This window comes from Musca domestica, unplaced genomic scaffold, assembly GCF_030504385.1.
Source record: "Musca domestica strain aabys unplaced genomic scaffold, Musca_domestica.polishedcontigs.V.1.1 39, whole genome shotgun sequence".
NCBI classification, from domain to species: Eukaryota; Metazoa; Arthropoda; class Insecta; order Diptera; family Muscidae; genus Musca; species Musca domestica.
In genome coordinates, this window is record NW_026712326.1 from 6,940,479 (window position 1) to 7,084,657 (window position 144,179).

General features: G+C 35.9%; 2 protein-coding genes across 2 annotated transcripts; one reads left to right on the plus strand and one right to left on the minus strand.

Annotated features, from left to right (window-relative positions):
- Nucleotides 1–678: 678 nt before the first annotated feature.
- LOC101894056 (ankyrin repeat and sterile alpha motif domain-containing protein 1B) lies at nt 679–47,176 on the minus strand. The gene is made up of 13 exons (XM_059126497.1): nt 47,083–47,176; nt 19,399–20,439; nt 18,930–19,326; nt 18,789–18,868; nt 18,371–18,724; nt 18,106–18,310; nt 14,321–15,704; nt 14,045–14,268; nt 13,739–13,987; nt 13,508–13,682; nt 9,238–9,465; nt 9,002–9,133; nt 679–5,434 (listed from the first exon to the last, which is right to left on the minus strand). Exons 2-13 carry the CDS (start codon nt 20,330–20,332, stop codon nt 5,255–5,257), a joined length of 4,542 nt encoding a protein of 1,513 aa, XP_058982480.1. The 5' UTR covers nt 20,333–20,439; nt 47,083–47,176; the 3' UTR covers nt 679–5,254.
- Nucleotides 17,903–90,958, plus strand: LOC101894558 (sodium-dependent nutrient amino acid transporter 1-like). The gene is made up of 8 exons (XM_059126498.1): nt 17,903–17,928; nt 82,581–83,070; nt 83,126–83,396; nt 83,456–83,952; nt 89,654–89,757; nt 89,819–90,285; nt 90,347–90,618; nt 90,675–90,958. Exons 2-8 carry the CDS (start codon nt 82,993–82,995, stop codon nt 90,783–90,785), a joined length of 1,800 nt encoding a protein of 599 aa, XP_058982481.1. The 5' UTR covers nt 17,903–17,928; nt 82,581–82,992; the 3' UTR covers nt 90,786–90,958.
- Nucleotides 90,959–144,179: the final 53,221 nt, after the last annotated feature.

Genomic DNA, 144,179 nt, shown 5'->3' on the forward strand with positions numbered 1-144,179 from the left:
TTAGGCTGTGTTAAAACGTTTCGGTATAAAAGCCCGAAAATATTCCCTAATTATATCCGCCATATGGCTATAGAGGGTATATACCATTTGATACGAAATAACGTTTTAAGACCTTATATCTCTTTGGACCAAATCCGTTTCAGGACATTTGCAGTTGATCTAGAGAAGTCCGTTCGTTCGTCCGTTTGCCTGGCGTGCTGGTGCGCAAGATAACTCTCGAAGGGATTATATAATCATGTCCAAACAGTCCTTCTACTACCTCGCCCTAACATCTCAAACTCTCATAAAATGCGAGCAGTTACAGGTACCATAATGTCCTTAATAAACCTATTATTTAATGACAATTTTTGCTGAGCAAAGATAAACCCACATCCAGCCATTTTTAGCTGCAGCTCCTGTCGATCAATATTTAGTACCTTTTTGCATTTTATGTGCTCTTATAGTGGTGATTTCCAAAAATGACACCTTCATATAAAAACTTTATCCTTTTGTTTAAATAATGGGTTAATAATCCGATTTTTGATAAGTTGTTTTGCTCCAATACCAATATTTATTGAAATGGTATCGAAAAGCCAAAATATCCAAAATCCAATATATCTTTCTCCATCCGGAATTTAATTACTTACAATATTCGAAAACTTTTTCATAGACCTTTTTAGAAAAAACAAAACTGAAACATAGAATTTTCAAATTACCACAATTTATTTTAACAAAGTCGAGAATAATACAGCAAATGTTGTACAAAAGAGAGTATGAGAGAGAAAGAAATCAGACTAGCTTTTATTTTCTTGAAACCAATAAATATTACATCTAAATTTAATAATAATTTATAACAAAAATATAATATTAAATAAAAAATAATAAATACAAAATCATTCTTAATGTATAACATTAAAATTAATTTACAATTCGTTTACATAGATTTTTTAAGCATTAACGGCTTATAACTTTGATTATTATATTTAGTTTTTAAATATTTTTGTTGTTCTTGTTGTTTATTTTCCAATTTTCATATAACATTAATTATTTGTTTTTCTCATATAGTATGTTGTATATATAGTTTTTAAATTTTCTCTAAAGCCAATTTATTTATTAAATATAATTTAAGAAGGGGGTTTAGGGGAGGAAGATTAAGATAGATGCTTTTCCCAATTTTTTCTTATTTTTGTTTAAGATAATTTTGTATTTTTTAATTTGTTTTCAATTTCAGATATGGTAACTAATTGCTAAAGGTTGGTTGTTTTTTGTGATTTGTTTGTTCGCTTTGTTTTCGTATTCTGTTTTTTTTTCTGGGAGAAATTAAATGTTTTTTGTTTTGAATATTTTTTCAGATTTATCTATATAGTTGTTTTTTTTTTCTTCATATGTATAATAATAAAGTTTATAAATATTTGGTTTTATCTTTATTGGTTTAATAATCTTGATTTGTTAACAACAATTGTGTTTAGTAAACAGTTTTATAATAATTTTTATTTTGTTTTTGAGAGTTTTGTTATAGCTTTATAGTTATTATACACTGAATCGTTTATAGTTTTGATATAGTAAGTTTGTTAAGGAATGTTTTGTTTTTTTTTATAATATATTATTTATCGTAATGTTTGTAGATTATCTTTTTGTATTGTTATAAATATTAGCTGTTTGTTGTTGTGGTAATACCGGTTTTGTAATAAATGCTTTTGTTTCAAAAATTTGCGTTAAAAATTGTATTTTGTTGTTGTTTTTTGTGTTTGTTTTCCGTTTGGTTTTTCTTTATTCTCTAGAGAAATGCATTCTTTTGTGGTACCTTCCGCCATTCAGGTGGGTCAATTTTCCAAATGTATATTGAGGAAATTAGTAATGAAAAAGATTTTAAGCCGCAGTAATGTATGTTTCTGTGGTATTTCTTACACTAGCAGTTCATTTTGACCTAATTTTCGTACCAAACGTTAATATTGAAATTTATATAAAAAAGTTTTTGGATGTTTACGAAATTCTTTACAAATAATTGCCAACATTATTTGTATAAGTAATAATTTGGTGATGTGTTTCAAAGAGAATTAAAATATGACTATGGGTAAAAAACCGGACTTATTTTCCACTTTTGGAAGGTAAAACTCGGCATGAAGGGGATATCAATGGGTTCCCCACATTGTATGGACTGATTATATTTACTATGTAAATAAGCCCTCTTTTCATCCCGAACAATGCATGAGGGTCTTATAACCTCTGATTTGAATTCAGACAGCTCATCATTCTTGTTTTTGAAAACATCTCAAACCCTCTGCTGTTCGAATATCCGATGTGAGACCAAACTTCACAGACCATTTTAGCTTATAAGGCTGGAATTCTTCAGCTTATGAGCTTTGAAAATCAGTAGGAACCACTATATAGATCTATAACAAACCAGTAAGGAAAAGTCAAAAGTGGGGCGTGGCCGACTATATGACACCCTCTACCACTATGCATATTTAGTTGAGCTCCCGTAACAAAAGAATTTATTTCAAGTAGATCACACCACCTACCAATATTTGGCATTAGAGCAGTTATAGCTTGCTATAGAGTGCATGATATTACTTGGAGGAGGGTTTTATTAAAAAAACAAATATTTTTGAGTTGAACAAACTGGAAACGTACGTCCCGAAATTCACTCCATGTAGGCTTATATTAGCCATTATTTGTGCAATGAACCTGAAATCGGATGAAGGATATATAAATCGAATAATTTATTTATCCAAATCTTAGCCCATCTCGATAAATTTTGGCAAATGCTTTTCCGAGCTTTATAAGATATCTGTTACCAAATATCATTCTTGTGCGTACCAAATCGGTTGAAATCTGAACCGATCAAAATTTGGCAGTGGTATTTCTGAGCTCTATAAGATATCGGGAACCAAATATCTTTGTTGTCGAATGCATATTACGAAATTTAGGGAATTAAACAGAAAATCAGATGAAACATATATATGGAAGCTATAGCTATACCTGAAGCGATTTTCACCAAAATTTGAAGCACTTGCTTTTAGGTTGAATTCCGTCGGAAGTGTCAAAATTCACTCTATATTAGCCATTTGAGCTACAAAAAACCTGAAATCGGATAGGGATATCTATGGGAGCTATATCCAAAACTGAAATTGAAACACTTATTTCTGATATTACGCATGTGAGGGACTTAAACACCCAAATTGGATTGAACATATATAAGGAAGCTATAGATATATCTGAACCGATTTTCACGAAATTAGAAGCACTAGTTTCTATGATGAATTCAGTCCGAATTGCCAAAATTCAGTCCATTTGGACTGATATTAGCCATTTGGTGCACAATAAACCTGATATCGGATAAAAATATATTTGGGAGCTATATTCTAATTTGAACCGATCTCGACAAAATCTGACAGGGGTATTTTCGAGCCATATCTTATGTCGGTTGAAGATATATAAGGGAGATCCTTAAGGGTAACTATGGGTTTATCTCGCTTCCTTGCCCATGTTACAAACAAATGCTCAGAGACATAATACCCTTTCCACTAAATAATGATTTTTCGCAATCTGTTTGATAGTTATATTACGATATACCAGTTTAGACGAAATCGGATACTACCTTCGAGAGTTATCGTGCACACCAGCCAGTCAGCCTCACGGAACGCATTTGTTCCAAAGAGACCGTTATTTTGATGAGACAAATTTTCGGCTGTATCAAATGATATCCTCAGTAGCTGTAATGCTGACGGTATAGGAATTCGTCACACATAAGTAGCATAAGTTCTGACATATCGCTTACCCAAATATTTGACATTTTCAAACCCTTAGTTTATCTATGCTTTTCTCATAGTGGAGATAACTGAATGTTTAAACCGAATTTATCATGATTTTGAGTTGTGGAATTAAAAATTGCAGCCAGAACCGATTTTAAAATTTTCACTTTGCTGCTAGACATTTTAGTTATTTTGAAGCCCTCTGTGGGACACAAGAATTTGGTGCACTTATTCTATGTTTTATTCTAAACCTACAAATTTACCATTGCATGGCAAGGTTCTTTGTGGATTTACCAATATCATTAATATTCGTCGAAGAAGATATCTGATGTGGTGGCTCCATTGGCTTTTACGTCGCATTTTAAATGTTCCGATAAAATTATCAGAAACAGATGTAAACCTTTAGACCATATTCCATATCATATTCTATGTATTTTATCAATTTGCTGTATTGAAGCGAAAAAAAAAAAATAAAATAGAAATCTTCGTCTGTTCTTCATTACCAATAGTTCATAACAATTTTAAATACATAACCTACATCCTGAATAAAAATAATATTTTTTTTTAATAGAAATATAACTGCTTACCTATTGTGAAAATAATTAAAATTAAATATCAATCATGAAAATGTCCGGGTACACCAATTGGGGGGTATGGATAAAATTTTCCTCAATATGATCCATAAATTAATGAAAGATGTTTGAAAAATATCGATATTTATGGATGAACTACAAAAGGGGAGGCATGAAGAAATGTGGGAGAGATAGAAAAAGAGAGAAAGGAAGAAAATTTGGTGAGTTGGTTGGTTGGTTGGTCGGGAAGTGGATGATGATGACTTCGAAGATGGAAAATAATGAACGAGAATAACAAAATCATGCATTTCTCTGACAAGCAACAAAAACAAAAACGAGATAATTTAATTTGATTGTTTTAAGCTCAATTAAAAATAATAAATTATATACGTTTTATAAATACATTTGTTTTGTAATAAATATCTAATTCATTCCATTACTTTTGTTACTGTTAACATTGTGCGATTTGGAAAAAAACACTTAAAAACATTTGTGCTAAAAATTCCTTAGGTAGAAAAAAATCTTTACAAATTCATTCATTATCATTATTATAATTATTATTGTATAGAGTTGTCATTTTGTGCAAAATGTTTCGAAATTTGTTGTTTGTTGTTGTTGCTGTGTGTTTCATACACAAAAACACATGGGGACTAACAAATACTCGCGCCCTATGCTTCTACAGAGACTAGAATCGTTTAACTTTTTTGTTTTCATTTCAATTTTTCTTTAGTTTGGTTTGAACATTTCCTCGTTCTTCTTCTATTCCCGTAGCTAATAAACTAAAGTTTGTTGTTTTGTTTTTGGTCTATTGTCTTAAATCTATTTTATAATAGTTATCTCGATACTATATTGTATATACTTTAATGTTTAGAAAAAAAGAACAAAAATAATAACAAAAAATCAAATTCTTTTAAAAAGTCTTTGAAAGTTGTGTTTGAATTGGTCATCTTACGCTTCTTGAGTCTTACTGCTACTTGCCGAAGCTGTTTGTTTGGAGTAGTCCAAGCCTTGTAGTATGCTGTGATTTAGTGTGGAGAGTGGGGTTGAGGTTATGCCATCACGCAGAGCCAACTGATAGGCCACCTCAAAAGCTTGTCCCAGCGTCAATATGATATCGGAGGCTAGGTCCTGCGGAAAAAAAAAACACTTGCAATTAAAATTTAGAAAACACCTGTAAAGATATATAACTTCAAATATAATTGAAATATAACTTCAGTCGGTTTACCGATAGATATATGCCCCTAACCTTGAGTTATGACTATTCTAACTGTTGACCCTTTATGGGGGAGGTCCAATTCGTATCGGACCTAAGTCCGATGTAAATATTACATCGTGCCATATTCGGATTATATCTTCTACTTTCTATGTTACAGGGTGAGATGAAAAAACTGCAAACAACTTCAGACTGCAGTCATTTCTAAGCCGCTCGTCCAACAGCTGTTAAAATTATTCCAGTGACAGCTCATTATATTGTTTACAAGCGTACAAAAGCATTTTGGTGAGAACTTTCCAGAAAAAAAGTTATTCATGATGGAATTCAAGCGTGATAGTGTGATTTCTTTATATTTGGCTGGAAAATCACAAGTGGTTGTCGCCAGAGCACTTCAGCATTTAAATGTGAATAAATCTTTTGAGTCTGGTATCATCGCTCGTTGCCGTAGCGTAGATCGACGGTAAGGAAGTGGACGGAAGAAAACATCAACATCAGCAGAAATGATTCGAAAAGTACAGAAGAGACCGCATCGCAGTGGCCGAAATATGGTTCGTGAGCTGATCATATCGCAATATTCTATTCCGCCGCCATAACAGCCGATGGTCGCTCTCGGCTCGTATTAATCGACCATGGAATCAGAATAAATGCCAAATATTATCGCGAAAATATTCTGGAGGATGTATTAAAGCCTTGGGAACTCAAACATTTTGGCCACAGACCTTGGACATTCCAACAAGACTCAGCACCATCGCACTCAGCACGCGAGGAATTGCATTGCAAAATGAGGTTCCTCGCTTTATTTCCAGCGTACAATGACCACCAAAATCGCCGGATACCAATCCGTTGGACTATTGTGTCTGGAGTATTTTGGAAAGCAAGGTTGGCACTAAAAAATACCAAAGTGTCGATCACCTCAAGCAAGCGCTTCGCCGGGAATGGGCCAAAACACCGCAGAGCAACGTTTGGGCAGCGTGTGATGGTTTGATCGGCTGTTTGAAGGCCATAATTCGTGCCAAAGCTGACCAATTCTAACAAATCTAAATTTATTCTAAAATGTGATGCTATTTCCGAAATTTTTTGCTTTCATTCAATAAAATTAAAAAAAATGTCAAAATTGTGGCTTTTGACTTAGTTGCAGTTTTTTTTCTCACCCTGTATAATATTTAACTTAACTTTTATGAAGGATATGATATAAGTATGTATTTAAAATTGTTACCCTGTGTGGGGGAGATACCATAAGGAGTGTGCCGATAAATTCCATATACACATCAGATCTTTTATTAATAAATTTATTGCGATATGTGGGAGCGGAAGCTTATTTCATATTTTATGAGCGTTTTGGCAATTCAAAATGTTCACCCCTTTGTGTGGGAGGTACCAGAAGAAGTGGAGCCTTATCTACCAACTTCACACCAGATACTGTTGTAGTAAGAAATTGAAATAAGCGAAATCCGAGGAAAATCGGACGCATATTTCGCATTTTATAAAATTATTATTCCAAATTTCGACATTTTGCGGGAGAGGTACATGATGATGAGGACCGATACCGCCCATTTTCCCACTGGTTCAAATATTGGGGTTTGCAAAGTTTGCACAAATTTGGATGATCCTTTCTTGTTTTATACAGAAATTTATTTTCTTTGAAAATCTGGACCTTCTATGAAGTAAACAAATATTGCCCATCTCCCAACTTGATCTAAATTTGGCGATAATATTACGATATACCAAGATTGGATAAAATCGGATACTTCCTCCCAGAGTTATAGTGCGAATCAGCCATCTAGAGGGACGGACATCCCTTGATCGACTCCAAAGAGGCCTAGGGTCAAATGCTATATACCCTCTGTAACCATATGGCTGAGGGTTTAAAAAAAGGTTGAGTTAGGTAGAATTGTCCAATAATGGAGCAGTACTTATCATCTCTGATATAAGGAACTTGAAGTAATAAATACATAAAAATCCGAATATAGGGGTAAACTTTTATAAACGGTCCTCTGGTATTTGGGGGATCAAATTTTAAGCAATTCTGTTGAACAGTGGTACTTTAATCGTCAAATTACCAAATATAGGGAGGTGTAATTGGTCGATACCTTTTGTCAGGGACGCACAAAGGGTGAGGCCCTACAAACCCGGCTCAAAGACACTCAACATTTTGAGAATGTAATACATTTGGGTCGGAAACCTAAACGATTTCCACAGGCGGATGGCCGAACATGATTACATCGGCATTGCCTTCACTTACTTGTTATACCCTCCACCATACTATGGAGGGTATATTAACTTTGTCATTCAGTTTGTAACTCCTCGAAATACTCATGTCAGACCCAACAAAGTATATATATTCTTGATCAGCGTAAAATTCTAAATTCGATATAGCCATGTCCGCCTGTCTGTCCGTCTGTTGTAATCACGCTATCTTTCGAACGAATTGAGATAGAAGGCTAAAATTTTGCACACGTGTTTATTTTTCCAGTAGGCAGGTTAAGTTCGTAAATGGGCCATGTAGGTCCACTTTTTCATATAGCCCCCATATAACGGTACCTCCGATATTCGGTATTTTGATGATTTTAGCGACATTATTCACAGGAATTGTTTCAAATTTGGTATTTGAAGTTCGAATTGGATACTACACCCTAAGACAGAAAATTGTCTATGCTGGTCCAGGTCTTCACATAGCCTCCATATAACGGTACCTCCCGATATTCGGTATTTTGATGATTTTAGCGACATTATTCACCGGAATTGTTTCAAATTTGGTATCTGAAGTTCGAATTCTATACTACATCCTAAGACAGAAAATTGTCTGTGCAGGTCCACGTCTTCGTATAGCCCCCATATAACGGTACCCCCTATATTCGGTCTTTTGATGATTTTAGCGACATTATTTACCGGAATTGTTTCAAATTTGGTATCTAAAGTTCGAATTGGATACTACACCCTAAGACAGAAAATTGTCTATGCTGGTCCAGGTCTTCGTATAGGCCCCATATATTAGTACATCCCTATATTCGGTATTTTGACGATGAAAGGTACCATACCCACCGAAATTGCTTGAGATGTGGTATTTGAAGTTCGTAATGTGACAGAATATTGTCTATGCTGGTCCAGGTCTTCACACAGCTCCGATATAATGGTACCTCCCTATATACGATATTTTGATGATTCTAGCTACATTATTCACCGTTTATTTCAAGTTTCGAATTTGAATATGGTAATGGCTTATGGCAAACAATGCCTATGTAAGTCCACGTCGTATAAACCCCAATATAACGGCAATATTCGGTATTTTTAAAATTTAAGATAATTTTTTAAGGATTTTATATTTTTTTAATTTCCAAATTCGTTCCAAATGGTGGAGGTTATTCAAAGTTTGGCCCGGCCTAACTTACCGCTTTTTAACTTGTTTTATAATAATAATTCATGAACGCACAAATTTGTCTTTCTAAGTTAGCAAAAATAGTTGGTAAAAACTTGTAACTTACCTGACTCTCCACATAGAACACGTGACAATAGTGCACCTCATTCTCCTTGGTGATGTAGGCGAAATGTCTTAAATCATCCGCATCTTGGCATGCACAATTTATGTTCTGTATCTCGTGTTCACAAATTGTATTCTGCAAAGGATGAAAACAGAAAAAAAAACAGAAGAAAGACAAACAATGTTACAGATTCATGTGTCACTCATTCGTGGTGTTCATGGTGCGTGCCCAATTCTTACCTTCGTGTTCACATCCAGAAATTCCACGCCGTGATGCGAGATGGCCAGTGTCACAAGAATGCGTTTCTGTTTGTTAAATGATTGATTACGGGCAGCATTGGTTTCTGACTGGGAAGACATTAGCATGTTGGTAGCAGTCGTGTGTTGGGCGTCTTGTTTGAGTTTTTGTATGGATTTGCGCGTCGATTCGGTGCCGCGCAGTTCCTTCACAACCGTTGAGCCTAAATACTGTGCGGAATTAATGGAAAGACAAACAAACAAAGGAGGAAGAGTGAGTGTGTGAATGACACTTTGTTTGTGGTGGTGTTAAATGACACGTTATAATGATTAATTGCCGAACTTATTAGATTATTGGAATTTCCGAAATAAAAGAAACTAAATGAGGGAATTGTTTTTGGCAATTAAGATAATGCGGTGAAAGTTGTACACAGTGACGTTTCCAAGGAAAAAAAAGATATTCCATGTCAAGGATTGGGGTCAACAATTTCATTTGAACAAATATGTAATTTCGACATAAGTGGAAAGGAAACAAGAAATATGATTTATAGACTGTCTATGTATTGCGGTCAACAATAAAATTTTGATGATAAGCTAGTGTAGCGACTAATTTAAATATCATCGGCTCTAGGGGAAAAATTGGTTTAAACTGTCACATCTATTAGCAACACGTAGGTGTCCAACCTGAGGGATGTTAATTTCTGTTTGGCGCCAAAAAACTGAATTAGTTCTGAATAGAAAGTCATGAAAGAGACATTCTGTTGTTCATACATTAGCAAAATTTTATTTGTATGCCCTCACCCTTATACACTCAGATATATGGCTAAAGAGGGTATATAAAATTTGATACAACCAAAACGTGCCTCATCGAAATAATGATTTTAGAACCCAGGACTCTTTGGACCAAATCCAAATTGATTTTGGGGTGTCCGCCCGTCCGTCTGTGTGTCTGGATGGTGAGCACGATAACTCTCGAGAGGGTATCTGATTTGATCCAAACTTGGTACATCGTGTATCAAATTTTGCAAATCCTAATATTTGAATCAGTGCTAGGTCGGTTGGGAAAATGGATAATATCAGTCCTCTCCATCAATATCGCTATTTATCAGTCCACTCCATGAATATTCATGTCTCTAATAAAATGTAAAATAAGAGTTCAATCTTTTTCTCTCTAAGGATAAATAAATGGAGTAACTGGTATACGGAGCATAGGCTGGTCCTTCCTAAAGAAGAAAAAATCGGATACTGTTTTCATGTTTAAGTAGAACTTTTATTTATAAAATTATTGTTATTATCCAAGTTTTCTCCTGACCTAAGGCTGATATAAATGTTGCACCGAATTAAGTTGGAACCACGTCGGGTACTGGTTCCGATCTTTATGAGATATATTGATGCCTCATTTAGATTTTTTTGAACTTAAGTGGAAAAGGTGTTAGGAAGAGTAGGCCGATATATCAATTTCACACTTGATCAAATGTAGACAAAAATTTGACCCTTTTCATGACATCCATCGTAGTATGAGAGTTATATTAAGTGTGCCATTCCGTTTGTAACACCTCAAAATATATATCTCATACCTCACAAAGTATATATATTCTCGATTAGCATAAAATTCTATACCGATTTAAGGATGTCCGTTTTACGTTTAGGTATAGCCCCTGTATAACAGTACATTTCACGTCTTCGTATAGACCCCATGTAATGGTACCTCCCTCTATAGGTATTTTTCTGATTTTAGCTACATTATTCAGCGGACTTATTTCAAATTGACTATCCAGGCCAAGGTCTTAGTATAGCCCCGATATAACGGTATCTGCCGATACTCGTTATTTTGATGACTTTAGCGACATTATTCACTGGAGCTGTTTCAAGTTTCGTATTTTTATATTATAATAGCCTATGACAAAAAATCCCTATGCAGGTCCACTATTCCGTAGGGAGTAAATCCCTACAACCGGTATTTTTAAGATTTTTTAACAGAATTTTTAACGAATTTAACTTGTGTTTTTATTTTTGAAAATTTCCAATTCGTTCGAATTGGTGGAGGATATTCAAAATTCGGACCAGCCGAAATAAATCCTTTTTTACTTGATTGGGTTACATAAATGGTAGGTCAGTAAATATCTCATTCACATGAGATCTATGGGTGTTAGAAATATTTATATATTAGAAGTTTACAGAAAACTTCCTACTAGTTTCGCATCTTATGGGAGTTACAATTATTCGAAAATTGTACCCTTTGAGGTGTAGGAACCTATTTCGCTTGACCTAAAACTAATTCAAATAATATAATATATTTGCTTCCAGTCTGAATTCGGTCGAATATGCCAAAATTCTGGTCATTTGGATTGATATTGGCCATTTGGTGCACAATTAAGCCGAAATCGGTTGAGGATATGTATGGGAGCTATATCCAAATCTGAACTGATCCTGACAAAATTTTATACACTTATTTCTGAACTATATCTGATATTTGGTACCAAAAAAATGTTGTGGAATGCATATTACGCTTGTGAGGCACTTTGAACCCCAGATCGAATAAAACACATATATGGGAGCTTTAGCTCTACCTAAACCGATTTACGATAAAGATATATATCTGAGCTATATCCTAATCTGAACCGATCTCGATAAAATTTGACAGAGGTTTTTCGAGCTCTATGAGATACATGGTACCAAATATCATTGCTGTCGATTGCATATTAGGAATGTGAGGGACTTAAACACCAAATCGGATGAAACATATATATAGGATCTATAGCTATATCTGAACCGATTTTCATTCGCAATCGATATACTTGCTTCTATACTGAATTCGGTCGGATGCGCCTGAATTTAGAACTTTCCCGAAATTCGGATATGCCGAAATTCATATTTTTCTCCTCCTTAGGTAATGTCTACTACCTCTTTATACGACTTTGTACCTCGTACATAATGTCAAAGGTAATGACATTTCCTAAGGATTGACGTTTGTAATTGCCGCCTTTACAGTATTCTACCGACTCTACGAGTACTAACAAGCATAGGATTACGTCCTACTGCTAAAAACCCTTTGTACGAAGGTAATATTGTTCCACGAACAGCCACCCTATAAAAAATACATATTAATCATTTGTGTTTTTATTTTTCTCCAATTTTTTTTTTTCATTTTGCTATGCAAACTACGCTTGTGATGGGACTTTAAACCCCAAATCGGATAAAACATACATATGAGAGCTAAAGCTGAACCGATTTTCTCCAAATTTTATTTATTTGCTTCTAGGGTGAATTTGGTGGAATGTACCAAAACACAGGTCATTTGGACTTATATTAGACATATTGTGTACAATTATCCTGAAATCGGTTGATGATATATGGGAGCTATATCACACAAAGTACTGCTTTATTCTTAAAATCTGTTTATAATATTTATTAAATTCTAGCATTTAGGTAAGATTTAGACTTTTGACGTCTTCTAGGATCTATAATAAAATTTTGTGATAAATAATTTCTTAGAAAATTTTAATATGCTATAATACCGTTTAAAGGGGGTTAGTAACAATATTTTAAAAAAAGAACCAAAAAGACACCTTAGTTGGCTCGCATGAGGTCTCATACTAAATGGTGGGTCCAATATACCGGTCCTTATTGAGTTCTTGGCGGAATTAGACAATACAATTTCCACAGTGTGAAGTTAGCTCTTGTATGTTGTTAAATTAGCACCTTCAAATAATTTTGTAAATTTTAAGCATTTTTTTCGGATAGTATCCAACAACTTTTATACCCTCCAACTTCGAAAGGAGGGTATATTAAATTTGTCATTCCATTTGAAACACCTTTAAATGTTAGTCACTGACCCCCATATAATGGCTTTTTGAAAACTCTAACCGCATTCTCCTAACGATCTATCTGGACTTTGTAGTTTAAAGTGTAACACTTTTAATTCCAGATAATTTTCTATAAAAATGTTTTCTTTACCTAATGGTGGAGGGTTTTAGAAGTTCGGCCAGACCGAACCTAATATCTTTTTTTACTTGTACCTATTTCAAAATATTACATACACATAGCAAAAATTTCAAAAAAATATTTTAAAAATAGGAAAAATATTCTGAGTTGAGTTATTTCCACGACATCTATTCCCACCTCAGCGAAATTTCGAAAAGTTATAAAAATCAGATGCTTGGAAAACCGGTTAATTTTGTATATAAAACTACCAAAGTTGTTCGAAAGAACTTATTTGGGTTGGTAAATTTACGACCGTTAACGGAAAATTAAAAATTATTGCTCTACTTACATAAACTTCATATTTAATTTGATCATTGAGCAAATCATTTGCTGAATGACGCCATTTTGTGCGTAAATTATCGGGTAAACCCAATAGCAATTCCGAGGGTGCACGTATCTCCAACGATTGGGTCGAAGAGGGAGTCTGTTGGGTGGCCTTCTGAGTGGGTGGTGGTGGAGCAGGTCTAAAAGAAACTTATTAGTAAATAAAATATATGACATATTAGAATCCTTGAGTTACCTATTCTTGCGATACCCGGTGGCAGACTGACGTTGAGCAACGCCGCCACCACCAGTTGTAGGAATTTTATTCGTTTCATTGTTTTCACCCAAAGGTGTTTTGGCTGATTTGGGTTCACGCATCTGTTTGATGAAGGCAATCGATTGCAGGATGCGTCGACGATGACCCAGTTTATTGATTTCCAGCACCGTTTGCAACTCCACATCCCAAACGCCACAGACACTATCCAGGGTGTTGTAGAGATGTTTGCTACAAAGTAAAGAAAATTTATGGGATTTCAAAGAGAGTACGTGCGGTAAAACCTACTTGAATGAGTCTATATACTGGGGTAGTTGTATGGCATTTAGCCACTGATTTAGTGAGCCAACACCCTTTATCTCATTGCTGGTCTTATTTTCCTGCTGAGACCTCAGTGGAACCTGTGATGGAAATGCAGCCTTGGGTAAGGTGGCCACAAATCTTAGTAACTTGGCACCATCCTGTTTGGTAATGCGCATTGCCTCCAAATCACCTTCCTCCAAGACACCATTCTGAAAGGGAGAAAATTAAAGATAAAGCTCCAGAGAGGATCTTCCAACTCACCATAAACTTATAATTATCATAGCCATGCTCGAGCAGCTTCTTTTCGAGTTGGCCCAGTCCAGCCTTGCGCAGACGGCTTGTCAACTCCTGGCGCTCGACAGGAACTTCAACATCATCGAAATCCAAATCATTTGTGGGCGAGATATCCGAATTTAAAATACTGCTGCCAAATGATTCTAAAATCTCAGAAATTTTCTTGCGGGCCTCCTCAGCATTGAAGGGACTAAGGATGCTGCTCTCATGCGAGGTTGACGAGGTGTTGTTGCTGTTGTTGGTCAAAGAACTATCCTCATTTGAACTTTCTGTGGTGGTAGTTGTGGGCTGGGACGATGTGGTCTGTGTAGTCGTCTGTGATTGGTCCTCAATTGATGAGCTATTTACCGAACTCTGATGACTAAGTAGAGTGTCATTCGTTTCCGCTGCTTTAACAGTTTCCTTGCTCTCCACTTTCGCTTCACTAACTTTGGGAATGTTGTTTTCGACCACCGTTTTTGGTTCATTCAATTCTTCATACAGATCATCCGAATCATTTGTCATTTCCTGGTCTAAATCCAAGTCGTTGTGGCCATCATTCGTTGGGTTTCCAGACTCTTGGCATTCCATGTTGGGGACTTGCGGAGCAGCAGCTTTAAATAAACGCCTTTCGGGTATAATGGGTTTGGCAGGAATTGGTGGCCTTGCCTTGGCCACGTTGGGTTCATTGCTACTGTGCGCTGTCGTGGAGATGCCCCGTTTCTTGTGAATCGTGGCATAGACTGGTACCTGTGTATTTGGTGGCAATTGTTGTTGTGGCCTTGGAGGTGGTAGTTGAACTTGAGGTGGTTGCATTTTGGCGCTTTTATTTACCGTTGCATAGGCAGGTTCAATTTTCTTATTGCCATTATTCATGGCAGCCGTGGAGCCTTTGAGTAGTCCAGCCAAAGGTTGGTCGCTCACAAATTCTTCAACATTATCGGTGGAACCACTGTGATCGGACAGCGATATACTCGAACTGAGCGAACCCATTGAACCTCGAACTGGTCCCGATCCAATTGTGGAATAAATATTCGATGAAAGTGTGTCCATGTTCGTACCCGCGGTCTGAATGTAGGCGTAGTCGTAATTTGATGTTGGCTTCGGAGTGGTATTCGAATTTAATTGTTTCAGAGGTGATGTGCCGATATCAATCAACAATTGTTGTTGTTGTTTTTGCAATTGTAACAATGCCGACCGGCGTTTATATTCCTGGCTCAATGGTCGAATGCGTTCATGTATGACTTTCTCAGCGTGACTCGATGATGGTGGCGGATGATCGGGGGTCGGTGGTTGTTTGTAGTTGGTTGGACTCTGTGGAATTTGTGGTTGGTTTGGATCGTTTTCACTATTATCGCCGAGGGTTATGGAACTGGAAACAGAGAAATGTGGTTAATTGTGTTATATATTTAATTAGCTTGATTAATAGGAACATTTAAAACAAAGGCATGGAAAAATGATAGGAGCGATATGGAAATATGGCATTGATTTTTTTTGCTCCGCGGAGTTTTGGCTTGCTTCTCCATTTTCTTTAAATATTCATTATTTTTAAAGTCTTCATATGTTTATCTTTAGGTCTCATCATTGTTTTCAATTGACTTCACTGCGTTCTTTTGGGGATATTGAGGAAATAGCGCCAGTTAAAAAATGTAAAGATATTGGCAATGCTTTATACTTTACAAGAACCTGGTGGAATTTACAAGAACACAAGGAATGACAGCTCAAAATAATTTATTTTTGCTACAGCGACAACCCTGTCGCAATGAATTTAAGGTAGGATAAATTTGACAAAATTATAAAAAATGAGGTCTGACTGAAACCACACACCATGTCCAGAACAAAAGACGGAAAATAAATTTAAATTTGTGGAAATGTTATCTTTGAAAAAAAAAAAAAAAAACAAGTAAAAAAGCTGTAATTTCCACCGGGCTGAACTTTGAATACCCTCCATTATATGGTACAAATTTGGCAATTTTCAAAAAAATTAAATTTGTTACAAATTCTGTTAAAATCTCAAAAATAGCAAATGTAGCCGTATATTAGGGTCTATACGACGACGTGGACCTGCATAGGCAACTTTGTCATAAGCTATTAATAGAGTATTCAAATGCAAAATTTGAAAATACCGAATATAGGAAGGTACCTTGGGGGTTATAAAACGTGGACCTGCACAGAAAATTTCCTGGCATAGGCTGTAGTATCCATTACGAACTTCAAATGCGAAATTTGAAACAATTCCGGTAAATAATATCGCCAAAATCATCGAAATACCGGATGTCGGTGGGTACCGATCGTCGATTTAGCAATGTCCGTCCGTCTATCCGTCTGTAGAAATCACGCTAGCTTCCGGGCGAAATGAAGTAGGTTGATAAATTTTACTCAAATGTGTATTATGTCTGCAGGACTTTTGGTATTGAAAATGGTTCAATACTTATACTTATAGTTCCAATATAACGGTAACTGCCGATATTGCGTATTTTGATGATTTTAGCGACGTTATTTACCGGAACTATTTCAAATTTAGTATTTGAAGTTCGTAATAGATGCAACAGCCTAAGACAGAAAATGGGTCATGTAGGTCCACGTCTTCGTATAGCCCCCATATAACGGTACCTCCCGATATTCGGTATTTTGATGATTTTAGCAACATTTTAATAGAATTTTTAACAGATTTTATTGTTTTTGAGAATTGCCAAATTCGTTCGGTGGAGGGTATTCAAAGTTCGGCCCGGCCGAATTTTTAGCTTTTTTACTTGTTTTTTTTTTTTTTGGAGTTGTCTTCGCCGAGCCGAAAATTGCCTATATGGTACCCTCTCGATATTCGACAATTTAATGAATTTATTCAGATATTTTTCAATGGGTTTATTCCTAAGAATAGCCAGCATATTGGAATTTTACGGTAGTCTTAATAAACAATAATCATCTTGCAATGATAGGTCTATTTGGAATATATTATTCATATTTGACATTTTAAATGGATATCTTGGGAAAAATGCTGCCCCACCGAACTCCTATGGGGAAAATGACTTATGTTAAGGTTTAATTTATTGAGCCTTTTTTAGCGTGATATTGATAAAAAAAAAAAACACACACAAATCCATATTTCAGTTTCTGAAATGTAAATGTAACTTTTCGCAAACGGCTGAGCTTTTATTGTAGCCTATATTCACGGCTTCGTTCGGGTGTAATACTGAATTTAGATTTCTTTTTAAGTATAACATACATAACTTCACACAAAAAATGTCAATATAGGAAGGAACGCATCCGGATTACATTTCCGGGAATATATTTCAGAATGAATGGCATTAATGTAGAATAATAAATTATTAAAATAATGAACAATAATTTTTTGCCGAAAAATGGGATTTGGGCCCATCATTGTGCATTGACAACCAACATTGATAGATAGAAAGAAACTGACTCAACAACGAACGCACTCGTATGATTCAAAATCAATTCATCAGAATTTGTAACCTCTAGATAAGCACAAATTATTGAATATCTTCTTTAAATTGAAATGCTTTATTTTCAAGAACATAATATTGTTTTTGGTTTTTTCAGCACCAAAGGATGACGTTTTTAAAGCCATGACAACGGTAAGTAATTACAACCTTATATCACATTACGAAACGAATTTACTGATTCAATCCCTCCCTTCAATCTTCCCTTCCGAACGAAATGTTGTGAGATTTCTTATTTACGAAATATTTAATTATAGACAATCCAATATCTCTCTAAAAATCCGATCGATTAAAAATTCAATTAGTACTTACTAGCTATTGCGGTTCCTTTTCAATTTCCGATTTGGATTATATGATTTCAATGTGGCATTATCACTATTACCAGTATCCGCTGATATATTATTCAAATTTCTTGGTGCTGGCTTTGGTCTCTTCATGGAATTGCTCATATCCTGATTGGAATTTGGCACAAGGTTTTCAATATCACCCGTGAGGTGGCGTTTTTCCAACATATCGGCTGAAAAAAATCGGTTAAGTGAGTTGATTCCACCGGAATATTATCTTATTGAAAACTTACTGCTTGAGCTTAATGATATACCTGCTGAAGATCTTGTGGTCTCTCGTGCACTGGCAAAGAGACGGCTGCCCCGCTGACGATCACATAGCTGAGATTCGTCAAAACTCATACCGCTAACACTGCCATGACTTTGATGCGAGAAGGGACTGTCATTCGAAGGGCTACGGGTTTGACTACGACTGAAATTGTTTTGTTGTTGTTGCTGCTGCTGATGATTGGGCGAAGTGTAGCTAAAGGGTTGGCCGCTATTTGTAGGCGATACAGAGAGATTTCTCCGTGGTGGTTTTTTGGGTGGTGCTGCCGGACCGAAACTGCTCAGTGTTGGCGGGTTGCCCACAAAACTGGAAACACCGCCTGGAAAAAGGAATATATCCTTGAAATTAGGTGAAAATATTAAGTTATTAACTCTTGTAAATACCCGTGGAACATCTTGATCGAGGTGAAACCGAGGATGGTTCAAAGCTGCTCATCGAAGACGAGGGACTAACACCCATTTCACTGAAACACAAAATTTCGAACATTATTCCCCAAGAACGAAGATTTATACTCTTCCACTTACTTCTGTGATGTGTTCGATTGACTGCGAACGGGCGAACTTAGCGTGTCATGATAGAAACGATTGCCAGCACTTTGACCACCACTGCCGCCACCACCCGTTCCTCCCGTACTGCTTGATGTATCATCCAGCTGTAGCCCACTATCCAAGGACTTACCTCCCCCATTGAAGGTGGCACCGGAACTAAATCGTTGTTTGCTATACGAGGACTGCTGCATGGACAGGGAATGATTCAGTAGATGGTTGTTCGAATTGAAATGGTAATGGTTGTTGTGCTGCTGCTTCTGATGGTGGCTGGTCGAGTTGCCGGCATGATTTCGTGGCTGTGTTGAATTGGATTGCTGCTGATGGCGATATATCACTTCGTCGCCATCATCGGTATCCATTTGATTGCGGAAATCTAAAATTTCATTAGAGAAGATAAATATAATATCCTCTAGCTTCCCCCTCAGTTCCTCCCCCCCCCACTTACTATTTATGACATCTATTATGTGTTTGGTTACATGCGGTGGAAATTCTTTCAAAATATCCAAAACTGTTCGATCCTCAGCATCGGTGGCATTCAAGTCAATTCCAGCTTTAAGTAAAGTCCTTACCACCGTCTCCTTGCCACACAGGGCAGCTTCGTGCAAAGCCGATCCCGAGGGTGTCAGCAGATTAACATTTACCCCTGACCCCAATAAAACATCCACAATGGCTTTGTGACCATTCCTACTAGCCAGGTGGAGACAGGTATGAGAGAACACACATCTGTTGGGTGTGGCTGGCGATGAAGGTGAGGGTGTAGACATTGAACCTGAATGTGGCAAGGGAGAGGAATGTCTTGAACGATTATTACTTTGATTTTCAGTGGCCTGCACTGTGTAGGGTGCCAACAGTTCAGGGTGCGCCCGTATCAAAATTTGCACTGCCTGTAAACGGCCATATTGACAGGCCAAGTCCAGCGGAGTCTCTCCTCGGGTATTTCTCATATTGGGATCAGCTTCATGGGCCAGCAGAATGGACAAGGCTCCCGTATGTCCATGTTGTGCCGCACAATGCAAAGGTGTCTCCTTTTCGATGGTTTGCAAGTCAGGATTTGCTGGGCGATAAGGATGTGTTAGCAGCATTTTGACAATTTCCTCCTCGCCCGCCCACGCTGCCAAATGCAGCGGTGAGGAACCTCTCATATCGGGTAAATTTGGCGATGCTTCATGATTGAGCAATAATCGCACAATATCTGTATGTCCATTAAGGCAGGCATGATGTAAAGCTGAATAGCCACCACTATCTTGTACATTGACGCCAGTGCCACGCCTTAAACTGGCCAACGGGCCCGCCCTCTTGGCCTTTTGATTAAGTACTTTCTCAATATACGAGATATTGCCATTGCGTGCTGCCTCTAAGAATTCCTGATCTTTGCCCATGTTGATGGATTGCGAATGTGATAGCCTCTAATGCCTGGGCGGGATGATGTTTGGAATGTAAATTATGTGCGTTTAATGAAGTAGAGTTAAGTTGCGGCGAAGGTTATCTGCAAGAAAAAATAGTATTGTATACAAATTCCGTAAAAATGCTTCACAGCCCTAGGTTGACGTGTTTGCTAGAGAGGAGAGTGTATAACTTATAAACTTTCCCTGTAGTAAAGTTGCCACATTGAGATATCACCTAATATTCCGTCGTTTATAGATTTCAAAGGTGACGGCCCCCTTATAAAGGCTATCGCGAAAAAGATACCAAAGTACAATAACGCCATGAATAGTTCATGTTTCAAAATTTTAAGAATGGAAAATTAAAAATATCTCAAAAGTAGTATCATCTTGGAAAAACTGTAACTTGAAAACCCTTTTGAACGCAGAAGCATCTGTTGGGCTAAAACTTTAAGATGCTCGTCAAGAAGGAAGAGAAAACCTTTCAGTAAATACATTTGGAATAAGAACGAGTTCCATTGAATCAGTAAGAATCAAAGGAATTGACCATCGTTAACTAATCTAAATCTCTTTCCAATATTTCAACTTTTCGAAAATAAAAAATAAACTTTTTTTATAAACCCAAAATTATGATAATTTTTATCCTACACATTAAGTTTAAATATTTCTTCAGTTCAAAGTTTAAATGAATTGCATCAAAAAGTTTTTTCCATTAACATTTCCCCAAAAATATTAAGAAAAGGCAGAAAGGAAAAGTCAAAAGTCGGGCGGGGCCAACTATATGATACCCCACACCACTATGCATATTTAGTTGATCTCCAGCAACAAAAGAATTTATTTGAAGTAGATCATACCACCTGTCTATATTTGGCTTTAGAGCAGTATAATTTGGTTTCCGAGTGAACTCATATATGGGAGGCATATCTAATTCTGAATTGATTTTCACTAAATTTGACGGAGTGACATCACTTCGAGCAGGATTATATAACAAAATATATATCGGAGTCGAGTTCCATCAAATGAAAACGTACGTCGCGAAATTCACTCCATTTGGGCTGATATTAGCCATTATTTGCACAATAAACCTGAAATCGGATTAAGGATATTTATAAGCTACATCCAAGTATTAGCCGATCCCGATAAAATTTGGCAAAGCTATTTACGAGCTCTATAATATATCTGGTACCAAATATCATTGTTGTCGAATGCATATTATGAATGTGAGGGACTTAAAGACCAAATCAAATGGAAGCTAAAGCTATATGTGAACCGATTTTCACCAAATTTGACGTACTTGCTTCTAGACTTCCAGTCGGATGGACAGATATTGGCCATTTGGTGCACAATTAACCCGAAATCGGTTGAGGATATATGTATATGGCAGCTATATCTGAACCGATCTTGATACAATTTGGCAGAGGTATTTCTGGGCTGTATCTGATATCTGGTACCACATAAATATGGACCAGCTTGGTTTAGGGTTAACGGGTGAAGTTGGGATTTTTAAATTTTGCATTGGGGTCCTTGTGGGCGGTTGGTTTATGATGAAGAGGTTGGTATTGAAATGGGTTCTGTAATTGCACAAAAAGTACTAAATGGTACTATGCTTGGTATTGGATATAAGATTCTGAAATTTGATATTCAGATTAATTATGATATCTGTGTTTTAGCTTTGGCGGTGGTTCGGAAATTAGCCCTATATTTCTACGAAAAGTACTAACTTGAACTAAATTTGGTATTGGGTGAAGGAATAAAGCTGAAATTCTGAAATTTTATATTGGGATAACGGTTGGTGTCTAGGATTGAGATGTGGAAGGATTTTCCATTTGCTCTCATGGAACCTAGGATGAAGAGATGTAGATTGTTTTGGATATGCATACTAAGTGCTACTAAATTTAGTATTGGACGATAGGATAGAACTGAAATTCTGAAATTTGATGGAAGCTATGATTATTTAAAATGTTGACCCGTTGTGGGGGAGGTACCAAAAGGAGTGGTCTGATATATTGCATCTTTACATCAGATATTGTTTTGATAGCAAAATTCGAATGTACCGAGTTTGAAAAGAATCGGTTGCTTATTTCGAGGTTAATGAGTTGCATGGTTAATAAAAATGTTGACCCGTTGTGAAGGATATATTACTTCTTCATAGCAAATCTTCTGTTGATAGAATGACAATCGGACTCTTGTTTCACATTTTATAAGAGTTATAATTATTCAAAATTTCGAGCCTTTGTGGGGTAGGTACTTTATGGATAATACCAATATTTTCCATTTTCTCATCTGATCTGATTTGCAAAGTTTGAACAAATTTAGGTGTACCGTCCTCGTTTTTGAGGTAAATTATTTTTTATGAAAATTTTGACCTTTTGTGGAGGAGTGGGCCGATATTGCCTATCTCTGTACACGATCAAACTTTGATAATAAAATTACGATGCACCATGTTTGGACCAAATCGGATTATCCCTTCAAGAGTTATAGTGGGCACCAACCAGACAGACGGACACCTCTAGATCGACTCCAAATGTCCTGAGTCGGATTTGGTACAAGGAGACCTTGGGTCTAAAATCGTTATTTCAATGGTTTTGGACCTATCAAATGATATATAACCTCTGTAGCCATATGACTGAGGGTATAATAAGTTTTTCCTGGAGTTATTTTTTAGGTTGGACAGTGGTATAGTGGTGTAAGGTGTCACATAGTCGACCAAACCCGAATATAGCAATTTCTTACCAACTTTTTGCCAGCGAGGTTTTGTAAGCACTATTCCATGTTTCTTTCAATGGTAATTTCGATTCAAGATAAAAGTTATTCATTGGCAACGTAGTTTTGATAGAAAACGCTTTCCCTGAATTTACTCTTGAGCCATAACTTCTGTTAAATTTAGATCTAGAAATTTGTTAAATTTAGAATTATATATTGCCAAAGGATCGATAGAGCCTGGTCACGCTTAGTATGGACCGCAGACAGATATGTTCTTGAGCTAAAAGAGTGCCTACAACTCCCTTTTATAGCCCATGTTTGCTTGGCACGGACCGTAGGGAGAAAGCCTTTCTAATCTGAAGATTTTCCCTACAACTTCCATTGGGACTAAGTTCGCACAGGCTGCGTTTTAAGTCATTTTTCTACAACTTTCTCTAGGCACTCTCCAGCTATTGTTGCCGTTTGTTTGCAATCTCTTGCTAACTACGTGGCTAACTGCATATAAGTTATTGTTTGAACCTCAAAGCTCTCTGCATAAAACGTAATATGTCAGCTCGGTTTGATACCTCTCAGAACATTCAATAAACAGTCATTCATCTTGATATTTATAACACATTCATCCTTAGTTTTATTTATCACTCTACTGCCTTTACGGTCACGGTTTGCATACCTGGGAGAACATTAACTTCTCAAACGAAGAGAAACATTTATTCCTGCCGTATCGAATTCTTTGTAGCGCTCAAACAGGTATATTATGATTTTAGGATTTCGATCATGATGTCTTTGAAAACTAGTGTAGCTTTCACGATTCAGCTTTCCAGATGTAGTTGTTCTGTTTTTTAAGGAGTACTTCCCCACTAAAGTGAACCACGCCCTCAAGCATTTTCTATGGTAATGTCTTAAAGGTGATTTCTATGTTTAAGAAGACGGTTAGTTGGTTTGTCTATTGGGTCTCCCTACGGAAACAAGAGATTACTGCGGTTTGTATTTCAAGTTCATAAATTTTGTCAACTCAAATATAACCGTGTGTTCATGCCAAGCATTCCAACGAAATTTCAATGTTCACATTTGATTTTATACAGTTCACGAAAATTATTCCCTTACAAAGAGTATAACATCTCTATTTCATAATGTTTGTAGATAGGTAAATCTACAAAAATTACACCCTTTACAAGTTTTCCACACAAACGCCGTCAGGTTTTTCATTTCCTCCACCAAAAATTCAATGTAACTTTTGCAAAATTTTGCAATTTCCATTTTGCAAATAAACACAAATTGCAAACAAAAATCGCTAGCATGAATATTCGTTTGGATGCCACACAAAAGTTTCCTTTCATCGCCATCAAGTTTTACTAAATACCTTGCCCTTGGCCACAAGTACTTTGTTCGGTAACTTGAAGTGACTTAAAGTTGATTTATGGCACTCACTCTCCCCCCAAGTGCATTCATTAACTATCAAGTGCATCGTTGTTGTTGTTGTTGTCTCTGTCTCCATCGTCCTCTTTGGCGGACGTCTTTTCATTTTCTTTCAAGCCACATAACTAACCGAGACGACACAGCACGCGATTAAAAAGTAGAGGGTGGATGGCATTCATTTACAGCTTTTCACACGCCAAACCTTTTGCGATATTATCTGCATAGTTTCTAATCTGCTGCCGCTTCTTCTTCTTTGTCATCTTCCTCCTCTTCGAGATAACTACACTGACAATATATCAGATTTATGTTGTTGGTCCCCACCTTGGGCCATTGTGAGAAATTAATTGCCATCATAATCTCGGCAGTATCTGCCGCTGTTGTTCCTTTTTTGTTTTTTAGTTCACAGGTGAATTATCAAAGCGAGATTTCTTTTTTGGTTTTGTTTGCAAATCATAATAGCAATAATAATGAGCATAATGGGCGGAAAATAAAACGTCAAAGCTAATGCCTTCGAAAAAAAAAGAAATTGTAGCTCAGATAAGTACAAAGCAATTATAAATTCATCTCTGGAAACTATTTAATTCGAAATGATGCCGACATCGTTTGCATTAAATGTTAACCAAGAGGGAAATTAAAATCAGTTGATGATTTTAGGGTTTGAAGGGTATTGAAGGAAAGCAATTTGGTTTGGAAATCATTGGATAGTTGTTAAAATACCTTGTGTATGGGAGTCTTTTCTCAGACAGCTTGAAATGTAAACTCCACAGCTCATGCACTCATGCATGCCAATACAGTTGTGTAGTTTGTAGGGAATATTGACTTGATAACTTCCATATTCACACCAGATCTTTGGTTGAGAGAAATGTTTAGATGAACCAAGTTTGAAGAGTATTGCTGACTTTTTTTCGCATATTATGAGAGATTCAATAATACAAAATGTTTATCCTTTGTGGAGAAGGTATCAAAAGGAGGAAACCAATGTATTCCATCTTCACATCAGATCTTGTGTTATTGGAAATATAGGGATGTGTGAAGCTTAGAATGAATCGGATGCGTATTTCACATTTTATGAGAGTTTGGATTATTCCAAATTTTGACTGGCTGTGGGAGCGGTACCAGAAATAGTCCCATACATTCCATATTCACACCAGATATTGTTTTAGTAGAAATATAAGGATTTATGAAATTTAGGAAGATGTGGTATTTGAAGTTCGTAATCCTATCAGGTCTTCGTATAAGCTCCATCAATCGGTACCTCCCTATATGCGATATTTTGATGATTTTAGCAAAATTTTTCACCGGAATTGTTTCAAATGTTGTATTTCAAGTTCCTAATGGGTACTACAAGCTATAACAAAAATATGACCATGCAAGTCCACGTCTTCGTAAAGCCCTCATTTAACGGTACCCCCTATATTCGGTATTTCCATGATTATAGCGACATTGTCTCAAATTATTTACAGTTCGTAATGGGCACTACAGCCTGTGGCGTAAAATTGACTGTGCAGGTCCATGTATTTGTATAGCCCCCCATATAACGGCCCGTCCGTATATTCGGTATTTTTATAATTTATAACAGTTTTAAAACGTTTTTTAATTTCCACATTCCTTCCAGATGGTGTAGGGTATTCAAAGTTCGGTCCGACCGAACTTAGTGTTTTTATTTAAAAAATGTTTATTTTTTGTGGTGTGGGAGGGGGGTGTGGTTGAGGTACCAGAAGGAGTGGACCGATGTCTACCATCTTCATAGCAAATTGGGAAATGTGCAAAGCTTAAAAGCAATCGAATGTTCATTTCGCGTCATAGAGATTCATTGCTATTCAAAATGTTGATCCGCTATGGGAAGGCACTAGGAGGAATAGATTGATATATCCCATATTCGCACCAGATCTGGCGCTAGTAAAACTATTGGTATATGTGCAATTAGACAGACAATCGGATTCTTTGTTCATTTTCGTACCCGACCTATCACTGAAAATATTGGGATTTGCAAAGGTTGCACGAAATTAAATGATCCATTCCCTTTCTATGAAGTGAATTATTTTCTTTAAAAATTTTATGGGGGAGGTACCAGAAGGAGGGTTTGAAGATGCCCATCTCTGAACTGGATCTAATTTGACAATAATATTACGATATACCAGAAGGAGGGCTCGAAGATGCTCATCTCCGAACTGGATCTAATTTGTAATAATCAATAATATTACGATATACCCTTCGGGAGTTATCGCCAGCCGGACGGACGGACACCCCTACATTGATTCCAAGTGTCCTGAAATGGATTTGGTCTAAAGCCGTTATTTCGCTGAGGCACGTTTTGGACGTATCTGTACTGTACTGTACTTCCCAATATTCGGTATTGTGACATTTTAAAATTTTCTAATAGAAAGTTTTAAAATTCGGTTCTACATCCTGGGGCAGAACATTGTCTATATAGTTTTAATTTTTCTTATAGCCCCCATATAATATTTCCTCACGATATTCGATATTTGGAGGACCTAAGCCACATTTTCTAAAAGTTCGGTACTTTGGAATTTATAATGTGTTCTACCACTTGAGGCAGATTAATGTATATAGGTCCATATAGGTATATATAACGGTCCCTTTTTTATATTGCTCATAAGGCGGAATCTCCGAATTAGTGGTTTTGGCTACATTTTTAAATATTTTTTTTTTCAAATTTTATAAATTTAAAGGTAAAAATTTAGACTACTACTAACAACATTTTAGATTCATAGTTCGTGTTAGACCTTTTTGGTACTCAAAATGCACAATTGGTTGAGTTTGACAACATTTTTTAATCAAAACTTCGTATACTACATTTTCAGATTTTCAATATATTATTCAAGTTTTTCTTTTTCGGAAACAATAACAGGAAAATGTTTACCTTTTACACCTTAAAGTTTTCAAAACTTATACCAACAGACCTCAATATCAAATTTTAGAATATTTGTCTTCAACCCTTCAACCGAGACCAAATTTAGTACCATTTTGTAAATTTTCGTACAATTATAGGACAAAATTGCCAAACCACTTGTATATATTAATCACAGACACCATATCATATCAAATTTCGAGATTCCAGTTCTATAAATTCACTCAATGCCACATTTGGTAGCATTTATTCTTATTATTTATACAATTATGGAACACATTTCCAAACACCTCCATATTTCAACCCCACATACCAAATATGAGGATTTTAGATTTTTTCCTTCACCCATTACCTATTTAGTACCACTTAGAACTTTTCGTACAAATATGAGACGCGTTTTCAAACCACCGCCAAATCGCAAACACAGATATCATCAGTAATCTAAGTATGAAATTTCAGAATTTTATCTCTATCCCTTCATCAAATACCAAAATTAAGTACTATTTAGTACTTTTCGTACAAATATAGTGCATATATCTGAAACCACCTCTACATGTCCAGTCTACACACGAACAGCGATTCTAATAGAAAATTTAGATTTCAGCCTCTATCCCTTTAACCAATATCAAATTTAGTACAATTTAGGATTTTTTGTACAATATAGTACACATTTCCAAAACCACCTCCAAAACTGAATCCTAGATGCCAACCAATTTGATGCCAACAAAATTTCGCTAATCCAGCTCTATCCTTTATCCATTTAGTACTTTTCGAACTACTAAGGTACGCATTTCCAAGCCACCGTTAAATCTCAACCACAGATACCACAAGAAGCCTACATATCATATATCAGAATCAGAATTGTATATCTATCCCTTCAACCAATACCAAAAAGGTATACCATTAAGTACTTTTCGTACAATTATGGAAAACATTTGCGAAACCACCTCCATATTTTTACGCTACACATGAACAGAGACTCTAATAACAAATTTCAGATTTCAAGCACAATCTGTGTACAAAATACTTTGTACATCCTTTTGTGTGCGGTTGAGGCGCTGGGAAAATCCAAAAATTAAAAATAAATATTTAAACATTATCAGTTTCCCAGCGGTCATAAAATACCACATGTATACAATTCAGTGATCTTGTGCGCTGTCGCATATGGTAATGTGTAAAATAATAAAGTCCATGACCCACACACACACAATTATCGATGCGCCAGTAGGTAGCCAAGACCACTTGAATGAAGGGACAAACAGCTATGCAATGGTTCATTGTAAATCTAAAAATAGACAAGGACAATTGTGTGGCTGCGAATAGGTTAAGTTAGATCAGTTTTTGTAGCAGTTAAGAACAATATTTTTGAAAATAAAATCAGATTTAAACCAGCAACCCAAACGAGCGGTTGTGTTTTATTTCTCAGGAGTGAGATTTGGAACTGATCTCAACACAGAATGGTTGGTTTCCCTTCTCACTTGTACAATCTGTTTAACCAATACCACATTGTACCAAATACAGTACTATTTAGTACTTTTCGTGCAATTTTAGCGCATATTTCTTAAATCGCCTCCTTATCACAAACCTCTGCCACCAACTGGGATCCCTATTCAAAATTTCAAATTATCAGCTTCATCCGTTCACCCACAACCAAACTATTCTAAATTTAGTTCCATTTAATATAATTAGCACACTAAGTACACATTTCCGAAGCCATCTGCATACATCTAACTTACTTTCCAACCAAATTTCAAACGTAAACCCTATTCCGTCCGCATAAGCCAAATGGTTCCATTTTAGAAGTTTAGTACTGTTTTACAACTTTTTGTAAACTTAATTTCGAATTTCTAAAAGCCCTTTGGTACATCTATCCTGCACTCCATCAGTAACTTTTATTCCAATTTTCAGAAATTCTAGCACTTTTTCGTGCACTTTTAGCACACATTTCTTAAATCGCCACTTTATCACAAACCTCTACCACCAACAGGGACCACTATGCAAAATTTCAAATTACCAGCTTCATCCGTTCACCCAAAATCAAAATATTCCAAATTTAGTACCATTTTGTACAATTCGCACTCTTAGTACACCCGAATAAATCTAACTTACTTCCAACCTAGATTCTCACACCAAATTTCAAGTGTTTAACCCTATCCGTCCGCATAGAAGCATTTTAGAAGTTTAGTTACATTTTAGAACTTTTCGTAACCTTAATTTCGAAGTTCCAAAACCCCTTTGGTACATCTATCCTGCACTCCATCAGTGACTCTTATTTCAAATTTCACAATTCTACATCCTATACAAAATATTCAATATTTAGTAAATTTTAGCACTTTTCGTACCTTTTTAGTACGAATTTCTCTGTGCGAAAAACCCAACCTCTTCAAATCCCCAACACTGTGCCCAATATCTGCTTTTATTAGTCGTTGATTTTTTTAACCCTGTTAAGAAAATCAAATAAACGGAATGCTGAGTATCGTTAACAACACTTGGTCTGTAAAGAAGAATGACAACATTTTGATTTTGCCGCAACAGATAAAAAATCGTAACAAAACCACAGACTAGCCAGACAATGAGGCAGCCAGGCAGCAGCCACAATGTCTGGCAAATCCAAAAAAAGTTATTCACACGAACTTCAATTCAATACAAAAACGAAACGAAAAACAGAAGAACAAAAAAAACGTCTTTAAGGATACTCGAGAAAAAACAAAGGTAGGTTATGTCCTGTAGGACAACAAAGAATGGACAGAACAACAAACACACACACACTCAAACACCAAAAAGTTCCTGGCAAACAGGGGTTGGTTAAAAAAAACACAAAACGGGAGATAGAGAGATAGAGCGAGAGAGCTTGTCGATAAATGAATACTCCAATGTGATAAATATTGTATAGGATACGACAGGACACGACAACAATGGGGAATTCGGCTGGTTCTGCCGTTTACGCGCAGCACGTTTTACTACAACACAACTTAAATGAGATTTTCTAAGGACAGGGCGTAATGAAGCGTGCATGAAATGATAGCCAGGATCCAAGCGAATTTGTCAAAATAGAGTCATGTGTGCGAGAGGTGGTGTGTGCGAGTGTATGTGTGTGTTTGCATTGTGAGTATTTTGTTGGAGTAAAAGTTGTAAAATATGTGTATGTATCCAACAGAAAAACTTTGGAGTACGGAGACAACTCCCAAAATTGAAGTTATATATGTGTGAGTGTGTCCCTGTTCTCCTCCCTTTGTGTGTATCCCCAGGCACAGTTATGTATCCTGACAGCTACTGTTGTAGTAAGTATTTATATTTGCCAAGCTGGCTGGCTGGCTGCTTGGCTACTGTGTGTGTATGTGTATGAGTATATATATGTGTGATTGTGTGTTTTACTCAATTCTGGCCGACTGGCGTCACTAAAAGTTTCGCATGGGAAATTTCAACCAACTCCAGGGGATACCAAACACAGAATTAAATGGATATGGTTAGGTCCATGTGTATGTGTGTGTGCGTGCGCATGTCGCAGGCACCAACCAAGGGCGGAGGACCGCTATGCATAGCATACAAAAATGTGTTATCATCATAATTATTTCTGATGGAGTTTCCGCTTGCTAGACTTTTGGGTTGGGTCCTCCGCCGTGGTGTCAATTTCAGTTACTATTCGCGCACAACAAAACAAACATTCAACCGTAACAATATCATCTGCCAAATTGTCATCGTGCCAGACGAGAGGCATCCACAGTTGGAAAGTTTGTGTGTCATGGAACCCTGTAACAAAAGTTCAAGAATCTTTGGCATCATAACATTCATTGTGATGGTAATATCTGAACTGGATGCCATACATACACACAGTGGCTACATGATATCCGAATATTTCCGTGGTTACTTGGGTGAATGAACTGGGACTTAGTTATCGGAAGGATATAATTATTTGTGAGAAAAAAAAAAAATAATTTGTAATATGTATGTACAATAGGTCATAGGCTTGAAAGTAATTTTGACATTTCCAGGCATATAAAATGTTATATATATTTAAGGTTGTATTAGCACTTTCCATGCAAAATGTCGCCATTTGCTATGGATACCTTTCCTCGAAACCCGAAGATACACAAAGAATTTATAAAATCTGGGATACCCTGTATGGTGCTATCTTAAATCGTTGGCCTCTATGTATATATATTTATAATAATTTTTCTAAGACGACTTAAGTATTGGATGTGATGCTTTGCCAAATTTGAGAGAGAGAGATAGAAAAAGAAGAGAGAGAGAAAAGAAAATTCCCAAAAAATGTATAATGATTATATCCCACATTAGTAAGTCCATCCGTCATTCCCATGTTAAATTGTAATAACCTTACAGGTCGCAATTACGATTCGATTAATGGAGCAACAACAAAATTGTTTTCTGATTTTCAGTACCTCTACACGCCACACTTATAAACCAACCACTCGGAATTTCGAACGTTTTTAAAACTTAGGACAGGGCAGAAGCTTACCATTTTGAATGGTCATCGAATAAAAAATTAGCAAAATTTGCGTCAGCTTCGAAAATTTTAAATGCTGAAAGTTGCCTTCTGGTGAAATTGGAAATATATAGAAAAAAATGCTGATTTAATTGATGTACAGGGTGAGATAATAAATGCAACAAACGTCATAATTTTTATATTTTTTTTAATTATATTTTTTTTATTAATGAAAGCAAAAAATGTTGGAAATGGCAAGAAATTGTAGACTAAGTTTAGATTTGGATTGAATTGGTCACCTTTGGAACGAATAATGGCCTTCAAACGGCCAATGAAACCGTCACACGCTGCCCGAATGTTGCTCTGCGGTATTTTGGCCCATTCCCGGCGAAGCGCTTGCTTGAGGTGATCGATAATTTGTTTTTTTTATACCCTCCACCATTGTATTTGAAGATTTTAGCGACATTTTTTACCGGAATTATTTCAAATTTAATATTTGAAGTTCGTAATGGATTCTACAGCCTACGACAGAAAATAGGCCATGTAGGTCCACGTCTTCGTATAGCCCTCATATAACGGTACCTCCCGATATTCGGTATTTTGATGATTTTAGCGACATTATTCAAGTGCTGAGTCCTGTTGGAATATCCAAGGTCTGCGGCCAAAATGTTTGTGTGCCCAAGGCTTTAATACACCCTCCACAATATTTTCGCGATAATATTCGGCATTTATTCTGATGCCATAGTCGATTAATACGAGTGGAGCATTTACAAACTGCTGGACAACGAATGTTTTCTCATCGGAGAAAACCAAATTCGGCAGTTCACCACTTTCGGCCAAGCGTAGCAACTCCTTAGCTCTTTTTAGTCTATTTTCTTTCTGTTGTGGTAAAAGTTCTTGCACTTTTTGGAATTTCAATGGCTTTACCCCGAGCTTATTTTTTTAATATTTGCCGAATGGAATATCGTGATATGTTCAGCTCACGGGACACTTTTTGGCCACTACGACGCTGGTTTCGATCAAGTCGCTTCTTTACTTCCTGCTGTTTTCTTCCGTCCACTTCACGATAACAAGCGATGGTACGAGATACATAAGATGTATTCATATTTAAATGCTGGAGTGCTCTAACGATAGCCACTTGTGGTTTTCTAGCCAAATATAAAGAAATCACACTATCATGCTTGAATTCCATCACGAAGAACTTTTTTTCTGGAAAATTCTCACCAAAATGCTTTTGTGCGCTTGTAAAAAATAAAATAAGCTGTCACTGGATTAATTTTAACAGCTGTCGGACGAGTGGCTTGGAAATGACAGCAGTCTGAATTCAAGAGGTACTGTAATTGATGTAAGTGAGCTATACCGCCAACGTAATCGAAATGGAAAATTTTGATACATTTTTAGGTATTTTTAGAGAATTTTGCTCAAATCTAATCCCTAAGATAATTACGCAAACGGGAATTTGGGTATATTTTTGGATAAAGCTGCCAAAATTGATGATATTTTTTATCGGGACAATGAAATTTGATATATTCTCTTTTGGCACTTTGCCGAAAAAATTAAGTATTTAAATGTAGACCTAACATTAACACCTAGACGAAACAGCTGAAGCTAAAAAAAAATTTACACAAGGGACAGTCTTAGTGCATAGGCGTGTGACAAGGCTGGGTTTTGAAAACTTATACTTAAAGCATTCGAAAAGTACTAAAAATTTAATACTAGGTATTGGGCAAGCGAAATAAGGAAAAATTCAGAAATTTGGAATGAGAGTCAGTGGTGATTGCAGGATAGATGTACCAAAGGGTTTTTTAAATTCGCACCTGAAGGTTACAAAAAGTTCTAAAATAATACTTAGCTTCTAAAAGTGTACCATTTGGCATTATGTGAACGTATAGAGGTAAAAACTAAAATTTGGTATGAGAATCGACGTTGGATACTAAGTTTGATATATGAAAGTGGTTTTGGAAATGTGTAGAAAGTGTGCGAATTGCACAAAATGGTACTATGGGTATGGTATGGTAATGGTACTGGGATGAAGCTGGAATTTTGTATTGTTGTTTTAAAGTGATGGTTTTGGAAATGTGTATTTCAAGTACTCGAAAAGTACTAAAAACTACTATATTTGGTATTGGATGAACAGATAGTGCTTGAAATCGGAAATTTGGTACAAGCATCGCTGTTCATGTGTAGCCTGGACATATGAGGGTGGTATCGGAAATGTGTACTATAATTGTACAAAAAGTACTAAATGGTACTTTATTTTAGTATTGGTTGAAGGGATTCTGAAATATCATATTTAGACTACTAATGGTATCTGTGTTTTAGACTTGGTGGTGGTTTGGAAATGCGTACCAAAGTTGTTCGAAATAGACCTGGAATCCCGAAAATTGATATCGAGGTCTGTTGTCATCTGGGATTGAGATATGGAGAGGGTTTTGGAAATGTGAACAAAAAATACCAAATAGTTCTAAATTTGGTATTGGGTGAAGGGATAGAGTTGGAATCCTGAAATTTGATATGGATGTCACTGTTGGTGTCTGAATCTGAAAGAAGGGGTTGGTTTTGGATGTGCGTACTATAATTATACTAAATTTGGTAATAGGAAAAATTGCAGAGCTGAAATCCTGAAATTTGATATGGAAGTCACTGTTGGTATCTAACGAAAAGAACTTAACTGTACGAAAAGAACTAAAAGCTACTAAATTTTTTTATTGAGTAAAGGGATAGAGGCTTAAATCTTAAATTTGGTATTGGGGTCGCTGTCCATGTGTAGCCTCGGCGTATGGGGGTGGTTTCGGAGGTTTGTCTACTATAATTGTACGAAAACTTCTAAATAGTAGGATGGAGAGTGTGGAATGATTTGGACATACGTACTAAATGTTAATTAAGTTAATATTGGGTGAAGGGATAGAGCTGAAATCCTGAAATTTGATGTTTAGGTCACTGTTGGTTTCTAGGATTAACATATGGAGACGCTGAAAAAGTTTTGGACAAAAAAATGGATGTGGTTCCATTGTGCAACAGTTTTTCAAATATCTTCCTTTGTAAACCTCAAAATGAAAGATTTTGAAGACCTTTTGTTGTTGCAAAATTGTCAGGCTTAATCCCTTTATTGTTGTTTTTATTAAAAACAACGTTTGTTTATTAGTGGAGAACGATGGTAATATTTACCAGAGGGTAAGGCAGGGAATACCTAGGTTTCGGAAAGAGTCACCAATCCTTATCAGTTCCCTCGTTTTTTGTCACAACAAAATACTATGGTATCCCGAACAAACAAGCCAACGCTGTTCCATTTTCCTAATATTATTTCCGCAAAAGAAACTTGAATAATACATAAAACCGTAAAAGTTTTAAAATTTTAGTTTTGATTGAAGAATTTTGTCGAACTGAACAAATTGTGAGTAATTCAATAACACGAAATATTGGAGCTATTCTAACATTTTAAGGTGGAGTTTTCGCAGTCGGAGTTGCGCGCACTTTCTTTGATTGGAAACGTGCTACAGTGGCAGTAAAAATTTAAGCACATAATTTTCAATTCCAAAATATAAATTTCGAAAGTAAGTTTCTATGGTTCATTCTAAGACTTACAATTAAATTTGTCATAAACCATTACCATATTTAAATTCGAAACTTGAAATAAACGGTGAAGTTAAAATCATCAAAATATGATATATAGGGAGGTACTGTTATATCGGAGCTGTGCGAAGACCTAGACCAGCATAGACACAGTGATTACAACAGACAGACGGACAGGCAGACAAACGGACATCGCTAGAATTTTACGCTGATCAAGAATATATACTTTGTTGGTTGGGTCTGACATGAGTATTTCGAGGAGTTACAAACGAAATGACAAAGTTAATATACCCTCCATAGTATGGTGGAGGGTATAATAAGGAGATATTTATAGCAACATTTTTATGTAATAATTTTTTTCTATTACTTATGGTTTATGACAAATATTTTGAACTTTGACGTCATCTCTCTATAATGATGATTTGAAGGAGAATTTTGCATAAATTTATGTGAGGTACGGCTTTAACCATAAAATGTGTTTTCTACATTTTTAATGTATTCTGTAGCAGAACTTTATGAGAAATAATTTTGTGAAGTATTTTGTCTGGTTACAATTCCGTTTGAAGGGATTTTTTACACAAAAAGACCAAAAAAATATAAATGACAAGTTACCCTCAGCCTATGCCCGTTTATTAAAATATAGTTTGACTTGCGTTATGATTATCCAAACTGTTGACCCTTTATGGGAGACGTTCCAGAGGATGGGTCAATGTTGCACATTTCCTATCTGATCTAAGTCTGATATAAATGTACCAGATTTGACCTATATGGAATACTTAATTTATTTTTACATGAGAAATGTAAAAATTTTGGGAAGCTAAGAAATGTCCGTGAGGTACCAGATCAAAGTATGAGCATCTAACATTTATTTCAAAGTTTATGCGAATTATTAAATAAAATATATTCCTTTTGTGGAAGAGGTACCAGAAGGAGTGATCCGATGAATTCTATATTCACATTAGATCTCATGTTACCGAGTTTTAAAATAATCGCTGACTTGTTTCGCAAATTATAAGAGACATAACTATTTAAAATTGTGGCCCTCTTTGGGGGAGATACCAGAAGGGGTGGTTCGTTATCTATCATCTTCACACCAGATGTTGTGATAATAGAAATATTGGGATGTGTGAAATTTGAATGAAATCGGATATTACTACGCATTTATAAGCGTTTTGGCTATTTCAAACTTAACCCTTTTGGGGGAGAGGTACCAGAAGTAGTGGTATGTTATATTTCATATTCACACCAGATGTGTTGATACGGTTAATAAAGGTACTTTGCTGTGACAAAATTGAAGAGAATGCTTATTTCGCAAAAATATAACGGATATAATCATTAAAATGTTTGAATCTTTGTGGGCGAAGTACCAGAAGGAGTAGGCTGACATATTTCATCTTCACAATAGATCCTTTATTAATAGAAATACTGTACGAAAACTAAAGAGAACCGGATGCTGATTTGGTATTTTATAAGAGTTATACTTTTTCCAAATGTTGACCCTTTGTGTGGGAGGTAAATATTGGAGTAGACTGATATTGTCCATTTTCGCACCTGACCTAGAACTGATACAAATATTGTCATTTGCAATGTTTAAACCAAAATTCGATGATCCTTTCTTGTTCTATTAGAGAATATATGTTCTGCAAATATTTTGACCTTTTGTGAGGGAGGTAGCAGAAGGAGTGGACCGCTGTTGTCCATGTCCGAACTTAATCCGAGTTTTAGAACAAAAATGCCCATATAGGCCCTTTCTTAGAACTATGGCATCGTAAAATTTGAGGCTTTCGATATCCATCATAACTAAATCAATATAAATTGCATTTTATTATGCCTACAAATTTATGACGCAATATGAGCTATTTCCAACATTTCAGGATTTCCTATGGATTAAATCCATATATCATATATTAAAATCTCCCAAAATCTTTAATTGTTTTGTGTCAAACTTTCTAAACCATCTCAAAATTAAAATTATGGAATTAGTTCGGAGTCCATTTTATTAATTCTTCTGAATAAAAACACCCACAACTACGGTTCATCAAAGAAATGCGAACGTGGTGTGGATTAGCCCCCAAAAATCTGGGCAATAGATTCACCAAAGAAAACACTATTTATTATTATAATGTCTTCCATCCTAAGTGGCATCGCACACTGTATATTCTCACATTTTGTTTATTCTTGTCACACCCAACCCAGAGTACTTAGAGTCGCCATAAATTCAATTCCAGATAAGATCTGGGCAAAAGTTGTTTCCATTAAATTATTCAATTTAAGACTGGCTGGTTGGTGGATGGATGGATGGAAAAAAAGTGTAACATTGGGTCGATCTATTTCTGGACTACACGCACACGACACTGTGCTCCATCAGCTGCTAGTGGCGGGCTGGCTGGCTGACTGGTGCCTGGCTACCACACAACGATGTAAATGGCGCTCGATGGGGGCTGGCAAGGGATAAGGTGTTGGGGTGCGGCTGTCACAAATCAACAAAAACAAAAATGTACCCACAACAACACAATGGCAACAATGACAACGTCATCAGTATCATCAACTTCGGCGGTGGCAGCTGTTGGATGCTGGATGGATGGATGACTAGGCTGGTTGGATAGCTAGCTAGCTTGTTTGCTGGTTATATGCAACATAAGCAAACACACTAAGCAAATTAAGCTTATAAAATATTCACAAATATTCCTCGCACAAACACACACAGCCACACACTTATAGCCTGCATCCATGCAGGAAATACTCACATGCGATTGTAGAACTAACATTGTATGGCTGACTGGTACTGTTGTTGTTGCTGTCGCTGTTGTTCTCATTGTATGGCTGTTTGTGTTTTGTATGAAATCTCATCTGATTGTGGGCATGTTTGAATGGATGCGAGCAATGAGATGCGATACGATGTGATGCGACAACGACAACGACGATATATGTATGTATGACGAACACAAACAAAGAGCAGAAAAGAGACCGAGAGCAGCAGCACAACAAAACAGAACAAAATTGACAAAATTTGGGTCAAAGGATATTGACCGAGGAAATGGTTGTAAATTTTCTGTTTGCCGTTTTTTCGTTGCTGCTCACTCAGTGCATGTGTTTGTATGTGTGTGCCAGGCTCTTCCTCTCTTATTCTCTCTGATGCTGGGTCGCTTGCCAGTTGGTTTGTGTTTGCCATTTTTCTTTGGCAGATTTGTTGTTTGTTTCACTTGTTAATAGAGAAATTTGTATGGGACGAAAGAATAAAATTGTATTATTGTCAAAGGAAAAAAATTGAACCAGAAAAAAAGTCTATCCTTTTCGTATTTTTGGCATTTTGGCAAATTGAGATTCTTTTCATGGCGTTGCCGATAAGTGTTTTTGGTCTATGGTTGATTGGTTCGGTGGAATGTGAACAAACAGCTTAGTATGGCAATTGTCAATTTTATTGGAGCAGCCAGTTAGGCGCGAAATTGTTTTTGTTGCTGGAATGTAAAAAAGGGTATCAAAAAAAAAAAAAAAAAAAAAATACTTGGGGTAACACTTGAATAGAATTACAGGTACAAAATGCTAAACATGGGTCGGTTTGAACATACATTTCTATCGAGCTTGAGCCTTATTTTTTTATAGGGTCATAAGATCCAGAGTGCGATGTCATAGAAAAATGGACTGCATACCTATTAACATTTGGGAGTCTTGACATTAGGCAGTCCAGCTGGAGACTATTTCTGGTGCTGTTGTGTCAGATGTGAAACAAAATGGTCATGTTTTATAAAGTTTCGACACTTTGTAGAGTCGAAATATCGATCTATAGAGCAGCAGATGTGTTCTATAGTTCCCAATGCAAACTAGCTTATCTTTATATTAGTACATGAGGCACTGCGAAGGACTACTTCCGACACCAATGTATAATGATTGGAGGCATCTAAATTAGAATCGTGCAAATTCAACTCAAACCTCCTCGCCTTAATATCACTCTGAAATCTCAACCAAATTCTATGAGGGAACTGGCCCAGCAGTTGAGGTTGTCCATTTAGGCGTATTTTGATTATTTCGATAAATAATTGTCCATAGTTTAGTATGAATTTCATTAAGAGGGATATAAAGGTATCACTCAGGCCGTCTTATCGCTCTTGTCCTTAGTATTGATATATATTTCATCATAATTTTTACCTGGGTCTCCGAAACTAAATTTACATGGGAAATCTAAATATTTCTTATACTTTTCATCAAAGTATGAAGGGTTTAAAATAATAAGATTTTGACACAAGATCCGATTAAACTGTAACACAAAATGGCGATCAAAGTCTGGGGCGAATTAGGGAATTAAAGCCCTTTTTAGTATTTTAATTACCTTAGAAGGATATATTCACTATAAGTTCAACCTCAGGATATATCATACATCATGATCTGTTTGCATCTCGTGCATCTTATTTTTCAGATGACATTTCTTCAGCCAAATCGAATGAGGAGTTTTTAGTGGAATTTTCAGTGCTTACGGTTCTCACGGTTCTTAAAATTTACTCGGTAAAGTTTAGGTTCTCTGAGCTATAATCCAATCAAAAATATTAATGGTGTGTCCACTTTATAACGATACCCGCTGATTTTATGTATTTTGAAAGTGACGTTGCCAATTTCCAACCGAATCAGCGATAATTTGTTCATATCGCTACCTCTCGATATTCAGTTTTTTTAGGATCTGAGATAAATGTTCTTCTAAAATTCGGTACCTAGAGCTTGCAGTGGGGACTACCTTTGATGGCAGAACATTGTCTGTACAGGGTAACGTTTTTCTATAGCCTCCGGGTACTTTGATCGTTTGAGTCACATTTTTAAAGAAATTGATTCAAATGCAGCATTTTGAATTATTATTTATACACATATATTTTTTCATTTTTTTGCTATTTTTTTGTTCAATTTTAAAATGAGTAAATGGCGCGAAAGATTAATGATATGTCTGGATTTTCTCTCAAAAATATGATCCAAAGTGTTTAATCTTTCAATACCATTGCAAATCTGGTTAGTATCACTTGTTCTCGCCCAGCAATTTCAATCATTGATTTTGAAAATAATTTTTTTTTTCATTTTTCAAAACAATAAATATGTACATAAAATTGGAAAAAGTCAGGAATACGTGGAACAAAATTGCAATCAGCTGGTAGCCCCATCAAACCTTTTTATTGTACCATGACGGGATCTACCATCTACAGTATAACATTGTCCACATAGGTCTATGTTTTTCTATAGATCCCATAAAAATGCATTTATTCAGTATTTCAATGATTTTAGACACATTTTTCAACAAAAGTGTTAAAAATGTATCCTGGCTTTTCTGCATTCCCCATATAACAGTACACCCTGACATTTCGTATTTTTATGATTTTTGCCAGATTTTTCAACGAAAATGCACAATAGGAAACTCACAAACAACTATAATTGTAGAAAATTTGTGGTTTTGGTATAGGCCCATAACAGCTCCAATTTAACAGCTATCGAAAGGAAGTATTTGATTTGTATTGCTTTGAATATTGCTATGAATATTTTTGCAATGGTGCGCAGTGATTGACAATATCGGATCACTCTTTCTGGTACCTTCCACAGATATGTTGGAAATTTTGAAAGGAAATAATTTACCTCATTAAAGCATTTACCTCAAACCCAAGGTAGAGAATGTTGAATTCTTCAAAAATTCAATTACACAAAGTATTAGTGTTTTACCTATTATTTTCAGTTTGAATGTTATTGTAAATGGTACTATCAATATTTTTCACTCAGTGACATATTCATATTTTTTTAATTCTAGCTGCAGTAAAACTAAACTCTTAGAATTCCATTTTTTGGAGTATACTGTTAAATTAAAATAAGTTCTACTTCTTAGGCAATTTCTTTCCTCTCTCAAACTTTGTTTTTCAAATACTAAAAAGGTGTGAAGATTACGAAAGAAAGTTTTACAGTTTCTTAATATCATTTAATTTTGAAAATACGCAAATGTTGAGGTGTATTTATATAAGAGGCATACTTACCATACCGTGTAAAAAATATTGTCAAAATCTTGAAAATTCCTTAAATCGGCTGAACTATACCACAAATATGTCTAATGTTGACAATTTTTGGCACATCACATCCATTACCCTATCCCAAAAATGAATGTTAATTCTGCAAAATTGATTGAAAAATATGGTAAAAACTTTTCAGAAACAAGGAAATCGGTGATAGGATTCGATGGGAGCTATGTTGAAAAAGCTTAACAGTATTCATATCTGGCATAGGATTCTGTGGGAGCTATATAAAATTCGGGACCCATATAAACAGTTTTTTTGCAAAGACATTTGGTAACACCAGGCTAAGAACACAAAATGCCAAATTACAGTAATTTTAATAGAAACAACTAAAAACCATAAAGAAAGTCTTAAAGTCGGGCGGGACCGACTTTATGATACCTTACACCACTTTACTCAATTCGGTAGTAAGTGCCAAATTCCATCCCATTTGGACAAATATTAGACGTTTGGTGCACAATAAAAGGTAAATCGGACGAAGTTATATATGGGAGCTATATTTAAATCTGAACCGATCTCGATAAAACTTAGCAAATGTATTTCTGAGCTGTATTTAATATATTTTCTCAAATATTGTTGTTACAGAGTGCATATTACGGCTGCGGAGAACAAAAATAACAAATCGGATGAACAATATATATGGGAGCTATAGCTATATCTGAACCGATTTCGATCAAATTTGGCATACTATTTTTCAGGCCTAGTTTGCTTGTATGTGCAAAATTCCGTACTATTTGGGGTGATATTACACGTTTGGTGCACAATAAAAGGCAAATCGGACGAGAATATATATCTAAATTTTTACCGATTATTTCCAATTTCAATAGGGTTCGTCCTTGGGCCAAACAAATGATTTGTGCAAAATATCATCTGGATAGGGCAATAAAATTCTAAAATTCGGTACCTAGAGCTTGCAGTGGGGACTACCTTTGATGGCAGAACATTGTCTGTACAGGGTAACGTTTTTCTATAGCCTCCGGGTACTTTGATCGTTTGAGTCACATTTTTAAAGAAATTGATTCAAATGCAGCATTTTGAATTATTATTTATACACATATATTTTTTCATTTTTTTGCTATTTTTTTGTTCAATTTTAAAATGAGTAAATGGCGCGAAAGATTAATGATATGTCTGGATTTTCTCTCAAAATATGATCCAAAGTGTTTAATCTTTCAATACCATTGCAAATCTGGTTAGTATCACTTGTTCTCGCCCAGCAATTTCAATCATTGATTTTGAAAATAATTTTTTTTTTTCATTTTTCAAAACAATAAATATGTACATAAAATTGGAAAAAGTCAGGAATACGTGGAACAAAATTGCAATCAGCTGGTAGCCCCATCAAACCTTTTTATTGTACCATGACGGGATCTACCATCTACAGTATAACATTGTCCACATAGGTCTATGTTTTTCTATAGATCCCATAAAAATGCATTTATTCAGTATTTCAATGATTTTAGACACATTTTTCAACAAAAGTGTTAAAAATGTATCCTGGCTTTTCTGCATTCCCCATATAACAGTACACCCTGACATTTCGTATTTTTATGATTTTTGCCAGATTTTTCAACGAAAATGCACAATAGGAAACTCACAAACAACTATAATTGTAGAAAATTTGTGGTTTTGGTATAGGCCCATAACAGCTCCAATTTAACAGCTATCGAAAGGAAGTATTTGATTTGTATTGCTTTGAATATTGCTATGAATATTTTTGCAATGGTGCGCAGTGATTGACAATATCGGATCACTCTTTCTGGTACCTTCCACAGATATGTTGGAAATTTTGAAAGGAAATAATTTACCTCATTAAAGCATTTACCTCAAACCCAAGGTAGAGAATGTTGAATTCTTCAAAAATTCAATTACACAAAGTATTAGTGTTTTACCTATTATTTTCAGTTTGAATGTTATTGTAAATGGTACTATCAATATTTTTCACTCAGTGACATATTCATATTTTTTTAATTCTAGCTGCAGTAAAACTAAACTCTTAGAATTCCATTTTTTGGAGTATACTGTTAAATTAAAATAAGTTCTACTTCTTAGGCAATTTCTTTCCTCTCTCAAACTTTGTTTTTCAAATACTAAAAAAGGTGTGAAGATTACGAAAGAAAGTTTTACAGTTTCTTAATATCATTTAATTTTGAAAATACGCAAATGTTGAGGTGTATTTATATAAGAGGCATACTTACCATACCGTGTAAAAAATATTGTCAAAATCTTGAAAATTCCTTAAATCGGCTGAACTATACCACAAATATGTCTAATGTTGACAATTTTTGGCACATCACATCCATTACCCTATCCCAAAAATGAATGTTAAATTCTGCAAAATTGATTGAAAAATATGGTAAAAACTTTTCAGAAACAAGGAAATCGGTGATAGGATTCGATGGGAGCTATGTTGAAAAAGCTTAACAGTATTCATATCTGGCATAGGATTCTGTGGGAGCTATATAAAATTCGGGACCCATATAAACAGTTTTTTTGCAAAGACATTTGGTAACACCAGGCTAAGAACACAAAATGCCAAATTACAGTAATTTTAATAGAAACAACTAAAAACCATAAAGAAAGTCTTAAAGTCGGGCGGGACCGACTTTATGATACCTTACACCACTTTACTCAATTCGGTAGTAAGTGCCAAATTCCATCCCATTTGGACAAATATTAGACGTTTGGTGCACAATAAAAGGTAAATCGGACGAAGTTATATATGGGAGCTATATTTAAATCTGAACCGATCTCGATAAAACTTAGCAAATGTATTTCTGAGCTGTATTTAATATATTTTCTCAAATATTGTTGTTACAGAGTGCATATTACGGCTGCGGAGAACAAAAATAACAAATCGGATGAACAATATATATGGGAGCTATAGCTATATCTGAACCGATTTCGATCAAATTTGGCATACTATTTTCAGGCCTAGTTTGCTTGTATGTGCAAAATTCCGTACTATTTGGGGTGATATTACACGTTTGGTGCACAATAAAAGGCAAATCGGACGAGAATATATATCTAAATTTTTACCGATTATTTCCAATTTCAATAGGGTTCGTCCTTGGGCCAAACAAATGATTTGTGCAAAATATCATCTGGATAGGGCAATAAATGCGCACTGTACTTTGTTTAAAAAAATACATGGACAGACGGACGGACGGACATGCATAAATCGACTCAGAATGTGATTCTATGCAGATCATCAAAAGGAACTATGGGTCTACCTCGTTTCCTTTTGCCTGTTACAAACAAATGCACAAAAACATAATACCCTGACCACCTAGGGTATAAATAGTAGGCTCTGTCGGGCCGAACTTTGAATATCCTCCACCAATTGGAAGGAATTTGGAATTCCGGCGAACAATGTGGCAAAAATCATCATAATACCGAATATGGGGAAGAATTCTTATATGGGGGCCATGCGAGAACTTGGACCTGCTTAGACAATTTTCTGTCACAGACTGTAGTACCCATTACAAACTGCAAATACGAAATCTGAACAATTCCGGTGGATAATATAGTTAATATCTTCAAAATACTGAATATATGGAGGTACCGTTATATGGGGCTATACGAGTCAATTTTCTGTCACCGATTACAGACCTATTACGAGAAGCAAATATGAAATTTGAAACCATTCTGGTAACTAATGTTACAGAAATCAGCAAAATACCGAATATATGGAAAAACTGTTAAACGAAGTCCTGGCTATACGAAGTCTTGGACCTGCAAGGCAATTTTCTGTCACAGGCTGTAGTACCCGTTAGGAACTTCAAATACGAAATTTGAAACAATTGCAGTGTTTAATGTCGCTAAAATCATCAAAATACCGAATATAGGGAGGTAACGTTATATGGGGCTACACAGGAATGTGGACCTATATAGCTTATTTTCAATACCAAAATTCCTGTAGAACAAACACACATCTGAGTAAAATTTTATTAACCTACTTCAATTCGTTCGTTAAATCAACATAGAATTCTATGCTGATAAAGAATATATATCCTTTGTAACGCCTAAAATGTATGTTTCGAGGTGTTACAAACGGAATAACAAATTCATAATGTGGTGTAGGGTATAAAAGAAAAACCAAAATCTTCAGATGTTCTTCATCGGAGGGTACCGTTATATGGGGCACTATGCTTAAACCTGGACCAATCTTCACAATTAATTTTTGATAACATTATACTTTAGGCATTACGAAGATTCTCTAAAAAAAATCAGATCGATTGTTTTAGAGAATTTTTTGTCACACCTTCCCATACATCTGAGGCCGTTGAACCATGTTTCGATATATTACAAATTTTAGAATCATAATCGTTGAATCTACGATATACCAAAATGTACCTTTATGCTTGTGATACAATCTGTTGGAAGTTCTGAAGCCAATCGCATTCCTTTTATTATAAATCAAATAGAATACTATAAAAAATGGGGATTTTAATCCCATTCCTTTTTATTTTATTTATCTTTAGCCCCAATTGAGATTGAGCAGATAATTATTTAGGTCTCATGTTGTCAGCAATTATATATTTTTCCTTCCCTTTTTTGTTTAATTTAGTATCCCATACCTGGCTAGAAGGTGGCAGACAGGTAGATACGTATGTTTGTTTATAAACATCTTAATGTAGACATATTTATGAGTCGAAACAAAAAAAAAAACAACAACAAAAATACTCTCATAGCATTTTTTTATAATATTTACTCAACATCTTTAATTTGAGAGGTGTGTTCCGTAGTTCGCTGTTTTACGACCGAACAAACAAAACCCAACTGTAAATGAGGTTTCAATGGTTTGCGTTTGGTTTTGGTTTGTGGGAATTTGTAACGTCTAATTGGGATTTTTCTGTGAATCACTGAGTTTCGTTTAGTTTAAATTAATTAAAAAAATATGGTAATAATAGCAAATGCGGAATCCAATGACAGATAGAGAGGAGAAGCTTATATATGTAACGTGACTAGAATTTAAAAAGTCTATTTAAATTTTGTTTACATACATACGGGTTTTCTGAATTGTGTCTTTGATGAAATCAAATTCTGTGAACAATTTTTCTTAGTTCAATTGGTGTTGTATTCTTTCTCCCCACTAATTTTTTTCAAATATTTATTTTTTCAATTTTTCTTGAATATTTTTTTTGGGCAACTGTTAACATGATTTCTTTTTTTCTCATTTATGGTATAAGCCCAAACGTTGTATTCTACATACACTTTTTCTATATACAATCAATTTTTTTTAGCGAATAATACCATCACTACTAACCGTTAGGCGAAATGAATCATTTGCCCGAACACTCACTTGACGTATCTATTTGGCGAATTGAATTAATATTTATTAACCATTTTTTGTTTGTTTGATTATTGCCAATAAATTTCTATTATTGTTTTTGCCATATTTCCATATACGAGCGCGGAAAAGTAGCAGTCGATGTACGCACCGTTGGAATTCTGCAAACGTTCTAACACTTTTTCGGGACGACGATTTCGTTTGTGTATGCACCTTAAAAGGCGTGTACCCCGTTTGGGGATTGCTTTATTCATTCCGTTTCGTTTGGGCTTTTCACTTTTCACTTCACAAGCTTTGCACACAGACACACACACACACAAATACATATAAAATGGGAAAATTTTCTTCTTCTCCTAGGAGAAATGAAATGAAGTAGGAGAATTCTCCTGCAAAACTTCTCTGGGCTTTCTTTACCTTTTCATTTGTAATTCTTTTTTCGGCCGGAGATTTTTTTATTTCAGCTTTATTCCATTTAACATATTCCAGCGCTTATTGTTGTTTGATTTTTTTTTTTTTTAATTTTCTTTTCCACAATTTTTTAAATTATTTTTAAGATAAATTTCCAATCAACACTTCTTTCTCTATTTTGGGTTGTGTGATAGTTTTGAGTTGTGTTTTGTATCTGCGGGTTTGCAATTCTATTTGAAATTCTAAAGGCTACTGACTGAGGTTTGTCAACTCCGCTCCGCAATGCTCAGGCAGCGCATAGAAGAGTAGCTGGCACTTGGAGTAGAAGAAGAGCACCCAGGCAAATTGACGGCAGCTAACCCAACTAATAATCAAGTGAGACAGCAGTTAGACAGACAGACATACAACCAAGCAGGACAAAGACACTTTACGCTCTGCTCATTTCTATCCAATAGCTGAAGTGGTGGTAGCAGCAGACACTGTCAACTTGCAATATTTCAATTCCATATTCAAAATTGACAAAAGGTTTTCAATCCCGGCCCAACATTTTTTGTTTTCTTGTAAACTTTATCAAACAAACAACAAAATGTTAATCACTTTTGGAAATTTTTCTTCATTTGCCATTGACAATAGCAAACAAACGCGTTTGAACAGACAAGTGCCTATATCTGCTGCTTCTTCAAAACGTCGGTGCTCATTTTTCGTCTTTCCAATTCAAACTAATTTCCCTGCCTGACTTTTACGGCTGGCATAGCTATGAGAAAAATGCCTGCATATTTTTCTTTCTTTCTTCTCCGCACAATTTGCTCGCATTTCAATTACAACGATGGGAGAAGAGCAAGAAATGAGAGAAAGTTATTGTCGTAATTTTGTTGCTTTTGTTGGGGCGAAAATTGGGGGTGTGATTTGTGTCGGAGAGCGAGAGAGAGTGTGTGTAATAGTCAAAATAACTGAAAGAAAATGCGTGCCAAAGAGTAGATTGCATGCTGTCAGAAGTGTCATCATCAAAAGGAAATTGTACTTAACGTACGTGGGTCGCGCGAGAAGTTTTAAGAACGGGGTGGTGATGTTTAATGATGGGAATGAAAGGGTAATATATTAAATCTTTCGTCCCTATTGTTATTCAGAATTAAATTGAAAATTTCAATGACCAAATGTTTAACAAAATATTAAAGAGATTGGAAAGTTAAGATTTTAAAAGTTAAGCTAGATTCGCAGGTTTGAAATTTTCTTCAAAATGCTACAAACTCGAATAAACTTTAAAATTTTTAAAAAAGTCATTGAACAAAAATGTAAATCGTATCTGGGAATATTAATAACAACAAATAATTTGGATGCATGTTCATTCTTTTGATTTAATACACATCAAGTGTTTATACCCTACATATAGTGGTAAGGGTATTATGTTATTGTGCATTTGTTTGTAACATGAAGAAGGAACCGAGATTTACTTTTGAGGATCTTCATAGAATCACTTTCTGATTCGATGTATGCATATCAATCCGTCTGTCGATGTATTCTTCAGAACAAAATGCAGATTATTATCCGATTGAGATGACATTTTCCAAACAATATTTGTTTAGCCCAAGAACGAATCTGAATGAAAAGGGTGAGAATCAGTTCAAATTTAGATAAAGCTCCCATATATATCTTCAAACGCCTCGGGTTAATTGTGCACCAAATGGCCAATATCAGTCTAAATTACCTAAATTTTAGCATATCCGAACGAATTCTGCCTAGAAGCAAGTACATCAAATTTGGAGAATATATAGCTATAGCTATATATATAGCTTTATCTCACATATATATGTTTCATGCGATTTGGGGTTTTAAGTCCCTCACATGCGTAATAATGATATTTGGTACCAGCTCAGAAATAAGTGCTCACAATGTTGTCAAAATCGGATCTGAATAGGATATAGCTCTCATATATCATTATCCTACATCAAGTTTATTGTACACCAAATGGCTAATATTAGTCCAAATAACTGAATCTCAGCAATTTCAATTGAATTCATCCTAGAAATAAGTATTCAAATTTGGTGGAAATCGGTTCAGACATAGCTATAGCTCCCATATGTATGTTGCATCCTATTTGGTGTTAAAATACCTCTGTCAAATAATATCGAAACCGGTTCAGATTTTTATAAAGCTTCGATATGCATCTTCATTCGATTTTACGATTGCAACAATGCTATTTGGTACTAGGGATACAAAACCCTTCGTCAAATTCGTTGAAAATCGATTCAGAGTTGGATATACAGGATGAGATGAAAAAACTGCAACCAACTTCAGACTGCTGTGATTTATAAGTCACTCGTCCGACAGCTGTTAAAATTATTCCAGTGACAGCTCATTATATTATTTACAAGCGTACAAAAGCATTTTGGTTAGAATTTTCCAGAAAAAAACCAATATTGATGGAATTCAAGTGCGATAGTGTGATTTCTTTACATTAGGCTGGAAAACCACAAGTGGCCATCGTTAGAGCACTCCAGCATTTAAATGTGAATAAATCTTTTGCGTCTCGTACCATCGCTCGTTACCGTTATACTGGTAAGGTAGCCCGACGTCAAGGAAGTGGACGGAAGAAAACAGCATCATCTGCAGAAATGGTTCGAAAAGTAAAGAAACGACTTGATCGAAATCCGCGGCGCAGTGGCCGAAAAATTACCCGAGAGCTGAACATATCGCAATATTCCATTCGGAAATGTTGCAAAATGAGACATTGCAAAAATACATTGAAATTCCAAAAAGAGCAAGAACTTTCCCCGAAAGGAAATAGACTCAAACGAGCTTAAGAGTTGCTCCGCTTGGCCGAAAGTGGTTAACTGCCGAATTTGGTTTTCTCTCTCTCCTATGAGAAAACATTCGTTGTCCAGCAGTTTGTAAACAAACAAAATGATCGTGTTTACTTGCCAAAGAGGTCAGCTGAAAATGTACACCTTCGGTTGGCCATTTCATTTCCAGCGCACAATGACCACCAAAATCTCTGGATACCAATCCGTTGGACTATTGTGTTTGGAGTATTTTGGAGAGCAAGGTTGGCACTAAAAAACACCAAAGTGTCGATCACTTCAAGCAAGCGCTTCGCCGGCACGGGCGACGTGTGACGGTTTCATTGGTCGTTAAAGGCCATATTTCGTGCCAAAGGTGATAAATTCGAACAAATCTAAACTTATTCTAAAATTTGATGCTATTTCCGACATGTATTGCTTTCATTCAATAAAATTTAAAAATATATATAAAAATTATGGTGTTTGGCTTTGTTGTAGTTTTTTATCTCACCCTGTGCATAGTATGGAAAGTATATTGAGTTCGTTATTCCGTTTGTAACTCATCGAAATAATAATTTTAGACCCAACAAAGTATATATATTTCCGAAACCTATGTATTCCCTGCTTTACCCCCTGGTAAACATTACAATCGTTCTCCACTAATAACCAAACGTTGTTTTTATAAAAACAACAATAAAGGGATTAAGACTGACCATTTTGCAACAACAAAATATTCTTGATCAGCGTGAAATTGTAAGACGATTAAGCCTTGTCCGTCTGTTATAATCACGAATTAAGATAGGAAGCTACAATTTTGCACAGATCTGTCTTTTGTCTGCGGGCAAGTCAAGTTCGAAGATGGGCTATATCGGTCCACGATATTTAATCCCTTTAGCAGAAAGTCTATATTTTGTACATAGTTCGAATATTGGTAACATTCAATGTAACGGCATGGCTATAAACAGTAATAGTACAAATATTAAATATGCGCCCGGCAGATCGAAGCGCCTGTACCTGTTAAGTTTTGAAGGTATTGCTTAATATTTTCAATTGATTGAGTATAATTTAACATTTCCGGTTCCCCGTTTCGTAAATATATTTCAGTTTTGAATAAAATTATAAAATAAGTTTCTAACGATATTATTTCGTAAATTATTCTTATATCACTCGATTACATATAATAATTATAAAATTGTCCAGTTGTGTTTGCCATCTTTTTTCCCCTGAAATTGAAGAAAACCAATTTAGACAAAGCATTCCACTTCATTGCATGCCATAAAATAATAGCACCACTTGGCGGTTTGGTGAAAATGTCAAATCGTCCATAATCAAGTTTATTTTTGTTGCTGTTGTTGTTGTCGATTCCATACCAAATTTTATGGTTATTATCTAATTAAATTTCTCCAGATGTTTGTTTGGCTTTGTTTCATTTTTCTAAAGGAGATTTGCTGCTCATTACGTTCAGTCAGTCGGTCATCAGCCAGCCAGACCGCTCAGCCATTCAGAGTATATCCGATACAAATTGAGAACATTTTCCGCTGGAAAATTAACAAACAAGGCAGCAAACAAATAACAACACAAGGCGGATGAACGGATGGCGGAATAAGACAAACATGTAAACAAAAATAAGACAACAAGCAGCAGTGACAACATCAATACCAACATAAACACCAGAACGTTGTAATTTGTTTTCGGTGATGTTATTATCACACGACTGCAGCCCAGTCATATTATTTACAATTTCGACTTCACAGCGAAGAATAAAAAGAAGTATCTGTGTACCCGGATAGACAGAGAGACAGACGGACAAGTTGTTGTTACTTGGGTACATTACACCCATGTGAGAATACTCTCACTTGGTGTGCGAGGTAAATATTTGAATGTTTTTTTGGAAAAGACACAACAAAAGAAGACCACTCTCACTTAAGTTGGGCGCATGTCTAATACAAAGTGTTATTGTTACAGAAGATAAAACGACTCTCATTTGTAAACAGCCAGCGCTCCGTGTCAAACCCACACCCACACAAATAAACGCCCATACCCATACGCAAGCAACCACCCTCGCATTTCAATCTTTTTGTGACAATAGACGAACACACTCTGACGGACAGACGGTATGACAGTCAGTCAGCCAGTCTGTAAGTCAAACTTTAATTGTATTTCTTCACGCACAAACAATGTTGTAGTTTTGGAAGCGTGCGACCGACCAAAACAAGTGTTAGGCCAATTGTGGAATTGGTCGAAAATTTTTGGTTTCGAATAATTCGAAACAAGCAAGTTTGATCCGAATAATAATAATAACAAGTGAAAAAGAAAAAAGTTCGTCCGGGCCGAACTTTGAATACCGTCCACAATTTTGAACGAATTTGGACATTTTTATACCCTCCACCATACTATGGAGGGTATATTAATTTTGTCATTCCGTTTGTAACTCCTCGAAATACTCATGTCAGACCCAACAAAGTATATATATTCTTGATCAGCGTAAAATTCTAAGACGATTTAGCCATGTCCGTCTGTCTGTCTGTGTGTCTGTCTGTCTGTCTGTCTGTCTGTCCGTCTGTCTGTCTGTTGTAATCACGCTATCTTTCGAACAAATTGAGATAGAAGGCTAAAATTTTGCACACATGTATATCTTGCCAGTAGGCAGGTTAAGTTCGTAAATGGGCCATGTAAGTCCAAGTTCTCATATAGCCCCCATATAACGGTACCTCCCGATATTCGGTATTTTGATGATTGTACCGACATTATTCACCGGAATTGTTTCAAATTTGGCATTTGAAGTTCGTAATAGATACTAAAACCTAAGATAGAAAATTATCTGTGCAGGTCCACGTTTTCGTGTAGCCCCCATATAACGGTACCCCCCGATATTCGGTATTTTGATGATTTTAGCGACATTGTTTACCGGAATCGTTTCAAATTTGGTATTTGATGTTCGTAACGGATATTACATTCTAAGTCAAAAAATGAGCCATGTAGGTCCGCGTCTTCATATAGCCCCCATATAACAATACCCCCCGATATTCGGCATTTTGATGATTTTAGCGACATTATTCACGGGAATTGTTTCAAATTTGGTATTTGAAGTTCGTAATAGATACTGCAGCATAAAACAGAAAATGGGCCATGTAGGTCCACGTCTTCGTATAGCCCCCATATAACAATACCCCCCGATATTCGGTATTTCGGACATTATTTAACGGAATCGTTCCAAATTTGGTATTTGAAGTTCGTAATAGATACTGCAGCATAAAACAGAAGATGGGCCATGTAGGTCCACGTCTTCGTATAGCCCCCATATACCGTACCCCCCGATATTCGGTATTTTGATGATTTTAGCGACATTATTTACCGGGATTGTTTCAAATTTCGTGTGAAGTTCGTATTGGATATTTCAGCCCATGCCAGAAAATTGTCTGTGCAGGTCCACGTCTTCGTATAGCCCCCATATAACGGTACCCCACATATTCGGTATTTTGATGATTTTAGCTACATTATAAACAGATTTTTCTTCAAGTTTCGCATTTAAATATTGTAATAACTTATGACAAAAGTTGCCTATGCAGGTCCACGTCGTCGTATAAGCATTCGGTATTTGTAAAATTTTAGCAGAATTTTTAACGGATTTTATTTTTTTTTTTTTTTTTTGGAAATTGCCAAATTTGTACCAAATGGTGGAGGGTATTAAAAGTTCGGCCCGGCCGAACTTACTGCTTTTTTACTTGTTAAAAATAAAATCCGTTAAAAATTCTGTAAAAATACCGAAAACAGCCGTTATATTGGTGGATCTACATAGTCTTTGTTTGTCATAAGGCATTACCATATTCAAATTTGAAACTTGAAATAAACGGTGATTAATGTAGCTAAATTCATCAAAATACCGTATGACCCTGCATAGACAATTTTCTGTACCTAAAATCGTCAAAATACCGATTATAGGGAGGTACTGATATATAGGGCATATACGAAGACCTGGACCAGCATAGGCAATTTTCTGTCACAGACTGTAGTTCCCATTACGAACTCTAAATACGTAATTTTAAATACCGAATACAGGGAGGTACCATTATATGGGGGCTATATGAAGACGTGGACCTGCACAAACAATTTTCTGCCATAGGCTGAAGTATCCATTACGAACTTCATATACCAAATTTGAAACGATTTCGGTGAATAATGTCGCTAAAATCATCAAAATACCGAATATAGGGAGGAACCGTTATATGGGGCTTACATGACCCATTTACGAACTTAAGCTGCCTACTGGCAAAACAAACATGTTAGCCTTCTATCTCAATTAGTTCGAAAGATAGCGTGATTACAACAGGCAGACAGACGGACAGACGGACACACAGACGGACCGACAAACAGACGGACACACAGACGGACATCGCTAAATCGACTTAGAATTTTACGCTGATCAAGAATATATAAACTTTGTTGGGTCTGACATGAGTATTTCGAGGAGTTACAAACGGAATGACAAAATGAATATACCCCCCATAGTATGGTGGAGGGTATAAAAATATAGCAATTATTCATAATAAAAGTTGGTCTCCACCATATCTTAATCTTAGAAACCAACAGTGACCTCAGCATCAAATTTCAGGATTCAAGCTCTATTCATTCACTAAACAGCAAATTAAGTATAATTTAGCCATTTTCGGACAATCATAGTGCGCATTCCCAAACCCTCCTCCGTCTTTCCAACCTAGACAACAACACCTAAAACCATTTTTCAAAAAAAATAGTTCTTTTTATACCCTCCACCAAAAAAAGTATGGAGGGTATATTAAGTTCGTCATTCCGTTTGTAACTCATCGAAATAATCATTTTAAACCCAACAAAGTATATATATTCTTGATCAGCGTAAAATTCTAAGACGATTTAGCCCTGTCCGTCCGTCTGTCCGTCTGTTGTAATCACGCTACAGTCTAAACGAATTAAGATAGGAAGCTAAAATTTTGCACAGATCTCTCTTTTGTCTGCAGGCAGGTCAAGTTCGAAGATAGGGTATATCGGTCCACGATATCGTATAGTCCCCATATAACGGTACCCCCCGATATTCGGTATTTTTATGATTTTACCCACATTTTTCATCGAAATTGTCTGAAAATCCAAACAAGGAGTTCCTTGTGGGTACTTTATACTTTGGCAGAGAATTATCTACATAGGTCCACAATATCGTATAGCCCCCATATAACAGTACCCCCACGGTATTCGGTATTTTGATGATTTTAGCCACATTTGTCAATGGAATTGTCTGAAATTCCACAAAAGGAGTCCCTTGTGGGCATTTTACCCCCTCAAAAAGAATTGTTTATACAGGTCTACGATATCGTATATCCCCCATATAACGGTACCCCCGATATTCGGTATTTTGATGATTTTACCCACATTTTTCATCGGAATTCTCTGAAGGTCCACACAAGTAGTTCCTTGTGGGTACTTTATACTTCGGCAGAGAATTATCTATATAGGTCCACGATATCGTATAGCCCTCATAAAACGGTACCCCCCGATATTCGGTATTTTGATGATTTGAGTCACATTTTCCAATCGTATTGTCTGTAAATCCACACACGGAGTTCTTTGTGAGCATTTTACCCCTGAAACGGAATTGTCTATATAGGTCCACAATATCGTATATCCCCCATATAACGGTACTCCCCTATATTCGGTATTTTGATGATTTTAGCCACATTTTCCAATGGAATTATCTGAAAATCCACACAAGGAGTTCCTTGTGAGTACTTTACACGCAGACATAGATTTGTCTTTATAGGTCCACAATATCGTATATCCCCCCATATATCGGCACCTTCCTATATCAGATATTTTAAAGAATTTTTAATGGATTTTATTTTTTTGAAAATTTTCTAATTCGTTCCAAATGGTGGAGGGTATTCAAAGTTCGGCCCGGCCGAACTTACTGCTTTTTTAACTTGTTGATATTTTGATGGATGTCAAACAAAATTTTCTGCCGATTTGGAGAAATAGATATCGTGTACCAAAAATATCTATAAATAAAACAATTCCTTCCATTTACTTCGTTGCTGCATATAACCTTTCGTTACATAAAATTTGAATTTTCGGTAGACACTTCTAATAATCAATTTTGGACGGAAAATTGTACGAAATGGCAACACTGCCCTCATGTACATAGTATGTTATATTACATTCAATGAATGCCAAGAACGACTCAAGACAACAAACAACGAATTGTTTTTATGTGAGACGAAGAGTCTACCAAACAACAGGGAAGAGAATAGACGACGCTGTCATTTGTTTGTCGTCAACGCCTTAGTCAATAACTAAATTCAACGACCAGCCATAAACCATGAAAGGTTAACCATAAAACCAGATGACAAATAACAATGCCTGTCAGTCATTACAGAAATACCCCTCCTCCAACTATTCACCATCACATAACGTCGGGGTATTAAGGGCTGAGAGAGCTGTGTTCAATGAACACAATATGATTTTTCGTTTGTCAGTTCCAACAAACAATCAAAGTGACAGTTATGAAAGTCAGCGATAAGCTTTGTTGCGAACGGAAGTGGAAGCCACAATACAAACAAAAATGAAAGCTTTACTTTAGCGGATTATGGGCGGTTATGAAAAGCTCTTTTGTTTGAATAAATTTGAATTGTTTTCAAAAGGAGTTATTAAAAATATTTATTTGGTAGATTTGAAAATACATAGCGTTTAGTTTTTTAATTGAACAAATGTGGGAATGATTTTATTTAAATGATCTTTACTATGAACTTTTAATTTTTAAATAACATAATATAACTAATTTATTTATTTAATTGTTAGAGAAAATCGAATGACGCGCCGGTGTGTTATACCCTCCACCATAGTATGTAGGGTATATGAAGTTTGTCATTCTGTTTGCAACACCTAGAAATATACATTTTATATCCCTATATATATTCTTGATCAGATTTAGCGATGTCCGTCCGTCTATCCGTCTGTGGAAATCACTCTAGCTTCCGAACGAACTTTGTTTCACAGGACTTTTGGTACCTCCTCCATATAATGGTACCTCCCTATATTCGGTATTTTGATGATTTTTGCGACATTATTTATCAGAGTTGTTTCAAATTTCGTATTTGAAGTTTCTAATGGGTACTGCAAGCTATAACAGAAATTTGACTATGCTGGCCCACGCCTTCGTAACGGTACCTTCCTAAACTCGTATTTTTATGATTTAAGCAGGAGTATTAATCGGAATTGTTTCAAATTTCGTATTCGAAGTTCATAATAGGTAGAGCAGAGTGTGACAGGAAACTGCGTATGTAGGTCCACGTCTTCTTATAGCCCCATATAACGGTACCTTCCAAAATTCGGTATTTTGGTAAATGAAGCAAAATTATTCACCGCAATTGTTTCAAAATTCGTATTACGTATTGTAAGTTCACAATGGATACTACAGGCTGGGATTGAAAATTGTCTATGCAGGTCCACGCCTTCCTATAGCTCCCAAATAATGGCACCTTCCTAATTTCGGCATTTTATGATTTTAGCGGCATTATTTATCGGAATTGCTTCAAATTTCGTATTCGAATTTCGTAATGGGTACTACAGCCTGGAACATAAAACTGCGTATGCAGGTCCACATCTTTTTCTACTGCAGGCTATAACAGAAATTTGACTATGCAGGTCCACGTCTTCGTATAGACCCCAATATAACAATAACTCCCTTTATTCGATTTTTTTAAGCTTTTTAACCAGCGTTCGAAAATAAACAGTATGGTACTGTACCGTAGTGTTCTGTACCGTTCCGAGGTGGAGTGGTACACTAAGGTAATGTACCGTACCGGAAAATATATTTTATTATATAAACGTTTTTTTAGTCCTCCGACTCCGGTACACTACGATTATTAGTGTTCCGAATGCGGTACACTACGATTTTTATACCCTCCACCAAAAAAAGTATGGAGGGTATATTAAGTTCGTCATTCCGTTTGTAATCGAAATAATCATTTTAGACCCAACAAAGTATATATATTCTTGATCAGCGTAAAATTCTAAGATGATTTAGCCCTATCCGTCCATCCGTCTGTTGTAATCACGCTACAGTCTAAACGAATTAAGATACGAAGCTAAAATTTTGTACAGATCTCTCTTTTGTCTGCTGGCAGGTCTAGTTCGAAGATGGTCTATATCGGTCCACGATATCGTATAGCCCCCATATAACGGTACCCCGCGATTTTCGGTATTTTGATGGCCACATTTTTCAATGGAATCGTCTGAAAATCCACACAAGTAGTTCCTTGCGAGTACTTTACCCCCTGAGAGAGAATTGTCTATACAAGTCCACGATATCGTACACCCCCCATATAACGGTACCGCCCGATATTCGGTATTTTCATGATTTTACCCACATTTTTCAACGGAATTGTCTGAAAATTCACACAAGGAGTTCCTTGCGTGTATTTTATACCTCGGCAGAGAATTATCTATATAGGTCCACAATATCGTATATCCACCATATAACGGTACCCCCACGGTATTCGGTATTTTGATGATTTTAGCCACATTTTCCAATCGATACCAAATTTATTTAATTTTTTTTTCCAAATCTGTAAATATAAATTTCAACTTCAACAGATTTTAAAAATTTTCAAAACTATTTATTTTTTTTGCCGATTTTTGTTGGTAACTCAAGAATGGGTTAGAGATTAGATTGGGTTAGAGATTAGATTGAAATAAAACTTTGCACAGTTTATTTGTTTGAAATAAGTGATAATTGGTGGAAGTTATGATGTAGCTATCATATATGTCTTTATCCGATTTCCTGTTAATTTTGCACCAAATTTTTAATTTCAGCCCAGATTGGATGGATTTTGGATTTTCGACTTTAGGCTTAAAACAAGTTTGTCAAATCGGTTCAGAGCATGTTTCATCCGGTTTAATATATAAGTAAAAATGTACCTCCTAACCATGCTTTTAGGTTAAGATATCAGATGCAGCTTAGAACAAGTAAGAAAAGCTATAGAAGAGCGTAGCCGGCCATGCTATACCCTACAACACTATAATATATAGTAAACACTTCTAAGGTCCAAACACATATTAGCAGATTTTTTTAAATAATGCCATACAGTCCTGTACAAATATTACCTTTGGTATTTGACCGGGGGCGTTTAAACTATATTTACGCTCTCTGCCATGCTGATAGGTATTCAAAACCATCTCACACAAAAGTTGGGGTCCATTTAACTTGCTAAACAAATTCCAATTGCTGTCCAAAATAGTATACTTCTGTCCTGTCCTAAAACTTTCCTCATTCTAAATTCCGTGTCGATTGGTTTTTAATTGTGATCTGTAGAACGACAGTAAACTCAGGAAAATTTTAATTGTTGGTCCATTTGAACTTCGAAAATATATATATATACTTTGATTCTGATCCTAACTTTACAACAATGGAAATCAGGCGTTAATTACGATCTGAATATAATGCGCCCAACACATAGTGTTTTAAGGTATAAAAATATCACAAAATGTACAATTCTATATTGTGATTCAAATTGAAAAAATCTCATGCGATAAACCAGTAAGGAAAGGTCAAAAATCGGGCAGGATCGGCTATATGTTACTCTACACCACTATGTATATTTAGTAGGGGTCCCGTAACAAAAAACTTTATATTGAGAATTTATGTGAAGTAGATTATACCAACTTTGAACTTTACTTACATGCGTGTCATGGCTTTAGAGTAGTCACAATTTGGGAACAATACCTAACTCTGAATCAATTTTCCACAAATCTGACGGAGGCTTTTGTCTCTTAGTACAAAATAACATTTCTTTACAGTGCATGATATGACTTCGATAAGTATAATTTATTGGAGCAATATATGTACCGTACAGAGATTCACCAAGTGGAAAAATTCGGTTGAATATGAAAACACCTCTCCAATTTTGACTGATATTACATATATGGAGGGCAATAACCGTAAAATCATACGAAGATGTATATTGAATGTATATAAAAATCTGAACCGATCTCGAAATTCGGCAGAGGTATTTTGTAGCTGTAATGAATGTCCGGTATCAAATCACATTGTTTCTGAAGAGCCAAAATTCAGTCCATTTGGGCATATATTAGCCATTCGGTGCACAATAAACCTAACATCGGAAAAAGATATATATGTAAGCTATAGCTATATCTGAACCGATTTTCACCAACTCACTTCTTGACTGAATTTGGTCGGATGTGACAAAATTCATGTCATTTGGACTGATATCGGCCATTTGATGCATAATTAATCCGAAATCGATTGAAGGTAAATATGGGAGCTATATATCTTTCTAACCGATTTTCATCGATTTCAATATGCGATCTGATTTTTATACCCTCCACCATACTATGGAGGGTATATTAATTTTTTTCATTCCGTTTGTAACTCCTCGAAATACTCATGTCAGACCCAACAAAGTATATATATTCTTGATCAGCGTAAAATTCTAAGACGATTTTGCCATGTCCGTCTGTGTGTCCGTCTGTTTGTCGGTCCGTCTGTGTGTCCGTCTGTCCGTCTGTCTGCCTGTTGTAATCACGCTATCTTTCGAACAAATTGAGATAGAAGGCTAAAATTTTGCACACATGTATATTTTGCCAGTAGGCAGGTTAAGTTCGTAAATGGACCATGTAGGTCCAATTTATCATATAGCCCCCATATAACGCTACCTCCCGATATTCGGTATTTTGATGATTTTATCGACATTATTCACCGGAATTGTTTCAAATTTGGCATTTGATGTTCGTAATAGATACTGCAGCATAAAACAGAAAATGGGCCATGTAGGTCCACGTCTTCATATAGCCCCCATATACCGTACCCCCCGATATTCGGTATTTTGATGATTTTAGGGACATTATTTACCGGGATTGTTTCAATTTTCGCATGTGAAGTTCATAATGGATACTTCAGCCCATGCCAGAAAATTGTCTGTGCAGGTTCACGTCGTCGTATAAGCATTCGGTATTTTTAAGACTTTAACAGAATTTTTAACGGTTTTTTTTTTTGGAAATTGCCAAATTTGTACCAAATGGTGTAGGGTATTAAAAGTTCGGCCCGGCCGAACTTACAGCTTTTTAACTTGTTTTTAACTAAAAATACATGGTCAGACGGCGGAAGGACAGACCTGTATAAATCGACTCAGAAAGTAATTCTATAAAGAAAAAGTAATTATGGGTCTATCTGGCTTCCTTCTCCATGTTACATACAAATGCACGAAGCCCACATATAACGTAGAAGTTCGGGATTGGTACTACAGCCAATGACAAAAAATTACTGGTCTTCGTATATCAACCATATAACGCTATGCATTTAGCCGGTTTTTTTTTCAATTTTGATTCAAATCTATATTCAGCTCCCATTATGTTCCATATAATTTCATGACCTTTTATAAAAACTGGCCCCGTGTTACTTTTTCCCAACCAAAAATTCGAAATTTCCCATAGAACTTTTTCAAATATGTGCCCACATCGATTCAATGGTTTTAGATATTTTGCTTGTTGCGACGTGTGAAATGCTATCAAGCATTTAAACAATGTCCCACCAATGCCACCACCAAAAACCCCCGGTATGTCAAAGATATCTAAAATGTCTCAACACTGAAAATACAATGAACTGCACGAAAAAAAAAAAAAAATTCTAAAAATTGGGAGCGTTTTGAAAATATTTTTGTTATTTTCATCCATTTTTGGCAAAAAACAACGAATTCATGGAACTCTTAGGTTATGACTCATACGATTGGTATTGGCAACAATAATAATGGCAACACATGTTGTTGCCACAACAAAGGCAGTGTGGCAGCCACTTTAGATTATTGTTTGGCCGTCGTCCGCCACTCTTAATGAATGTTGTCATATCGAAGCAGTAAAACCAATAAACGGCGACTATTGCACCAACACCACTATCGCCAATTGGTTGTCATTACAAATGGTTTGGTTTTGTTTTCATTTTTTTCGTTTTCGTCTATTTTGATTCAATTCAATTTGTTTTTTGCATTCTTAGAAGAATTTTCAAGTGCCTTGCCATGAATGAATGCTGTTCTACAAATTATGCAATTTTTTAGATTTCGTTTATGGGCTGGCTTGACATGACCATAAAGCAATGTTCTGTTCACATTGACATCCACTCCGCCCTGTCCGGATATTCGTTCATTCACATGTCATTTGAATAGTTACTCAAAAAAGATTTTCAATTTGATTCTACATAAGTGTCACTTTGCCAATGGAAACTTAAAAGTGTTTTGACACTCTAAACCACCAACGTAGATAGAGATCGGAGATCTTTAGATACGGCAAGTTTAAAATAAAATAAAAAAATATTTAAAAAGTTGTGAATTTTTAAGGCAAAAATATCTGAATGCTTACACTCTAAAAACTAAATCTAATATGAAAAAGTTGAGAAAAAATTATAAAATATACATTGTTTTTTGCCATGAAAGAAATTATTTTGTTAAAACATAACCAGTAAGGAAAGCTCAAAAGTCGGGCGGGGCCGACTATATGATACCCTACACCACTATGCATATTAAGTAGAGCTCTCGTAAAAGGGTTTATACAGGGCATTTCAGAGCTCTATAAGATATTTGGTACAAAATCAAAATCTATCTAATTCTATCGTGCATTTTACGAACTTTAGCTATCTCTGAACCGGGTTTCTCCAAATTTGACGTATTAGCTTCTAGACTGAATTCGGTCTTATGTACGAAAATTCAGGTGATTTGGGCTGATATTGACCATTTAGTGCACATTTAACCCGAAATCGGATGAAGATATATATGGGAGCTATATCCAAATCTGAACCGATTTCGATAAAATTTAAAACAGCTATTCCTGTGCTCCATCTAATACCTGGTACCAAATATCACGGTTGTGGAGTGAATATTACGAATGTAAGGGACTAAAACACTAAATCGGATGAAACATATATATGGTTGCTATATCTATATCTGAACCGATTTTCACTAAATTTGATAAACTTGCTTCTAGGCTGAATTTGGTCCGATGTACTAAAATTCAGTCCATTTGGACTTATATCGGCCATTTGGTGCACAATTAACCCGAAATCGGATGAAGATATATATGGGAGCTATATCCAAATCTGAACCGATTTCGATAAAATTACAAACAGCTATTTCTGGGCTGTATCTTATATCTGGTACCAAATATCATTCTTGTGGATTGCATATTACGAATGTGAGAGGCTTAAACACCAAATCGGATAAAACATATATATGGGAGCTATAGCTTTTTCTGAACCGATTTTCTCCAAATTTGTTGTATTTGCTTTAAGGCTAATCTCGGTCACATGTGCCAAAATTCGGGCCATTTGGGCTGATATTGACCATTTGGTGGTCAATTAACCCGAAATCGGATGAAGATATATATGGGAGCTATATCCAAATCTGAACCGATTTCAATAAAATTTAAAACAGCTATTTCTGTGCTCCATCTAATACCTGGTACCAAATATCACGGTTGTGGAGTGCATAGTAGGAATGTGAGGGACTTAAAGATCAAATCGGATGAAAGATATATATGGGAGCTATAGCTATATCTGAACCGATTTTCTCCAAATTTAATATACTTGCTTCTAGGCCGAACTCGGTTGGGTGTGCCAAAATTCAGGTAATTTGGACTGATAGTGGATATTTGGTGCACATTTAACCCGAAATCGGATGAAGATATATATGGGAGCTATATCTAAATTTGATCCGATTCTCACTAATTTCAATAGGGTTCGTCTTTGGGCCAAAAAAATATTGTTTGGAAAATTTCATCTCAATCGGATAATAAATGCGACCTGCATTTTGTTCACAAGAATACATGGACAGACGAACGGACGGACGGACGGACGGACAGACGGACTGACATGCATAAATCGACTCAGAAGGTGATTCTATGAAGGTTCTCAAAAGTAAGTATGGGTCTATCTCGTTTCCTTCTCCATGTTACAAACAAATGCACAAAGACATAATACCCTTACCACTATGTGGTGTAGGGTATATAAAGCGATCTTCTCACCATATCAATTTTTGCGAAAGTTTTGGAAATTCGTATATAGTATGAGAGTTATCACTTTTATACCCTCTACCCTTTTATACCCTCTACGCTGAATATACTGAATATACCCTCCATGTATATTAACTTTGTATATCCGCCATATTATGGTTCCTCTGATATTCGGTATTTTGATAATTTTCGCCACATTTTTCACGGATTTGTCGAAAAATTAATATTTGATTTTTTTACTTGTTAAAGGCTTCTAAAAAAGCAATTTTATACTTCAAGGATTGTTATCTACCAAATCTTCTCAAATTTGAAACAAGTTCGTGGGTAAATGTGACTAGGATTATCAAAACATCGAATATCGGTGGGTTTCGTTATATGTGCGCTATAGGAAAACGTGGATTTAAATGTTCTGCCATCGGAGCTAGAACCCATTATAAACTACAAATACCAATTTTTGGACAAATCAGTTAAAATGTTGGCAAAAATTATTAAAATACTGAATATCGGAAGGAACCGTTATATGGATGCTATACCAAAACGTGGACCGTGGATAATTTTCAATACAAACCATCTTAGACACAATAAAATTTTTTCTGCTCTGCGTCAAATAATGTGGCCTGTATTGTGATTTCAATAGACAGACAGTTAAATCGACTTAGAATTTTATGCTGATCATGAATATATGTACTTTATGGGGTCTACGACGAATATTTAAGGATGTTACAAACGGAATGATAAAGTTAATATGCCCTTCTTTTCAAGGTAGAGGGTATAAATATGGGGCTATACAAAAACGTGGACCTGTATAGGCAATTATCTGCCAGAGAATGTGGGACCTAGTGTGAACTCCAAATACAAAGGTTGAGAAAATTCTGTTCGCTCTTCGCTAAAAATATATTAGCTCGATTTATAGAAAATTCGTTCAAACTAAACTAAAACCACAAAATCGTGGACCCACCTTTCAATATCAGAAACTCTAGCATACAAAACACGGGCAGACAAGCCGACGGGCGTGGCGAAATCGACACACAACTTTTTGCTGATCGAGAAATAATATCACTTGGAGGAGTTGTAAGCCGCATAATGCACTATTATGTCTTCCATACATTGTATTGCGGAGGGTATGAAACATGAGAAAATATTATTATTTTCCAAAAAACTTTAGGAAATCAGTCTTTAGTCTCATCTAAAAAATATAAAATGTGAAAGCTTAGTCTGACAGAATCTGTTATATCCTCGTGCATGCAAAAACAGATATTATCGAATGGGTTGGCTTCAGCTGAAGTTTGGTTTTAGAAACTCTAATAATATAACGAGAAAGTCTTTCGAGATCTTATCGAAAAATAACAGCGCATAACGAATAAGATGGCAAGGACCTTCAAAACCACCATTGAGCATTTCCTTACGAACGTGTTCTCCAAGGGCTCCTAGTCCTGCCATGTACGATTACCCAAAGAATTTTTAATAATTTCTCCAAATGTAACAGAATGTTGTTCGATTGCCAAAAAGTCCAGTATTTTAGAGCGAGATGTGAAAATTAAAAAAAAAAAAAAAAAAATAGAGATTCCAATATTTATATAATATTTCCGATAATTAGTTCTACTCGACTTGACTTTTAAGCTACTCGAAAGCAGTAAAATGCTTCCAATATCAATTCTACTTGTTCACGATTTCGATTAGAGCGAACTTGCTCGACACCGACTGCTTCTGGTTATTAAAACGGTTAAGGTCTTCACAACAACGTCTAGGGGCGCTATTTGAGGACCAGTATTTGACAAATTTTCATTACACGAGACCCCAAGTGTTTAATTACAACCTTTTGACAAAAACAGAACATTACCGAAATTCATTGTGAATCCTATGTGGGTGAGGTGCTAGAAGAAATGGTTCGATCTCTACCATCTTTAAACGGATATTGTGTTGATGAAAATATTTAGATGTGCCAAGTCTGAATGGAATCGGAGGTTAATTTCGCGTTTTATGAGCTTCACGGATATTCAAAATTTTGACCAGAAGGAGTGGACTGATATATCCCATCTCCTCGGCAGATCCTCTGTTAGTAGAAATAATGGGATGTGTGAAGTATAAAGAGAACCGAATGCTTATTTCGGATTTTATAATCGAAGGAATAGTCCGATCTCTACTATCTTTAAAACGGATCTTGTGGAAATATTGAGATCTGTCAAGTCTGAATAAAATCGAATGACCCTTTGTGGGGGAGATACCAGAAAGTAGACTGATAAATTTAATTTTTACACCAGACCTTGGGTTAATAAAAATATTGCGATGTGCGTAATTTGAAGACAATCGGACACTTACATTTTATACGAGTTAAAAAATGTTGACCCTTTGTGGGGAAAATACTGGATGGACTGGACCGATATTATTATTCCTTTTCGCACCTGACCTAGCATTGATACAAATATTAGGAGTTGCAAAGTTGGAGCAAAATCTGATTATCCTCTGCCTTTCTGTGCAGTAAATTATTTTCTTTGAAAATGTTGATATTTCGTGTGGGAGGTACCGGAAGGAGTGGACCGATTTTGCCCATCTGCGGACTCGCATTAATTTTGACAATAATATTACTATGTAACAAATGTTGATCAAATCGGATACTTCAGTCACTCAGACAGACGGACGGACGGACACCGCTAGATCGACTCCAAATGGCCTGAAACGGATTTGGTCCAGACCCAGGGTCTAAAATCATTATTTCGATAAGGCATGCTTTGGCCGTATCAATATATACACTCTAGAGCCATATGGCTTTCATACCCAAAAAGATCAACATTTTGGTTAAAATGGAAAATATTGACCTATTCCTTCTAGTACCACCTCTCACATTTCAATATTTCTGCTACCATTAGATCTAGAACACATATTGTACGTCACCCCACAAATGGTGAGTGTTTATGTATGTCGCACTCCCAACGATCCTTTCTTACTTTATAGTGTTTTTTACGACCAAACGTGCCTCATCAAAATAACGGTTTTAGACCCTAGGTCCCTGTGAACCAAATCCGTTTTGTTGCATTGGGAGTCGATCTAGGTGTGTCCTTCTGTCTGTCAGGCTGGTGCGCACAATAACATTCGAAGGGAGTAACCTATTTGGCCCAAACTTGGTGCATCGTAATATTAGTGTCAAACTTAGATCGGCTTCGGAGATGGGCAACATCGGTCCACTCCTTCTGGTACCTATTGCCATACCATAGAAAGAGAAAGAGTCATTCGATTTTCTGCAAACATTGCAAATTCCAAAATTGATATCTGTGCTAGGTTAGGTGCAAAAATATCGACCTACTACAAAATTTGGAGTAAGTATAATTCCTATAAATTGTGAACTAAGAGTTCGACTATCCCTAATTTCGCATATCCTAATATTTTTACCAACACAAGAGCTGGTGTGAAGACGGAATATATCGGACCACTGTTTCCGGCAGCTTCCCCGCGAAGGGTCAACATTTTGAATAATTATAACTCTTATGAAATGTGAAACAGTAGTTCGATTGTATCAATTTTTGAACGCATTCAAATATTTTTTTAAACACAGGATATGTTTGATCCTTCCGGATCAAAATTTTGAATAATTATATATCTTATAAAATGCGAAATAAGCATCAGATTCTCTTCAAATTGTTTATTTTTACTCACAAGTTACTCGCAAGTTCCGGTGTGAAAATTATTGATATCGGCCTACCAAACAAGTCGGCGATTCAAACTTCAAACTTGGTGTATACATATCTTTCTCAATCAAACATCAGGTGTGAATACTGAATTTATGGGCTCACTCCCTTTTATACCTCCCCCACAAAAGGTAAAAATGATAATAAGCAGTTCTTCCCGAAAATTGCTTAAAGATATCTGGTTTTCTTCAAATTTCCAAATCAACATATTTTTATCAGTATTAGATGAAGTGGAATTTCTTGTTCCAATATGTCTGGTACCTAACGCATTTTTCAACATTTTCCCGAAAATAGAACATATCTCATATAAAGTGAAGGAAATAGTCGAAATTGTCCAAAGCGGCCACTTTGTAATATAAATCAGAATTAGTTCAGATGATAAGTAGGTAATACTTGTCCACATCTATTGTTTGCCTTTTTCTAGATTTCCCTTGGTGAGTAAAAAGTGTCTACCTGACCAAATTGACTCCGTTATAATTTATTATTTTCTTTCCAATCCACCTTGCAACGCTTATTAGTTCGCGGCAATCAGTCACATTAAGACTGCACGCCAAATTAGATTTTGTTGCAATAGAATATTTAATTTCTTTGCATTTCATGTCTGACACCCAACAAAAAATCGACAGTGGAACGAAATTATTGTAGCATATCTCACTTACATTTCGGATATTTTCCAGCAACGCCACGTTGTCCGTATCTGTGTTAATTTGTCAAATTTTATGTCGAATACCGACCGTACAGTCAGTCAGTCAGTGAGTCGGCAGGCCGGCAGACAGCCAGCCAATAAACGCTGCCACCCATCACTACCGTTGCTGATTTGATTGCAAACAGATTTGTTTGGTCGGTTGGCTTTTTGGGTGACGTTTCTTGGAGTTCGAGTGGCAGTACTTGAGACCATGGTGGTGGTACTTCAAGATATCTGCCTGGCTGTCTGTCCGTCCGTCTGGTCACAGAATGGGAGTTTTGTAAATCGCTTTAAAATGTAATTGTTCACAATTATTCAATTGCAATTAAAGTGTGGGAATTACGTGATTGCAAAGCGCGCACCCAAAACGTTCAAAAGTTTGATTGTCCGGGCCTGGTTGATACCGTCTGGTGGTGGCTGTGGTAATTGGCTTTGATAAATTCGAGGAAATATTTTGGTTTTGAGGAATTTTGAAGAAAAAAAAAAGAGAACCGAACCAAGTACTAATTTACCGTGCCACACCATATGCAAATCAACAATTTTATCTTTGGCAAATGTGTGACTAAAATGTGTCATTTATTTAATGGAATTATTACAATTTAAATTGTTTAAACAATTTATCATCAATTAAAGGATTTGCAACAAAATGGACAAAATGTCTCAATGTGATATTTTCTAAATATGTTTTGAATGGAATTAATAAATGTCTGCATACATTCAAAGTTGAGTAAAATCTACCATAAAAAATAGGATGAGTTGGCGGAGCCCTCCAATATTTTATATTTTTTATTTATTTTACATGAAATGACAATATTTTGCTAATTGTTTATGTGGCTTCGAAGTACATTTTAAGGTACGTCGCTAAGGTATGGGGTGTTAAGATTATCGAGAACTTTTGTTCCTTAAGCCGAGTTTAGAAAAGATTTCCAGGTGCGTCGGTCTTGTGCGCAGGTTTTCCAATTTGAAAGACCATGTTCCGATATATTGTCTTCGACTTGATCTTTTCATATAATTCTTGGCCTTCCCCTTCTGCGTGAACCATCAGTCGGCTCGCTTTTATATGCCTTATGAGCTGGGGCATCCTCATCCATTCGCACTACATGGCTAGCGACTAGCCTACGACTACGGTGGCTGCAGCTCAATACGTCTGACTATGTCGATGTCCGAGTATAGATGGTATAGCTCGTGGTTCATTCGACGTCTATATTCACAGTCGATGCAGATCGTACAGTAGATCTTTTGGAGAATTTTTCTCTCAAACACTCCAAGGGCTGCCTCATCTGCTTACGCAAGTACCCATGCTTCAGATCCATGCAACAGCACGGGTAGTATCAGTGTCTTGTAGAGTGTGAGTTTGGTCTGGTGAGATGTGGCCTTGTTTCTGAACTGCTTACATAGACCATAGCAGCATCTGTTGGCCAACACTATCCTTCTCCGAATCTCAAAACTGATGTCATTTGTTTAGTTTATGGCGGTACTGAGGTAGATAAAATCACTGACTATTCAAACTTGTAGTTTTCAAGTTCCACAGTTGGTCCGAGTCTACTGGACGTCTTGCGCGTTGGTACCATCAGCTTGGTCTTCTCGCCAGTTACTGCCAGACCCACTTTGGCAGACTCCTTCTCAATTTCTCAATGTTCGACACATTATGTCGATGACATCGGCGTAGGCTAGCAACATGTGCAATTTGGTGTACAGAGTGCCATTTCTGTTTACCTTTGCATCTCGTATAACCTTTTCCAGCAAGATGTTAAATAGGTCACATGAGAGGCTGTCACCTTGTCTGAACCCTCCTTCGGTATTGAAGGGCTCCAAGAGGTCCTTTTCGACTTTAACTGCTGACCTTGTGCCAGTTAAAGTTATCTTGCATAGCCTTATTAATTTTGCAGGAATGCCGAACGCAGACATGGCTTTAAACACATCTGAACGGATAGGGCTGTCAAATGCGGCTTTATAGTCGACGAAGATGTGGGATGTGTCGTGAACTTTGGAATCATTATGTTGAAATTGTGAACTGATGTTTCTGAAAAACAAAGGCAAGCATCGACACTTGTGTGAACTGCGAACAAAGTATCCTATGGGAATAAAAGGCAAATTTTGGCAAAATTTTGGCACTGTAGATTCCCATCCTTATACTTCTATGCTTTTGTTAAAAGTAAGATTATGCAAAACGCAGGAATTCATAAATACTAAAAACACATTTTACAGTTAAAGCCGTACTTCATGTGAATTTGTGTACAAACTCATAATTTGAGAAGGTAAAAAGTAAAAAAAGCTAATTACGACCGGGTCGAACTTTTAATACCCTCCATCATTTGGAAAGAACTTGAAATTTTTCATAAAACAAAAAAAAAAAAAAATCCGATAACTACCACCTAATTGAAAACCGTTATATGGGGACCATACGAAGACGTGGACCTGCTTACGAAATTTTCTTTTAATATACTGTAGAATCCCTTACGAACTTTAAATACGAAATTTGAAACAGTTCTAGTGAATAATGTCGCAAAAATCATTAAAATATAGAATATCGGGAGGTATCGTCATTTGGGGGCTATACGAAGATGTGGATATGCATACGAAATTTTTGCCATAGGTTGTAGTACCCATTAAGATCTTCCAATACGAAGTTTGAAACGATTCCGGTTAATAATGTAGCTGAAATCATCAAAATAACGACTATCGGGAGATACCGTTATATGGGGGCTATACGAGGACGTGGACCTACAAAGAAAAATAGGCTGTAGTATCCATTACGAACTTCAAATACGAAGTTTGCAAAAAAAAAAACTGTAAACAATGTCGCAAAAATCATGAAAATACCGAGTATCGGGAGGTACCGTCATATGGGGGCTATACGAAGACGTGGACCTGCATACAAACATTTTTTGTCATAGGCTGTAGTACCCATTGCGAACTTCAAATAAGAAGTTCTAAATAATAATGAAAATACAGAATATCGGGAGGTACCGTTATATGGGGGCTATACGAAAACGTGACCGACATGGCCCATTTACGAACTTACCCTGCCTACTGGTAAACTATGCATGTATTCAAAATTTTAGCATTCTATCTCAATTCGTTCGAAAGATATCGTGATTCAAACAGACAAACACATGGACATCTGTGTGAAGAAAATATTGCGATTTTTATATATCATTAATAAAATAATTAAAATTTTGTTTGATTTCCCACTGTCACTGCTTTACACAGTTCTCACTTTTCTTGCACACGCTTACAAACATAACCAGTAAGGAAACGTCAAAAGTCGGGCGAAGTCGACTATACAAAATAATTTATTTGAAGTAGATCATATCACCTATCAACATTAGTCCTTAGAGCAGTTATAGTTTGGGTTTAGAGGGAACTAATATATAAGGGGCACTAAATTTGACATAGACATTTCCATCTTTTTTACCAAATAAAAGCTATAGAGTGCATGATATCACTTCTAGATGTATTAATAAAAAAATATATATATCGGAGCCGAGATCCACAAAATGGAAATGTGCGTCCCGAATTCACTCCATTTGGGCTGATATTAGCCATTATATTCACAATAAACCTGAGATCTGATTAAGGATATATATGGGAGCTATATCCAAATCTTAGCCGATCACGATTATATTTGGCAAAGGTATTTCCGATCTCTATACTATATTTGGTACCAAATATCATTGTTGTCGAATGCATATTACGAATGTGAGGTACAAATATGTATGGGAGCTATAGCTATATATGAACAGATTTTCACTAAATTTTATGTGTTTGCTTCTAGACTGAATTCTGAATTGGTGCACAACTAAATCTGATCCGATTATCACCAATTTCAATAGTGTTCGTCTTTGGGCCAAACAAATATAAATGCTAATTGAATTTTGTTCACAAACATACATGGTCAGACGGATGGACAGACGGACTGCATTGCATAAATCGACTCAGAAAGTGATTCTATGAAGATCTTCAAATGTAACTATGAACCTGTCTCGCTTCCTTCTCTATTTTACAAACAAATGCACAAAAACATAATACTCTTACCACTACATGGTAAAGGGTATAATAACTATTGGTAAAAGTTAAAGAATAGGCATGCTGGTCAGGTATCTGAAAATGGTGAAGCTAAGAATGGGAATGACAAAGGAAGTCACAGCAAGAGCAAGACAAGCGTGAATGCAGACTCTGCAATGAAACTTGAAGTCCCAGCAAAGTAGACTCGGCCAACGCTGAAGAGGGAGAGGGCCGCTGACCATAAAATGGAGTCGCCCTTAATTTCTATGCAGTAATTGATACCAGTTTTGGGTCCGGAAAACTGCATAAAGATTAACTAAAGCCCGTCCAAGATCAATTAACCTAACGAACTGCGAGATAAAAGGCGACATATCATGGATTTACTTTGTCTTGCAGTCAAAGCAAAACTAGAGTTGACAAGACCGATCTTAATTTTGTTCCAAAAAAGGACAGACGGGCTGGCATGAATATATCCTCAAAATTAACTTTGGGTCTATCGTGTTCCCTTCTCCATGTTATAAACAAATGCACAAAGACATAATACCCTTACCACTGTGTGGTGTAGGTTATAAACATAACTTTTCTTCAGTATTTAAAAAATTTAGACCGTCTTCTCAGGTTATATTTTTTCCAACAAAATGTTCGGTCACGCCAATTTGCTAATTTTCCAATATTTTTCAAAAACATATTTTATGGCTATACGGTAGCCACGACACGGCTACTCAAACTTAGTTGCATAAAACCTTAGCTCGATTGTCAATAAATTTTTTCTATGATGGCAGTACCATCCATTTTCCCCTTTTAATACCCTCCACCATTGTATGGAGGGTATATTAAGTTTGTCATTCCATTTGTAACACCTCGAAATATACATATTAGACCCCACAAAGTTTATATATTCTTTATCAGCATAAAATTCTATGTCGATTTATCAATGTCCGTCTCTAGCTTCCGAACAAAATGAAGTAGGTTGATAAAATTTTACACAAAAGTGTATTATGTCTGCAGGACTTTTGGTATTGAAAATGGACTATGTAGGTCCACGTCTTCGTATAGCCCCCATATAACTGTACCCCCGACATTCGGGATTTTGATGATTTTAGCGACAATATTTACCAGAATTGTTTCAAATTTGGTATTTGAAGTTCGTAATGGATACTACAGCCTAAGACCGAAAATGAGCCAACGGTACTCACAATATTCAGTATTTTATTTATTTATTTTATCCTTTATTCCCTTTAAACAAACATGAATATGATCACAAAGCAAATCTGGTCTAAGAACTACTTATATTGTTTATGCAATGGAATATTCTTCCATTCTTGCCTCTCAACTTATCGAACTATTGCATTTCAGAATTGTTTTTGTTTTCTTCTTCTAAATGCAAAACAAATCCCGTTAATTTATACAAACACTTAATGAAATCTGATTCTTTTATGAAAATGGTGTTGGGTGATTTATAAATTACAAACAAATGTATATTTATTTCATTTTATTCCTATCCCCTTTCGGCATCGTTACCCATATTGAACTTTGTGGCGGCGGTTCATTGTTATTAATACCTTTATTGTTGTTAACGTATTTTGCACATGTGTAATGTAATTTACTTGAAATTTACAATGGAAACCATCGATCACACCACGACACATGTGGTATGGTGTGTGGCATACAATTTCTTATTTGACAGTGGGGAGGAGATACAAAAAATGGGAAATCTAACAGGTAATAAGTAAATACAGGGAGAGATAAAAAAACTGCAACAAAGTCAAAGGCCATAATTTTTACATTTTTTAAAAAAAATGTCGGAAATAGCATCAAATTTTAGAATAAGTTTAGATTTGTTCCAATTGGTCACGAATTATGGCCTTCAAACGGCCAATGAAACCGTCACACACTGCCCGAATGTTGCTCTGCGGTATTTTGGACCATTCCCGGCGAAGTGCATGCTTGTGGTGATCAACACTTTGGTATTTTTTTGCCAACCTTGCTTTCCAAAATACTCCAGACACAATAGTCCAACGGATAAGTATCCGGAGATTTTTGGGGGCATTGTGCGCTGGAAATGAAGCGAGGAACCTAATTTTGTAACCATTTTTGGGTGGCGCGTAGCGACTGCGATGGTGCTGAATCCTGTCGGAATGTCCAAGGTCTGCGGCCAAAATGTTTGCGTGCCCAAGGCACACCCTCCAGAATATTTTCCCGATAATATTTGGCATTTATTCTGATGCCATGGTCGATTCATACGAGTGGAGAGCGACCATCGGCTGTTTTTTAGGCGGCCCACACCATCACCTTGGCCGGCGCTTGAGTTTTGGTGGCCAACCGAAGGTGCACATTTTCAGCTGACCTCGTTGGCAAGTAAACGTGATCACTTTGTTTGTTTAAAAACTGTTGGACGACGAATGTTTTCTCATCGGAGAAAATTAAATTCGGCAGTTCACCTCTTTTAGCCAAGCGAAGCAACTCTTTAGCTCTTTTGACTCTATTTTTTCAGTTGCGGTGTAAGTTCTTGCACTTTTTGGAATTTCAATGGCTTTACCTTGAGCTCATTTTTCAATATTTGCCGAATGGAATATTGCGATATGTTCAGCTCACGAGCCATTTTTCGGCCACTGCGACGCGGGTTTCGATCAAGTCGATTCTTTACTTTTCGTACCATTTCTGCTGATGTTTCTGTTTTCTTCCGTCCACTTCCTTGACGTCGGGCTACGCTACCAGTATCACGGTAACGAGCGATGGAACGAGACACAAATGATTTATTCACATTTAAATGCTAAAGTGCTGTAACGATAACCACTTGTGGTTTTCCGGTCAAATGTAAAGAATTCCACTTGAATTCCACCACGAATAACTATTTTTCTGGAAAATTCTCATCAAAATGCTTTTGTACGGTTGTAACAATTTAATAAGCTGTCACTGGAATAATTTTAACAGCTGTCGAACGAGTGGCTTAGAAATTAAGGCAGCCTGAAGATAGTTGCAGTTGTTTCATCTCACCCTGTGTAGTAATAGAGCTGTCGTACAATTGACGGGCCTCTCATTTACGTCCCATGGAATCGTATTGTTCCGAACCTCGCTTGCTGGATATGGTAAGGTTTGCAAAATTGGATTTTCATTCTGGTCCATTGCATTTTCACTTCTGTCTCCACTGTGCTCTTTGAGTTACATAAAAGGTGAACTCTAAACCCGAAAAATAAAACTTTTTTTTGTTGTTATTGTTGTTCCATTTGTTGGTTTAAAAATCAAAGCGCCAAATCTCTGCAAAGCTTCATATGACTGGACGTTTTTGGGGCTATCCCATAATGGTGGCCCTGGGTGGTGGTGGTGGTGTATCTCACCATGCAACTCCAACTTGTGCCAATGACTGGGAGTTGTAGTTGGTCATATTACAGCAAGGGGTAGACCTCGGCTGCTTTGCCTATGCCATGAGTGACGAAGAATACGAATGTGTGTTATGAGTGTATGTTTTTTTTTTATTTCGGCTGATATGCATGTGAGCATGCGCTGTGGTGTGATTGATGAATGTTCGAAATTTTGTCACTGCTGGGTGCCATTAGTCGGTGAAGTTTTTTGGTCAGTAAATCGGCTCATGTGGAGATATGGCTAATGCAAAACGTTTTTTTCTTTGGTTAGGCTTCTCCTTACGGAGCGTCTGAACTCGCTTTCGTTCTATTTGGTTACAATGCTGGTCTTTGGTTTTGTCTGATTTACAGTTGTTATTGTTGCGATTTTTTTTGGTGTGAGTGTGTTTCGTTGTTTTTAGTGGTCATAGTGTGAGGTTGTTTGTTGGCAGTGTTGATTTGTAATTTACATAAATTTTTGGTATATTTTAGCAAAGAAACAAATGAAAAAAAAAAAAAAAACTTGAAAAGAAATACATTTATGTGATATAAATGAACTGTTATTTTGTGTCAAAAAAATCTCTATTTGGTTTTTTTGGCCTTTATAAGGGTTTGGGTGGGGTGTTGCTGGTGGTGGTCTGACCATAGTTGTAAGCAATATTTAAATGGTGTCAATTTTATAGTCGTGTAATATTTCTTCTTATGCCGGTTCAATCATACACACCCGATCACTTGTCCAATGCAATCCATCGAATTCTCCTAATGATGGAGCGATGAATGTTGTAAATGTTAGGTGATTTATTTTAAATAAATGCAATTGATCAATGGAAAATAGTGTGGCAAAGATTTTGTAAATTAAATAGCATTAAATAAATATCAATAATGAAACAAGGATTATGTACTAATGTATGAAAGCATATTGCGAGGGTCACATAAATCCTGAAAACTATGTTTTGTAAACGAAATATTTTTGAGAAATTTGGAATGCCTCCACCAACTTGTGAGATTTTTATTAGCATAACAGGACTGTTCAGTAAATCCTACAGTACCTCCTACACCTAATACACCAGATGTATACTCCCACTTTTGACTTATGATTATTCAAACTGTTGACTCTTTATGGAGAAGGTTCGGAAGCAGTTGGCCAGCATTGACCAATTCGTATCTGAACTAAGACTGACATAAATATTACAACGTGACAGACTTGGACTATATCGACTACTTCCTGTACATTATATGAGATATGTGCAAATCTTTGGAAAATATGGAAATATGCGTGAGGTAACAGAAGTATTCCATTTTCATACTCCATCACTGCAGGGTGAAATAAAAGAACTGCAACAAAGTATATTTTTTAGTGCCAACCTTACTTTTCAAAATACTTCAGGCCCAATAGTCTAACGGATTGGTATCCGGAGATTTTGGTGGCCGTTGAAGCGATGAACCTCATTTTGCAACCATTTTTGAGTGGCGCGTGCTGAGTCCTCTTGGAATATCCAAGGTCTGTGGCCAAAATTTTGCGTGCCAAATGCTTTAATACACCCTCCAGAATATTTTCGCGATAATATTCGACATTTATTCTGATGCTACGATTGATTAATACGTGAGGAGAGCGGCCATCACCATGACCGGCGCTAGAGTTCTTGTGGCCAATAGAAGGTGCACATTTTCAGCTGACCTCTTTGGCAAGTAAACACAATCATTTTGTTTGTTTTTAAACTGCTGGACAACGAATGTTTTCTCATCGGAGAAAACCAAATTCGGCAGTTCACCGCTTTCGGCCAAGCGAAGAAACTCTTTAGCTCTTTTGAGTCAATTTTCTTCTGTAGTGGTGTAAGTTCTTGCAATTTTTTGAATTTCAATGGCTTTACCCCGAGCTCATTTTCCATATTTGCGAATGAAATATTGCGATATGTTCAGTTCACGAGCCATTTTTTAGCCACTGCTACGAGACACAAGGATTTATCCATATTTAAATGCTGGAGTGCTCTAACGATTGCCACGTGTGGTTTTTAATTGCTGTCGGACGAGTGGCTTAGAAATGACAACAGTCTGAATGTGGTTGCAAGTTTTTCATATCACCCTGTAAAATATATTGGTATGTGCAAATTGTGAAGAATTCCAACATTTATATCCAATTTTATGTGAAATCACAAACTCCGATAGACTACATATTCATATCAGACTTCTGGTTAAGGGAAATATTTAGATATAGCAAAGTGGTAAAGAATCGCCGACGTGTTTTGCATGTTGTGACAGATATAAGTATTGGAAATTGTGACCCTTTGTGGGTGAGGTACCTAAAGGGGTTGGCAGATGTTTATCATCTTCACAACAGACCTTGTGTTAGCAAAAATGTTTGTGTGTGGGAAATTTGAGGAGATGGATAAATGAATTTTGGAGGTGTAATTCACTGTCTTTAACCCTTTTGTTTTTCAAAATCTTCAACACTATGTGGGGGAGGTACCAGAAGAAATGGTGCGATCTCTACCATCTTTATAACAGAAGATGATGGAAATATTGAGATGTATCAAGTCTGAATGGAGTCAAATGTTAATTTCGTTTTTTATGAGGTTCATGAATATTCAAAACTTTTGTGAGGGAGATACCAGAAGGATTGGACCAATATATTCCACTTTTTGCACCAGACCTTAGGTTAATAAAAAATTTGGGATGGGTGTAGGTTGAAGAGAACCGGATGCTTATTTCGTATTTTATGTTCATTTTGGTTATTATATATTTTAAGACATCGTGGGGGAGGTACCAGAAGAAATGGTGCTATCTCTACCATCTTTATAAAAGATTGTGTTGATTGAAATATTGAGATGTATCAAGTCTGAATGGAATCGGATGTTCTTTTCGTGTCTTATGAGTTTCATGAATGCTTATTTCGGATTTTATGATCGTTTTGGTTATTCAAAATTTTAAGCCATTATGGGGGAGGTACAGGTAGGAGTGGTCCGATCTCTACCATCTATATAACAGATATTGTGTTGATGGAAATACTGAGATGTGCCACGTCTGAATGGCACTGTATGTTAATTTCGTGTTTTATGAGTTTCATAGATATTGAAAATGTTGTACCTATATATTCCATCTCCACACCAGACCTTGGATTAATAAAACTATTGTGATGTGTGTAATTTGAGGACAACCAGACCCTTACATCACATTTTATAAAAGTTACAATTATTCAAAATGTTGACCCTTTGGTGGAAGGTAATTGATTGAGTGGACCGATATTGTCCATCAAAGTCCAATAATTGGAGGACTGAGAGATATATTTTGTTAGGACGCATTCCTCCCATTGAAACTCCAAACTTTCTACAGGTAGTATTTGCATTCATCGAGATCTCAAAACTCGGGAGGTTCCAATTTTTAGTAAAATTCTGGCGGAACCATTAAAAATGTTCGAAACTGTGAACGAGTCATACTTATAAAGCATGATGTTCAAAAAACTTCAATTTTACACTAACATAGAACAGCATCACAAAATGGGTCTTTTTCGAATTTTCGTGGTCTGAACAAAAAATTTAAAAAAACGAGAGTTTTTAGTAGACTACAAACCCATTACAATATTCAAATCCGAAACTTAAAAAAATCGGTGAATAATGTAGCTAACATCATCAAAATACCGAATATCGAGAGGTACAGTTATATGGGGGCTACACGAAGACGTGGACCAACACAGACAATTTTCTGTCATAGGCTGTAGTATCCATTACGATCTTCAAATAACAAATTTGAAAAACTAAGTGCGCCTTCTTTTTCTTGGTGATGTGTCCTCATTCCACTTGGAGCCATCAAATTCATTCTTAGAAGTGATCACCTATAATACTCTAATATCTGGAATTACTGCCATTTCCGTTGAAATCTAAGATTTATGGGATCATTGCGTTGGCCAGCAACCCGCATGAATTTTTCAAATGGATATTAATCATTTACATCGCCTCATTACCTCAAGAATCTAAATTTTTCTATATAGCCGTTAAGAATTGTTTTTAACGGCGAACTCTATAATGTTGGCATAGTCACTGTTTGTGTAGTTTTAAAAATACTGAAAAATAAAAGAAAATAAAAGTAAAGCAAAATTTAAGTCTCAATTTTCATATAGGTTTGGCTCATTAATTAAAAACTGTTCGGAAACGACATTTACCTTTTTTGAATTAAATTGATTTTTTCTAATTGAATTGATTGAACAGGCTGGGGTTTTCTGAGGCAACATTCCTAACTTAAACAGTCACTGTGGCAGGATCCACAAAATGTTCTATGAAGGGTGTACGCCACTTCGCCCAAGATGTCATAAGCGTAAAAAATGATAAAATCATATATGTCAAAATACAAATTATTCTTAACTTTCATTATAGACCCGCGCCTTATATACTTTTTAATGATGGGCAACAGGATCTGTTTCGATCGGTCTTACACGGGAACAATAAAATATATATGTTTGTTCCTCACTTAATACCACATACGAAAACAAGTAAGAATAGGTCAAAAGTCGGGCGGGGCCGACTATATGATACCCCACACCACTATATGTATTAAGTAGAGCTCCCGTAACAAAAAAAATTGTATGGGGAATTTATGTGATGTAGATCGTACCAACTATGCACCTTATTTGAATGCGTATGGCTTTGGAGTAGTCACAATTTGGGAACTATATTCAACTTTGAATCGATTTTCAACACATTTGACGGTGGCTTTTGTACCTTTAGTACCAAATGGTATTGCTGTATAGTGCAGATATGACATATATGGTGAGTAATAACCATAAAATCGGATGAAGATGAATATCGAATGTATATACAAATCTGAACCGATCCCGATAAAATTTGACAGAGGTATTTTCGAGCTGTATCTGATGTCCGGTATCAAATATCCTTGATGTCGAACGCATATTACGCATGTGAGGGACTTTAACACAAATTCGTATGAAACGTACGTTTGGCAGCTATAGTTATATTTGAACCGATTTTTACCAAAATTTTAAGTACTTGCTTCTGGGCTGAATACCGTCGGAAGTGCCAAAATTCAGTCCATTTGGGCTGATATTAGCCATTTGGTGCACAATAAACCTGAAATAAGATAAATGTATATATATTGGAGCTATATCCAAATCTGAACCGATCTTGACAACATTTTACGTACTTATTTCTGAGCTGTATCTGATATCTGGTACCAAAGACCTGAATCTTCTGGAGGGTATATTACTCATGTGAGGAACTTGAAACTCCAAATCAGATGAAACATATATATATGCTATATCTGAACCAATTTTCACCAAATTTGATTGCATTTTAAATCGACAGGATTAGTACTGAGATTCTACTCTTGCAATTGTAGAATTGCGCCGGCAGAGGTCCACTCCGCTAAAAATTGAAAATTTGTAAAATTTTCAAAAGTACTAACTGATCTATGATGTATTCATCACCCGGCGTTAAATTAAACAAGTTAAAAAGCAGTAAGTTCGGCCTGGCCGAACTTTTAATACCCTCCACCATTTGGAACGAATTTGGAAATTTTCAAAAAAATAAAGTCCTTAAAAAATGCTGTTAAATTTTTAAAAATACCCAATATAGCCGTTATATTGGGGTCTATGCGACCTACATAGGCATTGTTTAAACTTGAAATAAACGGTAGCTAAAATCATCAAAATATCGTATATAGGGAGGTTCCGTTATATCAGAGCTGTTCGAAGACCTGGGCCTGTATAGACAAATTTCTGTCACAGGCTGTAGTTCCCATAACTAACTCTAAATACGTAATTTGAAACAATTCTCATGAATAATGATGCTAAAATCATCAAAATACCGAATATTGGGAGGTATCGTTATACGGGGGCTATACGAAGACGTGGACCTGCACACACAATTTTCTGTCTTAGGATGTAGTATCCATTTCGAACTTCAAATATTAAATTTCAAACAATCCCGGTGAATAATGTCGCTAAAATCATCAAAGTACCGAAGATCGGGAGGTACCGTTATATTGGGGCTGTATGAAAACGTGGACCTACAGGGCCCATTTACGAACGTAACCTGCCTACTGGAAAAATAAACATGTGTGCAAAATTTTAGCCTTCTGTCTCAATTCGTTCGAATGATAGCGTGATTACAACAGACAGACGGATAGACAGACAGACAGACAGATAGACGGACAGACAGACAGATAGACGGACAGACAGACAGATAGACGGACATCGCTTAATCGACTTAGAATTTTACGCTGATCAAGAATATATGTACTTTGTTGGGTCTGACATGAGTATTTCGAGGAGTTACAAACGGAATGACAAAGTTAATATACCCTCCATAGTATGGTGGAGGGTATAAAAATAGCAATATTTTAAAGGTACTTCTCAGTGTTTACCTTTCTGTCCACATACGCAGAAATTATTTCATGATTTCCTTTCCGTTCAAATTCGTGAAAAGATATTTAAAAATTACCATTAAATTGAATGAAGTTTTTAGTCAACTCAGTAGAAGCCCGATACGAAACTTGGCTTCACTTAAAACAGTTTCTATAAGTGACATTTTTAAGGTTAGTATATTCGGAATTAAAATAGAAATCAATACATATGGTACCGTTTTAGAAAGGCGTAGGCTATAATGCTGTATAAAGGGTCCATTCTCCACTTTTTAGGGCTTTTGAAAGATCCGATACAAAAATTCCAAATTTCTTGTGTTGCTTCGGAAGCGGTTCAAAAAATCCCATCAAATTGGATAAATGTTGAATGATATACCAATTCAGTAGAACCGGATAAAAATCGGTTTTTGTATCCGAATTTCTCGGTCAAATAACCAAGTAGTTCGTTATTTTATCCAAAATTTACCGTAATCGGATTTGAAAAATTCTAAAATGTGACGTGTGTCGAACAAATGTTTTTTCTATTTTCGGAGATATCTTCTAGTGGGATATACAAGATTTCCTAATTAGTTTGATTAAAGTTATCTGAACGTCTTCTTTTCAGCTTCTGATAATAAATTTTAAGTCAAAATAGCTTCCCATTCTCTAATGTTGAAACTCAAAAATGTAGCACCCTATAGTGACCATGGTAACACAAATATTTCCCGAAAGATAAATTCTATTTTCGCACTTTCTCCGGAGGTCGCACCATAAAAAACGGAACATTAAGAGATACCGGAGCATTTATCTTCGCTGAAAGCCTACAACAATGTGTGGAATCCATAAAAAAGACAATTGGCCCGAGGAATTTGAGGGTGCAGATAAGATCGTAAAGTTGATAATAGAAGTGATCCAAATATCGTAAAAAAGGCAACTGAAAAAATAACAAAATTCTTTGGAAAACAACGGCATTTCAGTTTTGCGCTTTCAAACGGGGCTGATATTCAAGCGGAAGGTGGTAGCTGCAAAAAAAAAAAATGACTGAAATCGACAAAGAAGCTGGAGCGACAGCAAGGGATAGTGAAGAAGTTGGGCAATTTATTCAAGAAGATGAGGTTGGTGTGGCTCTTTGGATTTTCGGAATTTAAATTCAAATATTGAATTTTGCAGGTTACTAATCCATTGACTTCCGAACGGGGCCGTGAGAAATGGGGTAACAATATTGAGTTTTTGTTCTCCTGTATAGCCCTTTCGGTGGGTTTGGGAAATGTGTGGCGTTTTCCATTCATTGCCCTGGAAAATGGTGGTGGTGCTTTTGTTATACCCTATATTATTGTACTGCTCCTAATTGGCAGACCAATCTATTATTTGGAAATCATAGTTGGTCAATTTTCAAGCAGAGGTTGCATTCGAGCATTTGATATGGTTCCGGGAATGAGAGGTATGGAAATTTTTTTCAAATACCAGCAATTCATAGAATTTGCAATACCATTTTTGTAGGCATTGCATATGGCCAAGTTTTTGCCACAACAATGGGTACAACATATTATGCCTGCATCATGGCTCTGACACTGAAATATTTATTCTCTTCATTTGCCACGAAGTTACCATGGGCCTACTGTCGTCCAGAATGGTCATCGTTTTGTTTTTCGGCCTCCGATAATGTGACGTTGGGTGGTAATGAAACATCGACAAAACGTTTCTCATCGGCTGAATTGTTTTTCTCCAAAGACGTACTACGCGAAACTGAATCTCTGGAAGATGGATTGGGTACGCCCAGTTGGGATTTGATCTTATGTCTGCTAGTCGCTTGGCTTATAATTGGCATAATTTTGTGCAAGGGCATCCGAAGTTCCGGCAAGGCATCATATTTTCTGGCATTATTTCCCTATTGTGTTATGTTCATTTTACTTGGACGTGCCTTGACTTTGCCCGGATCCTGGGATGGTATTGTGTTCTTCTTGAAACCTCAATGGAAAGAGCTGCTAAATCCAAAGGTAAGTATGCAATATTGAATTAAAATCGGACAGAGTTCTAATTGTGGTAGGAGTAGGAGTTATGTTAATATATGTAGATCTTCCAATCTCGCTGAGTTGTGTCGAACTAGCTATGGGTGTCCTTTCGTCCGTCCATCCGTCCATTTGTAATCACTCTACAGGTCGCAATTATGGTTCGATCCTTACGAAATTTTTCTTGGAGTTAGAGTTAAAATAGAAGCCTATTATTTTTGAAGAGTTTTGCAAAATAATAAGGGGATGAAATCGACCATATAATTTTACGGTCGTTCTACAGGTCGCAGTTATAGATCAATCGTCGGAATATTCAACAGCGTATATTTTTAATGCCGAAGACATTTCCATCAAAATCAAAAACATTTGAAAAGGAGCCTTCTAACCTATGCATTTGTGCTGATGTATTTAGTCATATATCGAAGATATAGCAAAACATATACAGGAATCTATACTTTCAAATATTGCTTCGAGTTCCCATTGACACGGCAGAGGGTATAAATAAAGGGCGACTGATACGAAAATGTACATGGTCCTCTACATCTGGTCAATAATACCTCAATTCCTAAGTGACATTATTTGAAGAATGAAATGGGCAGAAACCAATTAAACTAGTAAGGAAAGGTCAAAAGTCGGGCGGTGCCGACTACATGATACCCTACACCACTATACGTATTTGACCAACTATAATCCAAATAACCTTGCTGTATAGTGCATGATATGACTTCGATAAGAATTACATTAAAAACATTTATTGTTGCAATAGATATACCGGACCGAGTTTCACCATATGGTAATATTAGGTTGAATATAAGAAAACCGATCCAATTTAGGCTGATATTACATATATGGTGAGCAATAACCGTAAAATCGGCTGAAGGTGTATATCGAAGCTTTATAAAAATCTTAATCGATCTCGATAAATTTTGACAGAGGTGTTTTCGAGATTTATAAGTTATCTAGTAACAGTTCATTTGGTCTGATATTAACCATTTGGTGCACAATAAACCTGATATCCGATAATGATATATATGAGAGCTATATCCTAATCTAAACCGATCTCGATAAAATTTGGCAAAGGTATTCCTGGGCTGTATTTGATATCTGTAACCAAATATAATTTTTGTGGATATATGGGAGCTATAGCTATACAGGGTGAGATAAAACACTCCAACAAAGTCAAACGCACAATTTTTAGATTATTTTTAATTTTATTGAATGAAAGCAAAAAATGTCGGAAATAGAATCAAATTTTAGAATAAGTTTAGATTTTTTCGAATTGGTCACCTTTGGCACGAATTATGGCCTTCAAGCGGCCAATGAAACCGTCATACCCTGCCCGAATGTTGCTTTGCGGTACTTCGGCTCATTCCAGGCGAAGCGCTTGCTTGAGGTGATCGACACTTTGGTATTTTTAGTGCCAACCTTGCTCTCCAAAATACTCCAGACACAGCAGTCCAACGGAGTGGTATCCGGAGATTTTAGTTGTCATTGTGCGCTGTAAATGAAGCGAGGAACCTCATTTTGTAATCATTCTTGGGTGGCGTGTGCTGAGTGCGATTGTGCTGAGTCCTGTTGGAATGTCCAAGGCCTGCATCCAAAATGTTTGCGTGCCCAAAGCTTTAATACACCTTCCAGAATATTTTCGCGATAATATCAGGAATTTATTTGATGCCACGGTCGATTAATACGAGCGGAGAACAATCATCGGTTGTTATGGCGGCCCACACCATCAACATGGCCGGCGCTTGAGTTCTGGTGGCCAGCTGACCTCTCTGGCAAGTAAACACGATCATTTTGTTTGTTTGCAAACTGCTGGACAACGAATGTTTTCTCACCGGAGGAAACCACATTCGGCCAAGTAAAGCAACTCTATAGCTCTTTTGAGTCTATTTTCTTTCTATTGCGGTGTAACTTCTTGCACTTTTTTGAATTTCAATGGCTTTGCCCCGAGCTCATTTGTCAATATTTGTCGAATGGAATATTACGATATGTTCAGCTCACGAGGCATTTTTTGGACACTACGACGCAGGTTCCGATCGGGTCACTTCTTTACTTTTCGAACCATTTCTGCTGATGTTGCTGTTTTCTTTCGTCCACTTCCTTGATGTCGGGCTACGCTATCAATATCACGGTAACAAGTGATGGTCGAGACACAAAAGATTTATTCACAAATATGGAGTGCTCTAACGATAGCCACTTGTGGTTTTCCAGCCAAATATAAAGAAATTACACTATCACTCTTGAACTCCATCATGAATAACTTTTTTTCTGAAAAATTCTAACCAAAGGCTTTTCTACGCTTGTAAACAATATAATGAGCTGTCACTGGAATAATTTTGACAGCTGTCGGACGAGTGGCTTATAAATGACAGCAGCCTGAAATTGGTTGCAGTTTTTTCATCTCATTGACAGATTTTCAAATATCATTTTCTTGCGTCTAGACTGAATTCGGTCGGATGTGCCAGAATTCATGCCATTTGGACTGATATTGGTCATTTGGTGCTCAATTAATGCGAAATAGGCTGAAGATATATATGGGGGTCATATATTCGAACCGATTTTCACCAATTTCAATATTGTTCGTCCTTGAGCCAAACAAATATTGTTTGCAAATATTCATCCCAATAGAACAATTAATGCGACCTACATTTTGTTTACAAAATTACATGGACGCTTATAACTCAAGTACCGCTGATTCAGATGAATTCGGAATTGTCTCTTGACAGAAACATGAAAAATTACGAATATTAGAAAGTACCACTGGACTTTATGGGGTATTCAACACACAATTTAAATGGCAAAAAATGAATTTCCATCTTACGGTAAATGACTATTCTGAAATCTTTCTGAACTCATTTATGAGTTGGACAAAACTAAATGCCACGCAGCATGGTTTTCTAAACGTTGAAATTACAAATTCCAAATTACAAAAATTGAGATGAGTTTTCACATGGGGCTATTATAGATGTTCTATATCATATAGGTTTTTATTATAGATGTTCTATATCATATAGGTTTTTAACACTCAAATTGAAGCCCATGGCGGAAAAATAAGATCAGGCCATTCAATATATCTAAAACCGACTGTAGGTGAACATCTATTAAAATTTTTGCCATGAATATTTATTTCTATTTCGAAATTATTATGGAGTATTTACTTATAATAAAAATTGTGCCACTTATAAAGCCGGTTCTGTGATTTATTATGCTTGAAATATAATAATAATAATAATAATAATAATAATAATAATAATAATAATAATAATAATAATAATAATAATAATAATAATAATAATCATATAATAATCATAATAATAATAATAATAATAATAATAATAATAATAATAATAATAAATAATAATAATAATAATAATAATAATATAATAATATAATAATAAGAATAATAATAATATAATAATAATAATAATAATAATATAATAATAATAATAATAATAATAATAATAATAATAATAATAATAATAATAATAATAATAATAATAATAATAATAATAATAATAATAATAAATAATAATAATAATAATAATAATAATAATAATAATAATAATAATAATAATAATAATAATAATAATAATAATAATATATAATAAAATTCAAAAACTCTAAAAACTTAATTATTGTAACACTTTATTGCGTAAACAAACAAATAGCCGAATTTCATTGGAATCGGATATACGTATCGTGTTTGATGCATCAAATCATTTCATATTTCATTGGAATCGAACATACTAATCGTACATATGTATATATATGGGATCTATATCCAAATCTGAACCGATTTAAATATTATTTGGGAAGCATATTTTCTGATAGTGGCAATTACTGAAAAAACGCTATTGAATAAAATTACGCATTTTACAAATTTAATAAGAAGTCAGTCAAACTTTTCCAAAGATAAACAAAATCTCGAATATGAATAAATTAGCCACTTAGAATGATGAAAGCAGCGAAGATCCTGAAAGTGCCGACTACTGGTATACTTACCCTACAAACAGTACAAAATAAAAAAAAACAAGTCCCGTTAGTTGAGTATTAGTTTTGTTCCGTTTCGTAGTTTGAAAACATGTAGAACGAAACGTATGTAAACGTTTCATATAGTTTATTTTCATACTCTGTTACGGCCCCCAGTCTTTACTTACCGGCTTCATTTTAGCTTCCTACCAAAGTAGTATCCCACGATACGATAACTGAAAAGCCTTGAGTTATGTTTTCTAGTAATAAAACATTTATCTTTCGTTTTTGTTAAAACAAACCACGTTTTTCATAAAAATTAAGTTTAATTTATTATTGAAATATACGGATAGCGGGAAGTAGGAAGCAGAAAAGTATGATCATATAATGATTTTGATAACAAAATTTTGAGTTGGCAGCAATTAATAAAAATATAATAAAAAACAAATTTTGGTTTAAAGTGGGAGTGAGTGGTAGAATATTAGAGAGCAAGAGTTTTTTTTCATGATAAATGAGATAGTTGGAGAGAAAGAGAGCGTTTAATGAGCGGTTTTGATGAGAGAAACTAAAATTGGATAGTGAGATTAAAGAATTAACAAGTAAAACAGCTGTTCAGCCGGGCCGAACTTTGAATACTCTCCACCATTTGGAACTAATTTGGCAATTTTCAAAAAATAAATACAAATAAGTAAATAAATAAATAAAAATAAATAAATAACTAAAAATCCTTTAAAATGTCTGTTAAGATCTTAAAAATACCGAATGACCTGCATAGGCAACTTTTGTCATAAGCCATTATAATATTAAAATGCGAAACTTGAAAAAAATTATTGAATAATGTAGCTAACATCATCAAAATACCGAATATCGGGAGGTACTGTTATATGGGGGCTATACAAAGACGTGGACCTGCACAGACAATTTTATGTCATAGGCTGTAGTATCCATTACGAACTTCAAATACCAAATTTAAAATATTTCCGGTGAAAAATGTCGCTAAAATCGTCAAAATATCGAATATCGGGAGATGCCGTTATATGGGGCTATACGAAGCTGGTCCACGCCTTCGTATAACCCCCATTTAACGGAAGTTTTCTGTCATAGGTTTCAAATATCATTACGAACTTCAAATATCAAATTTGAAATGTTTCCGGTTAATAATGTCGCTTAAATCATCAAAATACCGAAAATAGGGAGGTACCATGATATGGGGGCCATACCAAAACGTGGATCTACATGGCCCATTTTCAATACCAAAATTCCTGCAGACATAATACATTTGGGTAAAATGTTATCAACCTACTTCATTTCGTTCGGAAGCTAGAGTGATTTCCACAGGCAGACTGACGGACGGACATATCTAAATCGACAGAGAATTTTATGCTGATCAAGAATATACATACGTTGCGGGGTCTAAAATGTATATTTCTAGGTGTTACAAACGGAATGATAAACTTAGTATACCCTCCATACTATGGTGGAGGGTATAAAAAGTTGATGATTTTATGTTGGGTGTAATTCATAAAGGGAGAAAGGCATTAAAAACGCTGCTAAGACGATTTTAATATAGCGTCTAATTTACCAACAATCAGAATAATTTCCCATATGTAGATAAGTCAAGACCCGCAATACCTTAGTTTACATTATCTAGGCAAAATATTAAGACCTTCGTAATTAAATATTATGGCCTTTAATTAATTGTTTCATTTCTATTTAGGTTTGGTATAACGCCATTACACAAATGTTTTTCTCATTGGCCATTTGCTTTGGTACTCTCATTATGTATGCCTCATTCAACGATTTTCGAAAGAACGTTCACAGGTAAGATATATATTTTCAAGGTTAGCAATGAATAATTAATTTAAATGCGTGACATTTTCAGAGACGTTATGATAATTACAAGTATCGACTCCCTAACTTCCCTTCTTTCTGGATGCATTATTTTTGGAATTCTTGGAAATTTGGCCCACGAAACGCAGACCACGGATATAGCCAGTGTGGTTAAGGGCGGTGCGGGATTGGCCTTCATCTCCTATCCTGAGGCCATTGCAAAATTCAAATATCTGCCACAACTGTTTGCGGTTCTGTTCTTTTTCATGCTTCTCGTATTGGGTGTTGGCAGTAATGTTGGCATGGTCTCGTGTGTTATGACCGTGATTAAGGATCGTTTTCCCCACATTCCGCATTGGAAATTGTCAGCGGTTCTATCAGTTTGTGGATTTCTGTGTGGCATTGTTTACATGACTCCTGGGGGTCAATATATTTTGAATTTAATCGATTTCTTTGGTTGTTCATTTATCGCCTTATTTTTGGCCATAGCTGAATTGATTTCCTTCGCCTGGATTTATGGTAAGACCTATTACTAATATTCTGTTGTTGTATATTAAATCTGAAAGTTTTCACTTTCTAGGCACCAAACGCCTCTGCGAGGACATAGAATTTATGCTGGGTATAAAAACCGGTGGCTATTGGAGAATCTGTTGGACATTCATTACACCGGGTCTAATGATGGGCGTGTTGCTGTACTCTTTGATCAGTTATACGCCTTTGACATACAAAGGTGAAACATATCCTATTGTTTATTACGCTTTTGGTTGGCTACTGTGGGCGGTGGGTGTGGGGCAGGTCCCAATTTGGTTTTTGTATGAATTTCGTAAACAATCTGGTTCGAGCTTTAAAACGGTAAGTTATCAAATTTAAATGATTATGACTTTGATTTGAATTTATTTTATTTGCAGAGATTACTTAAATGCCTTCGCCCGTCTTCTAAATGGGGCCCTTCGAATAAAAAACTGCTGGAGGAATATATTTTCTATAGAAAATCTTTAACTTTAAATCGAAGAAAATAAATGTTTATAGATATTTTATCTTTTTGATTGTAAATGTGTATACGTACAGAACGTGAATATAGATTACAAATAATGACCCTTTGTATGAGATTTGTAATCTAAGGCCCCAGTAAAATTGAATCGAAAAATTGTATTATCAAAATTTGCCATCTTTGGAATGAGATGAGGCTCATTTTAACCCTTTGTTCAAAAAGTAATATAAAATATTCGAAATGAAATAATGTCACCAAGTTTTGTTCCTAAAAATATTTGGCACGAATTCGCTCATAAATTTCATAAAAGTACCCTGGGTAGTAGCCAATATGGATTGTGGAAAATTCCAAGTGGATTTGATAGAATTCAGTTAATAGATCAAAACACCAATAGGATTTTGGGTAGACCCTAATTTTTGTTCCGGACCATTATTGTATAGCCTTAACCATACACAAAGGGACCCTAATATTTGAGCCAATTTTCGCATGTTTTAATATAGATGTTTGTAAATTGTTCGGCCTTATTTCGGACATTTTCTACATAAAACTGTCGTCTAGGCCCACCACAATGATAGTACCATCATCTCGCTCCTCCCTTTTTTTTTTTAAATTTTCAACGTTGCAGGCCAAAAGCTTCAAACTTCCATCTCGAACTTGCTGCCCTCCCGTAAAAAAGGTTAGTCGCGAGGAATCATCCTCCATTCTCACCAAACTAAGCTTTGCTCCTTCCCATTTCGGGCTTCCGGTTTATAGACTCTTTTGTATATACACTTATCGTCCAGGCTTTCCACAAGGAGTACCATCCTCTCGCTCCTCTCTGTGGAAGACCCCCTTTTTAATGTCAATAATCTTGTTTTGCATGTCAAAGACTTCTGACCTTTTCTTTTTATATCATCCTCAACTTTGCTCCTTTCCATATGGGCGGTATATTCTAATCCGGATTCATGCGGATTTTAACTTTTGACTGCGTGACAAGGTAAATCTATAACACTGTGCAACAACCAATGCAGTGTAATATGTCGGCTTTTATATCTCAGTTCATTAGGTTAATTGAATCCCCGCCTTGCCGAACTGTTCTTCTACAGATTCAGATGATTTTACAGCGGTTTGCTGGACCCTCAACCGACACAGTCGATTATTGTATAGCATATCCGATTCCTATAGTGTTTCCTGGCAACTTTAGAAGTTCGCGGTTTCTTCGACTTCTGCGTTGACAGAGTATTTTTTGCAGAGACTACTGGTGTCGCGGTGACTCTGCAGTCGCGCTCGACTTGTTCCAACTGTGCCTCCCTTTTCCCTCCCTCCCTGTCTTTGCCCGCAGCACTGATGAGAAGGTCTTTTTTGAAGAGGGTTTCCCGCCATTTTACTCCTCTGGGGATCTCATTATCTTTCCTGTTTCCGAAGATGTGGAAGGAGGGCTCTTAATCTGTTGGCGTTCTTCTTGCCGTGAAGCTTAAGCCTTCCTCCTGCCATGAAGCCTCAGTCTTGCTTCTAATTATCTTGAGCTTTTGCCTTTGTTGCCTGCATTTCCTAGCAATGCTTTGTTGACTTCATTCTTAGTTCAGTTTTCATCTACCGTTTTGTTATATCCTCCACCATTAAAGATTAAAGTCTGTCGTAGTGTTTGCAGCACTTAACATAAAACTAATAAAACAGTACCAACGGAATTCTTTTTCTTTTTTTTTGCAAATTTCTTTCAAATTGTGGATGTATTCAAAGTTCGACCGGGACGAACTTGCTACTGTTTTAATTGTTTTACTTGTTTACATAGGATTCGGTGGCCGAGCCAGAGTTCCTTCTTGTCCTCCCTATAGTTGCTGAAGACTGGACATCTACATCTCTAGGAGGTTGCTCAAGATTGGTCAGATTAGCAGCCGTCAGTAATGGATTATTTAGACGCTGCATCGTAACTTTATTTATTTTCTTTCTTTCTTCCATTGATGTTATTAGTTTTAGGGGAATAGATTCGTAGTCAATTTTGGGTACGCGGGGAGATTCCCTCGGGTGGGTGATCACAAAAGTCTTTTTTTTAATTCTATCCTTTTAGGGAGGTGTTTCGGTATTAAGAAATAGACTAGTGTGATCATTCATCCTCCCTCTATCCGGCACCTAGGAATGCTCCTAGTAGGAGGCTGACAACTCCCTTGGGAGGAAATATAAATGGGTTCACCCAATCTAGAAAAGTATGTTCAGTTGGTAACCGAAATTTGGCGTAGCCTTAATATTCCCTAACCCTTCCTTATCCTTCAAAATCATTCTTGATTATTGCCACCTTATTGAATTTTTAAATGGAGCAACCATTCCAATGAATAACGCATGACGCTGCCTCTTCTTCAATTCCACACACATATCTGTGTACTATGTCTCTATTAGTTCATGTGTCTTAAATTATTGTCTTACACACATCTACCGTCTGTTGGCCCACTAGCTTCCTTTACCAGCGGATTCAAATAACTTGAAAGATATTTCCCATTCGTTTGATGTAATTATAACTTTCATAAATCTTCATCACATTTAATTGTATTTGATAAGCGTGGAATATTCTACCATATTTTTGAGAACATCTACCAGAGTCACCCTACAGAGGTGTAGATGATATAATCACTACACAAACTATTTAGTGTTATTCGAATTTTTATTAATATTCATCATACTGGTAAAAAATGGTATATTATTTTATTTTTGGGATACTGGTAATTCAGGAACCTTGAGGTTGTCATTACTGTGTCATGTGGAAAGTAAGCGCATGCGGCGACCAAATTATTGCTGGGTAGATTGAGCGTAAACTGATTTCATCCAAAGGTACATAGGGTCTAAAACTACTTTGCTGTACCATACTATGTATTATCATACTATACGCTCTGAAATATTGTGACATGTCCCTTTCTCGATGTGACAAAAAATAATGAGACAAATTAAAAAGTATCAGCCGGTTTTGCCGACAGATGTATGCCCACAGTCAATATTCTATTATTTAAATATATTTTGACTTCAAATATATTTAAGTTTAAATACCATTCCAAAGGAATGGGAAAATATTGTTCATTTCATATCGGACCGAAAAATATTATCTAAATGTTGCGAAATGCCAGATTTGTACTATATTGGCGTGGTTACCAGATATAGTCTACCGAAGTATTTCATTTCCATATTGCATCTAACACAGATAAAAAATATCTATATTCATCTAAGCGTTTCTGTTGAGAGAAATATTTAGATGTAGCAAGTTGTATAGAATCGCTGACTTTTTTCGCAAGTTGAGACAGATAAAAGTATTGAAAATTGTAACCCTTTGTGGGTGAGGACCAGAAGGGGTTGGCAGATGTAAATAATCTTCACAATAGATCTTACGTTAGCTAAAATATTTGGATGTGTGAAATTTGAAGAGACTTAGATGCTTACTCCGCTTGCTTTGAGCGTTTTGTTTTTCAAAATTTTGAACCCTGTGAAGGGGAACTGGAATTGTCCGATCTCTACCATCTTTATTACAGATCTTGTGTTGATGCGAATATTGAGATGTGCCAAATCTGAATGGTATCGGATGTAAATTTCGCTTTTTATGAGCTTAATGGATATTCAAAATTTCGAGCTTTTGTGTGGGAGATACCAGAAGGAGTGGACCGATATTTTCCATATTCACGCCAGACTATGGGTTAATAAAAATATTGTGATGTGTGTAATTTGAGGATTATCGGATTCTTACATCACATTTTATAAGAGCTATAATTATTCAAAATTTTGAACATATATTGTGCAATTTCGCACATGGCCTGGCACTAATGGAAATTTTAGGATTTGCAAAGTTTGAGCAAAATCGGATCATCATCGGATCATCGGATCATCCTTTCTCTTTCTGTGCAGTAAAATATTTTTTTGTTGAAAATTTCGACCTTTTGTAGGGAGGTATCAGAAAAAGTGGACCGATATTACCCATATCTGAACTTGATCAAAGTTTGATAATGATATTACGATGTACCAAGTTTGGATCAAATCGGATACTAACTTCGAGAGTTACCGTGCTCACCAGCCAGACGGACATTTCTTTTGTCCAAAAAGTCCCAGCAAGAGAAATAGCTGAAGCTAGAATCTAGAAATTTTACACTAGCGCCAGTTCTTTGTTCGTTCTAAAAAGGTACGAAAGTACTAAGCGTTATAAACATTGATCGATTCATTCTGAAATTTTGAATGAGAGCCACTGATGGGGTGCCGGATAATGTACCAAAGTTTTTTTTTTTTGGAAACTTCTAAAATGGTACCTTGTGGTATTATGTAAAAGGGCAGAACTAAAACCTTGAAATTTCACATGGAACTCAAGTTTGGAAATTAACTTTGATATGATGGATTTGGACAGGTGTACTAAGTGTGCGAACTGTACTAAATGTTACTAAATTTGGAACAACTTGTTTTAGGGTAAACAAATGAAGCTGGAATTTTGAAATTGTGTATTGGGCTCTCTTTTTTGTTAGATTTGTGCTAATTAGGTGGTCTTGGAAATGTGTACTACAAATGCACGAAAGGTCCAAATAGTTTAGTAGAATTTGGTATTGAGTGAACAAGTAGTGCTTGAAATGAGACATTCGGTATTAGGGTCGCTGGAAATTTGAACTTTAAGTGAACGAAAAGTTCTAGAATGATACTAAACTACTAAAATAGTATAATTTGGTATTACATGAACTCATAGAGCTAAAAACTTAAAATTCGGAATGAGAATTAAAGGTGAAAAGTAATTTTTATATATGAAAGTGGCTTTGGAAATGTGTACTAAGTGTGCGAATTGTAGGGTGAACAAATGAAGCTGGAATTTTGAAATTTTGTATTTCTCTCTGTTTTGGTGGTAGATTTGTGATAACGAGGTGGGTTTGGAAATGGGTATTACAAATGCCCGAAAAGTACTAATTAGTACTATATTTTGTACAATTGGGTATTGGGAATAGATAGTGCTTGAAATTAGCTATTAGGGTCGCTGCTCGTGTGTAGCCCAAACATATGGAAGGTGTTTAGAAAATCTGTTCTATAATTGTACGAAAGATACTTAATGGTACTTTATTTGGTATTGGGTGAAGGGATAGATAAAAAACTCTTAGATTGTATATTAGGATTGATATTTTTATATTAAGATAATATACGAGCTCAAAATTTGGCAGTGTTTTGGAAATGCATCCTGTATTTGATCGAAAAGTACAGAGTGTTACTAAATTGGGTATTAGCTGAAGGGATGAGCAGGAATTCCCAAATTTCATATTGAGGTTTATGTTGGTATCTGGGATTGAAATATGGAGGTGGTTTTGGAAAAATGTACTACGACTGACCAAGTAGTACTAAATTTGATATTAGGCGAAGGAGCTGGATATCCTGAAATTTGATACGGATGCCACTCTTGGTGTCTGTTTTACTATAGTTGTACTAAATTGTACTAAATTTGGTGATGTGGAACAGAAATCCTGAAATTTGTTCACTGTTGGTATCTGAGGTTGAGATATGAATTTTTTTTTGAAAATGCGTGCTATAATTGTTCGAAAGGTACTACTAAATTAAATTATTAATTATTGAGTGAAGGGATAGAGCTGAAATCCTGAAACTTAATATGGATACCACTGTTGGTGTCTGCAGTTGAGAGAAGGAGGTGGTTTTAGAAATGCGTGCTATGAAAGGCTAAAATGCCACAAAATGTGCCTTTGGATGTTGGTATAGAGATGGAATTGTGAAATTTGATATCGCTGTCTAGGGCTGAGAGAAGGAGGTTATTTTGGACATGGGTAGTATAACTGTAAGAAAATTATGTAAATGAATTTGGGATTGGGGCTGGGGCTGGGGGAAGACGTTGAAATAGTTTTGGTCAGAAGAATTTAATGTACAAGGATTTAACTAATGCCTTCTTTAAAATTCAAAACAAAAGATTTTGAATAATTTTTGGTGTAAACTTAGTATAATTTATGAAGTTCTAATTAAAAACTTTTGTCAAACTTAACAAATTGTGCATTTTGGGTGCTAAAAGACCTCCATCTCTAGCCGGAGGAAAAGCTACAAACACCCAGCTTTCGTGCAAACAGAGGGAAAGAAGCACAGGGGAAGCTTAAGCTCGAACCAGCCTTCAGAGGAAGGTTACAAATTTGGCTGGGCCTCTGAATCAAGGGTAAACAAAACAGTTGTTAAAATCTCCACTAAAGAGGAGTTCAACAAAACTTTGGAAGAGGTGACCAAAGCAAAAATTCCGAGGCGCTACTTCAAAATAATCAGAAAGAAGACTTAGACTTCAAGGCAGAATATCCCTAAAAGATTAAGAGTCATGCTTCCACATCTTCGGAAGCAGAAAAGATATCCTCGGAGAAACAGAATGCCGGGAAACTGTTGGAACGAATCTAAAATTTTTCAGCTGGACTTTCTAATGAAGTAGCGGACACTTGCTAGTCACTAATAACTGAAGAATTTTCCTTTTAAAATTCAATATCATAAATATTTTCCTCTTCTGCTCAAATGTAGGTAAATTTCATTGCCGATATAATCGTTCATTTACAGGATCGCTTCTTAAGTAGTAGTTAATGGCACTTTTATAGAACACCATGGCAATGGTCGGCCCATGACTGTCTTCCAACGTTGATGCTTGTGTGGCGCAATTCCCATTTGCTGACGCCATAGATATTTTTTCTTCATGGCTACCACAACGGAGTCTGGCATTTTGTTGCTATTATTCTAAAGGGATTCCTTTTTATTCATGCTTTTTCCAATGATTCTTCCCTCACGGTCTTGGTGCGGTGTATATATTTTTTTTGTTTTATGGTCACGCGAAAAACCTGATTGATGCAATTTAGTTAAGTTGCATTTTTTTGATTGTTAAGATAACGTTTACAAAGTACTTTGTGCCATGAACACTAGGGGAGAGGACGGCCGAGGCAGAAGAAAATTCTTGTAGGCCAACTGGCGGCATAAATGGAAAACGTCTAGCGACTAGTAGACTTAGGGAGCCACCACAAAATATAATGCGGCCATTGGAAAATGTACTTCCTGGTAATTATTGGCACATTAAAGATCGATTGATATCATTTACTTAAAGTAATTTTTGAAATATTTTTCTCCATCATCTTCTTCTGCTGCTACTTCTGCTTCTCTTGGGTTCTCTTACAACATCTTCAAGATTACATTGCGCTGTGATTTATTTCGCGATAAAATTATCAGTTTAATCGGGCATTATGACCGTAGTAAGGTACTTGCTGTTGATTAATGCGATAAGAACTTGGGTGGTAAACATGTATTTAGGGGGTTAATTTGAATGTTTAACATTCAACCTGGGGTGAGGCGAGCGTTTTTAATTTATCAACTGAAGTGTGTAAAATTTTATACTGAAGTAAATATTTATTTATTTATAGGTGTTATGAAAAACAATGAATGTCATAAACATGTCAGGGTATATGGGGCATTTCACAATGATTTGAACAAATTGCCAACGAATTGCATATCAGGCTTTATATCTATGTTTTGTGTCATCGTTGCTTACATCACTGTGACAAAAACTGCGGGAAAAGTATGAGGGATGGACGAAATACCTTGTTTATCGTATTAGGGACCCAGAAAAACGGTTTCGTTGTTATACCAACTTGCAAAATGTTTTTTTTTTTTAATTGTGAAATCGCCTTGTATATCTATTTGTAGCTTGGATAGCTTATTATAGGATTGAAATATATGCAGTTAGATCGAATGAAAAATATTTTTAGTACAATACTTCGGAATTCGTCCTTTACCTTTATTTCTCGAACCGGGAGGTAAGTTCCACAAGAAGAGATTTTTATGTATCAAAATTGTCTACAACTATTACGGAGTTTCAGTTGGTATTCCGCGTGATAAACGCTATCAGCATTTGGCCACTTGGGCCTTCACACGAGTTCCAATGATATCTAATTGGAATTTGCGAAGCTTGAGAAAAAATCGGATACTAATTTCATATTTGACCACAGTTATTATTGTTCAATTTTGCGATTTGGAAGCAGTGAACTATATCGGGTACTCGAATGGTTGTACATGAACTTTTGTGGCGGAGTACTAAAGAAATGGAGCAAAAATTCCATTTTCAAACAAGCAATATATACAAGGATGTGGAAAATATTAAGAAAAGTCAGTCATTGATGTCCCACTTGTTATTATCATTTTTTTTTTGACATTTATGGGGAAGCTTTAGGAAAGAATTGGGTAAAATTACCACTTTTATACCCCCACCATAGTATATTAAGTTTGTCATTCCGTTTGTAACACCTCGAAATATACATTTTAGATCCCACAAAATATATATATATATTCTTGATCAGCATAAAATTCTATGTCGATTTATCAATGTCCGTCCGTCTGTCCGTCTGTGGAAATCACTCTAGCTTCCGAACGAAATGAAGTAGGTTGATAAAATTTTACTCAAATTTGTACTATGTCTGCAGGACTTTTGGTATTGAAAATGGGCCATTTAGGTCCACGTCTTCGTATAGCCCCAATATAACGGTACCTCCCGATATGCGGTATTTTGATGATTCTAGCGACATTTTTACTGGAATTGTTTCAAAATTAATATTTAAAGTTCATAATAGATGCTACGGCTTAAGACAGAAAATGGACCATGTAGGTCCACGTCTCCTTTAGCCCCCATATAACGGTACCTCCCGATATTCGGTATTTTCATGATTTTAGCGACATTATTTACTGGAATTGTTTCAAATTTCGCATTTGAGGTTCGTAATGAATACTACATCCTAAGACAAAAAATGATCCCGATATTCGGTATTTTGATGATTTTAGCGGCATTATTTACCGGAATTGTTTCACATTTTGCATTTGAAGTTCATAATGGATTCTACAGCCTATTACAGAAAGTTTTTTGTGCAGGTCCACGCCTTCGTATAGCCCCCATATAACGGCACCCCCCGATCTTCGGTATTTTCATGATTTTAGCGACATTATCTACCGGAATTGTTTCAAATTTCGCATTTGAGGTTCGTAATGAATACTACAGCCTATGACGTAAAATTGTCTGTGCAGGTCCACGCCTTCGTATAGCCCCCATATAACGGTACCCCCCGATATTCGGTATTTTGATGATTTTAGCGACATTATTTACCGGAATTGCATTTGAATTTCGTGTAGTTCGATATTACAGCCTATGACAGAAAATTCAATGTTTCAATATTGTAATAGCTTGTGACAAAAGTTGCCTATGCAGGTCCACATCGTCGTATGGACTCTAATATACTGCTACATTAGGTATTTTCAAGATTTTAACAGATTTTTAAGGATTTTTTTTTTTTTTTTTTTGAAAATTGTTAAATTTGTACCAAATGGTGGAGGGCATTCAAAGCAGCTTTTTACGTGTTTATCCTACCTTATGCTCAATTAAGGCTTGATGTTTTAGTGGAAAATGTCAATATTGGACGTATTAGAACGTACCAGAAAGGATGTGAAAAAAAAAATCGGACATGGATTACTATTCACACTACTCCAGACACAATAGTCCACCGGATTGGTATCCGGAGATTTTGATGTCCATTGTGCGCTGGAAATGAAGCGTGGAACCTCATTTTGTAACCATACTTGCGTGGCGCCTGCAGAGTGTGATGGTGCTAAATCCTGTTGGAATGTCCAAGGTCTGCGGCCAAAATGTTTGAGTGCCCAAGGCTTCAATACAACCTCCAGAATATTTTCGCGATAATATTCGGCATTTATACTGATGCCACGGTCGATTAATACTAGCGGCTAGCGACTATCGGCTGTTATGTCGGCCCACACCTTCACCATGGCCGGCGATTAAGTTATGGTGGCCAACCAAAGGAGCACAATTTCAGCTGACCTCTTGGCAGGTAAACACAACGGAGAAAACCAAATTGGGCAGTTCACCACTTTCGACTACGTGCAGCAACTCTTTAGCTCTTTTGAGTCTGTTTTCTTTGTGTTGCGGTGTAAGTTCTTGCACTTTTTGGAATGTCAATGGCTTTACGACGAGCTCATTTTTCAATATTTGCCGAATGGAATGGAATATTGCGATATGTTCAGCTCACGAGCCATTTTTCGGCCATTGCGACGCGGGTCTCGATCAAGTTGTTTCTTTACTTTTCGAACTATATCTGCTGATGTTGCTGTTTTCTTACGCACCTTTCCTTGAAGTTGGGCTACGCTTCCAGTAACGAGCGATGATACGTGACACAAAAGATTTATTCACATTAAAATGCTGGAGTGCTCCAACGATAGCCACTTGTGGTTTTCCATCCAAATATAAAGAAATCACACTATCACGCTTGAATTCCGTCATGCATGACTTTTTTTCTGGAAAATTCTCACCAAAGTGGCATTTTAAATATGAAGAATATATATAATTGACTTATGGATTAAACATGACCCTCCCTAATCATTAATATGTTCGGTTAAAATTTCGATATATGTAGTTCCTATACACTGGTCTATTCCAGAATTACAAGAATGTAAAAAATGTTGTTACTACGATAGCCGATTTTCCTTTTTATGTTATCGGAGAAAATTGCAAAACTTGTAGGTTCTGAAACAAAGCATTTCGATTCTTTCGATTTCACATTGTTGTTGTACCGAATGAATAAATCTCATATTGAAATCACATGCTACAAAACAATATTGGCAATTACACTGGAATAATGAAAAGTCAACAAGATATGACCGAGGTCACTGAGATATTTTAGAAAATATCATGTCGGGATCTGAAAAGGTATAAGTTATATTTTCTCTTTTTATGTTTGGAATTTTAATATCAAAATTATTTAATGTTCAAAGGATTAAACGCAGGGCACAATGGTTCGAGAGACTCATGGTTTATGACAGATCAGAGGGTTCAGTATGTGGGAGCCAATTCTGCCTAAATGTTTTTCGATGGAGACCGAAGGACTATGAATGCTTCACAAGGTTAAACATGGCCTTCAAAGAGTTTGATAAAATTTCAAAAGTGTCTGTCTGTTTTGGAAATTTTGTTTGTTTGATGGATGGGTCGAACTTTCGATCTTCTTTTTGGTAGTCAATCCCAGCAAAACAATCATTACGAGATATTTAGTATTTTTATAATTTTTCTCAATTGTAACCACTTACAAATTAACCTACTAACCCATTTTTTACAAAGGTCACAATCCTCTATTTTACATTGTTCGCTGCTGGGATTGGTATTTTATTATGTTTACTTTCCCGTATAGAAATTAAAGATCGGTGACGGCAACAAATTAGAGGTTTATTCAGGAAAATTGCTATCCAAATCATCATGTGACAAAAAATCGGATTCGAATACTCGTCCAAGAATATGTAGGATCTAAGACCTCTACACCGATAAGTCACATTTTCATTATGGCCACAGGGCTGAGGATATAAAAAATGTTCTTGTCCTTAATTTCCTCATTCAACCGTTTACGAAGTCATGAAATTTTAATATTTATGTATGTCCATTCTTGCATCCAATTAAAATCAATTAAATTTGATTCATGATGAAGTCGTATGACAATCAAACCTCTTCGAATAATGACATAATCAAATCAATAATATGCCAAAAACAAAATCAATCATGATAAATATAACAAATATTAATGATTTCGACAAACAAGTCCATTGAGTGACACTCGGACAGAGAAACATAAAAACAAAACAAAAGCCCGCTGATCGTTCGCTTCATCGTTTAGAGATACTTACGTCCATGGATGATCCATTCGTCCATCCATCCATCCAATCATCCATTTGACAGTACAATCAATTTGTGGTGGCATTTTGCAATGATATTTTTCATCATTCAAAGACGTTTTTCGTGGGCCAAAATCGCATCGGAAGCTCAAAGAACTACTTGAATCTCAGTATAGACATTATTCTCCTGAAATGATGTGTATTTCTTTTGCTGTGGCCCAAAGGCATATTCAAGTTACAGTTAACTCACTCACAAAGATGAGGATTATAATTCAAATGCGGATATGAATGCAATGAGAGTTCTGTTTTCTGTATTTTTTTTTTGTGCGATTCTGCGACATGAATGAATTGTGAGGTGGGGTGTGTGCATGTCTTTTTTGGTGTGTATGTCGCCTGTTTCTAGGGAAACTCAATATATAAATAAATAAATCGATGCACTCGTTTATATCTTTGGGATGCCATCCATGCAACAGCAACAACGGTGGCCGCCGTAGAACATTGCACGTGAAATCGTGCACAATTTATCTAAATCGGTTCAATTTAAGGCAACAACAGCAGCAGCAGCACCAGCTCCGCCACCACTTGACAACAGTTGTGTTCTATGAAAAAGAATCATATAATGGGCGATATGTTTGATTTGGTCATAACTCATTTGGGGTCCTACAATCGGTATCGACAACTTGCTTAATAATATGGTATATTATTTAGTGTGTTTTTATTTTTAACGCGTAACTAATGTTTAAAATAAAAGCTGTAAAGCGATATGTTGGGGTTTTTATGTATTTATTTTTTTATCTATACCTATATATAAACGAGTAGTGAAATGACTGACTGATCTAGAAAAATTTAAAAAGAAGTAGCAGTTCGGCTGGACCGAATTTTGAATATCCTCCACCATCTGGAACGGATTTGGAAATTTTCAAAAAATGAAATCCTTAAAAAATTATGTTAAAATTTTAAAAATACGGAATATAGCTGTTATATTGGGGTCTATACGACATGGACCTACATAGGCATTGTTCGTCATAAACCATTACCATATTCAAATTCGAAACTTGCAATAAACGGTGAATAATGTAGCTAAACTCATCAAAATATCGTATATAGTGAGGTACCGTTATATGGGGGCCATACGAAGACGTGGACCTGCACAGATAATTTTTTGTCTTAGGCTGTTGTATCCATTTCGAACATCAAATACCAAAGTTGAAAATATTCCGGTGAATAATGTTGCTAAAATCATCCAAATATCGAATATCGGAAGGTACCGTTTTATGGGGGCTATATGAAAACGTGAACCTACATGGCCCATTTACGAATTTAACCTGCCTACAGGAAAAATAAACATGTGTGAAAAATTTTAGCCTTCTATCTCAATTCGTTCGAAAGATAGCGTGATTACAACAGACAGACGGACAAAGCTAAATCCACTTAGAATTTTACGCTGATCAAGAATATAAATAATAAAATGTATAGAAATAAAATGTATATTTCAATGACAAACTTAATATGCCCTACATAGTATGGTAGAGGCAATACAAAAGAGAGAGAACTTAAGAGATCAAATGTAAATATGGGATATATCGATCCACTCTTTCTGGAAACCCAACTTCAACACTTCAACATTTTCAGAAAAAATTGTACGTAAATTACTTAGTACAACATTTGGCATTAGGTGAAGGGATAGAGCTGAAATGCTGAAATTTAATGTGGATGTCACCTCCAAGGAGTGAACCAATATTGAATATTACGCATCAGTCCTAAGTCGAATACAAATATTGCCACGTGCCATGTTTAGACAACATCGACTACTTCCTTCACTTTATATGAGATATTTTTGTATCTATTTTTTTTTCTGAAAATGTTGAAGTGTTGAAGTTGAGTTTCCAGAAAGAGTGGACCGACATATCCCATATTTACATTTGATCTCTTAAGTTCTTCTTCTTTTTTATACCCTCCACCATATATATTAAGTTTGTCATTCCGTTTGTAACACCTTGAAATATACATTTAAGATCCCACAAAGTATATATATTCTTGATCAGCATAACATTCTATGCCGATTTAGCGACATCCGTCCGTCTGTGGGTTAATCCCAAATGTAGTGAATTTTGGAAATTCCGACCGAATTCAGTCTAGAAGCAAGTACAAAAAATTGGTGAAAAACGCTTCAAATGTAGTTATAGCTTCCATATATATGTTTCCTCCGATTTGGTATTTAAGTAGCTTTCATTCGTAATATGCACTCAATAATAATGATAATTGTTACCAGATATATAATAAAGCTCAAAAATTCCTTTGCTGCTCAAATTTTAATATAGCTTCCATCCGATGAGCTATTGGTTGCATTTTTCCGCATTCAACCGATTTTTTTCGATTTGGTGTATTTTGGCACCGATAAATATTTTTATTTACTGCGTGAGATAAAAAAAAACTGCAACAAAGTTAAACGCCATAATTGTTACATGTTTTTTTTTTTAATTTTATTGAATGAAAGCAAAAAAATGTCGGAAATAGCATCAAATTTTAGAATAAGTTTAAATTTGTTCGAATTGGTTACCTTAGGCACGAATTATGGCCCTCAAACGGCCAATGAAACCGTCACAAGCTGCCCGAATATTGCTCTGCGGAATTTTGGCCCATCCCCGGCGAAGCGCTGTCTTCAGGTGATCGACACTTTGGTATTTTTAGAGCCAACATTGCTTTCCAAAATACTACAGACACAATAGTCCAACGGATTGATATACGGAGATTTTGGTGGTCCTTGTGGTGAGTCCTTTTGGAATGTCCAAGTTCTGCGGCCAAAATGACAACAACAAGACACAAAGGATTTATTCACATTTAAATGCTGGTGTACTCTAACGATAGCCACTTATAGTTTTCCAGCCAAATATAAAGAAATCACATTATCACGCTTGAATTCCATCACGAATAACTTTTTTTCTGGAAAATTCTAACCAAAATGCTTTTATACAGTTGTAGGCAATATAATGAGCTGTCACTGGAATAATTTTAACAGCTGTCTGACGAATAGCTTGGAAATGACAGCAGTCTGAGCTTTTTCATCTCTCCCTGTATGTTTCATTTCATTTGGGGTTTTAGGTCCCTTACCTGTGTTATATTCACTTCACAACAATAATCTTCGGTACCAGTTATCAGATATAACTCAGAAATAAATGCCTAAAATTTTGTCAAGATCGGTTCAGATTTGGACATAGCTCCCATATATATCTATATTCGATTTCAGGTTTATTGTGCACTAAATGACTAGTATCAGCCCAAATAGGCTGAATTTTGGCAATTTCATCCGATTTGGCCCTTAAGTCCTTCACATGCGTAATATGCACTTCACAACAAGGAAATTTGATACCGGACATCAGATACAGCTGGAAAATTCCTTTGCCAAATTTTATCGATATCGGATCAGATTTGTATATAGCTCCAATATATATATCTTTATACGATTTTACTGTTATTGTCCACCATATATGTAATATCAGTCCATATTGGATAGATTTTTTCATTTTCAATGGAATTTTTCCATTTGGTGAAACTCGGTCTGGTATATCTATTGCTCCAATAAATATGATTTCTTTTTTGGTATTCCTCATAGGATACTACAAAAATTCATTCAAACAATATTTATTTCAGGACTTAATAAAACACCAAACCTCAAGTGACATTTTTACAAGCATAGCGTACTAAGGGTGTCATTCTAAAAAGACCACATTATTTACCCAGATTACTTTAAAGTAAATGCATGTGTATGTGTGTATATCTCAAAATATAACATACACACACTCATACACAAGAGCTCAAACAAACAGATTTGGGATTTCAGTGGATTTGTGTGCTGTTTGTTTCAGTACAAGTTTCAGATAAAAATCATAAATGCATTGAAATGTCAATTTGGGAACAGGTAGAAGATAGGTTTGGTCAGAATTGTTTGTTTTTTTTTCTTCCAATCAGCCAGGCAGCTAGCAAAGCTCAATTGTTGTCAGCCACACCGAGGAGTAACTGCAGCGGTAGCAGCAGTGAAAGAAAGAGCCCATCCCAAAAGCCAACGGGTATTTTAATCCATATCAAATGCACTTGGTAACGTATTTTTATTTAGCAAATCAGTCCACCCGGCAGTCAGCCGGTCGGCCAGCCAGCTAGTCATCTAACCAGCTCCTAGCTACAGTCAATGATATGTAAGTCTGCTCCTAATGGAACACTTTGATTCTGCCACATCTGGGCTGTGGTCCGTGTCCTATTGGTGGTGGAGCTTATTTTATAGATTGTTCACATTGCTTTGACTGTGACGTCTGGCCACTGTTTAATATGTCGGTTGATCCGTACGTCCGTCTGTCGGTCGGTTGGTCGCCGTTTTGCCATAGTGTTACTTGGGAAATGCCAAACTACAAATAAAGTGCTAAACAAGTTAAGATTTGATAGAGAAGTCATGAAGCATTTCCTGACAATTACATTGGAACCTGTAATGACATATGACCACGATTTTGTTCGAATCAGTTGGAGAACAGAATGATTTGTCTGTCAGCCACCGCTACTAACATACATTGAATTCTAAAGAAATTGTTGCAAAGAAATGTTGTTGTTGCTGCAACGGGAGAAGAAGATGAAGAACAATTTTAATGGAAATGTAAAAGAGATGGAATTGATGGTACTAAATGGAATTCAATTTTATATTGAGATTTTTATGCACTACTTCAAAATATATATGGAGGGTATACAATGCTTGTCATTTCGTTTGTAATCGGACCAAATCGGTAAACAGTTTCATTTATCCCCATAAAAACGTACCTCCCGATTCCAGGTATTCAGTTTATTCAAATTTTTAACGGGATCGTATGAATTTTTGAAGACTGTGTCAGACATATAACGGAACCCCCGATATTCGGTATTTTGATGACTTTAGCGGCATTATTTACCGGAATTATTTCAAATTTTGTATTTGAAGTTCGTAATGGATACTACAGCCTATGCCACAAAATTCTCTGTGCAGGTTCACGTTTTATAACCCCCATGGTACCTCCCTACATTCAGTATTTTGATGATTTTAGCTACATTATAAAAAGATTTTTTCAAATTTCGCATTTAAATATTGTAATAGCTTGTGACAAAAGTTGCCTATGTAGGATCTGCATTGCAGGTCCATTTCGTCGTATAGGCCCTAATATACGGCTACATTCGGTATTTTTATGATTTTAACAGAATTTATTACGGATTTTATTTTTTTGAAAATTGCCAAATTTGTACCAAATGGTGGAGGGTATTCAAAGTTCGGCCCGGCCGAAATTACAGCTTTCTTACTTCGTGTAGCACCTATGGAGCATTTAGATATTCGATATTTTATTAATTGTGGTAACAGTTTCCGGCTGAAGTATTTGAGATTTTGTATTTGGTCTTCATGATGGCCGCTAATTCCTGTGGCATAAAACATTTTATAAAGGTCCATGTCTTCCTGTAGCTCCACATAATTTCTAGGCTGTATCTGGTATCTGGTATTATTATCTTATATTACGAAAGTGAGGGACTTAAACATTAAATCGGATGAAACATATGTATGGGAGCTATAACCATATCTTAACCGAATTTAACCAAATTTGAAAGCAAGAATTCGGTCGGAAGCTCTGTATTCCAACATGTGTGGAAAGGTGTGAGAAAATATTTCTTTACATCTAATCGATCTAATTGTTTTAGGGTAGCTTCAAAATCAGTAAAACATAATATAATCAGCAAACAGCAACGTTTAGTCATAGTCCCCTTATAACGGAGCCGTATCAAATGATATATTACTTCTCTAGGCTGAGGATATAAAAATACCAGGCAAAATAATTTATTTTTATTCTACCAAGTAAATAATAAAGGCAACATAGAGCGTGTCCATCTACAAAACCTCAGTTCGCTAGTTCGAATCTCGGTGCCAGCGAACACAAGAAAAAGAAGATGTAAAAATCGGTAAGTTCGTCCGGGCCGATCTTTGAATACCCTCCACCATTTGGAACGAATTTGGAAATTTTCAAAAAATAAAATCGGTTAAAAATTCTGTTAAAATCTTAAAAATAACGAATATAGACATTATATTGGGGTATATACGACGTGAACCTACATAGGCTTTGTTTGTCATAAGCCATTATCATATTCAAATTCGAAACTTTAAATAAACGGTGAATAATGTTGCCAAAATCATCAAAATACCGTATATAGGGAGGTACCGGCATATTGGAGCTATACGAAGTCGTGAACCTGCATAGACAATTTTCTGTCCTAGGTTGAAGTAACATTACGAATTTCAAATACGAAATTTGAAACAATTTCGGTGAATATTCCGGTAAAATCATCAAAATACCGAACATCGGGAGGTAGCGTTATATGGGGGCTATACGAAGACGTGGACCTATTCAGACAATATTTGTCTTAGGCTGTAGCATCCATTACGAACTTCAAATACCAAATTTGAAATAATTCCGGTCAATAATGTCGCTAAAATCAACAAAATACCGAATATAGGAAGGCGCGGTTATATGTGGGCTATACGAAGACGTGCACAGACAATTTTCCGTCATAGGCTAGTATTCATTACGAACTTCATATACCAAATGTTAAACATTTCCGGTAAATAATGTCGCAATAACCATCAAAATACCGAATATCGGAAGGTACGGTTATATGGGGACTTTACGAAGACGTGAACCTGAACAGACAATCTCTTGTCATAGGCTGTATCATCCATTACGAACATCACTTACCAAATTTGAAACAATTCAGTTATATAGCACATTTTCAATGCCAAAAGTCCCGCAGACTAATATACATTTGAGTAAAATGTTATCAATTTACTTCATTTCGTTCGGAAGCTAGAGTGATTTCCACAGACCGATAGAAAGACGGACATCGCTAAATCGACATAGAATTATATGCTGATCAAGCATATACTTACATACTTTATGGGATCTGAAATGTATATTTCGAGGTGTTGCAAACGGAATGACAAACTTAATATAGCCTCCATACTATGGTGGAGGGTATAAAATCTATAATTTACAATAAATATAGTACTTAGAGTTATTTATTTTTTATTAATTTAGAGTGAAATTTGACAGTGAAATTGAGAATATTTTGTTCTTTGAAAATATTTTTCTAAAGTGAACAAAATGCATCTAACACTAAAAAAAAATTTTATGTACTCTCACCTTAAGAGTATACATACATTCTGAGACCTGTAGTAAAACTTTGTCACAAATATTTTTTGTAGAATATTTTGATTTCCTGCGATCCCATTTGAAGGCAGTTTTTAGGCTCTTTTAGAAAATTTTATTCCAAACAAAAAAGGTTAATGTCTTCTATTTTTTGGCTGTAGTTTCATACGTCTTTAGAAGTTTTAGGGAAAATTCCAAGTTTTACACTAAGAGAATATGATGAATATTGAAACATGATTATAAACTTCATAATAATATTAGGACTAATTAGAACGCACTTATATTAAGGATAATTTTTAAGAGCAATGGGAAAGTTAGAAATCTTTAAGTCAGTAAAATTTAATGTTTAAAGACTATTTCATTAAATGTCGACTGTGTCTCAAATGGTCCATCCGCATAGTCCAATCAGGGCATACTCTTTCCATCATTTCGGCCAGTATCACACGAATGAATGATTCAATGTTGTCTTCCAATTCGCCAATTGAAGCTGATTCGTCTGTGTAGACATGAACGTTAAATTACAATATCTAGGGTACCAGTTGACCGGTCCCGAACGTATAATGAAAAGTTCAGTGAACTCCCCTCAGTGTTGCACCATTTTGTTGGAACCACATGTCATTCAAGTTTTTATCTGGCATTTTGGGCAAAAAAATTGGATATAATCTCACAGTTACTTTAGGTTACAGTTACGTTAGTATTCATTGCATCGCGGTCCAATGATATCCCCAGCTTATAAAAAAGCATCATATGTTGTTTTTGCAATGTTTCTGATAGCTACGTATCAGTGGGTCAATAATAATATATTAGATAAAATTGTGACCCTTTGTGGAGGATTTTTTGGATAATTGGAGATTGGAGGATAATTTGCATACCAGAACTTGCATTAGTAAAAACATTGGGATATGTGAAACTTTAAGAGAAGTGGAAGAGATTGGAGTGATATTATTATTTAAAATGTTTATCTGTTGTGAGGGACGTACGAGTAGTCCGATATATCCCATATTCACACCTGATCTAGTGTTGGTAGAGATATTGAGATGTACTAAGTTTGAAAATAATCGAATGCTCATTTCGATATCGATGACATTCATGTTTATTCAAATGTTGACCCATTTGTAGGGGAGATACCAGAAGGTGTGGGCCGATATATCCCATCTTTACACTTAATTTTTTGGAAACATGAAATTTGAAGAGAAGCGGATGCTTATTTTCCTTTTTATAAGAGTTAAATTATTTAAATTATTCATAGAGTGAGGCGAACTAGATCATGACTGTATTCGATTTTATTGTGTTGTGAAGTTATCTATCAAATTACAAACTCAATTAAACGTTAACTAATACTAAATACAAAATACCCAAACTACCTTTAGTAAGGGGGAATTAACATACTAATATCCTATCTTCTACCGACTATTAAAAATCACTTCCCCCTTCTCCACCTTCTGCTACATATTCGAACAAATATTTCTCTTTAGCACAAGATTAGAATATTTTACCATTGTTGGAAAAATTCTCTGCATATTATTATTCCGAAATTGGTCGATAAATCATTGCGGTCAAAATCTGTGTTGCCACATGTAAGGCGCGATTTCAAAGATAATCTGCAACGTAATCCCATATCGGAAAAGGGTACACCGGCATCAACAACAACAACAGCAACAACGGAGATAAATGTAAAATACATACATTACTATTTTTAAATAAATCATAAATCTCGTTAACGATTTGCAAAATTTGAATTGTTATTAAATGCCTAGCTCTGGCATGGATTACGATTACGATAGCCAACAAGTGCATTTAAGGCAATCAAATGTTCAAAATCTAACCAAATCTCCCAACCAAATGACCGTATACGACTGCGACAACAACAACAACAGCAACAACGACGCTATCTATCTATCCTCGAAACAACAAACATTAGGTGTGCTTGAATGGTGGTTGCGCATATTGCCTGATTATATGTTAATGGTCATTTAATAATGGGTTTTATGTAAAATATTAAAAAAAAAATCCAATGACAATATATTGGAATGATGGAAATCGTGGCATATGGGATGATTTTGTGAACGAGATTGAAGATAAGGGAAGACGAGCCAATTGTGACTTTTCGATTTTATTCTGGGTAAATAGCATTACTTTTTCCTTATTGCCTGACAAAATGTCAACAACATTGTAATGGGTTATATAAGTAACTGAAACCTGTATGTAAATTTAAAAAATTTTCGGCAGATTTGCCTCACCGCAGTTGGGCTAAAGGTTTAAGTACATAAAAAGCTTGAAGTCATGGCTAGGCATATTTTGTGACATTTCATAAAGAGATTACAGAGCCGCACTAAAATTCTGGTGTCGTTTTCCATTATAATTTGACATTAATATGCCTAGCCATGACTTCAAGCCATTACCCTTGGGTAAAGAAAACATTTTTATATAAAGGTATCTGAATACAAACGTGTGCAACTTTAAACTATTTATACCAAAAAAAACATAAAGGCCGTTATGAGGATCTATAGACAATTTTACACTACCAAATCTTTTTAAATACCAAATTTGAAACAATTTTGTGGGTAAATAGGACTATTATCAAAATGCCGAATATAGGCGGGTATGTGTGCTATAGGAACCCATTATGAACTAGAACCCATTATGAACTACAAATACCAATTTTTAGACAACTCCGTGGAAAAATTATCAAAATACCGTGAAATGGAGGCCATACAAACACGTATATACACAATATTACGCCACCGGAGCTAGAACCCGTCGTGACTTACAAATACCAATTTTTGGACAAATACCTGGCAAAATGTAGCGAAAATCATCTAAATACCGAATATAGAGATGTATCGTTATATGAGGGCTATACCAAAACGTGGACCTATATAGACTTTGTTCCGCCACCGGAGCTAGAACCCATTGTGACCTGCAAATATCAATTTTTAGACAAATCCGTAAAAAATGTGGCGAATATCACCAAAATCCGAATCGAATATCGGGAGGTACCGTTATATGGCGGCTATCCTAAAACGTAGACCAGTACATATCATTTTCATTACCAAAAATTCAAGACATAAAGAAAATTGTTCTGCCTAATTTTAAAGCTCTACGTCAAATAATGTGGGCAGTATCATGATTTCAAGAGACAGACGGAAATACAGACAGTCGGACATGGTTAAATCGACTTAGAATTTTATGCTGATCATGAATATATGTATTTTATGAGGTCTGCGACGAATATTTAGGGATGTTACAAACAGAATTACAAAGTTAATATACCCTCCTTTTCAATGTAGTGGGTATAAAAATATTTATTGGAGCAAAACATATACCGGAACTATATAAAAATCTGAGCCGATCTCGATTAAATTTGGCAGATGTATTTTCGATATCAAATATCATTCTTGTGGAGTGCGTTTACGCATGTGAGGGGCTTAAACACCAAATCGTATGAAACATATATACGGCAGCTATAGCTATATCTGAACCGATTTGAAGATTCCGTACATTTGGGCTTATATAACCCATTTGTTACGCAAAAAAAACTGATTTCGGATAAAGATATATGTGTGAACTATATCCAACTCTGAACCAATTTTGACAAAATTTGAAACACATTTTTTGACCCGTATCTGATATCAGATTATTGTTGTTGAGTGCGCCTGTGAGGGACTTTAAGACCAAATCGGGCTCCATAAGTTATCTGGTACCAAATACCATTCTTGTGAAGTGCATATTACCCATGTGGGGGACTTAAGCCCCCCAAATCGGAAGAAACATATATATGGGAGCTTAAGCTATATCTGATTTGATGTACTTGCTTCTAAATTGAACACCAACCAAGTTCCTAAATGCAGGTCATTTGGACTGATATTGGCCATTTGGTGCACAATTAACCCGAAATCGGTTGATGATATTTGTGGGAACTATATCCAAATTTGAACCGATTCTCAACAACATCCATAGGATTCGTCTTTGATTGGCATGCATAAATCGACTCAGAAAGTGATTCTATGAAGATCCTCAAAATAATACTTTTACCACTACGTGGTATACGAAATAAATGCTCTAAAATGGCTGTAAATCATGAATCATACTAATGCTTAGAGACTGTTTATATGTATAAACCTTGGCATGGGCGTCACTTTTCGTTCGAATTTTGTAGCAATAAATTCGGTTGACGCATTCCAGAGAACACCAATGACAAACGCAATGCAAATTACTTTAATAATATAGAAAGTGGGAGTGTAAATTATCATTTAACTAAAAACTGAAATTGGATTACTACGAAAACTCAAAAAACGTCGTCGCGTCGGTGTGCCTTTTTCCAAATTTAAAAAATCGTAGAAGGTAGGCGCGGTCAATTTTTCTTTCCGGAAAAATGCAATATTTGTTTTATTATATACGGTATACACAGCAATATTTATGAATAAACTATTAGGCTTAAAATTTAATTTCCAACCAATTTTTTAAGACATTTATTAGGCCTATGGAACACCCTTTACTGCTTTGCCGTTTTATTTCTACGATTTCGGTTAGTTTCTTCATTGACCAAACGACTATTTTTGGTCATTTGGCTCATTTGAAATTCATATTGTATTGGAAACATGTAAATATTATTGCAGGTTTTTGTTGTTAAACAAACCAAACCAAACAAAACAAATCTGAAGGTAGTAAATGTTACTGTTAACTGTTACTGTAACCAGGAAATGTACCTTGGCCAAAACAAACAAAAAAGTCAACAAGGCAGCCGGCAACGAGAACCCAACCAATCCAACCAAAAACAGCAACAGATTATATGGCAATAATTGAATGTAATTTGATTAAGAAATCATTCACGTGTGTCATATAAATCATATTTTATGCAAATATTTCGGTAAATTTGTATTTGTTTTATTTTTTGCGAAATTGTTTTTTTTATTTTGGACAGAATCCTTTCCATTTGGCAAAGCCATTGAGCTCTGGAGTTACAAAACAGCGGAACTTTATTACCATAAATAATCGTCAGGGGTTTATTCCAATAGTCGCTGTTGTTGTTATTGTTGTTATTATTATTATAAATTCAAAATACTTAGTTTTAATGACAGATTCACAATGACAACAACAACAGCAACAACAACAAAGAACAACAATAGAATAATCTTTTTGTTCGCCTAGACTGTTATTAATTTCAAATTTTATGCCTTAAACCGACAAAACTTCAAAAGCCTTTGAGCCGCCGCCGCCACCGCCACAGCCAATATTCCGGCCAGGTTTTTGTTCAATCATTTGTTTTCGATGCCATGAGAGATGGAAAATAACACAAAGACGACAAGTGACACTCCTCAAAAGTGAAGTGAAACACCAGCACCACTACCACCACCAACACATCCCTCGGTAATGGCTGAAGTTCACTTGCATTGGCATGCATAATTCTAACGATCATTTATGAATGAACAAAGAATGAATGCTGTTGTTATTGTTGTTGTTGTCAGCGAATATGCAAAATGTCACAAAGACGGTCAAAAATGATAGAGACTTCTAAAGACCCAGCAGTAAACATATCGATTCGCTATGGCTTCAAAAAGTGGGATTGTTGTTGTCGTTCATCGAATATGTTTATCGTTCAATAAAAAATATGGTTTCAATGTACTCGTAGAGTTGCCATGTTTGGATATAATTGTGAGAACCCATAAGAAACCAATAAGAAGAAGAATAAATAAATAAATGAAAGTATCAAATTTAAAGCACTTCTTTTGGAAATGTGTATACAAATTATGAAGTGCTGAATTTTTGGAGGTGCGTGGACATATATAGAAAATGTTCAGCCACATGAGATTGAACCCATTACGAATTCTAACTACCGAAAATATTTATAGGAAAACGTGTGCCGACATGGCTCACTTACGAACATGAACTATCTGATAACAAAATACGTTTCAAATTTTAACATTCTATTCCAATTGGTTCGAAGGATAATGTGATTACAACAGGCAGACAGATGGATGTCAATAAATCGACGAAAATATATATAAATTTTAGGGTCAAACTTGATTAGTTCTGTTACTGTATCCTGGTTTTAAATTCAGCTACTGTGAGTGGTTGTAGTCAAAGATACCCCGGAGTGAGTTGGATAGGTTCGGCGGAAGAGCTAAAAAGATGCAGTGTTGTATGCGGGCCTGTGTCACATGCTGAAAGAGGATGCGCAGATTTTTATTAATTCGCGCCTATGCTATTCAGACCTGTCTGAAAGGCTGCTTTTTCTAGAGGCTCTCTGCTTAAACGTTGGATCACCGATTGTAGTTTGTGTATGTACTTTAGATGGTTTGGATAAATTCCATGGTGCTGCAACGAAAATGATCAATTTTGGTTGGAATGTTTTCGAAATGTCTTTATTTGTACGTTTTTGTCGAATTGCAGTTTGGGGGGTAGAATTCTGGAAAGTCAGGTATTCATAAAACACACTGACGGCGAGACAAATAAGGTAAGCGTCTTGGGGACCTTTTTTCTACTTTTCAATTTACTTCAGTTGTGGTTTGCGCGGACTGCTTAAACGGACTGTCAAATGTGACCTTAAGGATCTATGGTGCAGTTTATGGTCTGAAATAGGTATCTTTCGATCTGCACATTCATCAGCATTCACATCTCCATGATGTAAGGTGTGTGGTCGTTGACTTGATGGCGCACATTTTCATTGCCCACTTGGAACAAGTAAGGAAAGGTCAAAAGTCGGACGGATCGACTTTATAATACCTAACACTTTTATGCATATGTAGTTAATCTAGGTATAACTCTTATCTATATACATATACAGAATGAGAAAAACAACTGCTACAAAGTCAAACGGCAAAATTTTTACATTTTTTTTAAATTTTGTTGAATGAAAGCGAAAAATGTCGGAAATTGCATCAAATTTTAGAATAAGTTTAAATTTGTTCGAATTGGTCACCTTTGGCACGAATTATGGCCTTCAAACGGCCAATGAAACCGTCACCGGCTTCAGGTGATCAGAAATTTAGTATTTTTTAGTGCCAACCTTACTTTCCAAAATTAAGATTGTTATCCGGAAATTTTGGTGGCCATTGTGTGCTGGAAATGAAGCGAAGAACCTTATTTTGTAACCATTCTTGGGTGGCGCGTGCTGAATGCGATGGTGCTGAGTCCGGTTAGAATGTCCAAAAATGGGCAAAATGTTTGCGTACCCAAGGCCTTAATACACCTTCCAGAATATTTTCGCGATAATATTCGGCATTTATTCTGATGCCACGGTCGATTAATACGAGCGGAGAGCGACCATCGGATGTTAGCGGCACATCGCTTGAGTGCTGGTGGCCAACCGGAGGTGCACATTTTCAGCTGACCTCTTGGCAAGTAAACACGATCTTTTTGTTTGTTTACACACTGCTAGACAACGAATGTTTTCTAATCGGAGTAAACCAAATATGGCAGCTCTCCACTTTCGTCCAAGCGAAGAAACTCTTTAGCTTTTATGAATGTAAGTTCTTGCACCTTTTCGAATTTCAGTGGCTTTACCCCGAGCTCATGTTTCAATATTTGCTGAATGGAATATTGCGATATGTTCAGCTCACGCGCCAATTTTCGGCCACTGCGACGCGGGTTTCGATCACGTCGCTTCTTTATTTTTCGAACCATTTCCGCTGATGTTGCTGTTTTCTTTCGTCCACTTCCTTGACGTCGGGCTACGCTACCAGCGAGTGATGGTAAGAGACACAACAGATTTATTCACATTTAAATGCTGGAGTGCTCTAACGATATCCACTTGTGGTTTTCCAGCCAAATATAAAGAAAATCACACTATCACGCTTGAATTCCATCACGAATAACTGTTTTTTGGAAAATTCTCACCAAAGTGCTTAAACAATATAATGAGCTGTCACTGGAATATTTGTAACAGCTGTCGGAGGAGTGGCTTAGTAATGACAGCAGTCTGAATATGATTGAAGTTTTTTCATCTCACCTTGTATATCTGTGAACCCCTTCTGGTACCTCACCCACAAAGATTCACAATTTTCAATACTTTTATCTGTTATAACATGCCAAACAAGTCAGCGATTCCGTACGAGTTGATATATCTAAATATATCTCCCAACAATGAATATGGAATTTTTGAGTTCGCATAAATTGGATATGAATATTCGATTTTCTTATAATTTTGTCCCTACCAATAGTTTAATCTGTATTATATTATGTATGAAAATGGAATACTTTGGTCGACTGTCTGTTACCTTACGCGATTTTAACACTTTCTAAAAATTATCACATATCTCATATAAAGTAAAGGAAGTGAAGAAAGAAGACTATATCGACTAGTCCAAACCTGGCACGTGGCATCATTATTATCATATTTACTTAGGTCCGATACGAAATGGGCAATATTTTTCCATTCATTCGGAACCTACTCCATAGAGGGTAATCGATTTGAACAATCGTATCAGAAGTCAAAATATATTTAAATAACATTGCCTGAGGGTATGCATCTATCGGCAGAATCTACTGCTACTTTTTAGTTTGTTATTTTACCCTTGGTAATAGAAGTACCTAAACTAATGTAGGTGAAGGCGTTGCATTGCGCCGAAGTTAGAAGAAACGTCTAATAAATATTTTTAATTTTATAACACCTGACTTATTTACAATTTTGACCCCTTGTGGGAAAAGCATCAAAATGACAGGGTCAAAAAATTCCATATTCACATCAGATTTCGAGTTTAGTCAAATATTGTGTTCGCATGTTATAAGTATTATAAGTAGCCAAAATGTTGGGTGAGGTAACAGTAGGAGTAGATCGATGTATCCCATCTCCACAGCAAATCTTGTGTTGATATAACTACTGGTGTATGCTGAATTTGTATGGAAACGCATGATCATTTCCCATTTTATAAGCTTAATGGTTATTCAAAAGGTTGACTCATTTTGGGAGAGGTACCAGAAGGAGTAGCTCGATATATTCCACCTTCCCATCAAATATTTTGTCAATGAAATCATTGGGATATATAAAATTTAAATAAATTTGATGCTTATTTTGCATTTTGTGAAATATGTTATTATTTAAATTTTGTGGGGAAGCTACGAGGGAACGAGTGGTCCGTTATATCTTTATTGATAGAAATAATAAGATGCGCCGAGTTTGAAAGAAAATGGATGCTCATTTCTCATTTTATGAACTTCATGGTTATTCAAATAAAAAAACTTGCCATTTGTGGGGAAGGTACCAGAAGGTGTGTTCCGTTACATCGGGTCTTTATTTCAGATATCGTGTTTGTAGAAATATTAAGATGTGGGAAATTTTGAAGGCAGACGGTACCACATTTTACATTTTACGAGAGTTATAACTATATATTTTCGCACCTGACCTAGTACTGATACGAATATTGGGATTTGTTAAGTTCGAACTTGAATTGGATAATCCTTTCCTCTTCTATTAGGAAATTGTTTTCTTTGAAAATGTTGACCTTTTGTAGAGGTAGTACCAGAAGGAGTTGACCGATTTTTCCACCTCCGAACTCGATCTAAGTTTGACAATAATATTTCGATGCACCAAGTTTGGACCAAATCGGATACCCCATTCGAGAGTTCTCGTGCTCATCATCCAGCCAGGTGGACAGACGGGCGGACACCCATAGATCGACTTCAAATGTGATGAAACGGATTAGGTCCAAAGATACCTAGGGTTTAAAACCATTATTTCGATGAGACACGTTCTGGCCGTATCATATGATATATACCCTCTGTAGCCATGTCTGATCTGATCTGGTATAAAAAATTAAAAAACAATTCCAGTTTTGGTATAATCCCCATATAGCGGTATTATTTGATTTTATGTATTTTGAAGGTTTATGTTTTCAATTTAAACGTGTCAACTCTGTACAAAAGATCGAAATCGGTTGTTTTTGGTGTTATAATATTGATTTTGTTCCTCTTTAGTACTTTCCGTACTCTTAAAGTCCAGATTTCCAAAAATCCTTCACAACAGGAGCAATTTTGTTGTACAATATTTAAATTCAAATTCCTGTCAATCGTTTAATTCCCATCAACATTGAACCTGAAGTAGTTCAAAGTTTTTACTATTACTCACTCAGTAAATATTTGGTACTCAGATACATTTGTACAATTTGCGAATAAATAAATAATAAAGGTTCTTCGCATCCATAATGATAAGTGTTGCTAAGTCATGTAATACTCTTATAATTTTCTTTTTTTTTATAAAAGTTTTATTAATTAGAGAACAAACTTGATATATGGTATGTAGACGAAGGAGAATCAAATTTGAAGTAAGGAAAAATGTTTTCTATAAAAAAAGTATTTAACAAAAAATGCAAAATTATGTTATTGAAACAATATTGAAATTCTGAGTTATTTAAAAAAAATTGAAATATTCAGAGTGTCACAAAAAATACTAAATATCGAATTCCAGAATTCTGCCTCTATTGTACGAATTTCTAAAAAGTACTATTTTCTCTGATTTCTCGTATCAGTATTGCCATATATAACATTAATAGTACGTATGCCATAGGTCGGAATGGAAATAGGCTAGACATTATTTGGAAATATACTCACTGCAGTTAAATGTTTAATGCGGCTGTATGATTCATACCCGCAAGTCAAACAATCAAACAATAAAAACGTTTTAAACAATTTTAAATTCTTCAAAATCTACATACTCAATCCAAAAACATTAATTTAAAATTTTTGCAGAAATTTGGATCTTAGTAGAGACATTGCTCAATACTAAACTCTTATTACACATATCGTATTGTTCACCATGAGTATTCTCTGAGCTGTGAACAGTCTAAGGAAAAACTTTCAACAAGATCAAATATCTGTAGAACATTAAACATTTTAAAAACCGACCAAATTCAGATATACCGAAAATCTATATAATTATTTGTCAACTTAAGTGGCAATCTTGTTCCCAATATCATATAGTAACATTGATTCCCTCGTTTACATCCATGAATGAAGACATTAATAATTTTTTTGCTGTTGATTTTTTTCGTGGCATATAGGAACAATGGAGTTTTGACCTCGTTGCAATATTTTCCTTAATGATAGTGGGCGTTTCACTTTTTTTCTTAAAGATCAATGTCAAATTTAAAGCGGAAATTTTTTACGATTTTTTTACAAATTGCTTGCAAGCATGGATACAAATTATGCTAACTTTTACTTCTTTTCACAAAAATTAGGTTTGGTTTTCGTCTGAGCAACACTTGGGAAATATGTTAGTGAGCATAAGGTGAAATCACACAAGGTTGTTTTGGGAAAATATTGTTTGTCTTTTTGAGTTGTAGTTCACATTCTTAAATAAGTTATTATGTTAAAATCATTAAAATTGTTAACAAAGCTCAAATCTTTTGTCCCATATTTGTACCCTGACATACAAAATGGCGAAACCTAAATCGTCAATGCAGATATATATCTACGAAATGGATAACTTGTGGTCGGCTGGATATCTAAATTTTTAAGAAGCCTATCTCTAAATCATTGAGTTTCGTCGTATGGTGGGGTTCAACAAATTCGCTGACGACATTCTCATCTTGCCGGTAATATTGCTGGTGTATTCGGCCGAACTTTTAATACCCTCCACCATTTGGTACATTTTGGCAATTCCCAAAAAAAAAAAAAAAAAAAAAAAAAAAACAAAAAAAAAAAATAAAATAAAATAGAAAAGAAAAGAAACACATAAAATAAAATCCGTTAAAAATTCTGTTAAAATCTTAAAAATACCGACTGCCTATACGACGACGTGGACCTGTATAGGCAACTTTTGTCATAAGTTATTACAATATTTAAATGCGAAACTTGAAGAAAAATCTGTTTATAATGTAGCAAAAATCATCAAAATACCGAATATCAGGGGGTATGGTATATGGGGGCTATACGAAGACGTGGACCTACACAGATTATTTTCTGTCTTAGGCTGTAGTATCCATTACGAACTTCGAATGCTAAATTTGAAACAATTCCGGTGAATAGTGTCGCTAAAATCATCTAAATACCGAATTTCGGGAGGTACCGTTATATGGGTGCTACATGATAACTTGGACCTACAGGGCCCATTTACGAACTTAACCTGCCTACTGTTATTTCGTTAAGGCAAAATATACATGTGTGCAAAATTGTAGCCTTCTATCTCAATTTGTTCGAAGGATAGCGTGATTACAACAGACAGACGGACATGGCTAATCGTCCGATCAAGAATATATATACATTGTTGGGTCTGACATGAGGAGATACAAACGGAATGGCAAAATTAATATACCCTCCATAGTATTGTGGAGGGTATAAAAGTCAAAAAGTCATTAGGCATAGTGGAAGAAAAGGCTGTTACATCCGGATAATAAGTTAGGGAGACATTTATATGGAAGCTGTGTTGTTGTTGTTGTAGCAGTAATATATGTAGATGTTTGGATTCTGCTAATCTGGTTCCAGCTCCAGGTTTAAAAATTCCGCTAGCTTACTGGGCTGTAACCAGAGATTTTCTGGAGTAAGTTGGGTAAGTTAGGCGGTGCATTTAAAGAGATGCAGCGTATTGTGCCGGTCAGACGTCACGTCCAATACGAGACGACTACACCATCCTGAACGTAATTGCGCCAAAACTACCCTGGTTTGTCTAGGCAGCTGACGTTCTTCAGCTACAATGCCGAGGACGGCATTCACCTGGTAATTGCTGATGGAATCAGTATCGGTATGGATGCCACTCAGACCTGTCTGATAGGCTTCTTGATTTAGAGGTTCTCTCTTATAGCGTTGGACCTCCCTCTCTAGATCATGTATGTCCTTCCTGACACGCCTGGGTGGGAGAGTTGTATCCACCATATGATGATTGGGATGACCACCACGATAACACCCAAACAGGTACTCCACTGGTATCATGAAAAGCCATCCTGTCGCTGTTCTCAGGCCAGAATTCTGGCAGCTCTAAATGAGCTTCCATTGTGAAGCACTAGTATTCGCAGACCACACTGGAGCCGCATAGCTGGCCACAGACCGACCTATAGCGTTATAAGTCGTCATCAAGGCTTCCTTGTCCGCACCCCAAGTGCTGCCGGCTAGCGCCTTGAGGACCTTGTTCCTACTTCTCATCCTATCGCAGATAGCTGTGGCTTGCGCGGACGACTTGAGCATGTCGTCGAATGTGACCCCTAGGATCATTGGTTAGTTCGTAGTCGGTATTATATTTCCCTCGACCTGCACATTCAGCTGCTTTCTAGTCTCGGCAGACCATGTGGTAAAGATTTTGGACGTTGATTTAGTGGCGGATATTTTCATATTCCTCTCGTAGAAGTATGGGTCAAGCTTCGCGAGATAGGGGATCAATCTTACACATATGTCATCAACCGGCTATGTCAAAGCTGTGTCTAAATTTGACATTGCGTAATGGTAATTGATATTTGGGCTTTGTGAGTCTTAAAACCAAATTGGGTAGTACAAGACAATGCTTACTAAATCTTATAAGTTCCCTTCTCCCAAATTTTAACCGATTACCACCAATTTCATTAGAAAATGTTCTGTTTCGATTTGACATTAAATGGGACCTGTAATTTACTTTCAAATATCATTTCCTTTTGAAAATTGCGAACAAAAACTCAAAAACACATAATACCCTGCACCACAGTGTGGTGTCGGTCATAAAGACGCCACCGCATTTCAGAAGTTAGTTTTGGTGGCTAATTAAAAAATCTGTTGTTTATTCCTGTGTGGTATCACAATAAAGAGACATTTTATTGGAGATTCGTATAATCGAAAGCAAAGCAATTAAATTATTGTCATTTTAGCTTGACAATAAAAATTTACATACTTTCTTCTTTGGCAACATTTTAATTTAGACCAATCAACAAGTTGTAACTTAATTCACATCAACATTTGTTGATTTTGGCGAAATTTAGGCCACACACGGGTGTTATTGTGGTGAAAAGGTTGAGGCCAAGAGTTTTGCAACTCCTAGGGTCAAAAAACGCGAAAAATCACCTACCGTGACATTAAAGAAAAAATCACCTACCGTCCATTAAAGTGAATGTGATTGAATGTTGGCAATCAAATGAACTTTTATTTATGCAACAACAGGTTGCAAGTCAATGCAAGGAGCGTGACAATGAGAGAGAGAGAGCGTCAAGGAAAAGAACCGACTTAAGTGTCTTGGGATTTGATTTTGGGGAATGTGGTGACCATAAAAACAACAGCAACAATAATCTTAATGATATTGATGACAACAATAATGGGCGACATGACGTTGATGATGATGTTGTTGTAGTTGAGAATGAAGAGACAAACAAAAACAGTTTTGTTTTTGTGAGTTCATATGTGAAGTGTAGGTACATGGCAAGTTATCACCCATTGATTTGGGAATGCATTTTTTTTGTGTTTAAATTTGGGGGTCGTATAATAGTTACGGGAATAATGTGTATTTGCCAATAAAAATCACATATACATATGTCAAGCGAGGTGTTCTGATTTGAGGGAGCTGTAATGGATATCTAAGTTGAAAACCCATTGTCTTTAATAGTTATGTTTGATTACTCAATGATTTGTAATAATTTGGATGTTGTTAAATATCAAATTTGGAACAATTCCGGTGAATAATGTCGCTAAAATCATCAAAATACCCAATATCGGGAGGTACCGTTATATGGGGGCTATACGTAGACGTGGACTTGCACAGACAATTTTCTGTCAAAGACTGTAGTACCCATTACGGACTTCAAATACCAAATTTTAAATAATTCCGGAGAATAATGTCGCTTATATCCCCAAAATACCAAAAAGAGGTAGATAGTATTATATGGGGGCTATTCCTACATTTTCAATACCAAAAGTCCTACAGACATAGTATACATTTGAGTAAAATTTTATCATCTACTTCATTTCGTTCGGAAGCTAGAGTGATTTGCACAGACGGATTGACGGACAGACGGACGGGCATCGCTAAATCGACAAAGAATTGTATGCTGATCAAGAATGTATACACTTTGTGAGGTCTGAAATGTATGTTTCGAGGTGTTACAAACGGAATGACAAACTTTATATACCATATGGTGGAGGGTATAAAAACAAGGAATTTGAAAAGTTTCAGTCGGTTTTGCCGAAAGATATATACCCTCAGCCAATGTTCAATTATTAAAATATATTTTGACTTCTGTTATGATTTTTATACCCTCCACCATAAAAAGGAGGGTATATTAACTTTGTCATCCCGTTTCTAACACCCCTAAATATTCCCCGTAGACCCCATAATAAAAAAGAATAAAATTCTAGGTCGATTTAACTATGTCCGTCCGCCAGCCTGTTGAAATCGCGATATAGCCCACATTATTTGACGTGTATCTTCAAAATTTGGCAGAACAATTTGTTTTGTGTTTAGGATGGTTGGTATTGAAAATGAGATATATTGGTCCAGGGTTTGGCATAGCCCCATATAACGGTACCCCCCGATATTCGGTATCTTGATGATTTTTACCACATTTTTCCACGAATTTGTCTAAAAATTGGTAAATGTAGTTTATAATGTGTTCTAGCTCTGGTGGCGAAATTTTGTATGTATAGCTCACATATAACGATACCCTCCGATATTCGGTATTTGAATATTCCTAGACACATTTACCCACGAAATTGTTTCAAATGTGGTTTAGTATTGGTATATGACAAACCTTGAAGTATAAAATTTCCTATAGAGATTCCCGTTTTGATATGGCCCCCATATAACGGCCTCACCCTCTATGTGTTTTTTTAAGTTTAACAGCATTATCCAAACGGTTTTACTGTAGTTTAAAGTGAAACAGGTTGGACTTCAGATACTTTTCTAAAAAATTGTTTTTTTTTTTTACCCAATGGTGGAGGGTATTAAAAGCTCGGCCCGGCCGAACTTATTTTTGTTTACATATTGAAATTGCTGACCCTCTATAGAGTAGGTTCCGCAGGAATGGACTAACATTGTCCATTTCGTATGGTATCTAAATAAATATGATATAAATACTGAGACGTGTCAGGTTTGGACTATATTGACTACTTCCTTCACATTATATGAGATATGTGACAAGTTTTAGAAAATGTTGAAATGTGCGTGAGGTACCAGATATAGTATTGGGGCATGTACCAGAATTAATTGTCCGATTTCTACCATCATTATAACAGATCTTGTGTTGAATATTGAGACGTACCAAGTCTGAGTGAAATCGGATGTTAATTTCGCATTTTATGAGCTTAATTTATTTTTAAAATTTTGAGCATTTGTGGGGGAGGTACCAGAAAGAGTGGACCGATACATTCCATTTTCATTTTTTGTGCTGGTCTAAATAATGGGATGTTTGAATATGAAGAGAACCGGATGCTTATTTCGTTTTTTTTATCGTTGTGGTTATGTCCTGAAACGGATTTGGTTCAAAGAGACCTAGGATCTAAAACCCTTATTTCGATGAGGCACGCTTTGGCCGTATCAAATGATATATACCCTCTCTAGCCATATGGTTGAGAGTAAAAAAAACTTCGTTTGTTTTTGAAAAGAAAAAAAAAACATTTTTCAATTCTTATAATTTTACAATACCATAGTCAGTCTTGGTGGTGTAGAAGCAAGTACATCAAATTGAGTGCAAATCAGTGCAGATATAGCTATAGCTCGCATATAGCTACAGCTCCCATATATATGTTTCATCCGATTTGGTCTTTAAGTCCCTCACATACGTAATATGCACTCCATACACAATGATATTTGGTACCAGATATTAAATACAGCACAGAAATACCGTTGATGATGATCCTCCTCAAAGTGATATAATGCATTCTATAGCAATATTAATTGTTATATAAGATAAAACTGTCTCCATCAAATATGGCGAAAATCAGTCGGCCCCGCCCGATTTTTAAATTTTCCTTACTGCTTAATTCATAGTTTTGACAAAATGTGATGTTTGATTTTTCGACATTGGCTCAAATGAAAAGTTGATAAAAATATACAAACTCATAGTGGATTACCAAGTGTCGACATTTCAATTTTTGTCTTCAACAAAAATGTTGTCTTCAAATCAAAGTCGAAAGAAAGTTTTCAAAGTCAAATTATCGCAACTCGACTTATATATTCCTAGTGAGTACAAAGGAAATGATTGCGTTGCTACGCAGCACTTTAAGTAAGATGCTCACTCCATCTCATACTCTACGCACAGATCGACCTTCGTAATCATCTATCGCAGATGGCTCCCATCTTGCTCGAAGCTTGTAGCCTTTTCAAAGCTTGCCGCCAACTGACTCTTGCAGCCAGTTCATTGCTCTCTGGTCCAAATTCGATCTCACCTCTTTCAGATCACTGCCTCAGCCACCTTCACAATCAGCTCACCGTCCAAATCCTCACACTGCCCGTAGCCATTGCTGCAAGTCTCAACTTTTCCGCTCTAAAGTTATTCCACATTAGTAGCCTGCTCCTAGTCAGTTAATTATTACAAGTTCGTAGTTAGCTACTAGCTTAAACTCCACTTACTAGCTCGTACCACAATGCTCAATGCCCTTAGTCAGCTCACTGCAGGGCACGATTGGCTGTTTGATTTTCAGATTTTTAAAGATTTAGGTTACCTCAAATCATAAAACTGTGTTAATAGATCTTAACAAATCTCAATGGTATAGTGTGTTGGTACCGTTTTCGATATACTCCCAAAGCCTTCAACAAATGTTTAAAAGATAATATTAGTCATTTCCAAAAAATAATTATCTTCTCCTCTTTTAATTCTTTGCCCACCCCTCGTTGCCGTGGATTTAGAGAATTTCTTTTGTTTTCACTACCACATTGAGTTGTACGGCGTATTGACGCTAATTAAGCCAAGAAATTTTGTTTAAGGAAATTTAATGTCATTTGCAAGGAAACGACTAAAATCAGAAATGATTTACAATCTTGCCACGGGTGCATACAAATCAAACAGGCTGGCCGTACGACGAACACGAGAGATAGGTTGGTATGTATGTCTTACCTTCCCAAAGGAGTGGTAGTGGTGCTGAGGATACATTTGCAAAAACAAAAGAGAAAAACGATGCCGAAGTAGAGGAAGAAATTATTGATTTTGATGAAGATGATTATGGCAATGGATAGAGGCCAGAACAAGCCATGTATGTCCATTGTTTCTTTAGCGTTTTTGTTTTGTTTTTGTTGTAGAATGTTTTTCGCCACTTGGTACTCTATGGCACCGCTGAGTTCACCTGTTGATGATGCTGATTTGGTGTCTCAGCCTCTTTTTTTTTGGTGGAGAGACATCGACAAGCATCAGGCATCTCTGGCTGGCCATCATTTTGATTTATGTGCTGTCACAAATGTTGTTGGTTGGTGTTTTCTTTATGTTTTTGCCTTCCTAGCTTGTGGTGATGGTGGTTTGTTGTTTTTTTTTTGTATGTCTCTCTGTTTCCCGATCTTTAGGTTTTGTTCGTTGTTGTTTGTCATGTGTTTCAGTTTATGGGTTTATTTAATTTTAAGTGCTCTAAGTAAGTACTTCAATGTTTTTTTTTTGTTTTCTGAGCCAAGTCGCCACTTTTGTCCACTTTATTCCTTACCATTTTGAGTTAGCAGATTGCACCTGATGCTTTCAGCTGATCCGACGATGGGTGTCTTCTGAGGTCGTTTTGTGTTACTCCGGTTTTTTTTTTTTGTAACTGCCTTGGTTTGGCTGAAGTTCGTGAAGAGTTAAGTGGCACAGTGGTATATAATTGCAGAATGTTTAAAGATGGATATCGAATATCCAAGATTTAAAGATGGATATCGAGTTAAACGAGTTAAATACTATCAGTCGGTTTCACCGACAGATGTATAACCTCGGCCAATGTTCGTTTATTAAAATATATTTTGACTTGAGTTATGATTATCCAAACTGTTGACCCTTTTTAGGGAAGTTCTGAAGTAATGGACAAATATTGTCCATATCGTATTTGGCCCAAATCTGATGTAAAGGTTACAACCTGCCAGATTTAAACAATATCATCTACTTCCCTCACTTTTTTTCAACAATTTTTGGAAATGTGAAAAAATGTGTGAGGTGACAAATATAGTGAGCCGAACTTCCTCGAAAACTGATAAAAATGTTGGGATGTGTAGAATTTGAAAAAAGGGAGATTTAATACGAATTTTATGAGCGTTTGGCTATTCAAAATTAAGAATCCTTTGTGGTAGAGGTACCAGAAGGAATGGATCGACAAATTCTATTTTCACACCAGACCTGGGGCTGGATTCTTGATCTATGAAAATATGAAATGAAAAATATTTTCTTTATACATTTTTTTTTCATTTGACATTTCTTTCAGTTTTCATTTCACATTTTCATAGAACAAGAATTGACACCCTGGCGTTAGTGGAAATATTGGACTGAGTGAAGTTTAGAAGGAATAAGAGCATTCTATGAGCGTTTTGGTTATTCAAAATTTTAACTCCCTTGTGAGGGAGGTACCAGAAAGAACGAACCGATATATCTCATCTTCACACCAGATCTTGTGTTGATAAAAATACTGGAATCTGTGAAATTTGAAGAGAATCGCTTGTTTATTTCGCATTTCATGAGAAATACAGGTGAGATAAAAAAAAAACTGCAACCAACTTCAGACTGCTGTTATTTCTAAGCCACTCGTCCGACAGCTGTTAAAATTATTCCAGTGACAGCTCATTATATTGTTTACAAGCGTATAAAAGCATTTTGGTGGGAATTTTCCAGAAAAAAAGTTATTTGTGATGGAGTTTAAGCGTGATTTTGTGATTTCTTAGTATTTGGCTGGAAAACCACAATTGGCTATCGTTAGACCACTCCAGCATTTGAATGTGAGTAAATCTTTTGTGTCTCGTTACCGTGATACTGGTAGCGTAGTCCGACGTAAATTAAGTGGACGGAAGAAAACACCAACATCAGCAGATATGGTTCGAAAAATAAAGAAGCGACTTGATCGAAACCCGCACCGTAGTGGCCGAAAAATGGCTCATGAGCTAAACATATCGCAACATTCCATTCGGTAAATATTGAAAAAATAAAAAAAAAAATTTGGAGAGCAAGGTTGATACTTAAAAATACCAAAGTGTCGATCACCTCAAGCTAGCGCTTCGCCGGGAACGGACCAAAATACCGCTGAGCAATATTTGAGCAGCGTGTGACGGTTTCTTTGGCCGTTTGTGGGCCATAATTCGTGCCAAAGGTGATAAATTTTATATACCCTACACCACATAGTGGTAAGGGTATTATGTCTTTGTGCATTTGTTTGTAACATGGAAATAGACCCATAGTTACTTTTGAGGGTCTCCATAGAATCACTTTCTGAGTTGATTTATGGATGTCAGTCCGTCTGTCCACGTATTCTTGTGAACACAATGCAGGTCGCACTTATTATCCGATTGAGATGAAATTTTCCAAACAAGATTTGTTTGGCCCAAGGACGAACCCTATTGAAATTGGAAATAATCGGTAAAAATTTAGAAATAGCTCCGATATATATCTTCGTCCGATTTGCTTTTTATTGTGCCCCAAACGTGTAATATCAGCCCGAATAATATGAAATTTTGCACACACAACCAAATTAAGCCTGAAAATAAGTTTGCCAAATTTGATCGAAATCGGTTCAGATATAGCTATAGCTCCCATATATATTGTTCATCCGATTTGTTATTTTTGTCCTCCGCAGCCGTAATATGCACTCTGTAGCAACAATATTTGGGGAAATTTGGATATATCTCCCATATATAACCTCGTCCGATTTACCTTTTATTGTACACCAAACGTATAATATTTGCCCAAATGGGATAGAATTTGGCACATGCGACCTAATTGAGTCTAGAAGCTAGTATGCCAAATTTGGTGAAGATCGGTTTAGATATAGCTTAGCTCCCATATATATTGTTCATCCGATTTGTTGCATTTGTTACCCACAGCAGTAATATGCACTCCGTAACAACGATATTCAGGGAAATATATCAAATACAGCTCAGAAATATCTTTGCTAAATTTTATCGGGAGTTCCGATTTGGAAATATCTGGTTTCAAATTAATTTTGCACCAAATGAGCAATACAAGTCCGAATTTAAAAGATACAAATACTTCGGCATATTTAGTCCTTTGAACTTTAAATAATAATTATAATCATATGTTGTATGATTAAATTCTCTCATAAAAACTTTTAATTGTTATGTGGAGCTCTACTAAATTAGCAAATGGTGTAGGTTATTATAAAGTCGGTCCCGCCTGACTTTAGGACTTTCTTTACTTGTTACAGTTTTTTATTTAACCCTGTATATCTTCAAACGATTTCAGGTTCATTGTGCACCACATGGCTAATATCAGTCCAAATGGAGTCAATTTTGGCACTTTCGGCGAAATTCAACCCAGAAGCAAGTACTACAAGCACTAGTGAGAATCGGTTCAGATATAACTATAGCTCCCACATAATGTTTCATCCGATTTGGGGTTTTAAGTCCCTCACATGCGTAGTTTGTACCCCACAACACTGAGCTCGAAAATACCTCTGTCAAATTTTAGCGAGATCGGTTTAGATTTTTACATATCTTCCATAAACATTTTCATCCGATTATACGGTTATTGTTCATCATATATGTAATAAAGCGAATTTTTCCTTTGTATGAAACTCTGTCCGGTATATCTAGTGCTCCAATATTTATTTTTTAATATAATCATGCACTATATTTTTTTTTGAAAATCGATTCAGAATTGGATGTAGTTCCCAAATTATGACTACTCTAAAACCATGACCCCAATTCATATAAGGTTCAAATTTTGTATGATCTACTTCACATAAATTCCCAATATGAACTTTTTTATTGCGGGAGCTCTACTTAATACGCATAGTGGGGTAGGGCATCATATAGTCGGCACCGACCGACTTTTGACTTTTCCTTACTGGGTTTCACATAAAAATTGTATTTTTTTCTATTTGGGTCCTCTAAAATAATTTGAAAAATTCTATCTGGATACGTCGCTGATATGAGCAATGAGAATTTTTGGAAATGATTTCAGCCATTTCGACTGGGCATTAATGAATCGGTGGTCATTACCATCCACTGTGCCCGAATATATTTCAAGCAGAATTGTCGAGCTTTTGTTCTGTTCTCCTTAATTTCTTTTGTTTTGTTTTTGTTTTTTTTTTTGTTTTCTTGAACTGTTGTTCAGTTTTGTTTACTGTTGTGTTCATTCATTTGGTAAATTGTTTAAAGATTTTTAATTGTTTTTCGTGTAATTTATTCATGTTGTTATCTTAAAGGTATTTTGCATTTTAAGTCATTACCACTACTCGGAAGGCAGTACAAATGTGTTGTTTGGCTCATTTTAGTTGGGAGGCTTTGTTGCTGCTGCTTTTGTGGCTTTCTCAGCCATGCCAGTCGAACATCCATAAAATGCTAGATATAGGTATGTCGAAGTCAAAGACATTTCGGTTAAGGTTTTTTAGGCTGATGCTTCTGTTGTTGTTCTTGAGTTTTGCTACTGTTCCACTTGTTGGCTGGTTGATTGCCTCCCCAGTCTTCCCATTGCTGGCTACCGAATAATGTTGGTTGTATGAGTCTGGTTGTCTGGTTATGGCAAATGCATCGCCATTAGGTCGAACAACAACATCTTCACAAAACTTTGACTAATGCGATAATTACCATGGCAAGTGCAGGAAATGTGATTTTTAACAGTTTACTGTTTAATTTTGGTTTCTGTGTTTTTCTCGTGCCATATTCTTCGTTTTCCTTTTTAGCTTGCATTTATGGACACATATGGTATGGTATTGGGCAACAAGAATTTTATTCATTTGTTAGGATGATTTTTTATTTTGAACCACAAACACCCTATACACAGTATTGGGAAAGTTATGAGATCCACCGACGTGGATCTGCACAGACACTTTTCTGTCTTAGGCTGTAGTATTCATTATGAATTTCAAATGCCAAACTTGAATAATGTCGCTAAAATCATCAAAATACCGAATATCGGGAGGTACCGTTATATGGGGGTTATACGAAGACGTGGACCTACATGGCTCATTTCTGTCTTAGGATGTAGTGTCCACTACGAACTTCAAATAACAAAATTGAAACAATTCCTGTAAATAATGTCGCTAAAATCATCAAAATACCGAATATCGGGGGATACCGTTATATGGGGGCTATACGAAGACGTGGACCTACATGGCCCATTTTCTGTCTTTGGCCGTAGTATCTATCACGAACTTTATATACCAATTTTCTGTCTTAGGATGTAGTGTCCACTACGAACTTCAAATACCAAAATTGAAACAATTCCGGTAAATAATGTCGCTAAAATCGTCAAAATACCGCATATCGGGAGGTACCCTTATATGGGGGCTATACGAAGACGTGGACCTACATGGCCCATTTTCAATACCAAAAATCCTACAGACATAATACACATTTGAATAAAATTTTTTCAACCTACTTCATTTCGTTCGGAAGCTAGATTGAATTCCACAGACGGACAGACGGGCGGACATTGACAAAGTCAAGCGCCACAATTTTTACATTTTTTTTTTTTTTAATTTTATTGAATGAAAGTAAAAAATGTCGGAAATAGCATCAAATTTTAGAATAAGTTTAGATTTGTTTGAATTGAAAATTTTTTCAACCTACTTCATTTCGTTCGGAAGCTAGATTGAATTCCACAGACTGACAGACGGGCGGACATTGACAAAGTCAAGCGCCACAATTTTTACATTATTTTTTAAATTTTATTGAATGAAAGTATAAAATGTCGGAAATAGCATAAAATTTTAGAATAAGTTTAGATTTGTTTGAATTGGTCACCTTAGGCACGAATTATGGCCTTCAAACAGCCAATGAAATCGTCATACGCTGCCCGAATGTTGCTCTGCTGTATTTTGTATTTCGAGTGCCTAACTTGCTTTCCAAAATACTCCAGATCCGTAGATTTTGGTGGCCATTGTGCGCTGGCAATAAAGCGAGGAACCTCATTTTATAGCCATTCTTGGGTGGCGCGGGATGAATGCGATGGTGCTGAGTCCTGTTGGAATGTCCAAGGTCTGCGGCCAAAATGTTTGCGTGCCCAAGGCTTTAATACACCCTCCAGAATATTTTCGCGATAATATTCGGCATTTATTCTGATGCCACGGTCGATTAGCTCTTGTGAGTCTAGTTTCTTTCTGTTGCGGTGTAAGTTCTTGCACTTTTTTGAAATTTCAATGGCTTTACCCCGAGCTCTTTTTTCAATATTTGCCGAATGGAATATTGCGATATGTTCAGCTCAAGAGCCATTATTCGGCCACTTCGACGCGGATTTCGATCACATTTCGATCCATTTCTGCTGATGTTGCTGTTTTCTTCCGTCCACTTCCTTGACGTCGGGCTATGCTACCAATATCACGGTAACGAGCGATGGTACTAGACACAAAAGATTTATTCACATTTAAATTCTTGAGTACTCTAACGATAGCCACTTGTGGTTTTCCAGCCAAATATAAAGAAATCACAGTATCACGCTCGATTTCCATCACGAATAACTTTTTTCCTGGAAAATTGACACCAAAATGCTTTTGTACGCTTGTAAACAATATACTGAGCTGTCATTGGAATAATTTTGAAAGCTGTCGGACGAGTGGCCTGGAAATGGTAACAGTCTGAATTTGATAGCAGTTTTTCATCTCACTTTTTATAAAGGGCATTTAGAAAAAGTTTAGAGTTGTGACGTTTTCTAGAATAGTGAATGTAGAATATTTTGACTTGCTATGACCCCATTTAAAGGGGATTTTAACCATGTATTAAAAAAGGACCAAAAAGACCCCTTCGTTGAGGGTTAAAGAAAGGGTGACAAAATAATCCTCGCAATGCCACCTGCCGATTCACGTGTCTTCTTTTTATAACCTCAGCCATATGGCTACGGAGGGTATATCAAAAAAGGTCTCCCTTGGTCTCTTTGGACCAAATCCGTTTCAAGACATATGGAGTCGATCTAAGTGTGTCCGTCCGTCTGACTGACTGGGAACATTCGATTTGGTTCAAACTTGGCACAACGTGATATTATTGTCAAAATATATATTTCGGTAGTGAACAATAGCGGTTCACTCCTTCTGGTACCAGAAGATTTTGAATTTTTTCAACAAAAAAGATACGGTCTATTTTACCCGCTAAATATTATCCGATGACCACCCAAATTGGTAGGCTTCTTCCCCGCCCTAAACTCTAGCTACATGCGAAATTCCGTCGATTGGTCTATAATTGCGACCTATATAGCTACTGCAAAATCCGACATTTTTTCAGTATTTGGTCCATTTCAACACCTAAACATTTGGCGATCGTCTACAAAAGAAATAGGCTTCTATTCTGACCTTAACCCCACCTTCGTGCAAAATTTCGTTAGGATCGGGCCATAATTGCGACCTGTAGCGTGATTACAAATTAACATGGACAGACGGACAGACGGACGGACGGACATACATAGCGAGATCGACTCAGTTCGGCGAGCTAGGAAGATCCATATATACTTTCCTATATGGGAAACCAATATTTCGAAGTGTTACATAAATTCTGGCCCAAAAAAACTTATAATACCCCCAACACATAGTGTTGTAGGGTATAAAAAGCATCCGAATGTTTTAATATTTCACACATCTTATTGACAAAAGTTGTGATGTACAGTTGAAATATATTGGACAACTTTTTCTGGTACCTCTCCTACAAAGGGTCAAAATTTGGAATAACCCAAACTCTCTTAAAATGTTAAAAAAAACATCAGATTCATTTTAAGCTTCGTATATTCACACGAACAGAACATCTGGTCTGAAGGTGGAATATATTGTTTCACTCCTTCTGATGCCTTTCCCACCCAGTGTCAAAATTTTGAATAATTATATATCTCATATTATGCGAAAGAAGCCAGCGATTCTTTTCAAAGTTCGTGTATCTCAATATTTTTGTCAAACGTAGATTCCATTCGATCTATTTTTCGGTTCCCACCTTCTGGTTAAGCTTTTAACTAACAATTATTCCTATTGTATTGTAAATAAGTGTTCGATTTTCTTTAAATTTTGCACATTCGAATATATTTATCAGTATTAGATGAAGTGGAATAATTCGGTTCACTATGTCGGGTACTTGACGCGCAATTCAATATTTTCCAAAAATTATCAAATATCTCAAATACAGTGAAGGAAATAGTCGATGTAGTCCAAATATAGCAAGTTGAAATGTTTATATCAGACTTAGATCACTCTTTCGAAACTTCCTGCATAGAGGGTCAACAGTTTGGATAGTCATAACGCAAGTCAAAATGTATTCAAATAAACGTACTTTAGCTGAGGGTTTACATCTGTCGACAACTACCAGTGATAACCTACACCTACAAAGAACATCAGTTAAGTTTGCTAGGCCTTATGTAGGGTATCATTTTCAACCACCCAACTTCTGTTTAGCTTTTTCTCATTTTAAACATTTTCTTCGATTTCATGTTTTCCTAAGCGTGTAATGATATTTTATAGACATGCCTTTGCAGTTTTCCCCAAATATTTTCCGCACAGGTTCCTCTGCCATCCCTCAATGGCAAATCGAGTTGTCGTTTTCATGGTCCTTGGCGCAAATTAAGTTATTCATTACCTTTATCTTATTAAAGTTTTATGCCACTTTTTATGTGGCTGACGGTTTTGGGGTTAGTTTCATTTGTAGTTCTGTGATTCTTTTCGAACGGCTGTTGTCGTCTTCATTTGCTTGCAGCTTCTTCCGCATATGCCTCTAGCGGCAGCAGCTGCTGGCGTTCAAATGTAATGTTGCAATTAAAAGGCTTCATTGGCAACATAGTTGTTGTAGCCGTTGTCGCCAAAGTGGCAAAAAGATTAGCCAAGAATAGCAAAATCGACATTTTATTGTTAATTAGTTAGGTAACTGCAATTTTAGTTGGGTATGGTGGTGGTGGAGCAAGTATCGGCTCCACCGAACTGTTGCCTGTGTGAATGGGGGAATAAAAATTGTCTACTGAATGTCTATGGGAATACATGAGTACGGTCATATGTTGACAAAAACAAATGGACACATTAAACAAAGTTGGAGTAAATTTCTTAAAAAGGGGTGAGGAATGAAGGACATTACAATTTTGAGGTCTTTTTTTATATATTTTGATATTAAATAGCAAGGGTGAGACCCACGTTAAGTAGGTATGTTATCATAAGACGTTTACTGATTAAAATAACTAACTCTAATATATATATGTAGTTTAGGAAGCCATCCATACATCCCAGGAAAGGAAAAAATATTTACCAAGTAACAATTAACTACTTACCAAAAGTCATACTAGCCTGTTACTTCGAAATGGAAATTGTCATAGGGAGTATGTAATAACCAAACTGTCACCTAGAGCTAATACATAACTAATACTTTAATAAGCTTGTTTTAATTATTAAAAACTAGCAAATTGAGGCTATTATGTAAGAGGGAAATGGAATTTACTTTTATATTTTATAAGCGTTGTGAATATTCAAAAATTTGACCCTTTGTGGGGGAGGCATCAGAAAGGGTAAGCGATATTTTTATACCCTACTCCACATAGTGGTAAGGGTATTATGTCTTTGTGCATTTGTTTGTAACATGGAGAAGGAAGCGAGATAGACCCATAGTTACTTTTGAGGATCTCCATAGAATCACTTTCTGAGTTGATTTATGCATATCAGTCCGTCTGTCCATGTATTCTTGTGAACAAAATGCAGGTCGCATTTATTATCCGATTGAGATGAAATTTTCCAAACAAAATTTGTTTGGCCCAAGGACAAACCCTATTGAAATTGGAGACAATCGGTAAAAATTTATATATAGCTCCCATTTATATCTTCGTCCGATTTGCTATTTAATTTGCACCAAACGTGTAATATCAGCCCGAATAGTATGGAATTTTGCACGTACGATCAGATTGGACCTGAAAATAAGTATGCCAAATTTGATCGACATCGGCTCAGATATAGCTATAGCTCCCATATATATTGTTCATCCGATTTGTTATTTTTGTCCTCCGCAGCCGTAATATGCACTCTGTAACAACAATATTTGGGGAAATATATCAAATGTAGCTCAGAAATACCTGCTAAATTTTATCGAGATCGGTCCAGATTTGGATATAGCTCCCATATATAACTTCGTCCGATTTACCTTTTATTGTACACCAAACGTCTAATATTTACCCAAATGGGATGGAATTTGGCACATGCGACCGAATTGAGTCTAGAAGCTAGTATATCAAATTTGGCGAAGACCGGTTCAGATATAGCTATAGCTCCCATATATATTGTTCAACCGATTTGTTGTATTTGTTACCCACAGCCGTAATATGCACTCCGTAAAAACGATATTCAGGGAAATATATCAAATACAGCTCAGAAATATCTTTGCCAAATTTTATCGAGATCGGTTCAAATTTGGATATAGCTCCCATATATATCTTTATCTGATTTCAAATTAATTATGCATCAAATGGGCGATACAAATCCGAATTTAAAAGATACAAACGCGTCGGCATATTTAGTCCTTTGAACTTTAAATTACAATTATAATCATATCGTGTATGATTAAATTCTCCCATAAAATCTTTTTATTGTTATTTGAAAGAGTGGGCCGATATTACCCGTGTTTGCACCCGACCTATTTTTGATAATAACAGATTACCTTCGTGAGCTGTAATGGCACCAGTCAGACTACTAGACTAGCGGGCATCCCTAGACCGACTCGAAATGTCCTGAAATGGATTTCGTCCAAAAAAAACTTGGTCCAAAAACCGTTATTCCGATGAGGCGCATATCAAATGGTCTACAATTATAATATCCAATGTCGGGTGGTGCAGTTATATGGGGGCTATTCGGACCTTTGTATATAATTTTCTATCAGAGAAGATAGTATCTATTGTCAATGCCGAATACCAACTTTAAAATAATTTCGTTGATTAAGCCAAGGTCTGGTGTGAAATTAGTATATTTCGTCCCACTCCTTCTGGTATCTCCCCTCACAAAGGGTTAACATTTTTAGTATCCACGAAGCTCATAAAACGAGCAATTAACATTCGATTCCATTCAGACTTGGTACATCTCAATATTTCCATCAACACAAGATCTGTTATAAATATGGTATTGATGGGACCGTTCACTTCTGGTACCTTCCCTAGATAGGATAAAATATTTTGAAAAACAAAACGCTCAACGAAGCGATGTAGGTATCCAAATCTCTTCAATTTTCACACATCCATATATAATAACCCCTTCTCGTACCTCACTCACAAATTTATCGAAATTTATGATTTCACATAAAATTGGATATAGATGGTCGATTTAATTTAAATTTTGCACATACCGATATTTTTATCTGTATTAGATGAAGTATAAAAATGGAATATTCCGGTCCGCTATATCTGTTAACTCACGCATATTTCTACATTTTCCAAAAATTTGCACGTATCTCATATAAAGTATAGGAAGTAGCCGATATAGTCCAAATCTGGCACGTTGTAATATTTTTATTAGTCTTAGGTCAGATACGAATTTGTCATAGATATAGCTCCCATATATATCTTCACCAAACGTGTAATATCAGACCAAATAGTATGGAATTTTCAACGTACGACCAAATTAAACCTAGAAAAAAGTGTTTCAAATTTGATCGGTTCAGATATAGCTATAGCTCCCATATATATTGTTCATCCGATTTGTTATTTTTGTCCTCCGCAGTCGTAATATGCTCTTTGTAGCAAGGATATTTGGGGAAATATATCAAATACAACTCAGAAATACCCTTGCTAACTTAGAGAGATCGGTTAATATTTGGATATAGCTCCATATATATCTTCGTCCGCTTTGCCGTTTATTGTGCATCAAACGTGTAATATTAGCCCAAATTTAAAGAATTTTGGCACTTACGACCAATTTGAGTCTAGAAACCAGTATGTCAAATTTGGTAGAAATCGGTTTAGATATACCTGCGTAGCCGTAATATAGACCCCGCAGTAACGATATTCGAGGAAATATATATTAAATACAGCTCAGAAATACATTTGCCAAATTTTATCGAGATCGGCTTAGATTTAGATATAGCTCTCATATATATCTATCCGATTTCAAGTTAATTGTGCACCAATTGGATAATACAAGCCCGATTTGAAAAGGCGCAAATGTCCCGGAAAATTTAGTAGAAATCGATTCGGAGCAGGATATTGCTCCCATTATTAGTTCCTTTTGGCTTTTAATTAGTACTATTATCATAGTTGGTATGATTTAATTCTCACAAATTCCCCATTAAAGCTTTTATTTGATATGTGGAGCTCTACTAAATATGCAAAGTGGTGTAGGGTATCATAAAGTCGGCTCCGCCCGACTTTAAGACTTTCTTTACTGGTTTTATCTGTATTAGATGAAGTATGAAAATGGAATATTTCGGTCCGGTGTATCTGTTAACCCACGCATATTTCCACATTTTCCAAAAATGTCCACATATCTCATATAAAGTGTAGAAAGTAGTCGATATAGTCCAAATCTTGTAATATCCCCATAAAGGGTCAATAGTTTGAATAATCATAACTAAAGGCTGGGGGTATATATCTTTCGAAAAAACCGACTTATTATTTTACTTGTTGTTTAATAATTTAACAACACTTCATTTTATGCTCTGCACTTTTGTTCGCCTGTAGTCGGGAATAACTCACTGTTTTTCTGCTAATTTGTAATGCAGAGAGTATGTAGTTCTCATTCTTTTTGGAGAAAAGCAGAGGATATGTCTTTGTCATTATTAGTATTGCTGTAGGTGGCGCACACGACTTCCAAGTTTTGGCCGATGTAGTCGGCTCCGATTTTTTACCTTTTCGTACTGTTTCATCTATATGTGAATGGGTAGCCTTTTAATGGATTTGTTTCGAATGTATTTCTTTCTAATGCTGAATTGATTTCGTGATGTATGTGTTATTCCCAGCTTCCTCTGGTCTGGCGAAAATGTTATATTTACATGACTCACCTATAGTTACATGCCTCATAACTTCTATGACTCAAACTTTGCCTAAAAAACTTGTTCCATATTAAATCTCATAAATAACCAACTACTTAGTTGTTATGCCTTCAATAAACCACACCGCTAACTTACGATACCTCACATAAATTCAAATAACATTTGTTTCCCATGATCATCAATTAAAAGAAACAAATTATTTCATATATGGAATTTGAATCTAAGGTGACATAAATTGCTGTGAAATATAGACGGCAATAAAAATGTCATTAATATACGGTGTTAATTTTATTAATTTGTACACTGCACTCCAGTGAACAAATCAAATTCCACCCACTCGAATATCAGGCAGCTAATTGCATTGGCTTCTTGTTGGAATCTTGGTTAATAAAGCTTAGCTCGGAAAGATATGCCATAATTGGAATGGATTATGATTGTGGCTGGTTGATTGGCTGCATGGCTGGGTGTTGTTATAATTAGCAAGTTTGTGGCTTAAGTCTTTTGTTTGAGGCACCAAAGGCACACACTCACACATATCCATTTTTTCTTAATTGAGAAGAACACTAATAATTATTTTCTCGTTTCGCAGTGATCAACAGAATTTGAGCAAAAAATATCGGCAGCAAATTAAAATCAACAAAAGCCAAACAACAATTTTCAGTTAACAGTAGCAAAAATTCCAACATTGGTAACAATTGAACCGAATAACAACAACGGCAACAAAATTACAAACAACGATTGTCTCTTTGAAGTAAGAAAACAAACCAACAATAACAGCAACAACAACCACAACAAAGAAAAGCAATAAAAAAAACACCAAAACCCAACAAACAACCATCGAACAGAACAAAAAACGAGGTAGAAAAACTGACAAACATCGAAACCGTGACGCCAGTCTAACAAATCAATTGTATTTTCCATTGAGAATTCATCGGCCCAAACTGAGAAGCGCTTGGAGAGTTGAACGAAAAAAAAAATAAGAAACAGCGAACGAACAAACAAACACAAACTTTGACAAAAGAAATGTCAATTGATTTTATGCACTATTTAAACATTGCCGCCGGCAGTAACGAAGTACCACAAAAAAGGCGTTACGTTACCGGCGGAAACCCCCAATGTAAAGACCCTACATCTTGTTATGGTACCAATTAAATGTCACAGAGAGAAAGAGAGCGAATTGGAGATATGAGTGAACTTAATTTATTATGAGATAAAATACTAGACAGTATGATATATTAACATTTTGAGTAACCAAAATTTTCTTATTACATAATTGGGATATTAAAAGAAGTGCTCTTCTTTTATATGTTGTCTTCTGTGAACATGCATAGGGAAAAGTATACGAGGTATTTAATCGCCTCAGCTTTTTATCATATAAAGTCTGAAGTAATCGATGTAAGTAATCGTAAAGTCTGGAGAAACTGCCAATTTCTTAGTAAATCATTAAATATTTGTATGTCTATATATAATTTTTTTAAACTCCTTGAAAACATATTTTTAAAAAATGCACGCCTAAAGACAGACTTGAAAAAATATTTTTAAAAAATCCAAGCATTTAGATCGCCTTAAGATAGACTTGAACAAATATTTTAAAAAAATCGACGACTTAAGATCGACTTGAAAAAATATTTTTAACAAATCCACGCCTTAATATCAAATTGTGCGAAGCAAGATTCGTTTTTATATCAACTATGAATCAGTCATACCTTAAATCGATTTCCATCAAATTTGACGGGATCATTTCTACCTTTAACAAATAACATTACTATAGAGTGTGTAATATGGCTTCGAGAAGGTTTAAACTAAATATTGTGTAGTTTTTTATTAAGTTTTTAAAAAATCCATCCGGGAATATGGGGATTTTCATGATTTTTTTCCATTACACACAAAATACAAGATTGTTTTAAAGTAACTCTTTGACGAAAATCGGAGATTTATAAGGAATTTGTTAAGGGATTTTCACAGACTACCCTTAACAAATTGTGTTTTTTTTTTTGAACGAAAAATGAATTCTGAGAGAAAACAATTCAAGACACATCGTTACATTTATATCTATAGATTGAGTTCGGAGATATGTAAGATCGAACCACCCTTTCTGGTATCTCCCTACAAAGAGTTCATTTATTTTTCAAAGAAAGTATTTTACTCGTTGCTATTATAAGCAAATGGGGTGCGATACGCAATTTTTTATCATAGGCTGTAAAACCCAATGCGAACTTTAAGCAAAAATTTTCCGATTAATAATGTCGCTTATATAATCAAAATACCGAATAAAGGGAGGTACACGAAGTCAATTTTCTGTCATAGGTTGTAGTATCCATAAGGAACTTCAAATACGAATTGTTAAACAATTCCTGTGAATAATGTAGATAAAATCATCAAAATACCGAATATAGGGAGGTACCGATATGGGGGGGCTATACGAAGACGTGGACCTGCATAGACAATTTTATATCGCAGGCAGTTGTACTCATTTCGAAGTGCAAGTACGAATTTTGAAACAATTCCAGTAAATAATGTCGCTGCAATCAGCAAAATACCGAATACAGGGAATCATCGTTATATGGGGGCTATACGAAGACACGAACCTGTATGAGTAATGTCACAGGCTGTTGTACCTATTAGGAACATCAAATACGAAATTTGAAACAATTCCGGTGAATAATGTAGCTTTAATCGTCAAAATACCGAACATAGGGAGGTATAGTTATATGGAGGCCATACGTACCCCGTATACCCTCAGAAGAATTGCTGACATGTTTCGTAAGTCACGACAGATAAAAGTATTGAAAATTATGACGCTTTGTGGGTGAGGTACCAGAAGGAGCAGCTATATTTTGTGTTGGCAAAAATGTTTGTATGTGTGAAACTTGAAGAGAGTTGAATGCTTATTTGGCTTACTTTGAGCGTTTGGTTTCTCAAAATCTTGAACCCTAATTGGGGGAGGTATCAGAAGAAATGGTCCGATCTCTACCATTTATATAACAGATTTTGCTTTGATGGAAATATTGTGATGTGCCAAGTCTGAATGGAATCGAATTTCGCGTTTTACGAGTTCCATGGATATTCAAAATTTTGACCCTTTGTGGAGGAGGTACAAGAAGGAGAGGACCGATATATTCCATCTTCTTAGCAGTTCTTGTGTTAGTAGAAATAATGGAATGTGTGAAATATAAAGAAAACCTGATGCTTATTTCGGATTTTATAAATGTTTTGGTTATTTAAAACGCCGACCCTTTGTGGGAGAGGAATGGTCCGATCTCCACCGCCTTTATAACAGATCCTATGTTGATAGAAGTATTTAGTCTAAATGGAATCGGATGTTTATTTTGCGTTTTATGAGCTTAATGAATATTTAAAATTTCGACCTTTTGTGGGGAAGGTACCAGAAGGAGTGGACCGATATATTCCATCTTATCATCAGACAAAATTATTGTGATGTGAACAATTTGAAGACAATCGGACTCTTAGATCACATACTATAAGAGTTGTAATTATTCAAAATTTTGTCCTTTGTGGGGGAGGTAATTGATAGAGTGGACCGATATTGTCCATTTTCGCACCTGACATAGTACTGACGGAAATATTTTGATTTGTAAAGTTGAAGAAAATTGGATTGTCGTTTCTCTTTCTGCGCAGAAAATAT

Excerpts from the sequence above, each read along its gene's own strand:
- LOC101894558 (XM_059126498.1), top strand. The coding sequence starts at position 82,993 with ATGACTGAAATCGACAAAGAAGCTGGAGCGACAGCAAGGGATAGTGAA. Across the intron at positions 83,397-83,455 it reads TATGGTTCCGGGAATGAGAG|GCATTGCATATGGCCAAGTT; the intron begins GTATGGAAATTT and ends CCATTTTTGTAG. Across the intron at positions 83,953-89,653 it reads AAGAGCTGCTAAATCCAAAG|GTTTGGTATAACGCCATTAC; the intron begins GTAAGTATGCAA and ends ATTTCTATTTAG.
- LOC101894056 (XM_059126497.1), bottom strand. The coding sequence starts at position 20,332 with ATGGGCAAAGATCAGGAATTCTTAGAGGCAGCACGCAATGGCAATATC. Across the intron at positions 18,869-18,929 it reads CAATCGAACACATCACAGAA|TGAAATGGGTGTTAGTCCCT; the intron begins GTAAGTGGAAGA and ends TTTGTGTTTCAG. Across the intron at positions 9,134-9,237 it reads TTCTGGATGTGAACACGAAG|AATACAATTTGTGAACACGA; the intron begins GTAAGAATTGGG and ends CATCCTTTGCAG.